This window comes from Haliotis rufescens, unplaced genomic scaffold (assembly GCF_023055435.1).
Source record: "Haliotis rufescens isolate VD_foot unplaced genomic scaffold, xgHalRufe1.0.p SCAF_14, whole genome shotgun sequence".
Taxonomy (NCBI): Eukaryota; Metazoa; Mollusca; class Gastropoda; order Lepetellida; family Haliotidae; genus Haliotis; species Haliotis rufescens.
Genome location: NW_025963824.1, coordinates 34,859,665 through 35,003,843, shown reverse-complemented (window position 1 = coordinate 35,003,843; position 144,179 = coordinate 34,859,665). Strand labels below are relative to the sequence as shown.

The 144,179-nt window shown below is 42.5% G+C and overlaps 5 protein-coding genes across 8 annotated transcripts; 4 read left to right on the top strand and 1 right to left on the bottom strand.

Annotated features, from left to right (window-relative positions):
• Nucleotides 1-30,184: 30,184 nt before the first annotated feature.
• On the bottom strand, nt 30,185-38,608 carry LOC124113559. 2 transcript variants are annotated; one of them, XM_046473961.2, is made up of 5 exons: nt 38,533-38,608; nt 38,327-38,420; nt 36,029-36,079; nt 32,361-32,551; nt 30,185-31,174 (listed from the first exon to the last, which is right to left on the bottom strand). In XM_046473961.2, exons 2-5 carry the CDS (start codon nt 38,358-38,360, stop codon nt 30,806-30,808), a joined length of 645 nt encoding a protein of 214 aa, XP_046329917.2. In that variant the 5' UTR covers nt 38,361-38,420; nt 38,533-38,608; the 3' UTR covers nt 30,185-30,805. The 2 variants fall into 2 exon arrangements, with proteins under 2 accessions (XP_046329917.2, XP_046329918.2); XM_046473962.2 differs by lacking the exon at nt 36,029-36,079.
• A 1,083-nt stretch (nt 38,609-39,691) lies between these two features.
• LOC124113568 (ferrochelatase, mitochondrial-like) lies at nt 39,692-63,215 on the top strand. 2 transcript variants are annotated; one of them, XM_048395350.1, is made up of 12 exons: nt 39,692-39,781; nt 46,467-46,572; nt 50,599-50,721; nt 53,504-53,527; nt 53,619-53,743; nt 54,378-54,450; nt 55,263-55,431; nt 56,604-56,702; nt 57,954-58,061; nt 58,771-58,935; nt 60,513-60,572; nt 62,282-63,215. In XM_048395350.1, exons 1-12 carry the CDS (start codon nt 39,751-39,753, stop codon nt 62,468-62,470), a joined length of 1,272 nt encoding a protein of 423 aa, XP_048251307.1. In that variant the 5' UTR covers nt 39,692-39,750; the 3' UTR covers nt 62,471-63,215. The 2 variants fall into 2 exon arrangements, with proteins under 2 accessions (XP_048251307.1, XP_048251306.1); XM_048395349.1 differs by lacking the exon at nt 53,504-53,527 and having other exon boundaries at nt 53,595-53,743.
• Nucleotides 63,216-72,921: 9,706 nt separating this feature from the next.
• LOC124113567 lies at nt 72,922-84,434 on the top strand. 2 transcript variants are annotated; one of them, XM_046473993.2, is made up of 4 exons: nt 72,922-73,871; nt 76,229-76,448; nt 81,104-81,191; nt 83,163-84,434. In XM_046473993.2, the coding sequence occupies exons 2-4, from the start codon at nt 76,230-76,232 to the stop codon at nt 83,975-83,977; spliced, it is 1,122 nt and encodes a 373-aa protein (XP_046329949.2). In that variant the 5' UTR covers nt 72,922-73,871; nt 76,229; the 3' UTR covers nt 83,978-84,434. The 2 variants fall into 2 exon arrangements, with proteins under 2 accessions (XP_046329949.2, XP_046329950.2); XM_046473994.2 differs by lacking the exon at nt 72,922-73,871 and having other exon boundaries at nt 75,702-76,448.
• Nucleotides 84,435-88,459: 4,025 nt separating this feature from the next.
• LOC124113566 (aminopeptidase N-like) lies at nt 88,460-116,313 on the top strand. Its single transcript, XM_048395346.1, has 21 exons — nt 88,460-88,810; nt 91,529-92,006; nt 92,827-92,997; nt 94,172-94,286; nt 96,351-96,471; nt 97,446-97,597; nt 98,709-98,822; nt 100,479-100,613; nt 101,521-101,586; nt 102,581-102,646; nt 102,859-103,034; nt 103,576-103,682; nt 104,402-104,541; nt 106,194-106,249; nt 107,621-107,768; nt 108,432-108,511; nt 109,391-109,501; nt 110,867-111,034; nt 111,463-111,603; nt 114,614-114,692; nt 115,467-116,313. The coding sequence occupies exons 1-21, from the start codon at nt 88,525-88,527 to the stop codon at nt 115,623-115,625; spliced, it is 3,069 nt and encodes a 1,022-aa protein (XP_048251303.1). The 5' UTR covers nt 88,460-88,524; the 3' UTR covers nt 115,626-116,313.
• A 6,533-nt stretch (nt 116,314-122,846) lies between these two features.
• LOC124113565 (carboxypeptidase B-like) lies at nt 122,847-136,875 on the top strand. Its single transcript, XM_046473991.2, has 11 exons — nt 122,847-122,974; nt 124,023-124,104; nt 125,498-125,631; nt 126,290-126,401; nt 127,127-127,234; nt 130,256-130,354; nt 131,419-131,529; nt 133,252-133,339; nt 134,532-134,743; nt 135,672-135,756; nt 136,542-136,875. The coding sequence occupies exons 1-11, from the start codon at nt 122,862-122,864 to the stop codon at nt 136,739-136,741; spliced, it is 1,344 nt and encodes a 447-aa protein (XP_046329947.1). The 5' UTR covers nt 122,847-122,861; the 3' UTR covers nt 136,742-136,875.
• The last annotated feature ends 7,304 nt before the right edge of the window (nt 136,876-144,179 follow it).

The following is a 144,179-nucleotide window of genomic DNA, read 5'->3' as shown; positions in this document are numbered from 1 at the left end:
GACATCGACCCTGATATTCTGCCGTTGTATTTTATCTTGATCTGGTTCGCTGAGCGTACATGCGAAGTTAAGTAGTTTCGAGCCAACCATCCAACTCTAAATTTCAAATTGAAATACTTTTTATTCTCATCGCTAGTTGATTTGTTTAAATCGATTAGCAATTGTAGCCCGGGGTCTTGTGATTGAATGTTCTGTCATTCGATCTGATTGATCACAGTGGATTTGTAACCACATGTTACATGTATCTTAACTAAATTACGGATGTGGGAGCTCAAGCCATTTGACTCTCAATATCGTAACATGTGGGGGGCCTGGTAGCGATTTCTATTCAAAGACGTTAAAGATCCAACTAATGAACACGCAGATCGAATTGCTGCTCACATGGCCGTATATTCTACTAAACAGACTTGTAGTGGGTAGTCATACTTTCGTTCTGATGTTCCCATCGAACAAGCGAGTCATCTGAACGCCGTTTGGACCAGTCTCACTGTTTGTTTGCATGTTATTGAACGCAGCATTCATAAATAGTCCATGTATATCACAGCGGTCTGTACATAATTGAGTCTGGACCAGATAATCCAGTGATTGACATCATGAGCATCGATCTACATAATTGGGATACGATGATATGCATGAACCAAGTCGGCGAGTCTGACCACCCGATCCCGTTAGTTGCGTCTTACAGGCATAGATTACTGAAGAAATATTACATACCGGACCTCACAGTTGAATACGTTCTTGTCAACAGATTAAGGAGTGGTTTGTCATACTTACGTTCTGATGTTGCTGTCGAACAAGCGAGTCATTTGAACGCTGCTAGGATCAGTGTTTCAGTTTCAAACTGACGGCCAAAGAGAAAGTATACGCCCATGTTCAATGGTGGCTAAAAATGAAAATAAATTAGAAATATTTATTTGGTGATGTGTTTGATAGAGGTATCATAGTTGTGTTGTGTACCTCAAATCTGCTGTGTTTCGTTGTCAGTTTTCATCTTTGTAATATTTCAATAACCATTTTCAAGTGTATACTTTCTTTGCCAGGCGATTTTTAACGACATGGACGTTTAATATTATAGGAACCTTGTTGGGATTAAAGTGAAACTTAAACTGTTTCAAGCTTGGCGATATTATCCAACAGGCGACGATCAAAATATATTCAAATACTTACCTTGTCCGCTAAAAGCCTTGATGTGCATGCATAGCGTTCTTAATTACGAACGTTATCAAGGACAAACGAATGGGGTGTGTTTCAATCCCAGACGAGGATAAGTAGGCCAACGCCTGTATATTCGAGTATGTAAACAGTAAAGGTTAGAATTTCCCCCACTTTATTTCTGGTAGTAAGAAATAAGTAAATTGGATCGGTTGCATATTCCCCAGGCAACTGTGTCCGCTCGACTTGTGTAAAACCTTGATGTAATCTAGGCTTTGATATATGCAAGTGGACACACTTAGATGTTTTATCAGCAAGCACGGATATGGTGCTGGCAAACCTGGAAACAGTCAGGGTGAATCGGGATTCGAACCTTCAATCGTAGGATTTTGCCACGCCTCAGGTACGTGACACAACGCAGGCTGTTAGTGCCTCTGCTCATCAAAGAAGAATGATGCATCCTGTTTCCTATTCAAATACCACAACCACAACCACATCTGTCTGTACATGAGAGGGTTCACGGAAACTTGAGTTTGCTCAGAAAAATTCGTGCTCCTTCCATTGTGATCATAGGTACACAATCTCCGTGCATCATGCATCAGACCCTGAGACCACTGTACAGCAAAATACATGGTGCTTTTTCAAGCTGAGACACGAGTCAGTCCAAATCAAGCCCCAATATATCAAGAACTATTTTAACCGTGTCAGTTAACGCGGGAGGAGACATAATTGAATCGCTGAGTGAGTGAGCAGGTCGGCCCTACTTCCTTGGCACGATGAACTGGGGAAGATTTAGTTTCGGGTCCTGACAACTCATGCAAGGCTCAGATTTAGCTGGGTTCCGTTCTTCAAACACGACAGCCATTAATTATCGGCTATTCATTCACGCCACCAGGACTTCATTAAGTAAATTATCTATAATGAGGAACCTGTCGGCCATGCTTTTATTACGCTATCATGGTCTGACATATCAAACACAGGGTTGGACTTGAGTCAAATGCACACACAAAGTGCATCAATAATGGCAAATACCAGCTTAGTTCAAATAAACCGGCCACGCTGAAGGGGAAAGAAGCTCCTTATCTTCCATCCTTGGCTTGGCGAATGTCAGAATGGCGAATCATTAGTCACGCCAAGAACGAATTGGGTTCGGATACAGAAGATGTAAGCACAATCTGTTAACAGTTGTTGTGCGTGTTATGACAGACTTCTGTGAACTTTTCTATTAATAATATATATATACTACCAGAAACTGTTGTATACACAGTATATAGAGACTTGGCAACTGGTGTTTATATCAGTTAATAGACCCTTGTAGACTATAAACAGGACAGACGAAGCAGTCAAATGACATTGTTTCAATGTTAACATTTGGTTGGTACATTGAACAATATTGATTCAATATTGTTGTGCCCACTGGGGACAGACCCCCTTCAACAAGTACGTGTTATGTTTGTAAAATAGTTAGACTTGTGGACAGTTGTTCCAGAAATGTACCACCAGTGTACCAGAAATGTACCAGCAATGTACAAGCAATGTACAAGCAATGTACCAGCACTGTATCAGCAGTGTACCAGCAATGTACCAGCAATGTGACGGCAATGTGCCAGCAATGTACTAGCAATGTACCAGCAATGTACCAGCACTGTACCAGCAATTTACAAGGAATGTATCAGCAATGTACAAGCAATGTATCAGCAATGTACCAGCAATGTGTCAGCAATGTACCAGCAATGTACCAGCAGTGTACCAGCAATGTACCATCAATGTATCATCAATGTATCAGCAATGTACCAGCAGTGTACCAGCAATGTAACAACAATGTACCAGCAATGTACCAGCAATGTACCAGCAATGTAACAGCAATGTAACAGCAATGTTACAGGTGTTTGACAGTAATGAGTAATGTACCAGCAATGTACTTCATGATGTTACATAGGTATATAAAAAAAACAACATAAGTCAATTGAGAACATCGTTCCGCTGTAACAAGTGTTTTATCTAAAATCCTTTCATCCTGTAACATAATCTAACTAACAATGAGTAGGCTTTAAATCATACACTTAGTTTTATTTAGCAGTCAAACTGTTGTCATTTTCTATACAAAACACCATGAACTAGCATACAAGCAGACAACACAAGGCTGTCATGATGATGTGACAACCGTGACATCACCAGGTTGATTCACTGAACCCGCAGCGCCAATCGATCTTCAACAAATCGATTAATATAATGACCATGGCACTGTTGCCCTGGACAGTGTGAAATAACAACACTGTCCTGTCCACCTACTTACCTCCCTTGTCCATCACAGTAGCCAGTTGCTAATTGGTCCTCTCCAGTGTCTGTCAACATGTTCTCAAGAGACACTCGGAATAATACAAGCTAATACTGCCCTACATGATAGTATTTAGCTAACACTTGTCTGAGCGAGTGGTCTTTGTCAGTGGAGACTTGTAGTGTTGGTTGGGTTAACCACTCACTCAAATCAAGCATTCTGGCTTCAGAAATACCAATTATGATTAAGAAACCTGGGATGCATGTTCCTGTAAGTAAATATTGAAAGTGCTTGAAATGACACCTCGAGTGTCTGTGTTGAATTTATCATGGCTGATGAATACTTGGTGCTACATGTGAGTGTTTGCCACATGGGGTCCGGGAGACAGCCTTCTGGTATAAACGTTCCCGCCTCATTACGAAGGCTGCGTTCGATTCCCAACACTGGTACAATTTGTAGAGCTCATTTCTGGTGTCCCCAGCAGCGATATTGCTGGAATATGTTGTGAAGTGACGTGTGAAGTGAGGTGAATTTTGGGATTAACGTCGGCTTGAAGGTCACGGCACTTGTATGGCAGTATGCATGTATAGCTGGAATAGTGCGAAATTAAACAAGACAGATATAAATAAACACCAGGATATGGACATATTTATTGTTTAAACATTTTAAATGACAGATGGTATTCAAGGGTAGACGTTCGCGTGATATAGCTTCACTACTGACTAACTCACTGTACATTCATTAAACATTCACTTAGGGACAGATGAATTAGCGCACGGCTCGTTTGCACCTTGGGTGTACACTGTGATATTCTATGTATCACCAAGTCGTATATGAATACACATTTCATCAGATAGAGTTTTCAAATGCGGCCGGGTAGCCTAGTGGTTGAAGCATTCGCTCGTCACGCCGAAGACCCGGGCTCGATTCCCGACATAGGTACAATGTGCGAAGCCCATTTCTGGTGATAATGCCTGGAATATTGCTAAAAGCGGCATAAGACCACACTCATTCAGATCACTGACTCACTCAAATGCGCTTCTTTGGCCATCAGAAATATCTGGAAATAATTTCAACTGTCAATCACTGTCGTTGTAGGGAAATGTACATCGTATATCACGAATTATTTTCAAAAAAAACAAACCAGCTCATATACTAAACAACAAAAAATCCTGTGAAATTGAATAAGATTTAATGCAAAGTTATGTTTTTTTCTTTTAGCTGTCCTTCGTACAAACAACATAGCGCTTGAATTACTTTATGTTGAAGAAATTGTTCCAAAAGGATCTGGAGCGTCGTTGCTGTTTTGTTTGCAAAAACAACTGCAGGCGCATGTTGTTAATGCGTATGCATAGAAATGTCAACAATGCCGATATTTCAATATTCATGCACGGCAAGATTTTGCAAACGATTTCAGTTTGGTCTGTCAACGATCGAAAGTTGTTATGTATTTACACTTAAATATATATTTAACGTGGGTAATAAATAAAATACGCCACTCATTCTTGTTAGATACCATTTTTACAAAAACTCTTAAACTTTCTATGGAATCTAACGAGAATGAGTGTAGTTTCTCTCTTAAAACAATCAGATTGGTTCCTCAAACCAAAGAGAGAAAAAGAAGAGTTTCGCTTTCTCTCGGTCAAATACCATAGAAAGTCCACTCGTTTCATAAAATTGGTACCTAACGAGAATGAGTGTAGTATTCTCTATTAATGCAAAGAAATTGGTTCCAGTAACCAAAGAGAGAAAAAGAAGAGTTTCGCTGATGCACTTTTCTTTGTTTTGCACTGTTCCGGTATGTCTGATTTGCACTCAGTGCTAGGCATCAATGAAACCTTATGCATTGTACGCAAAGTGGTCAACGGCTTGTATGAAAACCTTCAAGAGAGGGAGAAATATGTATCACCAGATACCATTTTAATTACAGATGAGTGTTAGAATTCCAGAAGGTGTTTGGTAGTTTGCCCATGCCATCCTCGAAATATGGAATTGTTATAGAGACAGAAAATGGTTTTGGTTACTATTTCAAGACATTGCATGTTTTTCATCTTAACAGAGAAGCCAATTTTATTTATGTTATTTAAATTTAATGTTTTTTATTTATGTTATTTAAATATAATGGTATTTATTTATTTTTTAAAATATTTTTTTATTACATCCAGCATGTCCGCTAGTTTCTAGAACAAACATTTTGAGAAACGTATCAAACAGGTTTTTACTGTAACTGCTTAATATAAGGTGTTTGTTATTACATTGTCTCTACGATTCTGGAATATCATCTACAATAATAAGTGGAAGACTATTGGGACACTCTTTAGCATGAATTATGTTGTTCAACTACCTAAAGTTGATCTCAGAACTTGAAGAGCTAACAAGGACATGGAAACTACCCTCAGGCTTAACGAAAAGTTTATCGTTTGTGCAGACGCGGAGCTTTAAAATGGTTAATTCGTGTGTGATGCATTACTTAAAGGTCAACCACAATGGAGCGCATATCGTAACACTGATGCCACCAAATCAGTCTTGCTCATTACCTCTGTATCGATGAAACAGGGAGTCTGGGAGGAGCTATTACCTCACAGGGACAGGGGATAGGGAGGGGGGCTATTATCACCGTCACTCCAGATACTCAGGGGGACGGGCAGAGTGAGGGTCATCTCTACTGACACAGGACACAGCAGGACAGGAAACGAGGGTCGGGGCGTTTTGCAGGATCCAGTGATTTGAGAGCCTTTCTATTCTGCTCTCAGACAGGTTAATGGTGATTGTGAAGCTATTGATTAATGTCCCTGACTTGCTTGTTACTTAGTGGCCATGTGGAGGAAACCATTGGTTCATGTGAAGACACGTCCTTGCATCATACATCATAGGTTTATAACAGACCGCACTGTCAATTCTGGGGACATATTTCAAGACTGACAACAAAGTGTAAAGGTACAATACTCATAAAAAAGGTTTTAACTGCCGAGGCTCTGACAATTTGAAACATCCCAACATGTTAAGATAATAACAATGCATTTTCTTCGTAATATGAATCTGCAAAAGGGTTTATTGCCAACATTTGGAAAGCATTATCGAAAGACTGTTGACATCAGATCTTGCTGGGGTCCCAACAAATGGACGTTCGTGACGTCTCGCGCCATTCCGGAACATGTCTTCATTCGCACTGATGATCAGAATCACGCTGCACGCTTAACTGTGGTTGTATCATCACTAAGACTGTCAATTGTAACAGTTTTTATTTTGATGCAAAATTTACTGCATATGATATATTGTTAAAAAGTGCAATCGGAACACACCAGTAGGCACATGAGTGACGCCTCAGAGACAAGCAGAGTGACAGTGACAATTTACCATCACTGTGAAGAGGAATTTCTCTTTTTTACGACAAAGGCTGAGTGTGGATTACATCAAAGAAGAGTCGGCCCTGAATGACGGTCATAGCAACATCTTTTAACAATAAGGCATGCCGAAGTCAGGCCTTAGATTCCCCACATGTTGAAATATGTGACACTCATTTGTAGGCTATTTCTAAACTAGCTGTTGGAATATACGTAGTGTCAGTAGCTAAGTTTTATGTGTATTCTACAACTACAGGGTTTAAGGCACTTTATACAATACGGGAGTTACATGTGTCTGTACATTATACAATCATAAACAAATAGAATGACTGTGAATGTCCATCACATAATGAATAGAGTAATTTTGTTTACAACTTTGCCTATGATGAATATATCAATATTCATTTAATATCTACACAATAAATCCTTATATTTCACTTCAGGTGTAACTACACGTAAGATGTTCAAATATCTCTCATAAATATGAGTTACTATCCCGAAACGTTCTGAATGTAAACATACACTAAGACATGAATCTCGTGAGGCAAACTCAATTACTACCCACGAAAGTCTGTAAAGGCTTGCATAATTATTTATTTTCGTACTGCATGCTGTTATTTTAATCCGTACTAATGAATGTTCACAAGACCAAATATCTTTTTTTTTCTCCACGAAAGCATTTCATATTATCAGACTAATTCTGAAGTAAACCACAGTAGGTCTTCTGTGAGTGAAGTGGCTGTATGTAAACAATGGAGGCAGACAAACCAGTTCTTGATAACATGAGCGACGATCAACGTCATTTAGGCATGATGTAATACCATCAACGATGCATGTCTACCAACACATTACCCACGTTTGTTTTGCAAGAAGCAAGAGAACGGGACCTATAATACTTCGAATCCTCACAAGGCTGTATACTATGACAAATCCACGGAACAAACATTTCTAATCACGTTTTTGTCGACTCGACATCAGAGGTCGTTGACACCAGAGTCTTACATGATGAATGCAGTCCAGAATGTGCATATATTCATAACGATGGATGTGTCGCTGGCCCAGGCTGTCATTAATAACCATTAACAACACTCCGCCATGACACTTCTCTGACAAAACTTGCAGGTCTTCATTATCCGCAACATATAACAAAAAAAGCAGAAAGACTTGCCTCTTGCTTGCTTTTCGAACTTCCTATGGAAGACAACGAATAAAAAAGATTCATGTTGGCCCTCGTAGACTTGCTTTCCAAACAAATGCTGCGTTCCAGACAAGAGCATCAAAGAAGTGATCCATTCTTGGTGGAGTTTACAATGACTTGCAGAATACGAGACAAGACCATAAACTGACTCGACTATACTGAACAACAAAAGTTCCTGTGACATTGAATAAGATTTAATGCAAAGTTATGTTTTTTAGCAAATCTGAAACAATTTCGGTTTGCAACAGATAAAAGACTCCTGTAAGTGTTCAAATGGTTTAATTTGCCATACTGACTTCAGAAAATGCGTGATTTCATAAAAAAAACATCAACATGCCAAAATGTCAATTTACAAATCAATAGCGTGTGTGTCCACCTCTGGTTGCGTTGCAAGCAACACATCTCCGTATCATGGAATGGACCAGGCGTCGCACAAAGTCCTGTGGGATATCTGTCCATATCTGCTTGAGCATGTTCCTTGAGTGTCTGTGGAACACGAGGTTGACGTCGAAGCCGCCGATCCATCTCATCCCACATGTGTCCGATTTGTTAAGAGATCAGGGGAGCAAGCATTCACCTCGACGACGTGAACATTCACCTCGACGTCGGTACACTCGAATCCGCCCATCGCTGCGGCTGAGGTGAAAACGAGACTCGTCAGTGAATAGAACTTGTCCCCACTGCATGGCCGTCCAGCGTAGATGCTGTCTGCACCACTGTAGACGTGTTTGACGGTGGTTTCCTGTCAAAATGGGAGGTCTGGCGGGTTTTCTGGCGACAGTCCCTGCACATCTGAGGCGACATCGTACGGTTTGTGAAGATATTCGTCGAAGGCCAGGGATGCTTCTTGCAGTCACTGTTGCTGACTGGAATCGATTTCGTAGGTGTGTTGTTCGAATCCAGTTGTCTTGTCGATTATTGGTTACGCGTGGCTTGCCACTCCGAGAATGACCTCTGACTGCATTCGTCTGTTGCCAACGTTGCCATAAACACCAAATGGTGATTCTGTGGACGTTAAATTGTCTTGCAACATCACGTTGACTCGATCCTGGTTCAAGCATACCAATGGCTTGCAGACGTAATGTTGAATAATTGCGTAATTGTGTTGTTTTTCTGAGTGGTTGTTGTCAGCACGATGCTAAACAATGCATATGGAATCCCGTTAACGCACATGTTTTTAAACCCATTCTTGGGTAGTGAAATGCATGGGGCTTGCATAAAAGTCAACTTTTGCATGGATAGCATGCTTTTCTGTAGCAGTTGCGTTTTTGTGACTTGATTCCATACATGTACCACAATACTGAAAACCAAACTTTACTTGTTTGAAAAATACTCTAAAATATTGGTGTCACAGGAACTTTTGTTGTTGTGTATAGATAACGCTGACGTTTTGTTCGGAATATTGGCAGACTGCACGTGATTCTCGCCTTTAGGCAAGTCTTCACACAGAACACCTGCGTGTTGTTTGTTTCCCGATTTCCATTCATCCTCGGAAAGTTTATTTTAGAAGTTGGACTTTTGATGGCAGAGTACATGTGCGTCTTCATAGGAGTACAAACAAAAGGTTTAAATGAATATTTTTGTTGACGATTCAAGTGGCACGTCCATAATTACCTCCATGTTTCTATGGAGTTTGCGACAGGTCATGATCCACGTGAAGTAGAAAGTGTTTCAGATCAATCGCCTCACAGAATGTGCCCTCCATCAGCTCCGACCTGTTCAAGCCGGACGCACAAATCAGGTCGAGAACAGTGTACCCTTTCTCTCCGAGTTTCATCTGATAAGACAGCAACCATTTGATTGTCAAGGAATGGGTTTAGGGGTTTTGTTGGGGAGGATTGTGGTGAGAGATTAGCCTTTTTAAATGTATAGAGTTCTTTGTTTTCTTCCAAACTAAACGGGTGCTCAATTATTATTTCAGTTACATAAATAACGAACAATATTCTTTGGAAACTTGTCTGCGAGAAAATGGCACATTATTTCTTTCAATTGATTTTTAATGAACGAATTAATTCCCCACTGCCCGTGTGGGAGCGCACTTGTTTGTAAAGGCGCCATTACCCATGCTGGTCGCAAGAAGCGACAACAATTGATCAGACTCAGTGACGTGGATGATTGCGTGTCACCGTTGCTCATGATATCAACCACTTCCTGGTCGTCTGGCTCCGATTCCGCTGTTTACAGGCCGAAGTGATATTGCCTGGACATTGGTGTTGACTGCATTTACCAACATTTAGTCACTCACTCATTCATTGGATACGAGTTTGAATCAGTGAGTGTGTGAGTAAATTTCCTTTTTTCAACCGCAATATCACGGTGGGAGACGCCACCAATATGCCAACGTTGAGAATCGAACCACGGTTTTCAGCAAAACGAGTAAACCCATAACCACCTCCCCTGCACGTGCGTAAGTAATACTACGCAGAGTTGCGTCCCTTGGACAGGCCAGAACCATATGACCGTGGATTCGTTTGTCAGCAACATACCCGTGCTCGTCGATATCAATGAAAATGGTACCTGATGCAGTGGAATCTGCCGTTCAGAACTGCGTCCATTTGGAAAATCAAGAAACGTTTGATCGTGGGTTCGAATTCCGTTTCGCCCCAACATTGTTTCTAGGTTTGTCAGCACCATACCTGTGCTCGTGGATTTAACAAAAATAGTTCACGTCTGATACCCGCATTACTTCGGGCTTTCCTCCAAAATTACACTGTCATGCCGTGATATCATGGAATAATGTTCAATACGGCGTTAAACCCACCTCATTCACTTATTCTTGCAGATTTATTCAACATTATTACTTTTTAACATCTATACAATTTCTAAACTTTGATCACCGATTTAATTCCGAGCAGACATCGACCCTGATATTCTGCCTTGTATTTTATCTTGATCTGGTTCGCTGAGCGTACATGCGAAGTTAAGTAGTTTCGGGCCAACCATCCAACTCTAAATTTCAAATTGAAATACTTTTTATTCTCATCGCTAGTTGATTTGTTTAAATCGATTAGCAATTGTAGCCCGGGGTCTTGTGATTGAATGTTCTGTCATTCGATCTGATTGATCACAGTGGATTTGTAACCACATGTTACATGTATCTTAACTAAATCACGGATGTGGGAGCTCAAGCCATTTGACTCTCAATATTGTAACATGTGGGGGACCTGGTAGCGATTTCTATTCAAAGACGTTAAAGATCCAACTAATGAACACGCAGATCGAATTGCTGCTCACATGGCCGTATATTCTACTAAAGAGACTTGTAGTGGGTAGTCATACTTTCGTTCTGATGTTCCCATCGAACAAGCGAGTCATCAGAACGCCGTTTGGACCAGTCTCACTGTGTGTTTGCATGTTATTGAACGCAGCATTCATAAATAGTCCATGTATATCACAGCGGTCTGTACATAATTGAGTCTGGACCAGATAATCCAGTGATTGACATCATGAGCATCGATCTACATAATTGGGATACGATGATATGCATGAACCAAGTCGGCGAGTCTGACCACCCGATCCCGTTAGTTGCGTCTTACAGGCATAGATTACTGAAGAAATATTACATACCGGACCTCACAGTTGAATACGTTCTTGTCAACAGATTAAGGAGTGGTTTGTCATACTTACGTTCTGATGTTGCTGTCGAACAAGCGAGTCATTTGAACGCTGCTAGGATCAGTGTTTCAGTTTCAAACTGACGGCCAAAGAGAAAGTATACACCCATGTTCAATGGTGGCTAAAAATGAAAATAAATTAGAAATATTTATTTGGTGATGTGTTTGATAGAGGTATCATAGTTGTGTTGTGTACCTCAAATCTGCTGTGTTTCGTTGTCAGTTTTCATCTTTGTAATATTTCAATAACCATTTTCAAGTGTATACTTTCTTTGCCAGGCGATTTTTAACGACATGGATGTTTAATATTATAGGAACCTTGTTGGGATTAAAGTGAAACTTAAACTGTTTCAAGCTTGGCGATATTATCCACCAGGCGACGATCAAAATATATTCAAATACTTACCTTGTCCGCTAAAAGCCTTGATGTGCATGCATAGCGTTCTTAATTACGAACGTTATCAAGGACAAACGAATGGGGTGTGTTTCAATCCCAGACGAGGACAAGTAGGCCAACGCCTGTATATTCGAGTATGTAAACAGTAAAGGTTAGAATTTCCCCCACTTTATTTCTGGTAGTAAGAAATAAGTAAATTGGATCGGTTGCATATTCCCCAGGCAACTGTGTCCGCTCGACTTGTGTAAAACCTTGATGTAATCTAGGCTTTGATATATGCAAGTGGTCACACTTAGATTTTTTATCAGCAAGCACGAATATGGTGCTGGCAAACCTGGAAACAGTCAGGGTGAATCGGGATTCGAACCTTCAATCGTAGGATTTTGCCACGTCTCAGGTACGTGACACAACGCAGGCTGTTAGTGCCTCTGCTCATCAAAGAAGAATGATGCATCCTGTTTCCTATTCAAATACCACAACCACAACCACATCTGTCTGTATATGAGAGGGTTCACGGAAACTTGAGTTTGCTCAGAAAAATTCGTGCTCCTTCCATTGTGATCATAGGTACACAATCTCCGTGCATCATGCATCAGACCCTGAGACCACTGTACAGCAAAATACATGGTGCTTTTTCAAGCTGAGACACGAGTCAGTCCAAATCAAGCCCCAATATATCAAGAACTATTTTAACCGTGTCAGTTAACGCGGGAGGAGACATAATTGAATCGCTGAGTGAGTGAGCAGGTCGGCCCCACTTCCTTGGCACGATGAACTGGGGAAGATTTAGTTTCGGGTCCTGACAACTCATGCAAGGCTCAGATTTAGCTGGGTTCCGTTCTTCAAACACGACAGCCATTAATTATCGGCTATTCATTCACGCCACCAGGACTTCATTAAGTAAATTATCTATAATGAGGAACCTGTCGGCCATGCTTTTATTACGCTATCATGGTCTGACATATCAAACACAGGGTTGGACTTGAGTCAAATGCACACACAAAGTGCATCAATAATGGCAAATACCAGCTTAGTTCAAATAAATGTCTGCGAGTGAAATACGCTTTTGTCTGGACCGGCCACGCTGAAGGGGAATGAAGCTCCTTATCTTCCATCCTTGGCTTGGCGAATGTCAGAATGGCGAATCATTAGTCACGCCAAGAACGAATTGGGTTCGGATACAGAAGATGTAAGCACAATCTGTTAACAGTTGTTGTGCGTGTTATGACAGACTTCTGTGAACTTTTCTATTAATAATATATATATACTACCAGAAACTGTTGTATACACAGTATATATAGAGACTTGGCAACTGGTGTTTATATCAGTTAATAGACCCTTGAAGACTATAAACAGGACAGACGAAGCAGTCACATGACATTGTTTCAATGTTAACATTTGGTTGGTACATTGAACAATATTGATTCAATATTGTTGTGCCCATTGGGGACAGACCCCCTTCAACAAGTACGTGTTATGTTTGTAAAATAGTTAGACTTGTGGACAGTTGTTCCAGAAATGTACCACCAGTGTACCAGAAATGTACCAGCAATGTACAAGCAATGTACAAGCAATGTACCAGCACTGTATCAGCAGTGTACCAGCAATGTACCAGCAATGTGACGGCAATGTGCCAGCAATGTACTAGCAATGTACCAGCAATGTACCAGCACTGTACCAGCAATTTACAAGGAATGTATCAGCAATGTACAAGCAATGTATCAGCAATGTACCAGCAATGTGTCAGCAATGTACCAGCAATGTACCAGCAGTGTACCAGCAATGTACCATCAAGGTATCATCAATGTATCAGCAATGTACCAGCAGTGTACCAGCAATGTAACAACAATGTACCAGCAATGTACCAGCAATGTACCAGCAATGTAACAGCAATGTAACAGCAATATTACAGGTGTTTGACAGTAATGAGTAATGTACCAGCAATGTACTTCATGATGTTACATAGGTATATAAAAAAAAAACCATAAGTCAATTGAGAACATCGTTCCGCTGTAACAAGTGTTTTATCCAAAATCCTTTCATCCTGTAACATAATCTAACTAACAATGAGTAGGCTTTAAATCATACACTTAGTTTTATTTAGCAGTCAAACTGTTGTAATTTTCTATACAAAACACCATGAACTAGCATACAAGCAGACAACACAAGGCTGTCATGATGATGTGACATCCGTGACATCACCAGGTGGATTCACTGAACCCGCAGCGCCAATCGATCTTCAACAAATCGATTAATATAATGACCATGGCACTGTTGCCCTGGACAGTGTGAAATAACAACACTGTCCTGTCCACCTACTTACCTCCCTTGTCCATCACAGTAGCCAGTTGCTAATTGGTCCTCTCCAGTGTCTGTCAACATGTTCTCAAGAGACACTCGGAATAATACAAGCTAATACTGCCCTACATGATAGTATTTAGCTAACACTTGTCTGAGCGAGTGGTCTTTGTCAGTGGAGACTTGTAGTGTTGGTTGGGTTAACCACTCACTCAAATCAAGCATTCTGGCTTCAGAAATACCAATTATGATTAAGAAACCTGGGATGCATGTTCCTGTAAGTAAATATTGAAAGTGCTTGAAATGACACCTCGAGTGTCTGTGTTGAATTTATCATGGCTGATGAATACTTGGTGCTACATGTGAGTGTTTGCCACATGGGGTCCGGGAGACAGCCTTCTGGTATAAACGTTCCCGCCTCATTACGAAGGCTGCGTTCGATTCCCAACACTGGTACAATTTGTAGAGCTCATTTCTGGTGTCCCCAGCAGCGATATTGCTGGAAAATGTTGTGAAGTGACGTGTGAAGTGAGGTGAATTTTGGGATTAACGTCGGCTTGAAGGTCACGGCACTTGTATGGCAGTATGCATGTATAGCTGGAATAGTGCGAAATTAAACAAGACAGATATAAATAAACACCAGGATATGGACATATTTATTGTTTAAACATTTTAAATGACAGATGGTATTCAAGGGTAGACGTTCGCGTGATATAGCTTCACTACTGACTAACTCACTGTACATTCATTCAACATTCACTTAGGGACAGATGAATTAGCGCACGGCTCGTTTGCACCTTGGGTGTACACTGTGATATTCTATGTATCACCAAGTCGTATATGAATACACACTTCATCAGATAGAGTTTTCAAATGCGGCCGGGTAGCCTAGTGGTTGAAGCATTCGCTCGTCACGCCGAAGACCCGGGCTCGATTCCCGACATGGGTACAATGTGTGAAGCCCATGTCTGGTGATAATGCCTGGAATATTGCTAAAAGCGGCATAAGACCATACTCATTCACTGACTCACTCAAATGCGCTTCTTTGGCCATCAGAAATATCTGGAAATAATTTCAACTGTCAATCACTGTCGTTGTAGGGAAATGTACATCGTATATCACGAATTATTTTCAAAAAAACAAACCAGCTCATATACTAAACAACAAAAAATCCTGTGACATTGAATAAGATTTAATGCAAAGTTATGTTTTTTTCTTTTAGCTGTCCTTCGTACAAACAACATAGCGCTTGAATTACTTTATGTTGAAGAAATTGTTCCAAAAGGATCTGGAGCGTCGTTGCTGTTTTGTTTGCAAAAACAACTGCAGGCGCATGTTGTTAATGCGTATGCATAGAAATGTCAACAATGCCGATATTTCAATATTCATGCACGGCAAGATTTTGCAAACGATTTCAGTTTGGTCTGTCAATAATCGAAAGTTGTTATGTATTTACACTTAAATATATATTTAACGTGGGTAATAAATAAAATACGCCACTCATTCTTGTTAGATACCATTTTTACAAAAACTCTTAAACTTTCTATTGTATCTAACGAGAATGAGTGTAGTTTCTCTCTTAAAACAATCAGATTGGTTCCACAAACCAAAGAGAGAAAAAGAAGTGTTTCACTTTCTCTCGGTCAAATACCATAGAAAGTCCACTCGTTTCATAAAATTGGTACCTAACGAGAATGATTGTAGTATTCTCTATTAATGCAAAGAAACTGGTTCCACAAACCAAAGAGAGAAAAAGAGGAGTGTCGCTAATGCACTTTTCTTTGTTTTGCACTGTTCCGGTATGTCTGAATTGCACTCAGTGCTAGGCATCAATGAAACCTTACGCATTGTTTATGCAAAGTGGTCAACGGCTTGTATGAAAACCTTCAAGAGAGGGAGAAATATGTATCACCAGATACCATCTTAATTACATATGAGTGTTAGAATTCCAGAAGGTGTTTGGTAGTTTGCCCATGCCATCCTCGAAATATGGAATTGTTATAGAGACAGAAAATGGTTTTGGTTACTATTTCAAGACATTGCATGTTTTTCATCTTAACAGAGAAGCCAATTTTATATATGTTATTTAAATTTAATGTTATTTATATATTTTTTTAAATATTTTTTTTATTACATCCAGCATGTCCGCTAGTTTCTAGAAACGAATCAAACAGGTTTTTACTGTAACTGCTGAATATAAGGTGTTTGTTATTACATTGTCTCTACGATTCTGGAATATCATCTACAATAATAAGTGGAAGACTATTGGGACACTCTTTAGCATGAATTATGTTGTTCAACTACCTAAAGTTGATCTCAGAACTTGAAGAGCTAACACGGACATGGAAACTACCCTCAGGCTTAACGAAAAGTTTATCGTTTGTGCAGACGCGGAGCTTTAAAATGGTTAATTCGTGTGTGATGCATCACTTAAAGGTCAACCACAATGGAGCGCATATCGTAACACTGATGCCACCAAATCAGTCTTGCTCATTACCTCTGTATTGATGAAACAGGGAGTCTGGGAGGAGCTATTACCTCACACGGACAGGGGATAGGGAGGGGGGCTATTATCACCGTCACTCCAGATACTCAGGGGGACGGGCAGAGTGAGGGTCATCTCTACTGACACAGGACACAGCAGGGCAGCAAACGAGGGTCGGGGCGTTTTGCAGTGATTTGAGAGCCTTTCTATTCTGCTCTCAGACAGGTTAATGGTGATTGTGAAGCTATTGATTAATGTCCCTGACTTCCTTGTTACTTAGTGGCCATGTGAACTCAGCGGTAGACATGCAAAGGTGGAGGAAACCATTGGTTGATGTGAAGACACGTCCTTGCATCATACATCATAGGTTTATAAAAGACCGCACTGTCAATTCTGGGGACATATTTCAAGACTGACAACTAAGTGTAAAGGTACAATACTCATAATAAAAGGTTTTAACTGCAGAGGCTCCGACAATTTGAAACATCCCAACATGTTAAGATAATAACAATGCATTTTCTTCGTAATATGAATCTGCAAAAGGGTTTATTACCAACATTTGGAAAGCATTATCGAAAGACTGTTGACATCAGACCTTGCTGGGGTCTCAACTAATGGACGTTCGTGACGTCTCGCGCCATTCAAGAACATGTCTTCATTCGCACTGATGATCACGCGCACGGTTGTATCGTCACTTAGACTGTCAATTGTAACAGTTTTTATTTTGTAGCAATATTTACTGCATATTATATATTGTTAAAAAGTGCAATCGGAACACACCAGTAGGCACATGCGTGACGCCTCAGAGACAAGTAGGGTGACAGTGACAGTTTACCATCACTGTGAAGAGGAATTTCTCTTTTTTACGACAAAGGCTGAGTTTTGGATTACATCAAAGAAGAGTCGGCTCTGAATGACGGTCATAGCAACATCTTTTAACAATAAGGCATGCGGAAGTCAGGCCTTAGATTCCCTACATCTTGAAATATGTGACACTCATTTGTAGGCTATTTCTAAACTGGCTGTTGGAATATACGTAGTGTCAGTAGTTAATTTTTTATGTGTTTTTTACAACTACAGAGTTTAAGGCACTTTATACAATACGGGAGTTACATGTGTCTGTACATTATACAATCATAAACAAATAGAATGACTGTGAATGTCCATTACATAATGAATAGAGTAATTTTGTTTACAACTTTGCCTATGATGAATATATTAATATTCATTTAATATCTACACAATAAATCCTTAAATTTCACTTCAGGTGTAACTACACGTAATATGTTCAAATATCTCTTGTAAATATGAGTTACTCTCCCGAAATGTTCTGAATGTAAACATACACCAACACATGAATCTCGGGAGGCAACCTCAATTACTATCCACGAAAGTCTGTAAAGGCTTGCATAATTATTTATTTTCGTACTGATTGCTGTGATTTTAATCCGTACTAATGAATGTTCACAAGACCAAATATCTTTTTTTTCTCCACGAAAGCATTTCATATTATCAGACTAATTCTGAAGTAAACCACAGTAGGTCTTCTGTGAGTGAAGTGGCTGTATGTAAACAATGGAGGCAGACAAACCAGTTCTTGATAATATGAGCGACGATCAACGTCATTTAGGCATGACGTAATACCATCAACGATGCATGTCTACCAACACCTCCCCCACGTTTGTTTTGCAAGAAGCAAGAGAGCGGGACCTATAATACTTCGAATCCTCACAAGGCTGTATACTATGACAAATCCACGAAACAAACATTTCTAATCACGTTTTTGTCGACTCGACATCAGAGGTCGTTGACACCAGAGTCTTACATGATGAATACAGTCCAGAATGTGCATATATTCATAACGATGGATGTGTCGCTGGCCCAGGCTGTCATTAATAACCATTAACAACACTCTGCCATGACACTTCTCTGACAAAACTTGCAGGTCTTCATTATCCGCAACATATAACATAAAAAGCAGAAAGACTTGCCTCTTGCTTGCTTTTCGAACTTCCTATGGAAGACAACGAATAAAAAAGATTCATGTTGGCCCTCGTAGACTTTCTTCCCAAACAAATGCTGTTTTCCAGACAAGAGCATCAAAGAAGTGATCCATTCCTGGTGGAGTTTACACTGACTTGCAGAATACGAGAGAAACTGACTTTCTTTTCTGAACAACAAAAGTTCCTGTGACATTGAATAAAATTTAATGCAAAGTTATGATTTTTACCAAATCTGAAACAATTTCAATTTGAGACAGATAAAAGACTCCTGTAAGTGTTCAAATGGTTTAATTTGCCATACTGACTTTAAAAAAAGCGTGATTTCATACGAAAAACATCAACATGCCAAAATGTCAATTTACAAATCAATAGCGTGTGTGTCCACCTCTGGTTGCGATGCAAGCAACACATCTTCGTTTCATGGAATGGGCCAGGCGTCGCAAAAAGTCCTGTGGGTTATCTGTCCATATCTGCTGGAGCATGTTTCGAAGTTCCTGGAGTGTCTGTGGAACATGTGGTTGACGTCGAAGGTGCCGATCCATCTCATCCGACATGTGCTCGATTGATGAGAGATCAGTGGAGCGAGCCGACCAGGGAATGACATTCACGTTGATTTGTTGAAGAGAATCCTGAACAAGTCGAGCAATATGATGCCGGGTGTTGTCATGTTGAAAGGTAATGCCTGGGCCATGACGACGCAAAAACGGTAGAACAACAGGGCCGATGATCTCGTCGCGGTAGCGCTGTCCATTTAAATTTCCCTCTACCATTATCAAACGGGTCCTCTGTCTTGCTGTAATCGCACCCCATACCATAACGCTGCTGTCCCCGAATCGATCTTCTTCCATGACACAATGATTGACGGAACGTTCACCTCGACGTCGGTACACTCGAATCCGCCCATCGCTATGGCTGAGGTGAAAACGAGACTCGTCAGTGAATATAACTTGTCCCCACTGCATAGACGCTGTCTGCACCAGTGTAGACATGCTTGACGGTGTTTCCCTGTCAAAATGTCACTGTTGCTGGCTGGAATCGATTTCGTAGGTGTGTTGTTCGAATCCAGTTGTCTTGTCGATTATTGGTTACGCATGGCCTGCCACACCGAGGATGGCCTCTGACTGCATTCGTCTGTTGCCAACTTTGCCATAAACACCGAATGGTGTTTCTGTGGACGTTAAATTGTCTTGCAACATCACGTTGACTCGATCCTGCTTCAAGCATACCAACGCTCATAATCGGACAGACGCTCATTTTCGGACAGTCGTGGCAATTCGTCATATTGAAACATTGCGTAATTTTGTTGTTTTTCTGAGTGGTTGTTATCAGCCCTGTGGGAGCGCATTTGTTTGTAAAGGCCCTATAACCTATGCTGGTCAACAAGCGACAACATTGAATCAGACTCAGTGACCTGGATGATTGCATGTCACTGTTGCTCATGATATCAACCACTACCCGGTCGTCTGGTTCGGAATCGGTTGTTTACAGGCCGAAGTGATATTGCCGGGACATTGGTGTGGATGACATTAACCAACATTTAGTCACTCACTTATTAGATAGGAGTGTGTATGAGAGAGTGTGTGAGTGAGTGTGTGAATAGATTTCTGTATTTCAACTGCACTATCACGCTGGGAGATACGAACAATGTGCCAACGTTGAGAATCGAACCCAGGCTTTCACCAAAATGAGTGAACACTTAACCACTGTCCCTGCACGTGCGTCAGTAATACTTAACACCTACTGAGGGGGAACAGGTGGTGCAGTCGTCTGAGACGCCGGTATTCACTATGCAGTTGCGTCCCTTGGACAAGCCAGAAACATCTGATAGTTAGGTTCGATCCCGGCTCGCCCAGATTATATTTCTATGTTGGTCAGCAACATACCCTTGCTCGTGGGTTTCACCAAAGTGGACAACTAATGACACCTGCATTACTTCGGGCTTTCCTCCCACATTAAGCTGACACGACGTAACAGAGCTGGAATAATGTTTAAAACGGTGTAGAACCCACCTCCTTCACTCACTTATTCTTGCAGAATTTGTCAACGTGATTACATTTTCCCATCTATACACTTTCTGAAATTTGATCACCGCTTTAATTCCGAGCAGACATTGATTGAGAATGTCCATGAATTTTGACCCCCCTTTTCACATCGCCGGTCGTATTTCATCTTCATCGCTGAGCGAACATGCAAAGTTAACGCAATTTCGAGAAACCATCAGACGCTTAATTTCAAATTGAAATACTTTTTATTCTCATCGCGAGTTGATTTCTTTAAATCAATGTGCAACTGAAGCCCGGGGTCTTGTGATTGAATGTTGTGTCATTCGATCTGATTGATCACAGTGGATTTGTAACCACATGTTATCTTAACTCAATCACGGATGTGGGAGCTGAAGTGATTTGACTCTAAATATCGTAACATATTGGGGACCTGGTAGTGATTTCCATTCAAAGGCGTTAAAGATCCAACTAATGAACACGCAGATCAAATTGCTGCTCACATGTCCGTATATTCTTGTTGTCATACTTTCGTTCTGATGTTACCATCGAACAAGCGAGTCATCTGAACGCCGCTTTGAACAGTTTCTTTGTGTGGTGTTTAACGCAGCACTCATCAATGTTCCATGTATATGACGGCGATCTGTAAATAATCGAGTCTGGACCAGATAATACAGTGATTGACATCATGAGCATCGATCTACGTAATTGTGATACGATGACATACATGAACCAAGTCGGCGAGCCTGACCACCCGATCCCGTTAGTTGACCCTTACAAGCATGGATTGCTGAAGAAAGATTCTCTCCCGGGTCTTTACACACAGAACGTTCTTGTGAACAGTTTTAGGAGTGGCTTGTCATACGTACGTTCTGATGTTCCTGTCGAACAAGCAAGTCATTTGAACGCCGCCTGGAACAGTGTTTCAGTTTTTAAACTGACGGCCAAAGAGAAAGTATACACCCATGTTCGATGGTGGCTAAAAATGAAACAAATTAGAAATATTTATTCGATGGTGATGTGTTGGATAAAGGTATCATAGTTGCGTTTTGTACCTTAAGTTTGCTGTGTTTCGGCGACTGTTTTCATCCTTGTAATATTTTGATTGATTGGTCAAATCCAATTTTCGAATTGTATACTTTCTTTTCCCTGCATATTTTAACGATATTAAATTTTAAAATAAGAGAAACCCCAGGGACCCCAGTGAAAATTAAACTGGTTTCAAGCTTGGCATTATTATCCAACCAGCGATGGACAAAATATATGCAAATCCGTACCATATCCATATATAGCATTCTTAATAACGAACATATTGCGATCCAAATATGAGAAAATGCTCTGAGTTTGTTCATTCGCTATCCAGGACAAACGAATGTGAGTGTGTTTCAATCCTAGACGAGGACAAGTCGGCCAACGCCTCTGCACTCAATTATGTAAACAGGAGCCCAGTCAAGAATAGAATTTGCCCCTACTTTATTTCTTGTAGTAGATAAAGCGAGAAAACCCTTTCCATATCAAATAGAAATCTCTGCATAAAGCAGAGTCGATTGTATAATACCGACTATATCATGAGCATGTGTTTATGAATCACTATCAAATACTATCAAAAGGTGAGCTTATCCTGCCCCACGCATGGCACCCGTCACAAACACATTAAAGGCAAGTCAGTGGTTCACCAGAAAAAAACAACATGGGACCATATGGTACAAGTCAAAATGGGGAAATGCATTGGGCATTTTTGTCACTGAAGCGTCAAATTTGGAAATGTACTCCACATGTCTACCATAAAACGTTTTAAAAACTTTACTGCGGCATTGAATGTTGTAACCTTGATCAAACAACATCAGAGCAAGAGTCGTATGACGCTCTTTGAAACCTTGGCAGAAAGAGCATGCTCGATTGTATCTCGATTGTTAACACCAAAGGCTGGAGCTTCAGGAATATTGCTCGACATGAAGGGAAAGTTGATCATTGGAAAGTTGAAGTCATCCCTCTTGTCATACAGTCTTGTGGAGAGTGTTTTGTCACTCTGAATCTTTATGCATAGATCTAAATATAGTAATGAGTCAATTGGATCGGTTATATATTCCAAAGGAAAGTGTGTCCACTACACTTTGTTTAAAACAACGAGCATAAATATGGTGCTGACAAACCTTAAAACAATCAGGGTGAATCGGGATTCGAACCTTCAATCATAGGTTTTTGCCACGCCTCAGATACGTGACACAATGCATCAGGCAAAATTGGGCTGTTAGTGCCTCTGCTCATCAAAGAAGAATGATGCATCCTGTTTCTCATTTAAATACCACAACCACAAGGACATCTGTCTGTACAAGAGAGGGTTCACGGAAACTTGAGTAATGCGTTTGTTCAGAAGAATTCGTGCTCCTTCCATTGTGATCATAGGAACACAATCTCCGTAACTCATGCATCAGACTCTTAGAACACTGTACAGCAAAATACATGGTGCTTTTTCAAGCTGAGACACGAGTCAGTCCAAATCAAGCCCCAATATGTCAGGAACTATTTTAACCGTGTCACTTTATGCGGGAGGAGACATAATTGAATCGCTGAGTGAGTGAGCAGGTCGGCCCTACTTCCTTGGCACGAAATACTGGGGAAGATTTAGTTTCGGGTCCTGACAACTCATGCAAGGCTCAGATTTAGCTGGGTTCCGTTCTTCAAACACGACAGCCATTAATTATCGGCTATTCATTCACGCTATATTCAGGAACCTGTCGGCCCTGCTTTTATTACGCTATCATGGTCTGACATATCAAACACTGGGTTGGACTTGAGTCAAATGCACACACAAAGTGCAACAATAATGGCAAATACCAGCTTAGTTCAAATAAATGTCTGCGAGTGAAATACGCTTTTGTCTGGACCGGCCACGCTGAATAGGAATGAAGCTCCTTATCTCCATCCTTGGCTTGGTGAATGTCAGAATGGCGAATCATTAGTCACGCCAAGAACGAATTGGGTTCGGAAACAGAAGCGAGTGTAGATAAGATGTCGGGACAATCTAGAAACAGTTAATATGCGTGTACATAAGAACGATAGAATCCTGGAAACTGTTGTATACACAAGAAATATAGACCAGTGGAACCTGCTGTATGCAAAACAATATATTGGCCCCTGGAAAGTGCTGTATGCACAAGAAATATAGACCAACGGAAGCTACTGTTTGCAAAACAATATATTGGCCCCTGGAAACTGCTGTGTACACAAGAAATATAGACCAACGGAAGCTAATGTATGCAAAACAATATATTGGCCCCTGGAAACTGCTGTGTACATAAGAATATAGATGAAGAAGGCCCTAGTTAGAATAGGTCCTCGGCATCCCATGCTTGCTGTAAAATACGACTATGCTTGTCGTATGAGGCGACTGACGGGATCAGGTGGTCAGGTGGTTCTATCCAATTGCGTAGATCGATACTCAAGATGTCAGTCACCGAATTGTCTGGTCCAGATTCGATTATTTACAGACCGCCATCATACAGCTGAAATATTAATGAGTGTGGCATTAAACAACAAACAAACATATGAACATCTGAAATCTTTTCTATTTAACAAAAATATATATACTACTAGAAACTGTTGTATACACAGGATATATAGAGACTTGGCAACTGGTGTTAATATAAGATAAATAGACCATTGGACATTGTTTTAATGTTAAACATTTGGTTGATACATTAAACAATATTGATTCAACATTGTTGTGCCCGCTTGGGACAGATCCCCTTTAACAAGTACGTGTTATCTATGTAAAATAGTTAGACTTGTGGACAGTGGTTCCAGAAATGTACCAGCAATGTACCAGCAGTGTACCAGAAATGTACCAGCAATGTACCAGCAATGTACCAGCAATGTGACAGCAATTTACCAGCAATGTACCAGCAATGTACCAGCAATGTTCCTGCAGTGTAACAGCCATGTACCAACAATGTTCCAGCAATGAGGTGTCTTCATATCTTCACACAGAGAAGTATCGTATCGCGGGACAAAGATCTGTTTTAATGAGATTACTGCATCCCCCTCTCAGACTTGAATCATTTATATCAACATTTCTGACACTCTAACTCAACTTTATTTCACTCATCAAGTTGCTTTGAAATCTTTTGAAGTGTTGATTCAACTATTTTGATTTACTCTCCATCCCAACCATCGATAAGACGAGAGATCCCTGGTTTCATCTCCAGTCATAAGATCCACGACCTTATCACAGAACAAATTACGACATCGTCGACGGTAATATATCTGTCTCCGCATCCCATAAAACATCGACGTCGTTGCATGACGGTTTTTTTCCGTCAACAATAAGATTCTGATAAAGCTCCCGGTAACATGTATTGTAGTGCTTGCTTTCTGCTTCAACCTGTCAACGCAATAAATTGCAATTTGATTTTCCGAGCACATCAAGGCTTTACATAATCGATTGCATGTAAGGAGATTATAATGATTGATACGGGGGGAAAGTCCTCCTTGTAGGGTTTTGCCTTCCAATTGCTCCTTGTCAAACAGTAAAGAGATTAAGACAAAAACGTAAATAAAAAGCTTGTGGAAAGATGCGATGATATAGGTTTTTGCCTCCTTAACTTGCAAAAACTTAAAGGTCAGACAAGCTTGGATTCCTGTGTTGTGAAAGTGCTTGGCAGGAATGGATTGATGATGATGTTGAAGAATACCACATAGTTTCTACCGACAGACAAGAGGGTAGTGTTGAGGAAGAATATCACACAGTTTAAGCCGACAGACAAGAGAGAGATGTTGGAGTGAAAGGGAGGGAAAGGATTGGGAAACTGACAGACAAGAGGGTAGTGTTGAGGAAAACAGGGCTCGATTTAGCTATATAATAATGCACCAGTGCAACCATTATTAAAAAGTGCAATCTAATAAGTATATATGCAAAGAGCAATGAAGAGCAACGTGTTGTTTATTGTTCTATTATCATGTCATTTCTGGAGATTCGAACATGCGCTCGCAACTTGATGACGTCATAAATTGGAAGACATTATTTTTAAGAGGGAAATGTCCAGTGACTTGTTCCTCAAAGATGTAGCACGGCAACGAAGATAAACGCAGTGGCCAAACGATTACATCCAAGAGTGGGTGAGTTATATCAGTCGGTATTTGGAGCAGCGCCAATCGATCAACATATCGATTAATATAATGACCGTGGCGCCGTTTCCCCAAGACTAACATCTCGCCTCTGAGATGAACATATTGTACAGAAAAAAACAGTTGTTAAATTATCTTAGTAAAAAATTAATAAAAAGGAGCCCAGAGAATCTCTTTATTTTCAGATACTGTAGTAATCTAGTCTTGCCAAATATTATAGACTTGCATGGGCTGTATTTGATATATTTGTATCAAGGTCTGTAAGACAGACTGTTTCCCTGGACAGTGTGAAATAACAACACTGTCGTGTCCACCTACTTACCTCTCTTGTCCATCACAGTGGCCAGATGCTAATTGGTCCTCTCAAGTGTCTGTCAACATGTTCTCAAGAGACACTCGGAATAATACAAGCTAATACGGTCCAACATGATAGTATTTAGCTAACACTTGTCTGAGCGAGTGGTCTGTGTCATTGGACACTTGTAGTGTTGGCTGCGTGAAACAATCATTCAAATCAAGTATTCTGTCGACAGTTTTACCGATTACAATTAAGAATCCCAGCCCGCTTGTTCCTGTAAGTAAACATTGAAAGAGCGTGTGATGACACCTCGCATATATGTTTGAGTTAATCACGGCTGATTACAACTGGCTTTGTATGAACGTTTTCCGCCATAAGGGGGCAATGGGGAAGCCTAGTGGTATAAGCGTTCGCTCGTCATGCCGAAGGCCCTGATTCAATTCCCAACATGGATGCAAGTGAAGCCGGTAATCTGGAGTCCCACGTAGTGATATTGCTGAAATATTGCTGAAAGCTGCATGAAACTATACTCCTGCTATATGATTTATATACCGTCAATGCTATTGTTTTCAGATTCTTTTCTGAAATCTGGATTTACATCCCCTGGTTGTTGACCAAGGCTTGATGGTTCGAGAATAGGTTGGCTGTAACTTCATATTGCCGATTCGAGGCCTATGAATTTCCTGGTTAAACTCCTGGATTCAATTTGGAATTCACCTCCTCACAATATACGTACAAGATAGTATTAAACATTTCTGAGCTGTCGAAGATAAGGTATTTATTTAGAGTATTCCAAATAGTGCCTGTGAAATTAAAACAACCCTTTAATTAATGTTTTTATAGTGTAACATTGTATTGCCAGTGTCTTCTAAACTGCCGGAGAAAAGAAAGTAGACACCCATTTTTGATGGTGGCTAAACATGTAACAAACAAGAAATGGTTATTCGATGGAGATGTATTGGTTACTGGTATCATAGGCGATATGACATGCATCATATCAATGAGTTTCTCACAACAGGCAATATGACATGCATCATATCAATGAGTTTCTCACAACAGGCAATATGACATGCATCATATCAATGTGTGTCTCACAACAGGCAATATGACATGCATCATATCAGTGAGTTTCTCACAACAGGCAATATGACATGCATCATATCAATGAGTTTCTCACAACAGGCAATATGACATGCATCATATCAAGGAGTTTCTCACAACAGGCAATATGACATGCATCATATCAGTGAGTTTCTCACAACAGGCAATATGACATGCATCATATCAATGAGTTTCTCACAACAGGCAATATGACATGCATCATATCAATGAGTTTCTCACAACAGGCAATATGACATGCATCATATCAGTGAGTTTCTCACAACAGGCAATATGACATGCATCATATCAGTGAGTTTCTCACAACAGGCAATATGACATGCATCATATCAGTGAGTTTCTCACAACAGGCAATATGACATGCATCATATCAGTGAGTTTCTCACAACAGGCAATATGACATGCATCATATCAGTGAGTTTCTCACAACAGGCAATATGACATGCATCATATCAGTGAGTTTCTCACAACAGGCAATATGACATGCATCATATCAGTGAGTTTCTCACAACAGGCAATATGACATGCATCATATCAAGGAGTTTCTCACAACAGGCAATATGACATGCATCATATCAGTGAGTTTCTCACAACAGGCAATATGACATGCATCATATCAATGAGTTTCTCACAACAGGCAATATGACATGCATCATATCAATGAGTTTCTCACAACAGGCAATATGACATGCATCATATCAATGAGTTTCTCACAACAGGCAATATGACATGCATCATATCAATGAGTTTCTCACAACAGGCAATATGACATGCATCATATCAATGAGTTTCTCACAACAGGCAATTGTTTTCAGCTCTGTAACGGTTGTGATGATCCACTTTCCACGTGTTTCATTTGTCCGGCAGTTTAGATCCCACAGATGAGTCAGCAGGTGCATACGCTGTTTCAGTCACCTGCCTACTGACCCGAGACCAGTTCCTTATGTGTCTATATTAATATGTGCAACAAAATAAAATCACCACGTAACTGCAGTTATGAGTATAGGCTAGAGAGGTGAGGAGATAAAAAATCTAACTTACCAACCCATTTTGATTGATTGATTGATTGATTGATTGATTGATTGTTGTTTAACGCTGCATTCACAAATGTTCCAGCTATATGACTGCGGTCTGTTATATAACCAAGTCTGGTCAACACAATCCAGTGACTGACATCATGAGCAATTAAGAAACGTCAACCACTTCAGTGAGCCTGTCCACCCGATCCCGCTAATCGCCTCTTTTGACAAGTATGGATTGGTGAAGACCAGGGCCCACTTGCACAAAGCGATCTTAGCGCTAAGATGATCGTAACTCCCATACATTAACATAGGCTTACAATAGTCGTAGCGCTAAGATCGCTTTGTGCAAGTGGGCCCTGTTCTAAACCGGATCTTCACGGGTCACGGATCTACTATAGTACGGACTAATGGGTTTTATAGTGCTAGCCCACTAAGAAACCATGCCACAGTATAACATACCCAATCAAACACAGTGTACTGACTCTGAGCCGACCTGTCCTCGTCTGTTTCCCTTAATTTAATTGACAAGTGCGGATTACTGAAGTCCAGTTCTAAACCGGATCTTCACGGGTATACGCAAAAACAATTTTCTTCCATGTAGCCTAAGGGTCATACATTAAAAATAGCTAAGGGATTTTGACCTATACATGTATTTACAAACACGGATTGAGAATCTCCTAAAGAATAGAAGACTACCTGCTGGTGCCCAGGGGTGTTTCCTGGAAGCCCATTCAGAGAAGCCGGCGTATGAGGTGAGGTGCACGTGAGGTAAGGTGTGTTTGTGTGTGTGTGTGTCTAGGTGTGTGTGTGTATGTGTGTGTCTAGGTGTGTCTGTGTGTGTGTGTCTGTGTGCGTGTGCTATAGTCCGGACTAATGATGGTTTTATAGAGCTAGCCCACTAAGATACCATGCCAGCGTATAACACACCCAATCAAACACGGTATATTGACTCCAAGCCGACCTGTCCTTGTGTTGTTCCCTTAATTTTAAGGCCGTGCACTAGGCAGGGTAACAACAAGTACCATCTTTAAAAACCCTGACCTTCCGCCCTCCGGGTAGATGCACGTCAAAATGTATTCTTAACCCACATTCGGGCAGGGCGTCACAGCAGCAGTTCAATTGGAAATCTTTAAATACAAAAGAAGGTCTAACAATTTTATTGGCCATTAATATTGTATTTTTAATGAATGCTAATTTTCGTTACAGTAGACTCACTGAGAGCCTTGCAGCGCATGATGGAAAGGGTAGAACGTGTGAGGAAATGCATTAATGATGATTTATCTCCGTCGGAGAAGACAAATAACAATGAAAGTCCATGTCCCCGATGCGAGAGGGCAGCAAGCACCACAAATCACTTTTTGAGTGCTCGAAAAAAAAATCATGAATGCGTTGCTGATGACAAAAGATCTCTCACGTGACTGAGGCTGTTTCAATGTGGGTCTGCATTTAGGCGCCACAATTCGCTGTGCAGAGTTGCTTCCTCAAGGCGCCAGAATCCAATGATTGTCGGTTCGAATCCCAGATGTGAGCTGATTATGTTTAGACACGATACCCGCGCTCGTGGGTTTCCCCAATCTTGTTAGTGTGTAAAACCTGCATCTCTTCGGGCCTTCCTCCCACACGAAGCTCACAGACCGGCATATATCTTGAATACTGTTCGAAGCGGCCTTAAACCCACTCACTCACTCAACAAACAATTCGCGACGGCCCATATATATACGGCAATGTACATTTAACCCAACACAAATACAATCAGATGTTCTCAAATTATATTTCTTTTCTGTAAATCACAAAGAGAAAAAGACAAATTGCTGACTGATCTCAAAGCGAGGACCTTGACATTGACATTGACATTGATAAATCGCAGAGAACGATGTAGAACGAAGCGTGGTTTATTTCACGATAAAACATTGTTCTATCATGTCATTTCTGGAGATTCGAACGTGCGCTAGCAACTTGGCGACGTCGTATATTGGACAACGTTCTTTTTGAGAGGGAAATGTCTAGTGAGTTATTTCCCATAGATGAATCTGTGCAACGCAGATAAACGCGATGGCCGAACGATCGCATCCAAATGCCGGAGAGATATGACAATCAGTATTGGGAGAAAAGATACAGGTAATTGACGTGAGGATTGTGAGTTTATGCGTGAAATATCCACCTGTCCATAAATGGACTTGTCCGACATTGCCGAGGTCTCTATTGAGGGAGTCATCATTATTAAAATTTGGGTACATATTCTTAAGCTCGAACATTTTATCATCATCCTTAAAGAGGCTGTACATCATGTTGATATCGCATGTAAGTGATTAACGACTCGAGGGGCCGCGCCCCTCATGGTTTATTCTCCATGCAGTGTTTTATTTACGATAAACAACGACCACGAGTCGTATATTTCTTAAATAGATAGGTACATTTCACGTACATATAAGAATCTGATCTACAAGTCGTGTCATGCTACGACGTTAACCTAAACCATTTCCATGACCTCTTCAACTAACTCCTGCAGCGCTTGTAGTTCCTCCGGTGTAGGCTCGTATGTCTCCGCAACCTTGCCCGTCTCATCGATAACAACCCCTGGCACGTATCGATTCATTTGACCCTGAACTATTTTTCCAGGGTCAAGAAATTTTTCCACACATTTCAAAATACAAGGGGAGATAATCAGGCAGCAAGGGCTCCCTGTTCCGAAGGCGATAATGCACTGTTTGGGGTTGACAAGGAAGCAGAAAGCGATGATGACAAATAGAAAGACAGCGCCCAGCGTTATTCCAACATAGGTCAGAATGTTCTTCATGTACAGGTGCTTGGCGCGTAGAATCTCCTCCTGGTTGATGACCTGTCAATGAAATCACGTTGTCTAAAACTGCAATGACATCTCGTACATCACATCCATAAACACAAAACGTTTCAACTCGTCATTGTAGGGGTTTCAAGAGTACGATCATCCCGCCGAAAGTCAAAGTTTGATAACCCACGTGAGTAAAATGTGTCAAGCCCGGTTTTTGTGTCCCCACCCCCGAAATTAGTGGAACATTGATGAAAGTGGCGTAAAACAATACTCATATAGTTTTGAGGCAGAGTTTACTTTTTCTTTGCGGATTTTCAAGGCCAATATGCCTAAGGCAAACTAAACAGGAGATTCGAGATATGTTGCAAGGACAGATTAATGTTGACGATTAACTTAAGTATTCCGTATGTCAATTTCATGCTCTCTGTTACAGCTACGGCGGCAATTCGTTGTCGATGTTAACATCTAAATTCCTCATATGCCTCACACTCAGCAATATTGCAGCTATATGACGGAGGTCTGTAAATAATCGATTCTGGGCCAGACAATCCAGTGATTGACATGAGCATCGATCCATGCAACTGGGATTAGACGACATACATCAACCAAGTCAGCGAGTCTGACCTCCCGATCCCGTTATCCGCACCTTACAAGCTATTTTTAAGCATGGTCGCTTTTTACGGCAGGAATTGATTGCTGAAGAACTATACTACCCCGGATGTTCACGGGTTTCACGGCCATGGTTGCTGTAGACATATTCTACACCGGATCTTCACGGGTTTCACGGCAAGCATGGGTTACTGTAGACCTATTCTACCCCGGATCCTCTCGGGTAGTGTTAACAGGTATGCAGATTTCCATCCAACTAATTAAACTTTTCTTGAGGTTTCCAACTAAAATCAATAAATACCTTAATGAAGCAGTTACTGTATCATCATCATTTGTTTCGTGGATGGTGAAAGGAAGATGGCATCAGTTTACAAACATCTTTTTGTCTCATGCTGGGCTCCACAATTTGGACTATGATGGTTGGTTGGTTTGTTGTTTTACGCCGCACTAAACAATATTCCAGCTATATAACTCCGGTCTGTAAATAATCGAGTCTGGACAAGACAATCCAGTGACTTGGTATAGGTAACGTTTATGCATCATAACCATTATTTCCGTGCTATCCTTAGATGTGGGCGTGGGCGTGGGCGTGGGCGTGGGCGTGGGCGTAAATCATAAATCGAACCTGAAAGTCGTCAACGTCGTATGAATCTGTTCCCACTTTAGGCGTCGGCGATGTCCACGACACCTTCCAGTCTTTGTTGGCCAAACCCTGCAGATGCACACTCCTCTTATTGCGGATGCTCTCCGGCTGCCGTGTGAGTTGATTGGCTGATATTCGTGGCTTTTCATGTCTGCCTGATTGGTCAGTAAGCCCTAAGGTCAATCATTTATTGGATAAATGTTAACGCTTGGACATTAAATCTCTGAATAATTCATAAACATGCATATGTTGTTGTTTGTGTTGTTTAACGCCGCATTCAGTAACATCCCAGCTATATGAGTGTGGTCTGTAAATAATCGAGTCTGCACCATACAAACCAGTGATTGACATCATGAGCAAACATCTACGCAACTGAGTCAGCGAGCCTGACCACCCGTTCCCGTTAGTCGCCCCTTACGACAAGCACAGGTTGCTGAAGACCTATTGTAACCCGGATTTTCACGTGGTCCCTGCATCTGCTTCCTTGGCCCACAAAGTAATCTCGGTGTCGTTGTGCAAAGCGACCTTAGCACTAACTACCATACACTAACTACCATACACTAACATAGACTTACGACAGTCGTAGCGCCAAGGTTGTTTTGTACAACGGCCCCCTGAGCGCTTGAACGATCGTTACTCCCATACTTTAACATAAACCTACAGCAATCATAGCGCTGAGACGACGTTGGGGACGAATATATGTGGCAACGGCCAATTAATGCGTCCAAACGACTGAGGTGATGCTCGGCTGCACGAGATTCGTAATAACGGGGTCCACTTTTACATGATAATTTCGGGATGAGCTTTGATCCGATGCAGATAGTTAGGCTCTTCACAGCAGCAATAGATCATGCAGAGACACGGGCTTACAAATTGTTTTCGCTAATAAGGTTGCGTCTCTCAATCGCCTCAGGATCCGGTGATGGAAGGTTAAAATCCCACATTCACCCAGATTATGTCTGAGTCTGCCAAACCATACCCCTTTTCGTTCATAACCCGTTCAAACAAACAACCAACCAAACAAACAAACAGTTTTAAAGTGTGGGAGTTACAGTCGCCTTTGACCGCCTCCGTGGTCTAGCGGTAGAGCGCCCGCCCGGAGAGCGCAAGGTCAGGTGTTCCATCCCAGGCCGCGCCATACCAAACGACGTTAAAAGATCGTACTTAAATTGTTGTTACCCTGTCTGGCGCTCGACATTAAGGGGCTAAAACAAGCACTGGGCCCACTTGCACAAAGCGATCTTAGCGCTAAGACTATTGTAAGCCTGTGCTAAAGTATGGGAGTTACGATCATCTTAGCGCTAAGATCGCTTTGTGCAAGTGGGCCCTGATCTGCTCGGAGTCAGTATTCTGTGTCTGAGCTGGGTATTCATGTTAAACTGCGTCATGGTATCTCAGTGGGCTAGCACTAGAAATCGGCATCAGTCCGGACTAGCACAAGCAGCCACACACGCGCACGCACACACATGTGCATGTACGTCACTATATAAGTCCGCCGTCATATTGCTGGAATATTGCTGACTGAGGCGTTAAACAACAAACAAACAAACAAACACTATATAAGTGCAATAATCCTGGACGCGACGTTTAACACCATTTAACCTCACCACATCCCAAGATCGCTTTATGGATGTGGTTCTCTTAATGTCGTAAACAGTTGAAGGTGTATATCAGTATTCACATGAATACGTCCCTAAAACAGCGACGAACAGCTGGTCGTGGATTCGCCCTGATTAGTATAGTTGGTTTGTCAGCACCATACTCGCGACAGTGCCAGCTGGTATCACTAAACCCATGTAGACGTCACAAGGCAACCATTTGGCCCCATCCTTACTAGTTTGATAGTACACAGAAAGCATTGTAGCCGATAGTTTGGCAAATCCTCCCGAAGCAATGCAGATGGTTTTGACAGAAATGCCGGCGAATGAAAACCTATACACGTTTAAATATAAACCCATTCTCACAATATGAAGGTGTAAATAACTGATCCTATTCAAAAGTCAAATCAACGCCTGACTTAAATAAAGACGGGGACAAATGACCTTACGAAAAATGTTCACGAGTCCCGTATGCTGCCTTTTTTAGACAACCAAAACAGGAAACGTTACAAAAACCAACACGGCGCCGAAACGCTCTGTTTGGTAACTTAGAAAAACCTGGACAACTTTGTAGTGCTAGAGAGAGGGTGATCACTGAAAACAAACTTTCGCTCCTCTCATAATTTAAATGACACTACATACTATATTCAGTGTTTAGAGTGATGTACAACCTATGATATGTTTGTGTGTTGTTTAACGCCGCATTTAGCAATATTCGAGCTATATGGCGGCGGTCTGTAACTAATCGAGTCCGGACCAGAGAATCCAGTGATTGACATCATGAGCATCGATCCACACAATTGGGATACGATGACATGCATCAACCAAGTCAGCGGGCCTTGACCACCCGATCCCGTTAGTCACCTCTTACGACAAGCATCGTCGCCATTCACGGCAAGCATGGGTTGCTGACGACCTTTTCTTCGACGATCTTCATGAGGCCAACATAGGCACACTGTAGTAACTGAAGCGCACGTAAAATATATTCGGGAAATGGCTGTAAAGAAAGTGTCCCTCTCAATATTGTAGCGAAATATCCCGCAGAATTCGAAACGCTTGAAATGAAGTCTTAAAAATATACTTGCCAGCTATCTTAAATAGATTCCATCAGATCACGGCAAACCGAATGAGAGACAAATTGACAATTTCCATTTTACAGCTATAATGAGACTTGTATTAGGAGACGTTTGTAACCGACGATTTGGTTCAAGGTCGGCATGTCATTCGAGATTTAGGGAGTCAACTGTGTACCCAGAAGTCTGATATCGCCAAAGGCATGAGAGAACTGGTTATCTATTGACATACTTAATCACACCCCTTGCCTCAGCTCCGAACTGAGACTCTTTTACATAAAAAACGCTGAGCACGAGGAAAGAAGACCTCATTGCCATGATAATTAAATCGATCAAACAAAATGTGTTTCAAACTAGAGTACGTCTCACTTTGGAAAAGATATTCCGAAAAATGAATATTGTTTTCGAAGTGGCATGCGTGAATAAAACCAACACACATAAGGTGGCTTATCCTTGTTTGTTTGTTTGTTATTTCCAATATTGCAGCTATATGACGGCGGTCTGTAAATAATAGAGTCTGAACCAGACAATTTCGTGATTGACATCATGAGCATCGATCTAAACATTTGGGACACGATGACATGCATCAACCAAGTCACCGAGCCTGACCACCCAATCCCGTTAGTCGCCTTTTGCGGCGAGCATGGGTTGCTGAAGACCTGTTCTAACCCTAGCAGGGCACATGGTGGCCGAGTGGTTTAAGGCAGCATGAAAATCGTGGTTTCGAATCCCGATTCGCCCTGATTATTTTTCTAGGTTTGTCAGCGCCATACCCATGCTCGTGGGTTTCACTGAGGGTGGTAAACGTCTGAGACCTGCATCCCAACAGGCTCTCCTCCAACGTCAAGCTGACACGCTGTGATATAACTGAAATATTGTTCAAAGCGGTGTAGTCGCTATGTGGCTGAAATAACGCCGATGCGACGTTACATTTTAACTCACTCACTGAAAGCGGTGTTAAACCTTTTCACTCACTTACCAAGCAGCTTCTTCAGTGGTGGTCTGGTAACAGCGAAGCAGAGATAGACGCCTGTTGAAGTCAAACAGTTACCTTGATAACTACATTAATTGTTGTTGTTTATTGTCTGCTGTTTAACGCCGCGCTCAGCAATATTCCAGCTAATTGACGGCGGTCTGTAAATAATTTAGACCAGACAATCCAGTGATTGGATCAGACCGCCCGATCCAGTAGTCGCCTCTTACAACCAGCTTCGGTTGCTGGGGCCCGACCCGGAATCCCACGGGGAGAAAAGAACAAGATAAAACGATGTCAATGTCAACACCTGCTTATCACGTGCAAAGAAACCCGGAAATAAATTGAAATTATCACCACATTCAGTATTTTGAAACAGGCGGTAGGTGAAATGGCAATGTTTGTCTGAATCCGCCTATGTGATGTCATTGACCATTGTTGTCAAGCTGCTTTTTGTTGTAATTCTGATATTATGCGCGCACGCACGAATGGAAACACGTGGATTAAAATTAAACGTGATACGGTACAAAATATTTCTTCCAATGGTGTCTAAGCTGGGTCCTGTCTCTTGATATCATAAGTTGACGACGCACATATAGAGTCGGGAACCAGCTAACAGGTACACCTGTTCACTACCTGGGCCCACTTGCACAAAGCGATCTTATCGCTAAGATGATTGTAACTCCCATACTTTAACATAGGCTTAAGATAATCTTAGCGCTAAGATCGCTTTGTGCAAGTGGGCCCGGGTCATTGAAATACACACATTGCAAAATAGGATTTTCACGACATGTTTTGCACGAGCTCTACTTCAGATATTTGACTTCGCACTTTCTTTGTTTGTTGTTTAACGCCGTACTCAGCAATATCCCAGCTCTGTGACGGCGGTCTGTGTAATAATCGAGTCTGGACCAGACAATCCATTGATTGATAACATGAGTATCGATCCACGCAATTGGGATACGATGACATGCATCAACCAAGTGAGCCTGACCACCGATCCCGTTAGTTGATTTTGTAAGAGTAATCGAAGAAAAGCGTATTTGCTGAACGCTTTTCGTTAAGATGCTAAATACAAAGAAGATCGGAGTAACAGCTGTAATGAAAAATATGTTCGATATTGTGGGATGTCGTTTCTATTATTGCACAGACAACGAGATCCATCACTTTGGTTGTCAATTTCCTGTGTCTGTCTAAAAGATAAAACCTTACAATATTTGGAAGAGGGGGTGTTATAACTAATGGTAAGGCTGTAATATTGCTAAATGCGGCGTTCAACAACAAACAAGCATGCAGGCGAAAGAATTAATTCCCATTTCGTCATTAAAAGAAAGACGCGGGGATTTCGGTTTAGAATTGGTATCCCAGCAACAATATGCTGATCGTAAAAGACGACCAAATGGCTCGAATGGTCAGACTTGGTTGAGTGTGTCATCGTACCCAGACGGCATGGATCGCGGCTCACAACATTGATAACAGAAATCCAATTATAATAATATATTATCGATCATTGGATTGCCTGGTCCAGACTTGATTCTTTACAGGCGGCTGTCATGTGACTGGAATAGCGTGATGAGTGCGACGTTACCCAGGACACACCATGGTGGTCACATTCTATTATTTGAGTGTTATATAATTATTATGATACAATAATATTTTGGGTTGTTTTTAAAATAAAATGTATATTTCCTGACACTATAAGAGTGAGTGATTGAGTTTTGTTTTACACCGCCTTTAGCAATATTCCAGCAATATCATGGCGGGAACACCAGGAATAGGCTTCACTCATTGTATCCATGTCGAGAATCGCTCCGTGGTCTTCGGCGTGACGAGCGAACGCGTTAACCACTAGGCTACCCCACCGCCCATCACTATAAAAACTTCTAAAAGTGTATTTTTCATACCGGCAAGAAAATTAGGGACACGGGTATGGAATCCCAGAAAGAGCATTGTCGCCCTTTGGTATAAAACAAAAAATATATTATACAAAGCCCAAAATATTTAAAACACGACAATACCAAAATACAACAATGTTATAATTGGTCAAAATGTCGCGTTGTCGCCGAGTGCCAATGTCGCACGTTGGTTAGGTTTGTCGTTGTTTGTTTGGGTTGTAAGGACTATAATATCCCTTCCGGATTACACACACGAGTCGCGATTTTATAAGTTGATCCAGATCGAAAACCATGGTATGCTAAATGGGGCAATTAGAGACTGTTCGGGGTACTTACACCTAATAATAGATCTACAATAACTTACGTATACAATTGTATATCTCGTTTTGAGTCACATTCTTATACTTACTCGATGCAAACCATACGACAGTCAGAAGACACATATGGCACAATCGTCATTTGGCGGGAATACTGTATTAGCCATGGAAATGTGACGTAATCAACTGAAACAAATGAAATATAACGAAACGTCGAAATAAATCTCTCTACAATGATCTTAGTGGCAAAGTAATGTCGGCAGAATACACATAATTTACGATCAGTATACAACCGTACCTTCTTTGTATTCAAAGGTTGTAGCTCGACAGCCGACTCGGCAGTGCCTCCATGATGTTCAATTCATGACGTCATTTTCTCGATGACGTCATACAGGTATTTTATGGAATAAACGTTTTCAAGTAATTGGCGCTTATTTTATTTTACCTTAAATGTGTATTAAATATTCGAAAACGGAGTGACCGTTTGATAAATATATATGATACACGACGCACCACCTACATGTTGTGGAGTCCCGAAAGTTATTATGTTTGTATAGTTGAGTCATTAATAAGAGACGGTCCCTTGTGGCATAAAACCCACCTATGTTCATAAGGGATATTAAATAAAACAAACACAAATAATAGATAAAAAAAACACTATTATTTTGCCATTTTATCTCCGTTTTGTTGCACGATGGTATATTTACAATCCTAAAATATCCAGTGTATTATTATATTTAACATGATACCCACAGTCAATGTGTAAAATGGCTGAAGTTTTCACTTTGGCAATTTACAACAGTCCAAAATATGTCAGACATTTTACGATTAGTTTTCCATTTATTATATTCAGGTAACGAATACCAAACATGTTTATGCTCTATTTCATCACTCAGTGACTGAAAATGATAGGATTAAAGGAAAACGAAAGTCAATGTATATTTTTTATATGTTTCGAGCTTTTTATCCCAGTCTATTGTGACTTTTAACCCCTTTTGGACGTCTTAATAACTTTAAGTCAGTCTGACGGGAAATAACTCTAAACTGATTGAAATAGTGTGCCGTTTTGTAAATTGCCTAAGTGAAAATTACACTCAGTTTGCTCATTGACTGTAACATATCTCCATTTTGACAAATATAATGGTATGGATATATAATACACTGGATAGTCCAGGGTGAAAATAGAATCAAGAATTTCAAGACGTTTTTCACAATCATAATGAATTAAAAGTTATATATTATACATTATAGGCTTCCAAATGTATCTCCAATTAATCGACAAGGGGTTAGATTTGGCGATTTTCGCTCACAAATCCTTTAGATTTACATATTTTGTGATTTTATTTCGACTTATATCAGCAAACTGTTTAACTACTAAATGCAGCGTAAAATCCTTCCCAAGAATAATATTACTTTCACGTAATGGTGTAGGGGAACTAACTCTGTGTGAATCTAAGATTATCTTCTCTTGCACACTCAGCAGAGGGCGCACTGTTGACATAAACACCGGCTCAGCATGGCGAAGTTTGTGAGACAGGGGTTGACAGGTAAGTTTGTTAAAAAATGACTTTGCAAAATTTAAAATGTGTCTGTTTGTGATCTGAGGATACACTCATTTAGGATTTGACAGCGAATTGAAGATAAGTCAGTCAATGCATGGCCATTTATGTGTCAACATATTAACACTAACAGAGACCAACGACGGCAACGTCACATGCAACTCCGTCACGGTCGAGCAAACAAGTTCCACAATACGACCTCGCAGTGCGGAATTTGATGATGTGTTCAAGTGAAGAGCGTTATATGTAACAGTCCTACTTTACGACCCAAACGATCTATCGTATTGTAGATTCTGTACCCAGACAAGTTGGAAGGTCATGCACATAACGTTCATCTGTGATAGATGTTGAATATTAATTTTGTTATGAAATACAGCGTTAGAAATTGGCACTAGTCCTGTAGTCCTTGCCAAACTGCACAATAGTTAGGTATCACGGGACTAGTAGAAATTTGCCCTTCTTAGGGTTTTGCTATAGATCTATGTCATCATTATAATGTCTAGTGGACTAAAACTTAATTTCTATCGCTGAAATAGATCTCTATAGGGTCACAATAAATATGTTTTATTCGAGTTTCATCCATATTTTTCAGAAATACTTTTTTTTAAACTAATGTTCATAGTATCGGTGTATAGATGGTACATACCATGGAGATTCCGGGTTAGAACTCGTCACGACAACTCGGCTCAGTGACTTGCAAGTCATCAAACAACGAAGGGATGGATCATTGCTCATGATGTAAATCACTGGATAGCTGGTCTGGACTTGATTATTTACAGCAGACATTTTGCTGAGTGCTACATTAAAAAACAACAAACAAACTGCACCAGATGTCGAAGCATGCCCTTCACATGAAGCATGAATGTTTCATAGCACTTCTATATCGTTGATTACCCTGTTTTGAATGACACATGTTTTCGAACAACCATATTGATACTGATATATCTGGTTATATGAGGTTACAGTTAGGTATGACATTATGAAAGCTGCCGAGATTTCACCCATCCAGCTTGTTAAAAACAGGTACCGTATTCAACGAATAAATAAGTCTTGTGTACATTGATCAATCTGAAGGAGTGCTTATTGGGATAGTTCACTATCCAATATATCAGCAAATATCGCTGTGGGCGCTTATTAGAGCGGGGCGCTTATTACGTCGAATACGGTAATGTGACTCCTGTGCAGCGAAAGTTTACAGAGGAGGCAGTGAGATCATGCCTTTGTCCTGTTTATCAAGGATTATTTTTCTAACTAAATTCTGTTGTTGAAGACAAATTTATGATTGGATTCTTTCATCCCTCAAAATATGTCAACTGTTCAAAATTACGGTGTGCAAGTATATAAAGAAAGAAGGGATACTCTTTGTCTGTAGGTTCTTGGGGACAGGCAGTAATGTGATGTGTTTTCTAGTGATGCCGGCAGGGATGATCAACTCAAAATAATTTTTCAAGGCCTGATGATTATGGTCTTTAGTAGGGCTGGGACGAGTCCAAATTTACAACCCAGGTACCCGACCCCCTATATCCCGTGAAGATCTGGGGTAGAATAGGTCTTCAGCTACCCATGCTTGCCTTAAAACGCAACTGTGCCTCCCATAAGAGGCGACTAACGGGATCGGGTGGTCAGGCTCACTGACTTGGTTGAAGCATGTCATCGATCCAAATTGCGTGGATCCATCCTCATGATATCACTCACTGGATTGTCTGGTCCAGGCTCAAATATTTACAGACCGCCGTCATATAGCTCGAATATTGCTGAGTGCGGCGTTAAACAACAAACCCAAACCCCTATTACCTGACCCTACCCTGGTACTTGCTGTAGGTGTCAGGAGTTTGAGACAAAATGTCTGATTAGGATTTTTTTTACTGTAACCCTGGCCCAAACTATTCAGATACAAACGATGAGATCATGCTTTCACTGAAGTTGACTGAAGCTTTGTCTTCACTCAAACATATACAAGTCAGAAGGGGTTAACCTCTTTGGTCATGTCGACAAGGCGTCCGACCTCTGATCAGAAGGTCCGTGGTTCGAATCCCATCACGGGACTCGGAAATTTTATGGCTGCTACATTGGCGCCCAACGTGGGGCTGAGCACATTCATATTAAATTTGAGCAAAATAAGCCTCAGTACCCTACGATGCGGCCCAAGACGTGCCTTCTGTTGACGAGGGAGTATTTAGCAGGGGGCGTGGAGTCATCCCACAGATGACATCCTTACCTTGTCAGCTTGCTGACGTAGTTAACCTCTTTGGTCATGTGGACAAGGCGTCCGACCTCAGATCAGAAGGTCCGTGGTTCAAATCACATCATGGGACTCGGAAATTTTATGGCCGCTACATGTGCATTGTCAGAGAGAAATGCAAACATTAACGACTTCTAGTGAAACCACTGAGCTGTAGTGAGTTTTTGTCTTAAACAATGTATCACATGACTAACCAGGGTCTGGGAAGTCCTGTGGGTACCCGGGTGCTAATTAGGACCCACCCTGGAACCCGTCACAGCACTAGTCTTTAGGATTACAATCTGTGCCAAAAAGCTTTTGAGTCTACAAGGCCGGACTTGGCTCTTAGAATCCAGTTTTTGACAATTTAGTGTTAACAAATGGGCTATTCAGTGGTAGAAACTAACCGTTTTAGTCCACTAGTCCTTATAATAATAACACATAGCAAACCCCTTTAAAGTGGCAAGTTTCTACTAGTCCTTGTGATACCTTAACTATTGGGCAGTTCGACAAGGACTACAGGACTAGTGCTAATTTCTAACGCTGCTATTGTTAACTGATGGTACTAATTGTGAGGAGTTGCGTTTCTGAAACATTCCATCCTGTTATTGTTGGTTCAAATCCCAGATTCACCCTAATTATGTTTCTAGGTTTGTGAGCACCAGACCTATCCTCCTCGGTTTCACGTGTCTTTGATCCCACATAAATCTGAGACGTGGTTTGCTGTAATTCTGTCTTTAGCTTTATATTTGTTTGTAAATATTTTGATATGTATGTAACTATTTAACGATATGTTGCATAAAAGGACCAGAAAGCGTACCTGAAAATCTATACTCAGGTTTCAAATTACCAGCACATGTTGCTTCAAGCATGACTTGTTCAGCTTCTAAGTTTCAATTCAATATAGGCTAAACTCTGTACTGGATTTCATAAAAGGACAACAATTGATCACATGTTTCAATCTGATAAGTATTGATTCTGAAAATCTGGAGTTATGTCCAAAGCATATTACTTTTACATTGTATATTTCAACGTCATTCATGTTCTGATATTACTTTTTATCAATGCTATCTAATTTTCAATCAGGAAAATATAATGTGGTGTCTTTATTAGCAGCAGTAAAGATTTCATCAGGCAGTTTATCTGTACATTCAGCACTTGGGACGTTTGTCGAGTGATGCAGTAGACCTATTGTCAGCCGTATCACAGCCTCAGCAGCTGTTCATCCATTGTTTCCAGTGTGTTGTCAATTTGAGTGACATGTGTTAATAAAATATATCACACAGGTATTAATACTCACTAACAAGCTTGGACACGTTGAAATAAAATTCTGGCTTTGCATGACCCGCAATCCCTTAAATATGTTAAATTTGTCCCACTTCTAATATTTTTGTAATTTTAAGCACTGTTCAGAAATGCCTTTTTCAGGTCAAATTTAGTTTTTGCACCCGATTCCAATTTGCATCTGATACCATGCCGTTCATTATATTCAGCAAAACTTAGCAGTAATCACCAGGGCCTTGGACACCATTTCTTAAGACTTTAAGCTGCAGTGGGCGTGGCCAAGAGAGGTCACATGGTACATTTGAGTCATATATTTGTAACATACCTGTATTAAATAAATCAAAATCTAGAATTGCCTATTTATATGTTGTGTGTAAAGTTCAGTGATGTTTTTGCTATACCTCGACAGTTCCATTTTTTGTGGTTTCGTAAAGATGAAAAATCTATACTTTAAAGAAAATTATAATGCTGTTTTAATTGAAAATAATTTATCTTAGACATACTTTATTTCTTATACTTCAACCGTGTACACTATGTTGGTGATATCTTGGGAAAAGTATCTTCAAATCCACTGACAAATATATACTCTTCAAAAAAAGAAACTTGACATAGATGTAAAACCACTTTTTGCCAAATATCTAAAATAATTACATTAAATGAGAACCAAATAAGTCAAACAGAAAGATGATGTGTCTATAATTCGCAAAAACACATGCAAGGCACATAAACGTAGCGTTTGGGGATCAATTTTACAGCTTCATCCAAACGCAACCGCCTGTAAAAAACGTGCAGCACAGGATCCTGCATTTAGGCATGCAGGCTATTTTACAGCTTCATCCAAACCATGCAAACGCAACCGCCTGTAAAAAACGTGCAGCACAGGATCCTGCATTTAGGCATGCAGGCCCCCCTGCTGAATGGGTATAAAAATCCACATCATGGCTGTTCATACAGTCCTTATAACGGCAGTAGAGGCGGTGACAGAATGCCAAGACTGAATGCAGCTCAATGGAACAAGGCCATTTGGAGATTACAAGCTGGAGCAACTCAGCAAGAAGTGGCCAGGCACTTTGGCGTATCCAGACAGACAATCTCCGCACTGTGGACCCGATACAACAACACCAACAGAGTTGACGACAGACCAAGGTCAGGAAGACCAAGGGTGACAACCCAAGCACAAGATCGATACATCCGGCTGCGACACCTCCGAGACTGCACTACCACTGCCACGTCTACAACCACACAGATCCCTGGGGTACGCAGAATATGAGATCAAACAGTACGCAACAGACTGAGGGAGGCTGGACTTTTTGCACAAAGACCTGTTCGACGTCATGTATTGGCCCCACGTCATCTGGCGGACCATCTGCTTTGGTGCCAACAGAGGGTTAGATGAGCACGTGCAAGGTGGAGAAATGTACTGTTTACTGACAAGTCCCATTTCCTACTCACACGTGCTGATGGGTGCACACGTGTCTACAGACGTCGGGGTGAACGTTACGCCCCCAACTGTGTGCTGCAGGTTGTCCCATTTGGCAGCGGGAGTGTCATGGTATGGGCCGGAATTCATCACAGTGGTAGGACGCCTCGTGCATTGACAGGTGTGCGTTACAGAAACTTGATCCTACAGCCTTACGTTCTTCCTCACGTCAACGTTCATGGCGACCAGTTCCAGCAGGACAATGCTCAACTGCATACTGCATGTGTTTGTCAGGACTTCTTACAGCACAACAACATCCAACATTACCTTGGCCAGCCCGGTGACCAGATTTGTCCCCCATTGAGCATCTGTGGGATGAGTTGGATCGACACGTTCGCAGAAGGAATCCAACGCCCCAAACACTTCCAGCGCTTCTTGATGCGCTTCAGCATGAATGGCAGCACATCCAACAGCGTGTTATTGACAACTTGATTGCATCTATGGATCGTCGGGTGTCAAGCGGTGATTGATGCACGTGGTGGGCACAACCGATACTGACATTTTCTGTACCCCTGTGACATTAACTGTATCGTGTACGTGTGTCTGTCTAGGTGACACGATTAATGTTTTGAACATTGTGTACATTGATCTTCAAACAGTGTTTCAATTATGGTTTCTGTGTCCTATTTTGAAACAATCGTATTATAATTACATTTTGAAAGTCAGTGTCAAGTTTCTTTTTTTGAAGAGTATATTTATTTTTTGGGGTGGCAAGTTTTTGTTTAAAAAATTGGAAACAAGAGATGAAACATTTAGTGACTGGTAGTGGTTATGTATTGATGATTGTTTGTTTAATCAGATTAATAAAGATTGCTGACAAACTTTGCATTTTCACTGGACAATTACATGATAGTTGAAATGAAATAAAAATTCAAACGGGCAAACAAACAAAACAACTTAGTTTGGGGAAGTATTCAGTATCTCACGACATCACTGGTTTCTAAACATACCGGACCCGTGAAGATGTGGGGTAAAATAGGTCTTCAGCAACCCATGCTTGCCCTAAAAGGCGACTATGCTTGTCGTAAGAGGCGATTAACGGGATTGGGTGGTCAGGCTTGCTGACTTGGTTGATGCATGTCATCATATTCCAATTGCGTGGATAGATGCTCTTGATGTCAATCACTGGATTGTCTGGTCCAGACTCAATTATTTACAGACCGCCGTCTTGCTCGATCCAAATGACTCCTTAGAAAAAAAAATACCCAATATAATATGTATGCAGTATATATATTAATGTAGCTGTGATTAAATGCTGATGAAGATTAACCAGGAACTAGGAAAGAATAAAGAAGTTGAAATGCATTATGTACTCCCCAGGGAGCTGAGAATGATTGTTCTCCATTGACCGGGGTAATAAACGTCTAAGCGCTTAGAGCGTGCTTATGCATGGAGGACAGTGCCATATAAAGTAGTAGTAGTAGTAGTAGTAGTAGTAGTAGTAGTAGTAGTAGTTCTCCATTGACCGGGGTAATAAACGTCCAAGCGCTTAGAGCGTGCTTATGCATGGAGGACAGTGCCATATAAAGTAGTAGTAGTAGTAGTAGTAGTAGTAGTAGTAGTAGTAGTCATTTACCAACTTATTTGTTCAAATTGTCACCATCAAGAGAATGGTTTTGCTCCGCTTTGCAAACATATTGAAAAATCTATGTTGAGCACAGGGATAAGTTGACTCTTGTTGGTTGCAGGATGGCTTCAGAAGAGTGGGGGTGGGAGGAATGTGGGCGTGTCCCCGGCTCTGTGTGCCCCCACCCTCCAAGTTGGCGACACCAGGAGGCACTCCAGCTCACACAGGTAATGCATGTGGCATTCATGGAAATTATGGTCTTGGTATATACTCTAAATCTTGAAATTAACGCGAGCGTGAATTAAATGCGATAAATGCAGGTGTTCTTTGCTCGCATTAATTAACTTCGCATTTATGTCTCCACATGACTAGCAACAACAAGACGGCCTCACTGCACACTCTGGATAGCGGAAATACCAACACAAACATGGTTTATTGAGCAGTAGTTGTAACAAGTATATCGCAATGTCAGACAAAGAATAGGAATTACACAATAGGCATCCGGGGTCAAAAGTTCTACCCACTCGTGTCAAGCTTGTTGACACCTTATCTGCATACCAATCAGTGAACTGTTGGTTCAATTATTTTATTGCCTTTGAACTTCCTTAATGCCAGTCAACAGAGTAAACATATATGCTGTGTGTTGTTTTTAGGAAAACACTGTTTACTGTTTTTACGGAAGTGCTAATAAGTGTTGCTATTTGCTGTTTGATTGGATTAAGTACAGGCTATGCATCATTCCACTGGGGATGGGGTCGGGGAGTCGCATTGATATTGAGTTGCATTTTTGGCAAGGGGGCAGCAGTCATATTAATTTGGAGATGCATTAATTCCCAGATTTACAGTATATCGACTCAGAAGTATCCCGATATATCAATTAAGAACATGTTTTTATTAGTCTGCATGTCTATTGATCAATTACCATTGGAGATCTGCTATTAAATGCTCTCTATGAAACTAGTCTCATCTATTAAATGTTTAATATTGAATTTTCTGCTTTCTCATTGTCCATCTTAGCTGTGGTAATATTAATAAACATAAGCATTTCTGTGTCAGTGAAATATTGCTTTTGTATTAACATTGATAAATTTGTATTAATACAGTATCAACATAAATAAAATACTGGTACATTGTTATCATGATATGAGGTGGCCTCCCTTCTCTAATGCGGGGGCACGGGCGGCCACGTCATCTAAGGCACCACGATTCGCTGTGCAGGGTTGCGTCCCTTGGGCACGCCAGAAATCTATGATTGTGGGTTCGATTCCTGATTTGATTATGTTTCTAGGTTTGTCAGCACCATACCCATGCTCGTGGGTTTCACCGAACTGGTAAACATCTGAGACCTGCATCCATCACGTCGGGCTTTCCTCCCACATTAAGCTGACAATCCGTGATATACCTGGAATACCATTAAAAGTGGCGTTAAACCCAACTCACTCACTCACTCACTCACTCACTAATGCAGCACTGCTTGTATTACATCTGGGGAAGCCTACCTGTATAGCAGCCCTCCTGGGGAGTCCAGGTTAAGATAAGGGGTGGGGGGGTAGCCCTCTGTTTACAGCATTTGCTGATCTCGCCAAAGACCCGGGTTCTACTCCCCACATGGTACACTGCATGAAGCCCATTTCTCGTGTGCTCCCCCCAGTGTCAAAAATAACTGCCTTCCTGTGTGGTAGCCTTTCTGTCCGGCAGCCTGAAATGTTCACCACCTGCCCGACTGCCTGGCAGGTAATTTTAAGACTATTTCAGCGATAGAAACTAACAGTTTAGGCCCACTAGTCCTTATAATGATAACATATAGCAAAACCTCTAAAAATGGCAAATTTCTACTAGTCCTTATGATACCTTTACTATTGGGCAGTTTGACAAGGGCTATAGGACTAGTGCCAACGCTGTATTTAGTTACATATCCAGTTTTTTTTAACTCCTAATTGTTTGCTTTATGTCAGCTGAATCAAGAAGTGATTGTGTCTTTTAGTTTTTGCGATTTTTTTTAATATTAATAATGTGGGCAGGCAACTTTGAAGATGGTAGTCAACACTTATGGTTCACCTGCCCTACTGTTATGGTGGGTTTTATCATTATTTTGAACACTGGCCCCACCATGGTATCGCTGGAGTATTGCTAAAATATGCGTTAAACCATCCTCACTCAGTCTAGGTTAGTCCAGGTCCCTAGCAGCCTGTGATTGTCATCAATTGGTGAGTGGTCACGCTCGGTGACTTGGTCAACGTGACCTGATGGCTTGGTTCACAATGGTTGCCTCGTCCAGATTTGATCATTTACAGGCAACCACACAATATAGCGGGAATATTGCTGAGTGCAGCATTAAACAGTGAACAAATAGATTGTGTTGGTTTATTTTGCACTTTATTCATTACCTAAACAGTAGATTATGGTGGAGACAGGTAGCCCAGTTGGTTCAGGTGTGCATGGTTCTGTGATCATTGGTTCGAATCTCTCTTTCGCCCTGATTATGTGTCTGGGTTGGTTAGTGTCATACCCTTGCTTGTTGGCTTCACCAAAATTTAGGGCTGGCAAAAAAGATTGATAACCAGAATTTTCATCAATGGAAAGAAATCTTAACGATTATTGATATGAAAATTGTGTCATTGATAATACCTTACATAAACTAAGGTGATGAAATTAAGTTTAGATTCACCATAACTGACTTGTTATTGTCAATAATGTCAATTGCTGAATATGTTATGTCTCAAATGTCCACAAAGTAATCCCTGCATAAATGTGCCACCACATACCAGTGGAGTGAAACATGTTGATTTCCTTCAGGTTTTTTTTGTGCATTTACTCAAAGATACTTCTCTGATATTTATCGATAATTGATTGATATTTGGTTAACAATTATCGATCTCTATGATCTGCATCGATGGCCAGCCCTACCAAAGTCCACGTCAGAAATTAAGGGGGTTCCCGAGACCTTGAAGTTTGCTCCTTTAGTTGGCAAGGACCTTCTGACTTTCCTGCTCAATTTCGAAAATTGAAAGTGGTTAATGTCCAAGACCTTCATATGACTGAAATACTGTTCTATGTGGTGTTAAACCAAACTCACTCATGAAGATTATTTTAACTGAATAATTATGTTCTGGATTGAAATTGTAACCTTTGTGAAGAAGAATTGAAATCATGTACCATGTTTACAAAGATACTGGTTGTGTCATCAGTTTCCTCCCTGTCAGCCATGACAAGCAGTCCTCTGATGTCACACCTCCGCTGGAGGATTCCCCAATGGAGTGCATCAAGGAATGTTTGTGCTCTGTCAGTGTATCAAATTCTCCAAAACAGTCAGACAACCGGACTGGCAACATTGCAAAGTTCCAAGACCAGATAAAATGTCTGTTCTGACATTTCTAGACTAACAAATAAAGTAAACATGAGAATAATACTGTTTAATGTTAGTTCTCAGAAAGTAACAATAATCTTGTGGATTGTCAACTTTGTAACTTTAACAAAACTTTTTCAAAACTGATCGTCCGTCAGCAAAATAGACCATCTTGGACTGTCGGGCGGGTATTTTAAACACTGGCTTACTGTCGGTTTTCTGTTGTTAAAATTGAAATTTAAGGAAATGAAGGTGAATGATTTGTTTTAGAAGCTGACATCTAAGCTCAAGAACCGATCCTTAGTTTAGATTGGGCAGTCAAAGCTTGTTTATGGTTGTCCTGATGCAACCCTCTGTGGAAAAATGCTCAGATCCTAACACATAAATGTTTTGCATCGGGGTAATACACATGTGGAATATTCCCTGGCCTGGGTAGATTCCGTGGCAGTACAGGTCCTGAGGACTCCAAGCTTGCTTTAGAGTCAACTACAATGTATTACCGGTGTTATGCTGGGTGGCGAGGCTGAGTGCGTGTCATCGTACCTGATGACGTAGGTCTTGCTTGACAACGGTATACCGATCTATACCGAAACATTGCCTTTATTTACCGAAGCAGACTTGTTTTTCACCATTACCGAAGACGGCAGCAATGGATTTCATTATATCTTAAATGTCATCAAAGTAATCCATGCAAAAATGTGTCACCAGTGACGTGAAATATGTTGTTTTGCCTCTGACCTTTTTTCATATTTGCTCAAAGTTACTTTCTCTGTTATTTATCGATAATTGATTGTTATATAGTTAACGATTATCGATCTCTAAGATGTAAATTGCTAGCCGGCCCTAATCCAGTGTGCATCATATGTGGAATGAAGCATTATTTTAGTTCCAATTTCCTCATTTTCAGTGGCAAGCCCAAGACAGGTATCCTCATGTTGAACCTGGGAGGTCCGGAGAAGACGGAAGATGTCCACGACTTTCTGCTGCGACTCTTCCTGGACAAGGATCTCATTCCCCTGCCTGCACAGAGGTAACTTGGTGAACGCACGCACTGACACACGCACCTACACACACTCACTCACTCACTCACTCACTCACTCACTCACTCACTCACTCACACCTACACATCCCTACACACACACCTACACACACACCTACACACACACATACACACAGACTGGTCGGCTTGGAGTAAGTATAATGTGGGGAATTCATGTTAAATTGCGGCATGGTATCTCAGTGAGCTAGCACTATAAATCGGCAGCAGTCCTCCCGCACGCACGTACACATGCACGCATGGATGCATGCACGTCGCTATATAAGTGCAATAATCCTGGTCGTGACGTTAAACCCACTTTCACCTCAAAACCTGCACACTAACACACACACACACACACTAACCATGCTAACACACACACACACACACACACGCACACACACACACACTCACACACTCACTCACTCACTCACTCACTCTCACACACACACACACACACACACACACACACACACACACACACACACAAACTAACCATGCTAACACACACACACACACACCTATTATGATAAAGAAAATATTAATCAGTCCAATTTGTTAACAGACTTCATGGGTGGACATTCTTTTACAAAAGTAACAACGAAAAAGCTTCAGGTCTGATAATCTATGCAGTATGGTGTTGAAGGAATGTCGTGATCAACTCTGTCATGTTTTCAACAACATATTTTAGACTTCTATCCATATTAATGTTATTCCTTTACTTTGGAGGACATCTAATGTTATCCCTCTTCCAAAATTTTCAAATCCTTCAGTTAATAACAATTACCGACGCGTTGCTTTGACATCCATACCTCTGGCCTCAAAGTTGCAACTAAAATGGTCGCCAATGCGACCTAAATTTCAGTTTGTCTACTGTCAGCCAAATGACTACCTTGAAAAATATCTTGTGGCGACTAAATTCTATTGCTACACGTATGTAGACACAAAAATAAATAACAGCTGATCTTGGAAAACATGTCTGCTAATATTTGTACTTGCAAATAATTCCTCCTAAAGTCGACAAAGAACCGAAGTACATAAATATTAATGTGATCAGTACTTTATTTTAGTTGACAATGCTCAACGGATAAGCAAGGATATACCTACATAATCTAGAAACATAAATTACATCATTGTTTGAGTCACAAGTAACAAAAATCAAGTACAGTTTCCACTAATCTACAATTCCAAGACTAGTGCTATGACTTGTACATATTATAATAGTTATTTGATAAAAGATAATTTCAAATGCTTTTGGCTACCTACAATATTTGCTTGACTTTTTGATTTTGCCACTGGCTACCTGGAAAAAAATACTTGTAGCTATATGACTACTTGGTAAAAATTTACACTTTGAGACCTGTACTTATGAAATGCCAGGACAGACAGAATATTTACTTGACCCACATGAGTGTGCCTACATGGCCAGGAGAGCGGTAGAAGATGCCATTCTTTCACTGTTAAACAACATAAGAGGCGACTAACAGGACCGGGTGGTCAGGCTTGCTGACTTGGTTCTTGCATGTCATAGTATCCCTATTGCGTGGATCGATGCTCATGCTGTCAATCACTGGATTGTCTGGTCCAGACTCAATTAATTACAGAGTGCTGTCATATAGCTGGAATATTGTTAAGTGTGACGTTAAACAACAAACAAACAAACAAACGAAACATGTTTTTGCCTGTGGTTGTATTAGTTAGTGTTTTATTTACGTACATATTTTAATGTCATATATTTTCTTTTTTTTCTTATTCTAGTGCTAATTAGCTGTGCAATATGAAATTTCCCTGAGGATATTAAGTCTTATCTTCATTTTCTTAAAGAAAGAGTTATGTGAATTGGATGCAGTGATCTCAATAGTCATAGAGTTAAAAGACGTACAGTAAACTACGGTTATAACAAACTCAAAGGGACCACTAATTTTAGTTCGTTATAACCGTAGTTCGTTATAAGCATATATACAGCATATACAACAAATGTCCGGGACTAAAAAATAAGTTTGTTATATCGGTCAGTTCGTTATTAGCGTGTTCGTTATAACCGTAGTTTACTGTATTTCATATATTAAACCATGTGCGTTTTTTATTTGGACTCTCCACCTCAGTGCCTCTCCTCCTTCTTATCATAGCATCAGACACACCATGTACTTCTTCATAAAGGGTTATGATCTGAAAACAGCGTTGTATGGTAACAGGAATTTAACAAGACATGTCAACCACAGCATATGTATGTCCATCCATGATTTTATTGAAAGTAGTGGTAGGTTTGTACATTGAGTATAAATAAGTATATACCCATATGACTGTAGTGTTGGTAACATGAGTGGTCTTCTTATTATGAAGACCCGTGAAGATCCGGGGTAGAATAGATCTTCAGCAACCCATGCTTGCTGTAAAAGGTGGCTATGCTTGTCGTAAAAGGCGACTAACGGGATCAGGTGGTCAGGCTCTCTGACTTGGTTGATGCATGTCATTGATCCCAATTGCGTGGATCGATGCTCATGATATTAATCACCGGATTGTCTGGTCCAGACTCGATTATTTACAGACCGTCGTCATATAGCTGGAATATTGCTGAGTGCGGCGTTAAACAACAAACCAACCAACCAACCAAATCTTATTATGAAATTTGTATTCCTTCTTGACCTTAAAGTTTTGATGTCTACACATGTAGCTATGTAACAAGGAGCGGTATTTTCATAAGCCAGTGAGGCTAAATATGTTAAAATGAGTACGAGGTATGAACGTTTCAGTAGTTATGTTGGATGTGTTGTAGTAAGCTGGCTCCCTACATCGCCAGGCGGCAGACACTAGAATAAGTTATAAACATGATAAAGGTTTCAGTAGTTGTGTTTGATGTGTTGTAGTAAGCTGGCTCCCTACATCGCCAGGCGGCGGACGCCCAGCATACAGACTCAGTACCGCAAGATTGGCGGGGGTTCTCCCATCAAGCGATGGACGGAGACACAGGGACGAGGCATGGTGGAACTCCTCGACAAAATCAGTCCAGAAACAGGTGAGTTCAGAGCTACAGATAAACACCGTATTTGCGTAAAATACCCCCCCCCCCCCCCCCCAAATATTCAAAATCCAGTAACTTTCAATTAACTTGTGTACAGAAACACATGCATTAAATGAAAAACTCAAATGTATAAAAACAGCTCACGTAAATACCCAATGAAGCTCTTTCAGCATGTGTATAGTCTGGAAGGTAATTTAAGGTACCGACGTTTACTACAATATCTGAAAAACTATCAGACCTACTCCGGTCAAAGTTGGTATGAGATTATTAAACAGTCATACATAACTGGATATTACATTTAAAAACAATCGGTGCATGAATAAAAAATCTGTCTATTTAGCTATCACTATATTTCATCAACAACCAGACCTGTTCGTCACGGTAGGAACTAGCATTCATTGAAACATCCATCTGCATAATGCTACCCCTGCGTCACAGGGCCATATGACACAGTTGAACCAATCAACTCAACTCGAAAGGGTGCACAGGAATCACGCACGTTAAGACGCCCAACGCTAACACCGTATTCGCGCGTGTGTGATTCCCGTGCACCCTTTGAGTTCGTTATAACCCTAGTTTACTGTAAAATAGAAGCTCACCTGGAATTGAAATGTCTGACGTCTTTCAGCTCCTCACAAGTTCTATGTGGGTTTTCGATACGCCAACCCTTTGACGGAAGACGCCATTGAACAGATGGAGGAGTAAGTCACTAAGTCTGTCTTGTCCAGAAATAGGGCTGGTGGGGAAACCTTGTGGTTAAAGTGTTCACTCGTCATACCGAAGGCCAGGTTCGATTCCCATCATAGGTACAGTGTGTGAATCCCATTTCTGGTATCCCCCGCCATGATATTGTTGGACTATTGCTAAAAGAAGTGTAAAACCATGGTCACTCACTCATTGTCCAGAAATAATAGACTCGGGAAGATGATCTGAAATATAAAAAAAGAAAATAAAGACTGGAGGTCTTAGTTGGGCCACATAAAACAATTACTTACAGATTGGTTTTGGAGTTGGTCGGGGCAGCTTAATTAGGCGAATATGGAATAGAGAAGAATGTATTTCCAAATAATACTGTGAAATATAGATGTAGCTTGCTGGGTGAATGAGGGATGCTGGTGTACCCAGTATTTATTTTCATATTTTTGAATTCAAGAAAATGAGTGGCTTTTTGTCACTTTTAGCAATAATCGAGCAATATCATGGCTGGGGACACCAGAAATGGCTTCATGTTTTCCATCCACATGGGAAATCAAACGCGAGACTTTGGAGTGAAGAGGGAATGCTTTAACCACAGGCTACTCCACCGTCCGGGAACTCTTGAAGATAATGATTCCTTTGCCATTAATTTTTTGTCATACCTATTAAAAAGGTTGAATATGCACTTTTTCAATCCCTGATTTATCTGGTTCAGACATTGCCATCATGTAGCTGGAAAATAGTTGAGTGTGGCCTAAAGCAACTTCACATAGTTGATGTTATGTTATGTACAAACATAATGTTATGTTTCAAACAGGGATGGCATAGAACGAGCTATCGCCTTCACCCAGTACCCACAATACAGCTGTTCTACAACAGGAAGTAGCCTGAACGCCATTTACCGCCACTACATGAGCCGACGCACCCCTAGCAACCTTGTGTGGAGTGTCATCGATCGCTGGCCAACACACAAAGGTCTTGTTAAGGTAACCAGGTATATTTTTGTTGGTGAGTGACTGAGTGAGTATGGTTTTACGCTGCTTTTAGCAATGTTCCAGCGATATCACGACATCCGAAATGAGGTTCACACATTGTACCCATGTGGGGAATTGAACCCGGGCCTTCGGTGTGACGAGCAAATGCTTTAACCACTAGGCCACCCTACCGCCGCTTTTTGGGGGTGAACTAACTGCATCAGTAGACCATGAAAAAGTGAGGTGTGTAAATGGAGAATTTGGGAGGAATTTTTGTGGTTCGATTCCCATACATTTTATACCAAAAGACATTACAAGATGGAACTTGTTGTTTCCCTGCCTGTTGCTTGACATTAAAAGGGGATAAAACAAGGACTGGTCTCCGCAGAGTCAGTATACTGTGTCTTAGTGGTGCTTCAGTCCTTCACAACCTCAGTTAGAGTTTCTGAAAGTTTGTCTCAACAAGAAAAAGTCCACATTAACTTTAACATTCAAGTTCCCTCAATGGTACACACTTGTTGGTGTAGATGCTGTGGTGCTTCGAAACTACAGGAAGCAATATCCACAACAAGGATTGTTATACTATTGCTATTCTGTGGGTGGTGCGGTAGCCTAGTGGTTAGAGCGCTTGCTCGTCATGCTGAAGACCCAGGTTCAATTCTCCACATGGGTACAATGTGTGAAGCCCATTTCTGGTGTCCCCCGACGTGATATTGGTGGAATATTGCTAAAAGCAATGTAAAACCATAGTCACCCACACACTATTGATATTCTGCCTTTGGAACTGCCCATTTACATTCATTTTTAGATACAGTGAGTGAGTTTAGTTTTATGCCGCTTTCAGCAATATTCCAGCAATATAACGGCGGTGGGCACCAGAAATGGGCTTCACACATTATACCCATGTCGGGAATCGAACCCGGGTCTTCAGTGTGACAAGCGAACGCTTTAACCTCTAGGCTACCAACCGCCCCTTTTGAGATACAGAAATGATACATACTGTAATGGTTCACTCGCTTGAATGGAGAATTTGGAAGTCTTCATGCTGATTGGCTGATTAAAGGCCACCTGAAGTATTTGTCAGATCTTGATGCAGAGATGTATAGAGTGACATAGATGATTTCAATGAAATTTAGGTGCGATGTTTACTGTATTTTTGTGATTTGTTTACTTTCTTTTTCCAGGCATTTGCTGAAAACATAAGAGACGAGATTGCCAAGTTCCCGGAGGAAGACAGGGACGACATTGTGATCCTGTTCTCTGCGCACTCACTGCCCCTCAAGGTGAGGGTTGTGTTTGTTTGTTTTACGCCGCACTCAGCAATATTCCAGCTATATGACGGCGGTCTGTAAATAGTCCAGTCTGGACCAGATAATCCAGTGACTGACATCATGAGCATAAGTCCACACAATTGGGATACGATGACATGCATCAACCAAGTCAGCGAGCCTGACCACCCGGTCCCGTAAGTCAACAAGCTAAATCACCTTTTAAGGTAAGCATGGGTTGCTGAAGACCGATTCTACCCCGGAACTTCACGGGTCAGGGACGACATTGTGATAGGTCATGTGATCCTTTCTAATTTCAGAGGTTACTACTCTAACAGATTATTAAGAAGACATAATTCCTGCAAGTACCATACCTCTGTTATATCATTGCCATTATCCTGTTCGCTCGTCATGCCAAAGACCTGGGTTCGATTCCCAACATGGGTATAATATGAGAAGACCATTTCTGGTGTCCCCTGCTGTGATGTTTGTGGAATATTACTAAAACGGTGTAAAACCATACTCACTTGCTGTATTTTGGCTGTCATCACACTATAACAATCTTTTAGATTTTCCACAGAAGTCCTCTCCATCATCAGCTGACCCTGAGTACAGACTTGTCCTGTTCATCCGACACTTGTAAATCTGACATTTGGCTTTATACGACTCTTATGATGGAAAACAATTATATCAGTGCTATTTGAACGCGACAATCCAATCACTCATTAGTCTCGTTAATCCGACACAGTGATCAGCTTACTCCATGATCATCTGCCATGTGTACACGTGCCCATGATTTGATGTGAGACGAGTCAGCTAGTGGCCCTAGTTGTGTGTATAATATGTAGTGTAGTTGTGTGTATAGTAACCGTAAAAGGCGACAATGCTTGTCGTAAGAGGCGACTAACAGGATCGGGTGGTCAGGCTCTCTGACGTGCTTGATGCATGTCATCGATCCCAATTGCGTGGATTGATGTTCATGATGTCAATTACTGGATTGTCTGGTCCAGACTGGATTATTCACAGACCGCCGTCATATAGCTGAAATATTGCTGAGTGCTGCGTTAAACAACACGAACCATGAAACAGTGTATACTAGTCTTCCTGATGCACAGGTGGGAAAGGCTCACTCTGTGTGCTAGAGTCACAAACTCACATTTCCTGAGTACACTTAGCACACTTTTGGGGGAGTTTTGACATTTCAGTAATTGTTGTATATTGTTTTGTGACAATATGTCCAACATAACCATCTCTGGTGTTGTACAGGTCGTGAATCGTGGAGACCCCTACAGCACTGAAGTAGCAGCCACGGTACAGAGTGTCATGGAGGAGCTGGGCCACAGTCATGCCTACAGACTGGTGTGGCAGTCCAAGGTAGGGGAGCTTGGTCACAGTCACGCCTACAGACTGGTGTGGCAGTCCAAGGTAGGGGAGCTTGGTCACAGTCACGCCTACAGACTGGTGTGGCAGTCCAAGGTAAGGGAGCTTGGTCACAGTCACGCCTACAGACTGGTGTGGCAGTCCAAGGTAGGGGAGCTTGGTCACAGTCACGCCTACAGACTGGTGTGGCAGTCCAAGGTAGGGGAGCTTGGTCACAGTCATGCCTACAGACTGGTGTGGCAGTCCAAGGTAGGGGAGCTTGGTCACAGTCACGCCTACAGACTGGTGTAGCAGTCCAAGGTAAGGGAGCTTGGTCGTTGTCACATCTACAAACTGGTGTGGCAGTCCAAGGTCACCCAAAAATTATGATTTCAACATAAGCCTCTTTTTCATCCAAAAATATAACACATTTTCTTTGAATAGTATACAGTCAAACAGGGTCCTGTAAAGATCAGGGTTCGAATTTGTCTTCAGCAACCCATGCTTGTCTTAAGAGGCAACTAATGGCATTGAGTGATCGGACTCGCTGACTTTGTTGTTGCTTGTCATCGTATCCCAATTGTGTAGATTGATGTTCATGATGGCAATCCCTGGATTGGCAGGCCCTGACACGATTGCATACAGACTCCTCATATAGTAACAAATCTAGCCCATCACACAGTCTACCAGTGAACGCCTGTAGTTGTGAGATCCTAATCTGCAGGTGGGGCCGTTGCCGTGGTTGAGTCCGCAGACGGACGAGGCCATTAAGGGGCTGGTGACGAGGGGCCGGAAGAACCTGCTGCTGGTGCCCATCGCCTTCACCAGCGACCACATAGAGACCCTGTACGAGCTGGACCTGGAGTACGCCCAGGAGCTGGGAGGAGAGGTAGGCTCAGTGAGGGGATGTACACAGTCTTCCAGTCACACAAGCTTGTGGACCGCCTCCATGGTCTAGTGGTAGAGCGTCCGCCCGGAGAGTGGAAGGTGCGGGGTTCGATCCCTGACCGCATCATACCAAAAGACGTTAAAAGATGGTACTTGTTGTTACCCTGTCTGGCGCTCGGCATTAAGGGGTTAAAGCAAGGACTGGTCAGCTCGGAGTCAGTGTGCTGTGTCTGATGTCTGAGTGGGGTATTCATGTTAAACTGCGGCATGGTATCTCAGTGGTCTAGCACTATAAATCGGCATCAGTCTGGTCTAGTACAAGCAGCCACACACACACACACACACACACACACATGCATGCACGTCGATATATAAGTGCAATAATCTTGGACGCGACGTTAAAACCGATTTCACCTCACCTCACAAGCTTGTGTACCTATGTTACTGATATTCTGGTGAGAAACTTTCACAGTATAGACTTAAACAGTAATTTGTTTAAGGAAAATGAACAACTTCTGGTTTATTGAATACAGCGACATTTGATGTAGATTCTTACCAAGCTGGAGGGACAACAACCAAGTGATGTGAGGTATGCATGACATGTTGTGATAAACAGCAGATTAACATTGTCAGAATCTGCATCAAATGTCACTTTGTGCAATAAACCAGAAGTTGTTATCCATTAAGTTGTCATTTTTCAAAATTATTTGCCATCTTCTACAACAGCCAGTCAAACAGTCATTTGTTTACTATTTGGAGATACTAAGTAGAGATGCAAGCAGCGATTTCAGACTCCACACTCCTGTTTACTGCATTGAGCTTGAAAACATAAAAGAATTGGTTTTCAGGCAATGGCTTTTGAAAACATAGTGCATGAGGCAGTGGGTTTTTTGTTTTATTCGTTGTTAAAATGAATATGTAACCAAATAAACAATTGTGTACAATCATCCTGGGAAAGGGCCTCCCTACATTTTATGGAAAGTAACTTGTTCCTATCCATAAGAAGTGTCATGTATTGAAAACAACCAGGAAGAACATGGTTTGGTTTTGCTGACTAACCAACCTTGATAAGGCTAAAAAACACTGACTATTATGATAGGCATTTCTTAGAAGGTGAGAGAAGACAAAGTAGGCAAAAGTTTATGAATAACAACTTCTTTCTTATTCTGTAATAGCAACATTTTCAGTATAGATCCTTTTACTGTGGTCTATTTAACACTGTTACTGTATAATACAGAAGTTGTAATCCTACTTTTGTCCACTGTGTCTATATGGGCTACTAGATGTGCTTTGTAGGTTTCCATCCCTGCTTAAGGCTAAAAATATAATAGTCTTGGTTCTGAGGCACTGCCCACATCATTATAAAATTCACTGCACATTTCGTTTTTGTTTCCATTTTCAATTTTTTTTATGCATTGTGTTCAAGTATTAGGATGTTTATATTTTTTTGAAAACGGAAACAAAAACAAAACGTGCGGCAGATTTTATGATGATGCACATGGTGCCTGTGAATCACGACTATTTTTTTTAGCCTAATTTGTTGTCGTTGTTTGCTGATGGGCCTCCTTGTGTTGCCAGGTGGGAGTGAAGAACATTCGGCGGGCAGCATCCTTGAATGACAACCCAATCTTCATCGAGGTATGTAGATCATTATGAAGCCGTTACACGCAAGTGAGTTTGGCTTGACTTTGCTTTTCCAGCAATATCACGGCAGGGGACACCAGAAATGGGCGTGATACATTGTGCTCATGTCGGGAATGGAACCCAGGCCTTGATAAGCTCTCCTGATTCAACCGCCCGTCAGGGCTAGTGGAGATTCCGGGTTACTAGGCACCTGGCGATCTGTGTTGGTCGTTACCATGGTTACAGATGACCAGATGGTCTGTGTGGACAAGCTCATCGACTGACTTGATTGTGTTTCATTGTACTCAGATGACGTGGACCATTGCTCACAATATCAATCACTTGATTGTTTGGGTCATTATTTACAGTCCACTGGAATATTGCTGAGTGCAGCCTTATACGACACACGTACTAAGGTCCCCAGCAGCAGGTGCTTGTCATGATAGGCCACATGGTGGATAAGGTGGCGAGACGGTGACTTGGTTGATTGTGTGTCATATTGACCACACGGCCTAGATCGTTGCTCACCTCATCTCAAGACCCATGAAGATCCAGGATAGAATAGGTCGTCTGCAACCCATGCTTGCTGTAAAAGGCGACCGGGCTTGTGGTAAGAGGCAACTACCAAGATCAGGTGGTCAGGCTCGCTGACTTGGTTGACGCATGTCATCGTATTCCAATTGTTTGGATGGATGCTCATGACGTCAATCACTGGATTGTTTGGGTCATTATTTTCAGTCCAAGGAATATTGCTGAGTGCAGCCTTATACGACACACGAACTAAGGTCCCCATCAGCAGGTGCTTGTCATGATAGGCCACATGGAGGATAAGGTGGCGAGACTGTGACTTGGTTGATTGTGTGTCATATTGACCACACGGCCTAGATCAGTGCTCACCTCATCTCAAGACCCATGAAGATCCGGGGTAGGATAGGTCGTCTGCAAACCATGCTTGCTGTAAAAGGCGACTTTGCTTGTGGTAAGAGGCAACTACCAAGATCAGGTGGTCAGACTCGCTGACTTGGTTGATGCATGTCATCGTATTCCAAATGTGTGGATCGATGCTCATGATGTCAATCACTGGATTGTCTTTCTCAGATTCGATTATGTACTGCCGTCATACAGCTAGAATATTTCTGAACAACAAACAAACACAATTAGTATTGTGACATCACTCTAAGCAGTGAATATAGCATGTAGTGTCATGACAATTATGTGAGGAGTGAAAGTTTGTTTTCACTCCCTCTCTATCTCTACAGAGTTGTCCAACAACAAAACAACAAAGGTAACATAATAATTTAGTTAGCAGACAAACAACAACAACATATTAATCATAATAATAATCAGACTGCCTCCGTGGTCTAATGGTAGAGCGTCCGCCCGGGGGGCGGAAGGTCCGGGGTTTGATCCCCGACCGCTTCATACCAAAAGACGTTAAAAGATGGTACTTGTTGTTACCCTGTCTGGCGCTCGGCATTAAGGGGCTAAAACAAGAACTGGTCGGCTCGGTGTCAGTGTACTGTGTCTGAGTGGGGTATTCATGTTAAACTGCAGCATGGTATCTCAGTGAGCTAGCACTTTAAATCGGCATCAGTCTGGACTAGTACAAGCAGCCATACACACACACACGTGCATGCACGTCACTATATAAGTGCAATAATCTTGGACGCAACGTTAAACCCCATTTCACCTCACCTCACCTCATAATCATAATCTTGTTCCAGGCGATAGCGGACATCGTGAAGCAGCACTTGTCCACGCAGAAGGTGTGCTCCACCCAGCTGCGACTACGCTGTCCCATGTGCACCAACGCTACGTGCGGTCTCGCCAAGGAGTTCTTCCATGATCAGCAGGGACTGCTAGACGCGCTGCGAGCTGAAGACGAGCAACTCAAACTTGGCGCCAAGTCCTGATGGTCTCTGTGTGATGGGAGTGGGATATGCTAGGTGTTTGATATTGGATCTGAACTAGATGAAGCTTTATTGATGCTGTGGAACTGAAACAATTGCAATAATATTTAATGTCATTAAAATCAGATCTTAGTGCTGCCTTTGACACAAAAATCTCAGGACATCCCATTACAGTTCACGTCAGAAACACCACTCATCCGACCAATCAGACTTTCGCTACTGAGTTCGTGACAGTGAAAGCCTGAATGTGTTTTCTAGAAAATGTTGACATGAGGCTTTCTGCATGAAGGTAAAACAAACATATGAATGGAGCCTGCATAGACCGTGGGAAGTACGGCAATACAATCTCGGACATGTATTAGACATTCCAGAATTTTCCTTTGTTTTCAAATTTTGAATCAAGAAGTTTGTGGAAGTATTTTTGCCATAAAACTCAAGAAAGCTGCTTTCTGATTGGCCAATGTCAATTTCCTGTTATTAAGTTCATTGGTTTATCAAAGTTTGTGTCAGGTCATTCTGACCTTCCTCAGGTCGTTCTGACCTTCCTCAGGTCTTTGTGTAACAGTAGTGAGCACTAAGATCTTACTCATTTCTCACTGATGACAACACAGTGGGCTGGGAAGGGTAACTCAGGTACTCGGGTTGGGTGGGTACTGAGTAGCACCTAGATACTCACGGGACTACCCGGACCCGTGGCTAGTCACGTGATATATTGTTGAATGACATTAACAATAAAACTCTATGGTTATACAGGACTACCCGGACCCGTGGCTAGTCACGTGATATATTGTTGAATGACATTAACAATAAATCTCCATGGTTACACTACAAGTAGCTACTGTTCACAATTCTTTCTGACTATGCAAGCTTTCGTTCTGACTATTATATGTTCGAGTAAGGATAAAGCGTCTATCAACTTCAGTATGCATGATGAGATCATTCTATACGTGTATCTAAAAAGTGTTTGCCAGGGCTGCAGTAAAACAGTTCCCATGTGGTGTTATTTTTTTACAGATGGAAATAAATTGTCATGGGAGTAGTGAGTTGACAGGTCTACAGCTGCTGTGTTGAGTTGTTCAACTGTTAGTGTGAGTTGTGATGACCTCACAAGGCCTGACACTTGTTTGTTAAGGTTTAGTTCTGTAGGAAAGAAGGAAGGACGTTCACAAGAGTCTGTTGTTGAGCATAGAGTGTCTTTGCAGAATGTTTATGTTTGAAACATTGTTTGGCATTATTTGGTATATTTTGTGGTATTTTTATGATTTCTGCATAATATGTGTGATGTGACAACCAATGGCTATGTAGCAGGGCTCTAGATTACACTGGGAGCCATTGAGTATGTACTCACAAGTCTTGAGAGTTTTCTCTGGGTATTCAATATGTTTTTACTCCCTTGTCTGTTGGGCATTTTTACAACACCAAGTGAATCTTTTGTAAATATATGTCTGCTCATAATGCTGTTTCTGGTGGGGCTGGCTATCGAGATAAATCTTACAGCTTGATAATCGTTAACTAAATAAAGATCAATTATCAATTAATAGCGGAGAAGTAACTTTGAGCTAATATGCAAAAAGCTCTGAGTGACACATTTTTGCATGGAATACTGTGTGGACATTTAAGATATAACAAAATCAGTTGCTGGCTGTCTGCGGCAAGGTTAAAAAACTAGTCTGCTTTGGTAAATTAAAACTTTATTTAATCACAGTAGTTTCTGAAAGGTATTATCGATGACACAATTTTCATATTGTTAATCGTTAATATTTCTTCCCATCATCGATATTTCCGTTTATCGATCTCTTTAGCCAGCACTAGTTTCAGGTGACTTTGAATATGTATCTCTTCATGGACTGCCCTCTGTGTGTAACATGTCACCCAAACTCAACAGCAACATGTATATCCAGTAAAGAATAAGTGAGACCTTTCTAATACCTTATTCACTGCAGTAGAGATCATGTGTGTGTGATGTCTGTAAATAAAGCTCTTTATACTGGTATGCCTGTTGAGGACACATAGGCAGTACCACTAGGGGTAGTTGTGCTATTGGGTTATCAGTTGGTTCATGCAACTCAAAATTAATTTGGATATGGTGATTTATTTGGCATATACTAGTATTATGCAAATTCGGAGCTTATCTGGAGCTCCAAGTGAGTGAGTGAGAATGGGTTTTCGCCACTTTTAGGAATATTCCAGCAATATCCTGCCAGGGGACACCCTAAATGAGCTTCACACATTGTGCCCATGTCGGATATCGAACAGCGTAACAAGCGAACGCTTTAACCACTAGTCTACCTGACAGCCCTGGTGTTTCGAAGTAGACCTGTTGATGTATGTCTTCGTACATCTTTCAGCCTATGCATATTTCAATCATCAAGTGATATATCTCTGCATGACTGACCTTCAAGTGTTTGTCATTCTGAACCGCTATTTGTATCTACTTCAACATTTACTATAATCAGGGGCGGTCGGGTAGCCCAGTGGTTAAAGCATTCGCTCATCACGCCTAAGACCCGGATTCCATTCCCGACATGGGTACAATGTGTGAAACCCATTTCTGGTGTCCCCCGCCATGATATTGCTAGAATATTGCTAAAAGCGGCGTAAAAAATACTCACACACTCACTTAATATACTCACGCACTCACTTAATATACTCACGCACTCACTTAATATAACCCAGAGGAAAAAGTAACATAGTTTGTAGATTTGGGAGTGGTATGTATTGAGCACGTTCATATGTGTATAATATCGTATTTGCAATCTATTCACCTCCATATCCAAGAATTATCAGAAGCCATTTGTATGAGTTATTCCAATCACTTCATGTTGCATTTAAACAAACCCATGTATGACAGCAATGGCTCTTTGATACTTCCAGTGTGAAGGTCACATGGTTTCCTTTTCTGGTCTACATTGGAGGTGATCCGGAGTAGAATACATGTACGTTTTCAGCAACCGATTCTTGCACTAAGAGGTGACTATGCTTGTCAAAAGAGGCGACTAACGGTATCAGACAGACAGTAATGTATTCTGTAAATGTTATTTATTTGATGTATATGATATATAACGTCAATGCCAGGCAAAACAGCCTTAAACATTATACGAATGGATCACTGAAAATCAGTGATAACACCAGATGTTTATGTATTGCTTGCCCCTGAAGTCATTTGGGGGCACGGGTGGCCCAGTCATCTAAGGTGCCATGATAAAATGCGCAGAGTTGTGGCACTTGGGTACGCCAGAAACCTATGATTGTGGGTTGAGTCCAGGTTCACCCCGATTATGTTTCTAGGTTTGACAGCACCATATCCGTACTCGTGGGTTTAACTGAAGTGGTGAACGTCTGACACCTGCATCACTTCGGGCTTTCCTCCCACATTAAAATCACACGAAGTGATATAACTGCAATACTGTTAAAAGCGGCGTTAAACCCGACTCATTTGTTGATAAATTTGAAGACTTTTTAATAGTTGATCATGTAAGCAGCCATCTGACCTGATATATCAGGAACTGTTAGTTGCTATTTTGATAAGTGCTGTAAAGATGTTATGTGAGTCATTAAAGATTGGTTTGTTCATGCCTCTTGTGAGTCGTCACTGATAGCGCTGACCATGCCTCTTGTGAGTCGTCACTGATAGCGCTGACCATGCCTCTTGTGAGGCATCACTGATAGTGCTGACCATGCCTCTTGTGAGTCGTCACTGATAGTGCTGACCATGCCTCTTGTGAGTCGTCACTGAGAGCGCTGACCATGCCTCTTGTGAGTCGTCACTGATAGCGCTGACCATGCCTCTTGTGAGTCGTCACTGATAGCGCTGACCATGCCTCTTGTTAGTCGTCACTGATAGCGCTGACCATGCGTCTTGTGAGTCATCACTGATAGCTCTGACCATGCCTCTTGTGAGTCGTCACTGATAGCGCTGACCATGCCTCTTGTGAGTCGTCACTGATAGCGCTGACCATGCCTCTTGTGAGTCGTCACTGATAGCTCTGACCATGCCTCTTGTGAGGCGTCACTGATAGCGCTGACCATGCCTCTTGTGAGGCGTCACTGATAGCGCTGACCATGCCTCTTGTGAGTCATCACTGATAGCGCTGACCATGCCTCTTGTGAGTCGTCACTGATAGCGCTGACCATGCCTCTTGTGAGTCGTCACTGATAGCGCTTACCATGCTTCTTGTGAGTTGTCACTGATAGCGCTGACCATGCTTCTTGTGAGTTGTCACTGATAGCGCTTACCATGCTTCTTGTGAGTTGTCACTGATAGCGCTGACCATGCCTCTTGTGAGTCGTCACTGATAGCGCTGACCATGCCTCTTGTGAGTTGTCACTGATAGCGCTGACCATTCTTCTTGTGAGTTGTCACTGATAGCGCTGACCATGCCTCTTGTGAGGCGTCACTGATAGCGCTGACCATGCCTCTTGTGAGTCGTCACTGATAGCGCTGACCATGCCTCTTGTGAGTCGTCACTGATAGCGCTGACCATGCCTCTTGTGAGTCGTCACTGATAGCGCTGATCATGCCTCTTGTGAGTCGTCACTGATAGTCCTGACCATGCCTCTTGTGAGTCGTCACTGATAGCGCTTACCATGCTTCTTGTGAGTCGTCACTGATAGCGCTGACCATGCCTCTTGTGAGTCGTCACTGATAGCGCTGACCATGCCTCTTGTGAGTCTTCACTGATAGCGCTGACCATTCTTCTTGTGAGTTGTCACTGATAGCGCTGACCATGCCTCTTGTGAGTCGTCACTGATAGCGCTGACCATGCCTCTTGTGAGTCGTCACTGATAGCGCTGACCATGCCTCTTGTGAGTCGTCACTGATAGCGCTGACCATTCTTCTTGTGAGCCGTCACTGATAGCGCTGACCATGCTTCTTGTGAGTCGTCACTGATAGCGCTGACCATGCTTCTTGTGAGTCGTCACTGATAGCGCTGAACATGCCTCTTGTGAGTCGTCACTGATAGCGCTGACCATGCTTCTTGTGAGTCGTCACTGATAGCGCTGACCATGCCTCTTGTGAGTCGTCACTGATAGCGCTGACCATGCCTCTTGTGAGTCGTCACTGATAGCGCTGACCATGCTTCTTGTGAGTCGTCACTGATAGCGCTGACCATGCCTCTTGTGAGTCGTCACTGATAGCGCTGACCATGCCTCTTGTGAGTCGTCACTGATAGCGCTGACCATGCCTCTTGTGAGTCGTCACTGATAGCGCTGACCATGCCTCTTGCGAGTCGTCACTGATAGCGCTGACCATTCTTCTTGTGAGCCGTCACTGATAGCGCTGACCATGCTTCTTGTGAGTCGTCACTGATAGCGCTGACCATGCTTCTTGTGAGTCGTCACTGATAGCGCTGAACATGCCTCTTGTGAGTCGTCACTGATAGCGCTGACCATGCCTCTTGTGAGTCGTCACTGATAGCGCTGACCATGCCTCTTGTGAGTCGTCACTGATAGCGCTGACCATGCCTCTTGTGAGTCGTCACTGATAGCGCTGACCATGCCTCTTGTGAGTCGTCACTGATAGCGCTGACCATGCTTCTTGTGAGTCGTCACTGATAGCGCTGACCATGCCTCTTGTGAGTCGTCACTGATAGCGCTGACCATGCCTCTTGTGAGTCGTCACTGATAGCGCTGACCATGCCTCTTGTGAGTCGTCACTGATAGTGCTGACCATGCCTCTTGTGAGTCGTCACTGATAGCGCTGACCATGCTTCTTGTGAGTCGTCACTGATAGCGCTGAACATGCCTCTTGTGAGTCGTCACTGATAGCGCTGACCATGCTTCTTGTGAGTCGTCTCTGATAGCGCTGACCATGCCTCTTGTGAGTCGTCACTGATAGCGCTGACCATGCCTCTTGTGAGTCGTCACTGATAGCGCTGACTATGCCTCTTGTGAGTCGTCACTGATAGCGCTGACCATGCCTCTTGTGAGTCGTCACTGATAGCGCTGACCATGCCTCTTGTGAGTCGTCACTGATAGCGCTGACCATGCCTCTTGTGAGTCGTCACTGATAGCGCTGACCATGCCTCTTGTGAGTCGTCACTGATAGCGCTGACCATGCCTCTTGTGAGTCGTCACTGATAGCGCTGACCATGCCTCTTGTGAGTCGTCACTGATAGCGCTGACCATGCCTCTTGTGAGTCGTCACTGATAGCGCTGACCATGCCTCTTGTGAGTCGTCACTGATAGCGCTGACCATGCCTCTTGTGAGTCGTCACTGATAGTGCTGACCATTCTTCTTGTGAATGACGAGAGAACGCTTGTCGGACAGAGACGGCTTGGCTTGGGTCAGGCAAAAAGTGAGTGAATTAAAATTTGACTGCGCTTCGGCATGATCAGGCGAAAAGATGACCGTTCAGCTGAAATTGTTCAATATAATATTTGATACTGGTAAGACACCAGAAGAATGGTTAAATTGGGCTCAGCCAGTTCATTTTACGAGTATAGGAAGTGAAACACACCAACCCAAGTCCCGCGCCAAATGTCACCTGCTCGGAAACATCCGTGCATGGTCATGGTCACAATCAGGATTAGTCATCCTGTTCAAAAAGACAACACTAAATATTGGAAAAACTTGGTCACTTTTAACTTACTCAATAGATGTACATGTGAAAACATCAACAAATCTCCCACAAGTTCATCCAATCACAGCTGCCACATCTCTCAATCTACATTCAATCTTCCTCTACGAAAGCTGCTGGCTGAACGACTGATTCTGATTTGGTGTGGTTGTTGACATCCTGTAGGCTGGCGCCAGCACTCTCAGAGTTGCAAAGTAGTTCTTTCTGAAACCAGTTCAGACTTCGGATAAAATAATATCCATTTACTTCAATGAAAGTAGTGAATATATTGTCAACAAGAAAAGTAAAAGAGTAACCAAAGCATCTTACAAGTGTTAATGGAAGTGGTTTGTAGTTTATGTGGTAGCTAAGGCTTACCCTCCTTATAAATTAACTCAATTGCACCCCATTTAAGCATTCTTCTGGTGTATTACTGGTATGAAATATTATATTGAACAATTTCAGCTGAACGTCATCTTTTCGCCTGATCATGCCGACGCGCAGTCAAATTTTAACTCACTCACTTTTTGCCTGACCCAAGCCAAGCCGGCGAGGTCCGTCTCTGTCTGACCAGCGTTCTCCCGTCTGGCCCGACCCAAGCTGAGTCGACGGACGCTGATTTGCGCCAGGAACGGAAGCTGGCGGTGGCGCGTCTGCCCCCAGCCAGGCGCATCCGTTGTTTGGGGTAATGCGAAAAGCCAATGTTTTCCGATCAACTTCTTTTTATTGTTCACTTTCATTACTCGATAAGAACCATATTGGTACATGAGTTGTACAATAACAAAAAACTACATGGTAGAATACGTCACAGTATAGCATTCAAATGTCTGAGGAACTTTGACAGTTTATGATATGTAATCACGCTTGGCCAGTGTGTAGTATTCATTGACTCATTCAGTGCGTAATGTTAAAGGTGAATTACAGCTGAATAAATATAGGAACTCGTCACCAATTTCTTGGGAGTCACACAGTGTACATATCCTTGGTTCTCGTGATATAGTTCCCTAGCGGCCTGTTTCTGTTGATAGTTTGTGGTTACCAGTTCCAACAACAGTAACCGTGAGCTTGTTCGCCAGACAGAATAAAGCATGGTCTGTTTCTTGGCGTACCCCGTAACACAGCAAACCCAGCAGCCCGGGGAGATAGGGGCTGGGTGGACCCCCAATTACGACTACACACAGAAACGGCGCGACTGTGATGTCGGCTTCAGCGCACGTATCGTCACCGTCTGTTGTTTTAAAGTTCACCAATGGTTTCCAGTTGAAAACCGTGGGAAAAGATACAGCGAATATTTACATTTATATTCTAAAATATATGTCATACAGCTGTACATCTATTGCTGTTTTTGTTGCTGTACAACTCATGTACCACCGATGGTTGTTATCGAGTACTAAAAGAGAGAGGGGGAAAAAGAAGTCCATGGGAAAACATTTGCTTTTCCCGTAACCCCAAACGACGGATGCGCCTGCTCGGACGAAGACGGGTTTCGCCGGCTCGACTTGGCTTGGGGCAGACGCTGGACCGCCAGTCGCCGTTCGTTCCCCCAGGGGCCTCGTCGCCTCAGTTTGGGTCGGGCCAGACGGGAGAACGCCGGTCGGACAGAGAGGGCCCTCGCCGGCTTGGCTTGGGTCAGGCAAAATGTGAGTGAGTTAAAATTTGACGGCGCGTCGGCATTATCAGGCGAAATGATGACTGTTTAGAAGAATGGTAAAGTGGGGTGTAATTTAGACAAATCGTTAGAAGGGTAAGCCTGAGTTATCAAACAAGTACAAATCACTTCCATGAACACTGGTAAGACGCTTGGGTAAAGTATTTACTTCTCTTGTTCACAATATATTCACTACTTTCATTGCAGTAAATATATTATGTGAAGTGTAAACTGGTTTCAGAAGGAACCACTCTGTAACTCTGAGAGTGCTGGTGCCAGTCTACATGTTCTACCACTACACCATAGAATCAGTCGTGCGGCCAGCAGCTTTTCGCAAAGAAAGATTGAATTTAGATTGAGAGATGTGGCAGCTGTGATTGGATGAACCTGTGTGAGATTTGTTGATGTTTTCAAATGTACATCTATTGAGTAAATTAAAAGTGACCAAGGTCTTTTCAATATTTAGGGTTGTCTTTTTGAACAGGATGACTAATCCTAATTGTGACCATGACCCTGCACGGATGTTTCCGAGCAGGTGACATTTGGCGCGGGACTTGGGTTGGTGTGTTTCACTTTCTGTACACGTAAAATGAACTGGCTGAGCTGGCCTCGCCACCCCTGACCCGGCCTTCCTCCTCTCCATGAGGGGCGGTCGGGTAGCCTAGTGGTTAAAGCGTTCGCTCGTCACGCCGAAGACCCGGGTTCGATTCCCGACATGGGTACAATGTGTGAAGCCCATTTCTGGTGTCCCCCGCCGTGATATTGCTGGAATATTGCTAAAAGCGGCGTAAAACCATACACACTCACTCACTCCTCTCCATGACTCGAGTAATCAGGTTGAACCACTGATTGGGAGACATTCTTGTGCATTCCTGTTCCTTTTTTGAGATTATGTATGAAAGACATCCTTACATTGTTTATTTATTTTAATAAACTTGTAACATTTCATCCCATTTTTATTTTGAAATTACCGTCTTAGAATGAAGGGTCACTCTACAAAATTGTAATATTTCACTATGCATGCTTTAATCATAAGGAAAAGGTCCATATACACGCAGGGATCGGCATGTTCCACGTTCTTACACGTGGAAGGCTCATTCAAAGCCGGTGTGGAGCGTTATTCGTTTTCAAATTACACATTGTGTTTTAATATTCAAAGTCTGTAGATGAGACCTGGCCATTCCATGTCGATTCGGAGCGTTATTCGTTTTCAAACTGCACATTGTGTTTTAATCAGCCAAGTTTGTACATGGGAATTGCTCGTTCCAAGTCGATGCGGCGCGTTATTCGTTTTCAAATCACCTCGTGCGTTTAATAATGTATAAAACGGTTCCATTTCATTAAGGCTAATTTCACTTGTGTTAGCTATAACTTATATCATTCGTCAATAGAAGGAGGTAGACCAAAAGAAACTTTCCCATAGTTTTAAATCACTCCAGTTTAAAACTCACAAAACCTCACATTAATATCGTGTATGACCACCCCTGCTACAAGTCTCGCAAAAACTCGCCGGCGCATAGAAAAAGTAAGTCGTTTGAAGACTGCACGTGGGGTACGTCGTCATTCTTCTTGGCGGGCATGGATCAGTTCTTGTGGGTTGGGTGGAGGATGTGGTCGTTGTCGAACACGAGCCATGATATCCCAGAGGTTTTCTGGGGGGGGACATGTCTGGGGTGCGTACAGTTGATGTTTTTATCTGCAAGGAAGTTCTGTACGATTCGGACCCGTGAAGACCCATGCTTGTCGTAAAAGGCCACTAACGGGATCGGGTGGTCAGTCTCGCTGACTTGGTTGATGCATGTTATCGATCCCAATTGCGTGGATCGATGCTCATGATATTAATCACTGGATTATCTGGTCCAGACTCGATTATTTAGAGACCGCCGTCATATAGCTGGAATATTGCTGAGTGCGGCGTTAAACAACAAACCAACCAACCAACTGTACGATTCGGGGTGTATCGGGTCTAGCGTTGTCATGCTGACAAAGCACACCACGTGACTGCTTTTGTAGAAATGGTAGGACAATCGGACGAATAATGTCATCCAGGTAACTCTGAGCTGTCCAATTCCCAATTATGACCACTGTTGTTCTCTCCTCCCCACAAATTCCTCCCAAAACTATAACGCCCCCACCACCACACATCTCATGAACACAACATGCCGCCGTGTGTTCCCCCCCCCCCCCCCCCCCCCCCCCCCCCCCCTCGGCGGTAAACACGCTGTCTTCTATCAGCTCTAAACAGAGTGAACGGGCTTTCAACAGTGAATGCGAGCCTCTGCCAGTCACGTCGCCGCAAACGATGTGCAGTTCGGGCCCATCTCAATCTCCGACGAGGATGTTGAGATGCCAATAACTGTTAGGTCTGTAAGCCCTAATTCCTTGAGCCCTGAGTCGACTGGCCACTGTCTGTCGACTAACTATATGCCCTAAGGAATTCGTCGCTGATGACATCACTGTTAGGAATCGATTCCGGTGTACAAAGTACGCAAGTAAAGGCCTTCATTGGGCGTAGTTACCCTGGGCCTTTCTGTTGACCGATCTGTCTGTAACGGTTATCAGGTTAGTTACAGCAAGACGGGAGTAACCCAAGGTTCTGGCAATGTGGGCAGGGATGGATCCGATCTGTATCATACCCAGGGCCCGCCCGCGGTTTTCGGGTGTCAGTCGTGGCATTTCTGTCGTGGGTTTTGTATCAGTGTGAGTTTCTGACATGCTATCCGTATCACGTATATACCCTTATAGCACGTGTAGTTCCGGTTGCCCAAGCGACAGGTGTTTTTCATTTTTTCTTATTCTTATTTTCGAAAGAAACTGTCTCGCGGGCGTGTATCGCTTTCTGCATTGAGCAATGTTATGTTTGGGCGATGTGTTTGTCATTTGATTTAGATTAAACATGTGATTTTATATTTTTTGTAATTTAATTTTTTTAAGTGGTACAGTTTCTTTTGGCCGTCAGTATATTTCAGTGTCAAGTATTTATGACAGATTCAGCAAGTAATAATGCTATCAACTTTCCTCATCGCAGAATGTTTTAAGGACGTCCTAATCAATATCAGAGATGAGCTACGTCAGGTGATCGGACCCTTTCAAACTTCGATTTTATGCTCTACTTTCTTCAGCTTCGTCCTGGAAGTAACATTGTCGGGGTTTGCTGTTTTATACTCAGTCCGGCGTATTTGACTTAGCCAAACAGGTGAGTTATTTCAATGACTATTTTTAATATAATTGTTGGTCACCTAACAACGCACTTAGCTATATGATGGCGGTCAAATAATTGAGTGATTGACATCATGAGCTTCGATCGAGGCAACTGGTATACGATGACATGCATCAACCAAGTCAGCGAGTCTGACCACCGGAGCCCGTCAGTCACCTCTTACGACAAGCATGGGTTGCTGAAGATCTGACCTAGATCTTCACAGGGGAACATTATCAGTGAATGCGGTTTGGTTTAACGCCGCTTTGAACATTATTGCAGTAGGTCCTTTTACATTTTTATGAGTGAGTGAGTTTAGTTTTACGCCGCTTTTAGCAATATTCGCGCAATATCACGGCGGGGACACAAGAAATGGGCACATGTTTTTGAAACCCACGAGTACGGGTATGATGCTGACAAACCCAGAAATAAAATCAGCGCGAATCTCAGATAGGAACCCGTGATGATAGCTTCCTGGCACACCCGTGGGACGTATCTCTGTACATTGAGCCACCCGATCCCCAATCCCCGTAAGGTTATCTACATCAGTTAAATAATAGATTTGATGTGAACACACGATGCAATTTAGAAAGTGGTAAAATGTAACAAATGTTATATTTGGTATAACACTTTCCGGACAGGACTCAAAGAAGTACGAGAATCTGTACTTTACTCAGAAAATGTTATCCCAAATATAACATTTGTTCTATTTGACCACTTTCTAAATTGCATCGTGTGTTCATAACTTTCCGCCATGCATATGGGGCTGTGCCAATCTACACTTGTCCGAGGGGTACACTAAGTACGTGATCTAGACTACCAGTTGTCAGACTTTCATTTTTGTTTAAAACTCGGTGGTTGAGTACTGTCTTTGTGTGCTGGCGATTAGGTGCCTCTCTCTGGCAGTGTGGGTTCAAATCCCAGACGGGACTCAACCCCAAAAAGTACGAGAATCTGTACTTTAGTCAGAAAGTTTTATCCCAAATATAACATTTGTTACATCAGATTTGACGTTCTGATGTTCTGTTTATGGCAAAATACAATGTCACAAAACACCAATGTGAAGGAACTACTCAAATGAAGTAAAAGAACGCCCGATTCTCTCATATAACTAAAGTAATTGACATGTCTTGATTGTTACTTTTGTGACCCGTGAAGATCCGTCGTAGAAAAGGTCTTCAGTAACCCATGCTTGCCGTAAATGGCGACTATGCTTGTCGTAAGAGGCGAATAACGGGATCGGGTGGTCAGGCTCGCTGACTTGGTTGATGCATGTCAGCGTATCCCAATTGCGTGGATGGATGCTTATGATATCAATCACTGGATTGTCTGGTCCAGACTCGATTAATTACAGACCGCCATCATATAGCTGGAATATTGCTGAGTGCGGCGTTAGAAAGCAAACAAATAAATTATATAACTACAGTTAATCTGCCATGTCTTGATTGTTACTTTTGTAATTTTAACGAATCGTTTTACTACATATATTGTGAGTTGTATACATGGTATATTATTCTTTGTACGCAGGAGGGCATCGCAGGTGCGCCAGGTTTTCGAGAAATAGCTCAACTTGAATTAACTCTCTGGTATTCTGTTCAAAACGGCCTTGATTTCTCACTCATATTTCTTTGAAAATGAAGGTCTCTAAAGATGCCGTATATAGTGACAGTAGAAATACAGATCTGGTGGCTGCAACACAAGACTTGGTTCATTGTGTATTGATGGTGCTATTGACTATTGCCTATTGACTATTGACTATGACTATTGACTATTGACTATGCCTATTGACGATGAGTATTGACGATGACTATTGACGATGACTATTGACTATTGACTATGACTATTGACTATGACTATTGACTATTGATTATGCCTATTGACTATTGACTTTTACTATTGACTATTGACCATTGACTGTTGACTTTTACTATTGACCACTAGACAAAGCTCAATTATTTCCAGACCCTCGTGATAAAGCTGCATGTTCCGCACTACTGTAATTCCACGGACATTACGAGTAAAAGATAGATTCCCAGCGACCTTTGATTGTTACAAGAGGCGACTGACGGGATCGGGTGTTGAGGCTTGCTGATGTGGTTGATGCCTGTCATCGTATGTCAACTGTGTAGTCGCTATATGGATGAAATAATTCCGATGCGACGTTACATTTCAACTCACTCACCCAATGGCGTAGACTCATACAGTGGCGTAAACAAATGCTCATGATGTCAATCACTGGATTGTCTGACCAAGTACCGATTGTTTACCAATGTTGAACGGCCAAAAAGCAAACTGTAGCAGTAATTAAAATATCGAGTGAAGTTTCACTACGCTCTATAATAGTCTTGTTTCAGAATGAAGGGACCTTTATGTGGCAATGTGGAGGGACTAGTATTCATTGGTCTGTGTCTGACACACATAGTAGCGTCATTACCCCCTCCAGAGCTACACAGCACAGACGTGTGTGGGGTGGCGTGTGACCAGATAGCCAGATGCTGTTCAATACACCAAGATCCGCACAGTATCCTGACCAGAATCAACAACTCACCAGCTTCTGAGACCTTTCCCATGTCGGTAAGATTGGCCTTGTAATAGTGTGCCGTCACATGGCGGGTATGTCTGTGTAGCGGCAGGCAGCAAACACTGACGGTGCCGCCGGCAGCGTAGCACCTGCTTCCCCTTACCAAAAGTGATGTGATTACTGATTTTTAGTTTAATCTATTCATATCATTTCCAGCGCTATTTCGTCTTTTTCGCCCAATGGAATCTGTTCCGGTGTAAGGAAACTGTTTATTCTCTGGCGTTCACGCTTTAAATTCGTTGAGATGAGGCTTAACGTCGTGTCCAAGATTATTGCACTAATATAGCGACGTGTATGCACGTGTGTGATGCTGCTTGTACTAGTCCGGACTGATGCCGATTTAAAGTGCCAGCTTACTGAGATACCATGCAGTTTAACATGAATACCCCACTCAGACACAGTATACTGACTTCGAGCCGACCAGTCCTTGTTTTATCCCCTTAATGAGGAGCGCCAGACAAGGTAATAACAAGTATAATCTTTTAACATTTCGTGGTATGATGCGGCCCGGGAATGGAACCCAGGACCTTCCGCTCTCTGGGCGGAGGCTCTTCCTCTAGACCACGGAGGCTGTCCTTTATATTCGACTCCCTTGATATTACAATTTGTTCACCTGATGCGGGACATGCCATCTGACATTCATAAATAACAAATCCGGGGATCCGGGGGGCCAGGGAAGAACATCAACGTTGTTGCTGTGTACACAGGCTCTTGTGATCCGTGCTGTATGCGGTCGAGCGTTGTCCTCCTGGAATACACCGTTGCCGTTGGCTGCAATTGGGAGGACGTGTGGTAGGAGAATTTCGTTGATGTATCGTTGAGACCTAAGATTGCCCTGGATATGGACAAATCCTGTCTTGCAATGATGAGAGATAGCCGCCTACATCATAATGCTGCCCCCACCAAACCTGTCCACTTCCTGTACGCAGTCTCCGGCGTAACGTTCTCCCCGACGTCTGTAGACCCGTGTTCTTCCACCCCCTCGACGGAGGAGAGATCTTGATTCGTCGCTGAACCAGACATCGCAGTTGAGGGCATACCCTGTGTTGACAACACTAATACAGGCGTTGTTGTCGAGGTTGTCGACTAAATATGACCATCGAACAGGACGTCTTGCTCGTACACATGCTGCTCTTAAACGGTTTCGTACGGTCTGATCGGAGATTCTGCACAGTCCGGGTATCTGGGACGCGGTTGAGGTGACCGTGGTCGTCCTTTCACATAGGTGGCGCAGTCGGATGGAGCGATCTTGGGCGGTGTGGTTACTCTTGGTCGTCCCGACCCTGGCCGATCACGGTGTTGACCCATGCTGTTGAAACCGGTCCCATAGCCTTATGTTGATGCTGGGTGCTACAGTGAAAACCCCGGCTACAGCTGATCGGGATTACCCTGCCCACAAACGGCCTATGACGTTGATTCTCTGTTAATCGTGGCATGTTATTGAGCCGTCATTGTTCGATTGACGCAGATGCCAGGCAATCAAAAACTCTGCACCCTTATACAGTGCTGTGGCACGTGGAGTACTGCATGGCTCTTTTGTTAATGCACTGGGTGCGGCTTTTTTCCCGACTAATCGGAATTGTATGGTAGGACATAGCTCAAGAAATAGTGAGTGAGTTGTGTTTAACGCCGTCTTTAACAGTATTCCAGTAAAATCACAGCGTGTCAGCTTAATGTAGGAGGAAAGCCTGAAAAGATGCAGGTCTCAGACGTTTACCACTTCGGCGAAACCCATGAGCACGGGAATGGTGCTGACAAACCTAGAAACATAATCGGGGCGAACCTCTGCACAGCGAATCGCTGCGCCTTAGACGACTGGGCCACCCGTGCCCTACGCCCCGCCCTTCTTCACCCTTCTAACAGATAGAAATCAACGTAATATGTCGATAAACCTTAGGATGTGGTTGTTGTTCGAACGTTAACGAGAGTTTGGGTCCATTTAAGTTTACGTATATGTTCTCTTTGTAATCTAGGGATAGAAGACGAATATCATTCTACTTTAATATGTAACTCCTATAAGAACACTAGACACCTCTATCTGCCTGAAATGCACTGCCATAATCCGAATATGTGTAAATTTAGAACACTTCCGTCTTGAAACGTATGTAAATATCTATACTGAGGTGCAAAAGAAACGCCACCAAATAAACAATGGTCGTCAGTTTCAACACATTTGCCAAAAGCACGAAAACAGTTTGGAACATATAGCTGGAATGCAACTTACCTATTCCCTGTGAACATGTCACGTGCTTCACGTGATTTGCGAGAAAAGTAAATTTAATCACAAAAAAATGTGCACAAAGTTTCCCGTATGAAATTCTGGTATGAAACATGAGAAGGATTGTACTCTCTCATCACTTGAAACCGTTAAATACAACGAACATGCCTCGACTAACCGCAGAGCAGAGGGAGAGAGCCATCGGTATGTTGCAAATGGGAGCGACGCAGGAGCACGTTGCCAGGATCATGGGCTGCTTCAAGTGCACCATCGCCTGACTTGTCACACGTCACAGGCAAACTGGCAGTACTGCAGGCAGGCCGAGGAGTGGAAGACCCAAGGTCACGACCCAATAGGAAGACCTTCACCTAATGTCCACCTAACTGTGACGTCATCATCCGCAAACAGCCTTGGACATCCAGTCAGCAGAAGGACCGTTGCGAGACGACTCTGCCTGTATGGTCTCCGTGCCTATAGACCTTTCAATGGCGTGACGTGAACGTGAACCGACGTCACAGACTGAGATGGGCAAGGACTATACAGCAGTGGCAGCAGAGAAATTGGCGAAGAAAGCTCTTCAGCGACGAGTGTAGGTGCCAGCTCTGCAAGTCTAATGGGCGGGTTCGAATCTACTGACGACGTGGTGAACGGACGTCACGTTGCTGCGTCAAAGAAGTGGAGCCTTATGGAGGTGGTAGTGTCATAGACTGGGTGGCATCTGGGGGGACCAGAACTGGTCATCGTCGAAGGAAATCTCACTGCACGTCGTTACATTGATGAGGTTTTGCGGCTTGTGCTACTGCCTTTCCTGCAACGACATCCACGGACGCTGTTTCAGCAGGACAACGCCACCCCTCCCACAGCTCGAGTCACTAGCGACTTTCTGAACGCTGAAACGCTATTACAGTGGCCAATCAGATCACCGGACCTGTCGCCCATAGATCACCTCTGGGTCCAACTTGGACGCAGGATTCGGAAACGTCAACAGCCGTCATTGGCATGGCGTAGGATAGGGTCCTAATCAGGATGTCAGGAGAATCGTGTACTCAGTTCGACGTCGTGTTAGGGCCTGCATCGTTGCTGGAGGGGGTCACATCCGATGTGTGTAGCACGGGACTTTAAAAGAGATCGACGTTGATTCTGCGGGTGTGATGTAATACTGGACAGTGCACCCAGCATGATGAACGTGTATGCAGAACTTTAAGTACATGGTTTTTTATCTTGTCATTTTCAAATACCGTATTTGAAGAATTGTTTGTTTTTTTAAAATACAACATCAACTGTCACTAAACTTTGCGTCTGTTTTGATTTAGACCAGAAAATTGTTTGGTGGCGTTTCTTTTGTCCGTTAGTATATGTTAATGTTTTGAAATGAGACAAAGTTTTGCAAATACAGGAAAACTATGACGTAATATAGGTTAAGTATTATTTCATGTACCAGTGTAATATGTATATATGTACATTCTCTGTGCATGGGTCAGTGGCCTCCATATAAAAACATACTTGACTATATCATGACATGTGTTTATGAATCACAATACAAATAATTACATTTGACGAGGTCAATATGCGAAAACTTGGACGTGTCGGGTCCTCCGGTCGTTCTTTTCGCCTACCAGTAATTACCTCGTGAAGAGTAATCATTCCGTATGTTGTACAGTTATTCCCTTTAAAGTTTACGAAGTCTTGAAACCGTCCTCTGTTTCCTGACATTTACTAAGCTGCGAACCTTGATTGTAATTTGTTAGTGCCAGACGCCATCTTGTTTTCTTGCAGACGAGTCAATATTCATCACGAGACAGGTCAATACTGATCATGTGACGAGTCAGTATTCGACGTCAGTGTCAGGCACATGATTTTTGTTTGGTCACGTGATACGGATTAACCAATGGAATGGCAAGATTCTTAATAGAAATAACAATAACAAATAGTACAGATACAGATGTTCGCCAAAAGGTAGGCGTGTCCTGACCCACTGACGTCACCAATCACGTGACATCACCACTGAATCAACATGTGGCCTATAAATACACACTGACATTTAGAAAGTGGTCGAATTTTACAAATGTTATATTTTGGACAACACTTTCTTAGTAATGTACAGATTCTCGTACTTTTTTGGGTTGAGTTCCGTCCGGGATTCGAACCAACACTGCCAGAGTGAGGCACCTAATCTCCAGCACACAGAGTCAGCGATCTAACCCTCTCAGCCAACGAGGCTTCCACAAAGTGACTGGTAGTGTAGATCACGTACGTTGAGTGCCTTTTGGTGCCACACTCTGGCAGTGTGGGTTCGAATCCTGGACGGGACGGGACCAAAAAGTACGAGAATCTGTACTTTACTAAGAAAGTGTTATCCCAAATATAACATTTGTTACACGTGGCATATATAGGTACGCACTGACAATCCACGCACCTGTACATTCACAGGGCAAGTGGTCCGAGATCATGCATAACTCATGTGCAACGTTCTCCCTGGTGCTAGACAAGGCTTCCCGGATCCTTCAATGTGCGAAATGTGAGTAGATCGGTGAGGTGAAATGGGGTGTCACGTCGCGTTAAACATTGTTGACCTTATATACAGGCTTGTATGCACGTCTGTGCATGTGTGTGTGCGTGTTTGTGTGTGCGTGTGTGTATGTTTGTATGTGTGGCTAGCCACTGAGATACCATGCGGTAGTTTATCATGGTTATCTCACTCAGACACAGACTCGGAGCCGACCAGTGTTTTAGACCCTTAATGCCGAGCGCCAGGCAGGGTAAAAACAAGTACCATCTTTTAACGTCTTATAGTTTGACCGGGGATCGAACCACCGACCGCCCAATCTCCGGACAGACGCTCTATCGACAAGACCCTGGAGGCGGTTGGTGAGTGTATCGAAGACTGGATGTTTAGTGCTTATCACTGGATTGTCTGGCCCAGACTCAATTATTTTCAGACCACCGTCATATAGCTGGAATAGTGCTTCATGCGGCGTTAAACAACAAACAAAAGAAGCTGTCGAGCCCCTTTTGTTCCGTGGGATTTGGGGTCTATTTAGGGGGTAGTGGTGACTCAGCATTCTGGTAGCCGGACGACAATATAATCGTATGTGATATGCGCATTCAACATTTAAATAAAATAAAAAATAATAGTTTATGTAAAATGTATTGAGTATTAGATGTTCTCGATATTATTCAGTTAATTAGCTTCCAATCGCCTCCTTTGCTCAGTTCCTTTGCGATGTGTGTGACGTAGTACTGGGAATCCAAGGGTGAGCAATGAGACTCACGAGTGGAAAAATGCGTGGTATTCAGAATAAACACTGAAAATACGACTGAAAACTTACATGGTATTCAGGATAAACACTGAAAAACCGAGTGAAAATTTACATGGTATTTAGAATAAAACAATGAAAAACCGAGTGAAAATGTACATTGCATTCTGGATAAACAGTGAAAAACCGAGTGAAAATGTACATGGCATTCCGGATAAACAGTGAAAAACCGAGTGAAAAACCGAGTGAAAAACCGAGTGAAAATGTACATTGCATTCCGGATAAACAAAGAACATCCTAGTGACAATTTTCATGGTATTTGGGATTCAGGGCTGAGCGATGAGACTGCGAGTGAAAGTATACATGGTATTCGGGATTCAGGGCTTAGCAATGAGACTGCGAGTGAAAGTTTACATGGTATTCGGGATTCAGGGCTGAGCAATGAGACTGCGAGTGAAAGTTTACATGTTATTCGGGATTCAGGGCTGAGCAATGAGACTGCGAATGAAAGTTTACATGGTATTCGGGATTCAGGGCTGAGCAATGAGACTGCGAGTGAAAGTTTACATGGTATTCGGGATTCAGGGCTGAGCAATGAGACTGCGAGTGAAAGTTTTCATGGTATTCGGGATTCAGAGCTGAGCAATGAGACTGCGGGTGAAAGTTGTTATGGTATTCGGGATTCAGAGCTGAGCAATGAGACTGCGAGTGAAAGTTGTTATGATATTCGGGATTCAGAGCTGAGCAATGAGACTGCGAGTGAAAGTTATCATGGTATTCGGGATTCAGGGCTGAGCAATGAGACTGTTAGTGAAAGTTTACATGGTATGCGAGATTCAGGGCTGAGGAATGGGACTGCGAGTGAAAGTTTACATGGTATGCGAGATTCAGGGCTGAGGAATGGGACTGCGAGTGAAAGTTTACATGGTATGCGAGATTCAGGGCTGAGCAATGGGACTGCGAGTGAAAGTTTACATGGTATTCGGGACTCAGAGCTGAGCAATGGGACTGCGAGTGAAAGTTTACATGGTATGCGAGATTCAGGGCTGAGGAATGAGACTGCGAGTGAAAGTTATGGTATGCGGGATTCAGGGCTGAGCAATGAGACTGCGGATGAAAGTTTACATGGTATTCGGGATTCAGGGCTGAGCAATGGGACTGCGGGTGAAAGGTATCATGGTAATCGGGATTCAGGGAATCTGGCCTTGACACAAATGTTAATCCTCTTTCAGCATCTGAACATGCACGCCCTGGCCATGCTGCCCGGATGTCACGTGTTCTGATCGCACCTGTTCTCGACGGCAATTCCACCGATGGTAACCTCTACCAGCTTCACCTCAACGACTTCACAACGACCAAGGACCATGGTTTCAGCATCGCCGTCAGGGACATGGTGTACGTGTCGTCACTGAGGATGCTGCTAGTATCCACACACACGGCACTCCTGTCCCGCTTAATAGACGAATACACAATCATGCTTCACCTCCACCTGCCCGGCATACGATCCATGGCGTTAGATCAGGACCGACAACTATTGTTTATAATTCGACAACAAAATGCAAATTACTCCGTGGCCCGTGTTTCTGTTGAAGGTAAGCAAGTCAAATCAATCCTGGAGGGATACAAAATGACCTCCTTGGTTATTAATTCCTCCCAAAGACGCTTCTTCTTCACGGTCGGGCTGATGATAAAGTCTTCTGATTATGAAGGACGGAATTTACAAACTGTACTGAAATATATCGGCCCGAGTCACGGATTAACCTTCGACCCAGCCGAGGAGAGCCTGTATTATACCGTTACCTACACGTTTCTAACACATACATCTTTGTATAAATTGTCTTTGGTTTCGAACAAGAAGACTAAAATTATGATTTTGGTCTCCCCTATGATCAGCCTTCTGTTCTATGAGGAGACGCGAGCAGTCTACACACACAGTGGGAAGGGGGATATATATTTGATTGACTTTAAAGCTGTACGAAAGGTAAGTGAAGTGAAGGTTCGAATCTTTGAGGAATCTGTCAGTATGATCATGTGTTTAGTTCACTGAGTAAAGGGGGCACGGGTGGCCCAGTCGTCTAAGGCGCTGCAATTCACTATGTAGAGTTGCGTCCCTTGATTGTGGGTTTGAATCCCATTTATCCCCGATTATGTTTCTAGGTTTGTCACCACCTTCCCCGCGCTCGTGGGCTTCGCCAAAGTAGTAGACGTCTGAGACCTGCGTCACTTCGGGCTTTCCTCCAACATTAAGCTGACACGCCGCGATATAACTGGAATACTGTTCAAAGCGGCGTTAAACCCAACTCCCACACTCACCCACTGAGTAAACCTATTTTTATTTATGTTTTAGTCCAAGCGTAACCTGGTGGCTAAAGCATTCCCTTATAACCAGGCGCGAGGTTGTACATGGGGACAGTGTTGGAGGTCCTTTCCATGATCTTATGTGTTGTCTTATGTTATTGGAATAGTTAAAACGATTTACCAATGTAAGCATTCTTGTCATTAAACATCACACCAGAACTGTTTAATTTATGTTTGTTTGTTTATTTTGAGTTTAACGCTGCACTCGGCACATATAGGACTACGAACACCATAGCCAGAGCCTCTGTCATGATATGAGAGAGAGAGAGAGAGAGAGAGAGAGAGAGAGAGAGAGAGAGAGAGAGAGAGAGAGAGAGAGAGAGAGAGAGAGAGAGAGAGAGAGAGAGAGAGAGAGAGAGAGAGAGAGAGAGAGAGAGAGTATGATAATACACAATTAGCCGTATATACATTTCTTTGGACATGTATATTTGGATATATAGTTATATTGAACGCGAAACGCCTTAGCGATCATTATTGACTAAAACTGGGCGTGACGATATTAACTGTCAACACAGTCTACTACATTATGTTGGGAGACCTGTCGTTCTGTGGGTGAGCCAAGTTAAGGTTGTGCTAGGATTGTTGACTTAAGCACATTGTTTGTTTGTTGTATGACGCCGCACCCAGTAACATTCAAGTTATATGCGGCGACTTCGAAATAATCGAATCTGGACCAGACAAACCAATGATGGATATTATAAGCAGCGACGTTGGGGTACTGTGACACGCAACCAAAGCTGGTCGACTCGTGTAGTCGCTCTTACAACAAACATAGGCTTGGGACCTATTCCCCAACCGGAAGAGTTAAAAAAATCATATTAAACTAAGGCAGTTAAGTTTCTATTTGAATGTTCACTGCAATATTTTCCTTAACCGGAAAATTAGACATTTGCCCGGAAGTGCGTATAATTTTCTTCTGAATGCTATTAGAGGCTTGGTACTACCCATGTTAAAGTCGCGCTGCATGTAAAATGTGTTTTCATTGAACCGGAAGTGCGTATTAACCTTCTTATTAAGGTAACTGGAAGCATGGGACTTTTTGTGTTAAAGTCGCATTGTAAATGAATGTATTTTCACCAACCGGAATAGATTTCATGATACCGAAAGTATGTACATCCTTCTTATTAAGGTAGCTGGAGGCATGGGACGAAGCGCTGACCATGTGTTTCCCAAACCACATAAGTCGTTATTATGTTTCAAGTTCAGCCTTCAGCTACAGCATTATGTTAAGATTTCCAGGGAAGGTTATATGTTGACTTGCACTTCGCAAGAAACAGGGTAATTTTACTATTCTGGGAATGCGTTGCGGTATGTAATATTTTGGGGACTTTCACAAAAGGCGGTGAGTGGGCAACAAGTTCTTGTAAACATTTCCCCCTCTTTCCTGCCGTTTGAGGTTTCATGTCGATATACTCTCTTCCTCATCTGGTGACAATATGGTGTCAGGGTAATTTGCTAAAATGCATGTGCCGAAAGCACGGTTGCTAAATACGTAGACTTTTCCTGAGTCATATTCCGTGTTAGAATATAATATATGTGCTTCCTTAAAATGTTTACATCAATACAGCAAACGTAAAATGTTACGCCCTATTGTTCAGAGAAAGTGCTTTCTCTGTAGTCCACGCCATGTCAATCTTCTGACACACGTCCTGTGCCAATGAGGGACTTGGGCGAATCGAGACATGCTGTGAATGTATATCATCAGCATTGGTCCCGTGGTTATCAGTGTACAAATCCGAGGCAGATCCGCATCTTGTCTGCAGTATCCAATCCTGTCAGCCTCCTGTTTCTTTGTCTAATGAGGACAAAGAACTGTTCAAAAACTGATAACCCACCTAAACGATATGTGCAACTCATGGAAGAATAAAGGTATATACATTGCATTCATTAAACGCTACATATTCACTCACTCACTCACTCACTCACTCAGTCACTCACTCATCATGGCTAAGTTTACCAAATATAGGTTCAGGGGCAAGGAATATCAAGAGGAAAGATTGAGGTTGTCTCCTACAAACTTCATACCTGTCTGCATACGACTTCAACGAGTGAGTGAGTATGATTTACACCCCTTCTAGAGATATGCCAGCAATATCACGGCGGGGTACACCAGAAATGGGCTTCACACATTGTACCCATTTGGGGAATCGATCCTGGGCCTTCGGCGCGACAAGCGAACGCTTTAACCACTGGGCTACCCCAACGCTCCACCTACCCCACCGCCGAACAGGCTGTCGCAATGGCGCCACATTAAATGTAATTGTCTACAGTAATAACGAAACATTATTTAAAATATCCTTGAGCAGTAAACATGAAAACCAAATGTAGGGATGTCCACACCTGGCTGAACCACATTCTACACTACAAAGGTTGAAATCACAATTCCTGCAACAACAGAATATAAACGGTTCCGAGGGCTGTCTTGAGGGTTTTCAATCTGTATTTAAGGAATTAGATTATTATCACTGTCAAGGTTTTGGGTTAAAAATGGGTGCAACTTTGTGTTTTTTGTTTGCTTGTTCTTCGACGTCGCACTCAGCAATAGTCCAGCTATTTGACGGCTGTCTGTCACTAATCTAGTCTGGACCAGACGATACAGTGATTGACATCACTCGCATCGATCCACGCAATTTGGATACGATGACATGCATCAACCAAGACAGCGAGCCTGACCACCCGATCGCGTGAGTCGCCTCCTACGACAAGGATGGGTTGCTTAAGGACCCGATCCCGTTAGTCGCCTCCTACGACAAGGATGGTTTGCTGTCGTGGGGCAGCGGAGTCTGAAACAAAAGCAACACAGATATGCCAAGAAAATAAGAAATGAAAAGACAGGAGGAATGTTGTCTCTGATTGAAGAGAATTGTTTAGTGTCAGTGATCTTCATTACTCTGAAAAACCATAGTGTGATTGAGGTGGATTAAATGTACAGTCAAACACCGCTGTGTCGAAGTTGAAGGGACCGTCGTACAAACTTCGAGTTATTCGAGGTTCGACACAAACGAAAAATGATAAAAAAATGAAGCAATACGTAAGTTCGACACATCAAACTTTGACACAAGGGTGTTTGACTGTGATGTTATTTTACTCGTGTGAGATTGATTTGTTCAGAAAAACAAGTATCTCATCAGAAACTCGTCGTAAATAAATCGATGCTTTCATGTTTTTCATCCACAATTGAAATTGTCACTTTTTCAGGTTCAGATGTGAGATAAACCTGTTAGTTTGTTATGTATACCACTCGAAAAAGGTTAAAGAGCACCCGATTGTTTGTATGATTATAGTTAATATGATGGGCATTGCAATAAACAGACATCCATTTTTTGATGTTCTTTAACTTGTTTTCAGCAGTATGAATTATGTATTTTCTCATAATTTTAGACTAAAAACCTAACAGTCTGGGGTTATTAATCGCGTTTCTTCTCTCTCCATATAATATGTTTCAGATAAATATATACTGAGGGACAAAATAAGGTGTACCAAGTTTGTGTTTTATGTAATTGAAAATTGACAGAATCGTTGTTAAATTTGATTATGTCCATTTAACCATCACCCATTCCTGCAGCAGTTTGTAAAATGTAATCTGTGGCTGGGTAAAAGTATACTGGTTCAATGAAATATTTTACTTTTGTGCCGAAAAAGCAAATTTATTTGTTTGCAAAGGTTGGATGTCGGAGATACAAGTCGGCAGTTGTGTATTAAGCGATTTTGTTTTAATTTTTAAAAGTTTCACATCAAATTATTTTTCATTTCAAAAAACTATATTGAAGTATCCTTCGAGTGTGACTCAGTGCAAGTTCAGTTCATGTTTGGGGATATAACATCACTAACTGAAGGTATTCTCAATTGAAACTAAACATATGACAATTTCAACTGAGAGGTGTAGTTTCCTTTGCTTACCTGTCCTATTTCAGACGAGCGGAAGGTCCGGGGTCACTATATTGGTGCAATAATCTTGGACGGGACTTAAACCAAGCTTAACCTCACCTCACCAAAGTATTTCATGACAAATTAATAGATCATTTTAAATACGTCTCAGTGTACACATATATACCTTCACGCTCATCGTGATAAAATAGTTGGAACCACTTTAACCCCACTTGCCTGTGACACATTTAGTGCTAAGCAACTATTGATGCTTCCAGATATTTACAACAGCTAAAGTATCTCATATAACCCGGAATCAGTCCAGGTGAGGCTTGGCACGGAGAGGACGGAATAGCGCCCCAGTTCGCCATGAGCCCGAAGTACAGCATGAACGGAGATACGTTCCCTACTTTTGATGGAGGTGACGGGGGCAGCAAAGGATGCCGTGTCTCCATAGTAACTGGATTCATCTTAATCCTGCTGTCCCTGGCGATTTCTGTTGGAGTTGGGATAATTGTATTTTTTGCAGGGTCACGGGACGTTGTGTGTCAGTGTGGCGGGGTGGGGATGACCCCGGCCCCCGTCACCCCCAGTCCAGAGGCGTTAAGAGCCATGTGCATTGACATCATCCAAGATGGCGAAGGGGATGAGATCTGTAAGTATTACAACTCCGTATCCAAGGTAACCGCCTCCGTGGTGTAGTGAGTTGACCAGAGCCCAGAAGGTCCGCGGTTCGCCAGACCAGAAGACGTTGAAACATGATACATGTACTTGTTACTCAAGACTGACCGGGAAGAAAGTTAGTGTACTCTGTCTAAATAGGATGTCATGCTTAACTGTGGCATGGTATCTCAGTTGGCTAGCACTATGAAACCGGCATTTGTCCGGACTAGCACAAGCAGACACACACACACGTGCATGCACGTCGCTATATAAGTGCAATAATCTTGAACGCGACGTTAAACTACATTTCACCTCGACACGAAGTTTATCTGTGGTTTCAACGAAAATTGTACTGATAATTGTTTAGCGGGAATGTCATAACAGTAAATTGGGAACTGACTACGACACATGATAGAAATTCAAACTGACAAACAAAACAGTTTAGCTTGGGGAAGAGTATTCGGTGTCAGTAGGATGTGAGGATTGTGGCAGCAATAGCATACAGAGGGCTTCGCGAATGGGCTATCGCTGTGAGGAGCTGTGGCTGATTGCAGCAATAGCATACAGAGGGCTTCGCGAATGGGCTATCGCTGTGAGGAGCTGTGACTGGTGGCAGCAAAAGCATACAGAGGGCTTCGCGAATGGGCTATCGCTGTGAGGAGCTGTGACTGGTGGCAGCAAAAGCATACAGAGGGCTTCGCGAATGGGCTATCGCTGTGAGGAGCTGTGACTGGTGGCAGCACTAGCATATAGAGGGCTTCGCGAATGGGCTATCGCTGTGAGGAGCTGTGGCTGATGGCAGCAATAGCATACAGAGGGCTTCGCGAATGGGCTATCGCTGTGAGGAGCTGTGACTGGTGGCAGCAAAAGCATACAGAGGGCTTCGCGAATGGGCTATCGCTGTGAGGAGCTGTGACTGGTGGCAGCTAAATGGTTTTCTGCATATCTGTTTGCAATCACAAAAAGATAGACGACTGCACATGGTTAAAATCACGAAGAGAATCTGTTCTTTTCTAGAATAACTACGTTTTCTAAAAAATCAACACTTGAGTATAACGAGAGTCTAGACTTTGACACAGTTCTCAATCCGGCAATGTTTGAGAGATGATGCCATAAATCTAAGGGATCGTGTTCCTCGATGTAATATATATGTCTTCAATGCACATAGAAATAAATATATGGTGACCACCGACATCGAAACAAAAGGCAATAAAAGGGCAATAAATGTTTGATTTGACCGAGTGGAGAATGGGCGCAGCGACATACCCTATCTTTGTCAGTGAGACTCCTTGACACAGAAAACTAGCAAAACCTCTTGTTTGCAAGCTGAGGCAAGTCTTGGGGGGGGGGGGGGGGTGGTCGATAGGTCAAGAAATTGAAAATATTATATTCCTTTTCCATTGTTTTATTTCCTGAAAATAATAAGTAGGTAGGGGAAAAAGTAGGACGGGGGAGGAAACGGTAATTAAGGGCCTTTCTTCTGTCAGCACCGTATCTGTGTTCGTTGACCTGACACGCCTGAACTGAAATACTATTCCCCACACGAGTACGCTATGCGAAGCTGGGGTGGTAGGGTAGCCTAGTGGTTAAAGCGTTCGCTCGTCACGTCGAAGACCCGGGTTCGATTCCCGACTTGGGTACATTATGTGAAGCCCATTTCTGGTGGGCCGTGATATTGCTTGAATATTGCTAAAAGCAGCGTAATATCAAACTCACTCACTCACTAAGTGAAACCTATTTCTGGCGTCCCCCGCAATGGTAACGCTGAAATATTGCCAAAATTCGCGAAAATCAATACTCACTCAAATCAGCTGTGAAAATGCAAGATCAAAACTGCTTGTGTTCGCGTAATTAAAATATCGATTTGTATTAAGGATAAGGACCCAATTTAACAAAGCGATCGTACCGCTAATTATAAGACGATTGCAACGACGCCAATTTCGTCGTACATGTGACGCACCAATTAGCAATAACCAGTCTTCGTTTTCTTTAAGCTCCTTACACGTCCGTTTCACAAATGACAGATCCCGCCGCATATAAAAACATGGCGGCCGTGTTGGAAGACAGGTTATTCCGTGCTTTACGTACATTTAGTACATGCTTTTATTTAAAGACAACAGCAAACGGAAATGATTTGTAACGGAAACTGAAATATTAGTTATGTAAAGACTGCTGCCAGTTTGCGTTGTGTCATGTGATAGTAATGTGCAAGAAACTTGTTCTAATTTGGATTCCTGCTAGACGTGTCCGAGGTCCTATTGGACAGGGTGGAGCCGGGTGGCGAAGCAGCGACGTGAGGGTCTGTCCTGACAACTTGTATTGATTCAAGAATTGCCTTCAATATTGCTTTGTGTCAATGGAGGTATTAACGAAAGACAGGCGTGCTGTTTTACGTAAAGAGTGCACATTTGTGTTCCCATTTATGCGTCCATAAATGCCAAAAATATATTGAAGTCAGTTCTTTTAAAAAGATACGTAAACAATAATAACTTAGCAGACTTCTTTTTTTATCATTAACACAAACAGCTTTAGACAACGACACCAGTCATATCATCCAGCGCAATAATACAATACAAGCTCCATCCATTCTATTATCAGCCAATCAGGAAACAATCGTCCTTAGTGGGCGTGGCTTAATGATTTTTATAAAATAGTTGCTAGGTAGCCATGGAATTACTAGCAATCTTTTTATACTGCTGTAAATTCGCAGGTGCTGCCTGCTCTGAGAGCCCCAGCAACACCACCGCATCAACATCTTTCGTGTCAACGTCCACGCCAACACCCACCACGGCACCAAGCAACTACCGTCTTCCAAACACCGTTCTACCATATCTCTACTCAGTGGAGCTCCAGCCCAACATCTATGGTACAAATGACTCTTTGTTTGACTTCAACGGGTCGGTAGCCATACACACAGTAGCCCAGTCTGCCTCCAACTCCATCGTCCTCCATGCCCACCCGACGCTGATGATAGACACAGCCTCTGTGATGGTACTCAACGTCAACACAACTGCAGGGATCGCCGTGGACGTGGCGTACGAGGAACTGAGGCACTTCGTTACTCTACATCTTGCTGAAGCCATGGAGGTTGGTCATCACTACAGGATCAGCATGACCTTCACGGGCCCTCTGACACAAGATGGAACTGGGCTTTATCTGAGCTTCTACGAAGACAACAATAACAAAATGTGAGCTATAGATTGTGAGACATTAAAATAAAATACCACATCCTTTATTTCTGTTTTAACGAATCTGTCGCTATGATTTCGAAACAGCGAACAACTCCAATTTCTGTAAAGTGTGAGAATATTCTGTTTGAAAGGAAATATGTCGCAGAAACATTAAAATTGTTTTAAACATACTGTTTTCATAAACGTTAACCTCGTTGATCCGTATAAACCAAAATCGTCCGAATTTAACAAATATTCATTATGACGATTCATGTGTGTAGTGTAACGACCCTTTGTATACACGTTCGCAACAGCAATTCGGCCTGTCGTTAAGTGAGTGAGTGAGTTGGGTTTAACGCCTTGATATAACCCTCGGCCATGGGAAAAGTGCTGACAAAGCTAGAAACATAATCAGAGCAAATCTCCGATTCGACCCCGCGGTTTATGACTCGCCTAACAGGCGCACAGCGGGTTGTGTCTTTGTCCTTTGGTATAGAAGGAAAGCTCCACTCACTAAGGTAAGGACATTAAATTAACCACCAGTCATTGTTGTCGACGCTAATATGGGATTCGAACCAACGACCAGCGATTCCTGCACGGCCTTGTGAGTGAGTGAGTTTGATTTTACGCCCCTTCTAGAATATCCCAGCAATATCACGGCGGGGGACACACGAAATGGGCTTCACACATTGTACCCATGTCGGGAATCGAACCCGGACCTTCGGCGAGAGGAGCGAACACTTTGTCTAGAGAAAAGTAGCACTGGTTTAACATCATAGATTGCATTTTATTTCTTTTTATAAGCGTTTAGATAATTGCAGATACTGTTTCCTTGCAGTTACCTAGCAACAACCCAGTTCCAAGCGCCCAACGCAAGGAAGGCGTTCCCGTGTTTCGACGAGCCAGGTCTGAAAGCTGAGTTTGACATTGCCCTGGTTGTGAAGGACGATACAGGGAGGAACTATACTTCCCTCTCCAACAACAAGCTCAAAACTACCGAACTCACAGGGTAGGAAGGCTGTAGGCCATTTACTGCTGTTTTTTCTTTAAAAAAATAATTTGTTTGTTTGAAACATAACGTTCCCTCAGGTTTAACGTGATAAGTCACGTGATACCATTAATATAATCACATGACGATGTGACATGGATTTGGCCTTATGTTGTTAAATGGTACCCTGCCCTCTCCTCTGTACGTCGTCAAGTGAACTGTGACATACACAGACGGAACCCAGCTTGTGGTATGGTATTGTGATTTGGAAATGCTACGTAATATAATTGTCATATTTTATGTCACTGTGGAAAGTCATGAAACCATGTGTGACGTCATATATATTTGACCTACAGTTACCACACCACAGTCACCAGTAGTACTGAACCCTTTAAGATCCGGGGTAGAACAGGTCTTCCGCAACCAATGCTTGCTGTAAGAGGCGACTAACAGGATCTGGTGGTCAGGATCGCTGACTTGGTTGATGCATGGCATCGTATCTCAATTGCGTGGATCAATGCTCATGATATCAATCACTGGATTAATGGTTCAGACTCGATCATTTACAGACCGCCGTCATTTGGCTGGAATATTAACGTGATGGTCGTTAAACAATAAACCAACAAATAAACAGTGATCACTGCCACAAGCTAATTTGTGCATCACGTGATCGGGCGCGCTGATACTGAAACCAGAGGAGGACGTCTTTCAGCGTGATTTACAGATTATCTGTCATAATTATAATGACGCCCTTCTACAATCTGAAAACGAGCAATGTCGGAATATATCTACAGACATCAGAGTGATTGTATCGTCAGCCATCCAGAAGAACTCGATGTCTGGACGTAGAAGAGTGCAGCCACTGAATATTTAAGATTAACACGCAAATGGAAATACTTTTCACCTTCTGTGCCAGAAAGCGAACAATTTCATTTCATACATTTATGTTTATCTAGATTCGACTTCTCATTGAAGCACGTGTGACTATTCTTAAAATCGACCACGGGGAACTCTGGGTAGGAAAGTGTCACTGTAGCGGTGTGACCTATATTCTAACATAGTTACACACCAAATGGTTTCCACTATCGAACACGTGTGGGGTAAAATGTAAGATTGAATATGTAAACAGTGAATATATAGATAAACATATATTATACTTTCTTTTGAACATCTCTTTTTGTGTCTGTTCGTCTAGGGTTCCTGGAATGGTGAAACACATCTACGAGAGAACTGTTACCATGCCAACATACCTTCTGGCATTTATAGTGTGTGATTACGAGTATGTGGAGACTCTGGCCAGTAATGTCACTGTAAGTATGTGGACGACAAAAATACTTGTCACCTTAATACAAGCTCAAAACTTCTTGTCACCTTAATACAAGCTCAACATTTCTTGTCACCTAAATACAAGCTCAGCATTTCTTGTCACCTTAATACAAGCTCAACATTTCTTGTCACCTAAATACAAGCTCAGCATTTCTTGTCACCTAAATACAAGCTCAACATTTCTTGTCACCTTAATACAAGCTCAACATTTCTTGTCACCTTAATACAAGCTCAACATTTCTTGTCACCTAAATACAAGCTCAACATTTCTTGTCACCTCAATACAAGCGTAAACCTACTTGTCACCTTAATGCAAGCTCAAAACTTCTTGTCACCTTAATACAAGCGTAGACCTTCTTGTCACCTCAATACAAGCGTAAACCTACTTGTCACCTTAATGCAAGCTCAAAACTTCTTGTCACCTTAATACAAGCTCAACATTTCTTGTCACCTTAATACAAGCTCAACATTTCTTGTCACCTCAATACAAGCGTAATCCTACTTGTCACCTTAATACAAGCTCAACATTTCTTGTCACCTTAATACAAGCTCAAACATCTTGTCACCTTAATACAAGCTCAACATTTCTTGTCACCTTAATACAAGCTCAACATTTCTTGTCACCTTAATACAAGCTCAACATTTCTTGTCACCTTAATACAAGCTCAACATTTCTTGTCACCTTAATACAAGCTCAACATTTCTTGTCACCTTAATACAAGCTCAACATTTCTTGTCACCTTAATACAAGCTCAACATTTCTTGTCACCTTAATACAAGCGTAAACCTACTTGTCACCTTAATACAAGCTCAAAACTTCTTGTCACCTTAATACAAGCGTAAACCTACTTGTCACCTTAATACAAGCTCAAAACTTCTTGTCACCTTAATACAAGCGTAGACCTTCTTGTCACCTTAATACAAGCTAAACATTTCTGGTCACCTAAATACAAGCTCAGCATTTCTTGTCACCTTAATGCAAGCTCATCATTTCTTGTCACCTTAATACAAGCTCAACATTTCTTGTCACCTAAATACAAGCTCAACATTTCTTGTCACCTTAATACAAGCTCAACATTTCTTGTCACCTTAAAACAAGCTCAACATTTCTTGTCACCTCAATACAAGCTCAGCATTTCTTGTCACCTTAATACAAGCTCAACATTTCTTGTCACCTTAATACAAGCTCAACATTTCTTGTCACCTAAATACAAGCTCAACATTTCTTGTCACCTTAATACAAGCTCAAAACTTCTTGTCACCTTAAAACAAGCTCAACATTTCTTGTCACCTCAATACAAGCTCAACATTTCTTGTCACCTCAATACAAGCGTGAACCTACTTGTCACCTTAATGCAAGCTCAAAACTTCTTGTCACCTTAATACAAGCTCAACATTTCTTGTCACCTTAATACAAGCTCAACATTTCTTGTCACCTCAATACAAGCGTAATCCTACTTGTCACCTTAATACAAGCTCAACATTTCTTGTCACCTTAATACAAGCTCAAAACTTCTTGTCACCTTAATACAAGCTCAACATTTCTTGTCACCTTAATGCAAGCTCAACATTTCTTGTCACCTTAATACAAGCTCAACATTTCTTGTCACCTTAATACAAGCTCAACATTTCTTGTCACCTTAATACAAGCTCAACATTTCTTGTCACCTTAATACAAGCTCAACATTTCTTGTCACCTTAATACAAGCATACCTACTTGTCACCTTAATACAAGCTCAAAACTTCTTGTCACCTTAATACAAGCGTAAACCTACTTGTCACTTTAATACAAGCTCAAAACTTCTTGTCACCTTAATACAAGCGTAAACCTTCTTGTCACCTTAAAACAAGCTCAACATTTCTTGTCACCTCAATACAAGCGTAAACCATTTTGTCACCTTAATAGAAGCTCAACATTTCTTGTCACCTTAATGCAAGCTCAACATTTCTTGTCACCTTAAAACAAGCTCAACATTTCTTGTCACCTTAACACAAGCTCCCTAATGTTGAAACACACCTACTTACTTGATACATCGTTCACTACACAGTACCGGACGTGGGCCATGCCTCAGAGACTTGAGTTCACCGCCACAGCACAGGAGCATGGTGTCCGGATCTTCAACAGATATGCAGAGTACTTTACCCCTCCCTACGTGTATGACAAACTAGGTATGTGACGTCATTCCACCACACAAATCGTTCATTGTGCAATACAGGAACTGCATAATGTGTTGGTGGCCGGGCAAGGCTCATCGTACCCCGACAGCGTGGCTCTGTACTCATAATATTAATCACTGGTTTGTCTGGTTCGGCCTTGACGTCGTCCTATGACTCGAACATTGTTGAGTGAAGCGTTAAACAGAAAATACGTTGACATCACGTTCAGTGACTTGGTGTTGTCATACCAAGACTGCGGAGCTTGTTGCTCATAATATCAATCACTCGTCGATGAGTTTACTAGCCGCCGCCACAACGCTGTTTTATATTTCTGAGTGCGGCGTAATTCAACAGATCAAAGGACAAGTGAGAGCCCATCACCCGAATTGTAAATGCATGCACACCACAACCTCCGGTCACCATAATCACCACACCCGCCAAGATCCGGGGTAGAATAGGTCTTCAGCTACCCATGCTTGTCAAAAGAGGCGAGATCTGTGAAGATCCGGGGTAGAATAGGTCTTCAGCTACCCATGCTTGTCAAAAGAGGCGAGATCTGTGAAGATTCGGGGAAGAATAGGTCTTCAGCTACCCATGCTTGTCAAAAGAGGCGAGATCTGTGAAGATCCGGGGTAGAATAGGTCTTCAGCTACACATGCTTGTCGTAAGAGGCGACATTGCTTGCCCAAGAAGCGACTAACGTGATCGAGTGGTCAGGCTCGCTGACTGTTGATACATGTCATCGTATCCCAATTGCGTGGATAGATGCTCTTATTGTCAATCCCTGGATAGTCTGGTCCAGACTTGATTATTTTCAGACCGCCGTCATATTGCTGGTATATTGCTGAGTGCGGCGTTAACCAACAAACAAAACCATAATAACATACACCGCTTTTTATTGCGAAAAGTATGACTCCCGGACATCAACGACACAATCGTCAACATCTCCTTCGACAGCTACATCTACCACGACTGCTGCATTTCAGACAACATCGCGATCCCAGACTTTAACGCTGGCGCCATGGAGAACTGGGGTCTTATCACCTACAGGGAGACCCTGCTGTATGAACCCGGCGTCTCCTCGGCCTCCGATGAAGACTGGATAGGCGTCGTTGTCTCTCACGAAGTGGCTCACATGGTAAGTAGGGCTAAAGCAATGCTTTGTTTCCTGTCAACGTCATTATGCCGCAATGTCACGCTGCCACCCAAGTCCCCAAACCTGACCACGCGATCCATGAGTAGGTGCTAGTGAGTAGGGAGGGGGTTTGTAAAGGTCATAATGTGGCACATCTTCGCGAGGCAAGGGCGTTAACTGGCTGTAAAAGTTCGGTTTCCACCCTTGCCGAACTAGACAGGAATGTCTGGGCTCGACCGTAGCTATACAAATTATGTCCCTTCTATGTCAATCAGATTCCACCTCTCTGATATCACTTGCTGTGCTTCAAACAAAATGGCGGCGCCCAGTCAAGTCATCTGATCGATGATGAAGATATGTATTGTAATATAACGGGGGTTACCTCGCGAGATGAATCAAATCACCTGAGCACTTTGATTAAAGGTATGAAAAGATTTGGAAACTATCTGTCGACGCCAGGTTGACGGAACACATCTTTTCGCAAATCGTGCAGTCAGTCGACCTAAATCTGCAAGTTGAAATCCATGTTGTTTACGAACCGGATGTCGATTTTGATTTGACTTTGCATAGACTCGTTATTCCAGCCAAAATGTAAGTCCATAATTGAAGCCTAGTTCGGCAAGGGTGGAACCTGGACTTTCTCATGGCCAAATTATACTCCCACAGGGAAGGGAGACCGCACGTTAGCTATCTCACATCTATTGTTTTCAAGGGGCGGTCGGGTAGCCTTGTGGTTAAAGCATTCGCTCGTCACGCCGAGACCCGGGTTCGATTCCCGACATGGGTACAATGTGTGAAGCCCATTTCTGGTGTCCCCCGCCGTGATATTGCTAAAAGCGGCGTAAAACCACACTCACTATTTTTGTCAATGTTTGCGTGGCCGTCCGCCACAAGATAGCGTCAGATGTACATCGACATGAAAACCTAATGATGATAGTTCCCGAGGGGACATATCCATGGTGACGTCGTTCCACAACTAGGACTGACAGCCTGGGCCAGGGACACACAATACAATTCACCCCCGACTTACCCCTGAGCACATAATGTGTTTAGTACAACATTACCCCTACACTTTCTCTCATCTGGCTGGTTTAACAGTACTTGTATTTTGCAGTGGTTTGGCAACCTTGTGTCTCCTAAATGGTGGAACTGGCTGTGGCTGAATGAAGGATTTGCCTCGTTCTGGGATTATCACATCGTTGGAGAGTTGAACCCGACGTGGAGAACGGTAGGTCCATGATCATCAGAACCAATGTGTAACAACTCGTAACAAGAAATAAATAACCACGCGATATATCTGATGTCTACATGTATATTCCCTAGGTGGGTGGATCTCTTTGTCTGATGTCTACATGTATATTCCCTTTGTAGTTGGATCTCTTTGTCTGATGTCTACATGTTTATTCCCTATGTGGATGGATCTCTTTGTCTGATGTCTACATGTATATTCCCTATGTAGTTGGATATCTTTGTCTGATGTCTACATGTATATTCCCTATATAGCTGGATCTATTTGTCTGATGTCTACATGTATATTCCCTTTGTAGCTGGATATATTTGTCTGATGTCTACATGCATATTCCCTCTGCAGCTGGATATATTTGTCTGATGTCTTCATGCATATTCCCTTTGTAGCAGGGCCTTTTTCTCTGATGTCTAGATGTTTGTTCTCTATATAGCGGGATGTCCTTGATATATATATGTACATTCCCTGATGTCTACATGTATATATTCCCTATATAGCGGGATGTCCTTGATATATATATGTATATTCCCTATGAAGCTGGGTATCTTTGTCTGGCGTCTACATGTATATTCCCTATGTAGCTGGGTATCGTTGTCTGATGTCTACATGTATATATTCCCTATATAGCGGGATGTACTTGATATTTATATGTACCTGATGTCTACATGTATATGCCGTATGTAGCTGGGTATCTTTGCCTGATGTCTACATGTATATGCCGTATGTAGCTGGGTATCTTTGCCTGATGTCTACATGTATATGCCGTATGTAGCTGGGTATCTTTGCCTGATGTCTACATGTATATATTCCCTATATAGCGGGATGTACTTGATATTTATATGTACCTGATGTCTACATGTATATGCCGTATGTAGCTGGGTATCTTTGCCTGATGTCTACATGTATATGCCGTATGTAGCTTGGTATCTTTGCCTGATGTCTACATGTATATGCCGTTTGTAGCTGGGTATCTTTGCCTGATGTTTACATGTATATGCCGTTTGTAGCTGGGTATCTTTGCCTGATGTTTACATGTATATGCCGTTTGTAGCTGGGTATCTTTGCCTGATGTCTACATGTATATGCCGTATGTAGCTTGGTATCTTTGCCTGATGTCTACATGTATATGCCGTATGTAGCTGGGTATCTTTGTCTGGTGTCTACATGTATAAGCCGTGTGTAGCTGGGTATCTTTGCCTGATGTCTACATGTATATGCCGTTTGTAGCTGGGTATCTTTGCCTGATGTTTACATGTATATGCCGTTTGTAGCTGGGTATCTTTGCCTGATGTTTACATGTATATGCCGTATGTAGCTGGGTATCTTTGCCTGATGTCTACATGTATATGCTGTATGTAGCTGGGTATCTTTGCCTGATGTCTACATGTATATGCCGTATGTAGCTGGGTATCTTTGCCTGATGTCTACATGTATATATTCCCTATATAGCGGGATGTACTTGATATTTATATGTACCTGATGTCTACATGTATATGCCGTATGTAGCTGGGTATCTTTGCCTGATGTCTACATGTATATTCCCTATATAGCTGGGTATCTTTGCCTGATGTCTACATGTATATTCCCTATATAGCTGGGTATCGTTGCCTGATGTCTACATGTATATGCCGTATGTAGCTGGATCTCTTTGTCGCCGGGGACATGCACGGAGTCATGGGGGCAGACGCTTTGAGGTCATCCCACCCACTCACTACTGACGTCATGTCGCCTGGTGAGATCAGCGCTTCTTTTGACTCAGTCACTTATTCTAAGGTAAGAAAACTATTGACTAGACTTATTTGTATTTCTTGAATACGCATAAAGTAATATTTGCCTTGAAAACGAGAGAAGTGACGTATATTATATTTAATGTTCAGGTCTCATAACGAATCTACATGAATCTTGTTCGTAAGTAATTAAGTTAGTTTTACGAAAGCTGTAGCCATAATCTACACAGCACGGTCGGGAACACCAGAAATATTCTCCGCACAGTGTACCAATATGGGGACTCGAACCCTGGTCTCTGACTTGACGACCAACACCTTTAACAACTGGGCCCATACAACAATGAAGTAAATACTCGGGGTCTGACTTCTTAAACAGGTGGTGGGTTAGCCAAGCAGTTAAAGCGTTCAGTCGTCAAATTAAAGGACCGGGTTCGATTGCCAACATGGATGCAAAACGTATTATTCAAGTAATTTACAAAATGGGTTTGATATATATATATATTTTACGTACGCTTCAGTATACATCAGAGTGGCGTATGTCAGTGTAATGTAGACCGTCTCGTTACCGTCAGGGGTGTTGTGTGGTAGTGCTGGAGCTGAAACATATATGTCTGAAGACATATACAATAGTTAAAGCGTTCACTCGTCAAATTAAAGGACCGGGTTCGATTGCCAACATGGATGCAAAACGTATTATTCAAGTAATTTACAAAATGGGTTTGATATATATATATATTTTACGTACGCTTTAGTATACATCAGAGTGGCGTATGTCAGTGTAATGTAGACCGTCTCGTTACCGTCAGGGGTGTTGTGTGGTAGTGCTGGAGCTGAAACATATATGTCTGAAGACATATACAATAGTTAAAGCGTTCACTCGTCAAATTAAAGGACCGGGTTCGATTGCCAACATTGATACAAAACGTATTATTCCAGTGAGACAATTGTTTCAGGGTTCTGCAATTGTCCGGTTGATGTATCTAGCGATGGGACAGGAACTGTTCATCAAAGGATTAAATGTGAGTTCCAATTATTTCAAAGTGACGTCATCATGTCGCTGGATGAGGTCAAGACTACTTTTACATACATATATGCACCTTAAATAATAACATTAGTAACAATAATAAAATTGTCATGCGTTACTGGCAATTAAATCTGAATATCTCCTTGGCTAGTCGCCGTCTTGTCCAACCCCCTTACAGGTCTGTCGGCTTGTATGATGATCATGACGTCATAGTGTTTGATATGACGCCATCTGCTTGTCACATCCTAATTAAAGTTCACATTTGCAGTGACTGTTGGCAGTCACTCGGTAAATCGAATATTGTCACACATTTCTCACCTTAAATATTATAAATCTCTGTGAATACCTAATGTTAAGTTCGTTACATTATTCAATAGCAGGTGAAAGCGAATTATGAGCTGAATCCGCTCGGAAATCCCGCGCATCCCGCTTCTGACACATTTAACTCATCGTATGTTTTTCATTTGACATCCTTTCCCAAAAACAAATGAGTCAATGCTGTTTAATACAATTAATCTACATGGCAAGTGTCAGCGTTAATATACATGTAGTCTACCTTCTGTACATAGAGACGTGTTTGCATTATTAACATTGATTCAGTTAACATAGTGCTGGACCCGTGAAGATCTGGGGTAGAAGAGGTCTTCAGCAACCCATGCTCGCCGTAAAAGGCGACTATATGCTTGTCGTAAGAGGCGACTAACGGGATCAGGTGGTCAGGCTCGCTGACTTGGTTGATGCATGTCATCGTATCTCAATTGCGTGGATCGATGCTCACGATGTCAATCACTGGATTGTCTGGTCCAGACTCGATTATTTACAGATCGCCGTCATATAGCTGGAATATTGCTGAGTGCGGCGTTAAACAACAAACAAACAAACCGTAGAACTGATACACTGAGATGATATTTTTTGTACGAACCATACGCCGTTTTGATTGTGGGTGATATTTTCATGTTTGATACCTAAAATCTAAACTCCACCCCCAGCGATACCTAGCGACGCATGCGTACGGTAACACGGAGCACCAGGACCTTTGGGACGCATTGACAGAGGTAAAAAAGTGGTAAATTAGTATTTTGTCCAGTAAATAACTGCACTCGATTGCTCTATAACTGAAATAAGCGAAATTATTATTATTTACAAACTGCCGTCATATAGTTGGAATATTGCTGAGTGCGGCGTTAAACAACAAACAGTAGTAGTAGTAGTAGTAGTTATAAATATAATGAGACCTTCCAAAGACCATACCAGTTTTGTGTTTCAGGAAGCGAGCGCTAATTCCGTTGTGTTGAACATGACGGAAATCATGGACCCCTGGGCCACTCAGATGAACTACCCTGTCGTCAACGTTACCGTGGAAACAGGGAAGATAACTCTCACTCAACAGCGGTTTCTTGTTTCTGGAGCAGAAAACGCCTCTCAGGACACAGGAACCTACGGGTAACTATTCTATTATGTGACATTATACTCGTTCATGGCCATTGCTTTTGATAAGTTTCCCTTATTTAATGACCGCCTGTGTCGTGTAGTGGATACAGCGTCAGCCCGGAGAGCGGAAGATCGGTGGTTCGATTCTCGACCGAGTCATACAAGATTTAAAAGAAGGTGCTTGTTGCTACCCTGCCTGGCACTGGACATTGAGGGAATAAAACACGACTGATCGACACAGCATACAGTGTCTACTCCTCAGCCAAACGCCATGGATCGATTCCTCGAGTTGTTTATCCACTGTGTTCATCTCAACATCAGCGAAGGTCTAGTGGTTAAAGCGTTCGCTCCTCAAACCGAAAACCCGGGTTCGATTCCCCGATTTGTGTAACCCTTCTTTTGATACTAGCGGAGGAGTCGCCTCGTAGCTAAAGGTTCCATTTTCTACATCAGTACAATATGTGAAGCCCATTTCTGATGTCGTGTTTTTGCTGTAATTTTGCTATAAGCGACTTAAAACAATCTTCACTCTGTAACTCGCTCTTCCTTACAGGTACAAATGGACGATCCCCATCACGTACACCTCCAGCGTGGACCCCCAGTTTGACACAGTCTACACCCACCACAACCTGCATTACATGAAGTACCACGAAGACTCACGTAAGAGGAGCGCCATTTAGGGACCGATCATTTCCATTCGTCACCACTCGCCCCTTACCGTCATCACTCACCCCTTTCCGTCATCACTCGCCCCTTTCCGTAACCTGCAAGAAGACTCGTCCCCCTATCGATGAATGTTATGTGCGAAAATACGACAAACCAATCAGAATGCGCGTATGATTTCAAGTTCTTCGTCAAAGAATCCTTCAGAAATAATTGCATCTGAAAATGTACCCAAGACACAGTAAAATGTGTTCGATCATACTGTGTAATTTCGATGTCCAGGTGTGCTTTAAATTGCATCTGAAATATATGAAATATATGGGAAAATATTACGCAACGAGTTGACAATTGTTTTAGCTACGCTAAGACGGCAACCGGTCGCAAAAATGGCCATGAGACGGGTACGAGTCGTTATTCGGCTTGTCCCGGAATAACATGAATATGTCATGTTTATTGAGTCGCCATGATTATTTAGTGTTTTTTTTGGATGTAATTAACGAAATCAGCTCTAATCGTATGAACTATCCACGAGCTTACCATTGTTTGAAACAAATATTTGAAACTATATAATATTATATGCAAAAGTAAATTATTGTATGTGTGGTGTTGTGACAACTATGAAGGAGAAAAATATATTTAATTATAATGTAATACATTAAGACGTGTGTTAAGTGTTACCAAAAACATTTTTGTGTCTTTTTCTCCGATACGATTAGTCGTCGTTGACCTGAATGAGACCTTGCCAGCTGACGGCTGGGTCATTGTCAACATTAAAGAATGTGGCTACTTCCGGGTCAACTATGACGTCAACACGTGGAACAACATCATCAACTTCCTCTCTAACGGCAGCCACGAGGTCGGTGTAAATGAAACGTGAACGCTGACTTTCAAATTGTGTTTGTTTGTTGTCTGTTTGTTGTTTAACCTAGGACTCAGCAATATTCCATCTTTATGACGTATGACTGTAAATAATCGAGTCTGGACCAGACAATCCAGTGATTGATATAACAAACAAAGATCCACTCTTTCGGGGTATGATGACACACAATCAATCACGTCACTGAGTCTGACCCCCTGATCAGCCTCGTATCGATCTATGCATGTCATCGGTCCCAATTACGTGGATTGATGCTCATTGTGTCAATCACTGGAATGTCTGGTCCAGATTCGATTATTTACAGATCGCCGTCATTAAGCTAGAATATTGCTGAGTGCTGGCGTTAAACAACAAACAGACAACAAACAAACACCAATTAAGTCACGAGGTTGTAAAAAGTCAATGGGAGAAACACGAACACACAATCAGCTAAGTCACTTAGTCACGGGGTACAAAGTCACACAATCAACTAAGTCACCTAGTCACGGGGGGTACAAGGTCACACAATCAGCTAAGTCACCTAGTCACGGGGGGTACAAGAACACCCAATCAGCTAAGTCACTTAGTCACGGGGTACAAGGACACACAATCAGCTAAGTCACTTAGTCACGGGGTACAAGGGCACACAATCAGCTAAGTCACCTAGTCACGGGGTACAAGGACACACAATCAGCTAAGTCACTTAGTCACGGGGGGTAAAGAACACCCAATCAGCTAAGTCACTTAGTCACGGGGTACAAGGTCACACAATCAGCTAAGTCACTTAGTCACGGGGTACAAGGTCACACAATCAGCTAAGTCACTTAGTCACGGGGTACAAGGTCACACAATCAGCTAAGTCACTTAGTCACGGGGTACAAGGTCACACATTCAGCTCAGTCACTTAGTCACGGGGTACAAGGTCACACAATCAGCTAAGTCACTTAGTCACGGGGTACAAGGTCACACAATCAACTAAGTCACTTAGTCACGGGGTACAAGGTCACACAATCAGCTAAGTCACTTAGTCACGGGATACAAGGTCACACAATCAGCTAAGCCACTTAGTCACGGGGTACAAGGTCACACAATCAACTAAGTCACTTAGTCACGGGGTACAAGGTCACACAATCAGCTAAGCCACTTAGTCACGGGGTACAAGGTCACACAATCAACTAAGTCACTTAGTCACGGGGTACAAGGTCACACAATCAGCTCAGTCACTTAGTCACGGGGTACAAGGTCACACAATCAACTAAGTCACTTAGTCACGGGGTACAAGGTCACACAATCAGCTAAGCCACTTAGTCACGGGGTACAAGGTCACACAATCAACTAAGTCACTTAGTCACGGGGTACAAGGTCACACAATCAGCTCAGTCACTTAGTCACGGGGTACAAGGTCACACAATCAGCTAAGTCACTTAGTCACGGGGTACAAGATCACTCAATCAGCAAAGTCACTTAGTCACGGGGTACAAGTTCACACAGTCAACTTAGTCACTTAGTCACGGGGTACAAGGTCACACAATGTAGCTTGATCCCTTGATGTATTCGCGGTGAGCCACAGGGTGGTAATAAGTCAATGGGAGAGACAGAAACCCTTTCAAATAACTACAGATTACCATTACACCAACATATTCTCTTTGCAGCTTATTCACCCCATCAACAGAGCTCAGATCATCAACGATGCCTGGAATCTTGCAAAGTAAGTAGTTGGATTGTAACTCATCGAGTGTTTTTTGATCCACTAACCGGGGTAACAATAATGCAGCTTCGAGCATGCACTGCGGATAGAGTATGAGCTTTACACTTTTTATTATTATCACCATCATCATCATCATCATCATCATCATCATCATTATTTTGTTTATTATGTACAGATTGAAATAGATCATCATCATCATCATCATCATCATCATCATCATTATTTTGTTTATTATGTTTATTATGTACAGATTGAAATAGATCATCATCATCATCATCATCATCATCATCATCATTATTTTGTTTATTATGTTTATTATGTACAGATTGAAATAGAAAATGCAGCAAAGAGGGTTTGGGTGATCCTGGCACAGTAAGGCTGGTTAGGCTCATCATCAGCTCAGGGCCCATGCCCCCTCTTCACGCAGCCCAGACAGCGAATGGGACTTCTCCCAGAAAGCGCTGCCTAGTCAAACCCACCCAGAACTTTTCGGAGAATGTGAAGACTCCCCAACACTGCAACCATCTGCATTACCCAGATTGTGAGAAGGGCTGTATTCCTGACAATAAACCCGGGTACTCTCCCAATGTCAGTCAACAGATTGGGAGGTACCAAACCTAAGGCACCGAGAACAACGGGCAGTCGGACAACTTGGTACTTGGGATGCAAGCGTGAGGTTTGTTCTTCCATGACGACCTCTTCATATTCTGGGTCGTACCATGGATGGACCTCTGTGTCAAAACCACAAACACGGCGAAGGCGGTAATGAAATGATCGAGCCACTCCATCATGTCGCTTAAGATGTGTGTTTGTGCCAAAGCTGGACATCCACTAACAATGTGTTGGACATTAAATTCATTGCATAACGTACATGTCACGTTTACATTTTGTGGCAAAATCATACATTGACGGTTTCGAGTGGGAAGTGACATGAGAAGGACTCTGCAGGGTTGCTGATCTTCTCAATACATTGCACATAAACTCGATGCAGTGGTCATTCAGATAGCCTCTCCTTAAAAAAACTGAGTCTGGGCCGATTTGATATTGCACTTCGTTTGGTTGACACTCATTAGTACTCAGCAGTACTTGATATAAAAAAGTATTCAGCACAACTGCACATTTTGTGCAGTTTTCTGCATTCTCAGTTGGAGATGTTTGTATTGGTGTCACATTCTGATTGTTCTTGAAGTATGCCAACATTATGACGACGACAAATGGCCGCACTGATGTAATTGGCGGAAAGCGACGTCATCGGAATGTCAGCGTGACGTAATCACAACGTCCGTCTGATTAAGCAAACAAACTATTACAATTCATCACAAGTAAGTACAGTAGGACACACAACTAAAAATAGTGACATTTGCGTTTCAGAGCTGGGCTGTTGGACCAGGCCATTGCTCTCAAAACTGTCAACTATCTGAGCAAAGACCTGGATTACGTCCCTTGGAAAGCTTTCATCCGGGAACTTGATTACGTGGAATCTATGTTGGAGCGCACCTCCTTATATGGCATATTTCAGGTTAACATTTTACGTGTTTTATTCATCGGTCGTGAAGATCCTGGGTAGACAAGGTCTTCAGCAACCCATGCTTGCCGTAAATGGCGACTTTGCTTGTCGTAAGAGGCCACTAACGGGATCGGGTGGTCAGGCTCACTTCCTTGCTTGATGGATGTCATCGTATCCCAATTGCGTGGATCGATGCTCATGATGTTAATCATTGGATTGTCTGGTCCAGACTCGATTATTTACAGACCGCCGTCATATAGCTTGAATATTGCTGAGTGTGGCGTTCAACAACAAACAAACAAATAATTGAACGTAAAAAGTATTGTGTGTTTGATGCTTTGCTCGGAATGCAGCATTATACTAGTTACTTGACGGCGGCTTGTAAAAATTCACATTTGCAGCAGACAATCCAGTGACTGATACACTGAACAACGTCACACGCCATCGGGATACGATGACACGCAGTAAACGAAGGCTCCATGCCTGAAAACCCGATCCATAAAATCGCCTCTTTAGACAAACATTGTCATATGGTGACCAGTTTTAACCCGGATTCGCTACGGGGGTATAGCCTGAAAAGGGAAATAGATAATATTCAGCCGCATTCTTTATTCAACCAATACCAATTCTAAATATCAAATGACCTTGACCTTTAATGAAAGTATTTATTTACAGGTCTTCATGCGGAACACGGTGAGCACTCCATTCGCTCAAATAGGAACCAACATCTCGGAAACCATGGCACCAATAGAAAAGTAAGTTTATTTTGAAAAGAAACAGCATGATCCATGATTGATCTTTAAAAAAAAAACATGGTTTGCCTCTGGTTTAATAAAAATGGCGGATAACTCTTCTAAAAAAAGAAGAAGGTAAAAATGTATTGAAAAAAAATCATTTTGCTTGATTTGAATAAAATTGATGTTGCTCCTTATCACGATTGCTCTTGCCTGTTAGAAGAGGTATTGAACAAATTAGAATGCCTTTGATGTTACCTTGGCATGTATGCGTTCAAATGTGTCGTTTGTTCTACCCATTGAAGGAAAGGAAAGAATCACAATGTCACAGATATTTTATTATTCGAATGTTCTGACTAAAAAAGGGGGCACGGGTGGCCCAGTCGTCTAAGGTGCCGCGATTCGTTGTGCAGAGTTGCGTCCCTTGGGCACGCCAGAAACCTATGATTGTGGGTTCGAATCCCGGTTCGCCCCGATTATGTTTCTAAGTTTGTCAGCACCATGCCCGTGCTCTTGGGTTTCACCGAAGTGATAAACGTCTGAGACCTGCACCACTTCGGGCTTTCCTCCCACATTAAGCTGACACGCCGCGATATAACTGGAATACTGTTAAAAGCGGCGTTAAACCCAGCTCACTCACTCACTCTGACTAAAAACTGTGGTGAAACAGATGAAAGAGAACAGAGTGAGTAGGCCGGGAGGTGAGGGTTGTGGTGTGAAGGGGACATCACTACAAACAAGAGTGTGCTTTCTGTACGCTATGATTTGGTGCGATATATTTAATGCAGATTATATACATTTCGTCAGATGTTTCGAACACAATAGGCCGTAGATGACAAAAGACACAGGTACACCAACTAGTACATGTGTGTTTTTTATGTATTAACTTGTATTGTCTAGATTCACCGTTTCCCAAATGGCGTCCCAGGCTTGTGGACACGACCTGCCTGAGTGTGTCCAGGTTGCCAGGCAACTGTTCAATCAGTGGATGGCGAACCCTGACATCAACCCGTGAGTACTTCCGGTCTTCCTCGGTTGTGCTTTAGACATTCGTGACCACTCGTGTATTTCCGGGACAAGCCGAAAGACCATTTTATTGAAATGGTTCCCTCTTCACACACGAGGGGACAGCGAAACGAATAGTCCACGTTTTGTACCCGCCCGCCCTTTCTTTGCAGGTTTGCATGGCTTTATTCTAAATATACCACGACTGTGACAGCAGTCCCAGACGAAGTCTGCCGTAAAATTATCAAATTCCTGTGGTACAATTACCAACATTCTGCGGTAAAATTACCAATGCAACCATCTGCTGTAAAATTACCAAACATCTGCGATATATATATATAACCATTTACTACTTCAAAATGAATACAAACTCATTTTTGTTTGTTTACAAGTTTAATTATCTTGCATTTAGACATTTCAAGTTTTGATCAATTTTATGTCGAAATAATACCGCAAAAATGTTAAAAGTGAGAATTATTTATTTTCGTTTTATTGTAGGATTAATATTGTGTATGTTTGAATCGGATGTTACATGTTTGGACGCCATTCGAGTGACAATTCGATAGAAAAGCCTTAAAAAAATTAAACATAGTGTATTGGTTGATAAAAAATATAAATTCCGGGATTTTTCTGCAATAGCGGAATCGCAGAATTCAGGGACTGATTTAGGATGGTTATTAAACTAATTGTGATTGTCAATTTAGTATTTTATTTTAGATACAAATTATATTTATAAAACAAAGGAGGTTTTTGTTACCAAGGTCATCATAAATATACATACATGCTGACTGTAGGCTGGCCGTCTGTCCACCAACACAAGTGAGCAGGTGGAAACATGAAGAAGTTATCCATAACAATACTCCAACTTCTAAATTCCTATAAAGACTACATGTTCCTCGAACACATGACACTGTTTTCATGGATAGCAAGTCCCTTTATCGATAAAAAGTGTCACGTGTTCATTTTCTTGCACCTTCTAACTGCCTATATATCAGACGAATTCTGCGGATAAGATTACGAAACTTCTGCAGGTTTCTGCATAATTTATGTAGTCATAATACCTCAAGAACGTTATAATATGAGAATTATTTATTTCAAATTTCTTTTTATTGTAGGGATCGTATTTTGTATGTTTGAATCGCATGTTAAATGTTCGGGCATCATTCGATTGGAAAAAAGTTTGAAAACAATGAAAATTAGTGTACTGAATAGTTAAGAAGGTAACATTCCGCGATTTTTCTGCAATTCTGCCGTGAGCTTCATTTTCTGCAAATGTTTCACCGATCGCGGAATCACAGAATTCGTCCTGGACTTATTCATGTTCTTCTAATTATTCCTATAAAACTACTTGTTTCTCCGACGTATGTTTAGCATCCACCCAGACCTGCAGAGCACCGTGTACTGCACGGCAGTGAGGAGTGGCGGGCACGAGGACTGGGAGTTCACCTACGCGCAGCTCCAAGTAGCCGACTCCAGCTCTGAACAGTCTCGACTGAGAGAAGCCCTGGCATGCAGTCGGGAGCCAGGACAGTTACAGAGGTAGGCAGGGTCAGATTTGGTCGTGATTCGGAGGAGCCCTATATCGGGACCCGAGACAGTTACAGACGTAGGTAGAATCAGAAGTATTCTTGGTTTGGAGAGGCCATCGGCCAGGAGGCGAGACAATTACAGAGGTGGGCAGAATCAGATTTAGTTTTGGTTTGTAGGAGCTCTCAGGTGGCAGCCGAGAGAGTTACAAAGGTCGGCAGAATCAGATCCATATTTTTCTTCAGAGGAGTCATAGCATGGCTCTGAAGTTCGTTTGATTTCAGATCCAGTATGGATTTTGTCTTAGGGACATGTTGACATGGAACACTAACACAGTTAATTGAAACACGATTCACATAATTAATGCCTGACCTTCCGTCTATCTGCTTAAACCTAGTCTAATGGGACCATGATATCTACCATTTATGTTCGTCATCCAGATTACTGGAGATGTCGCTGAACCCTGACGAGATTCGACCCCAGGACACGAGAACCACCATTACTGCCGTGGCTAACAGCCGGTGGGGTCGGGATCTAGCCTGGAACTTCCTCAAGAACAGATTCAGTGACTTGGGCGCAGCGTATGTAGCAGTCCACGTTGTATATTTACAAAGGGGTTTGTCAGGAAGGATTGAAATGACCGAGAGAAGACATAGCATCTTGCCTGATACATTGGTCCGTGGTCTAGTTGATAGAGCGTCTGTCGGGAGACCGCCTCCGTGGTCTAGTTGATAGAGCGTCTGTCGGGAGACCGCCTCCGTGGTCTAGTTGATAGAGCGTCTGTCGGGAGACTGCCTACGTGGTCTAGTTGATAGAGTGTCTGTCGGGAGACCGCCTACGTGGTCTAGTGGATAGAGTGTCTGTCGGGAGACCGCCTCCGTGGTCTAGTTGATAGAGTGTCTGTCGGGAGACCGCCTACGTGGTCTAGTTGATAGAGTGTCTGTCTGGAGACCGCCTCCATGGTCTAGTGGATAGAGTGTCTGTCGGGAGACCTCCTCCATGGTCTAGTTGATAGAGCGTCTGTCGGGAGACCTCCTCCGTGGTCTAGTTGATAGAGTGTCTGTCGGGAGACCGCCTCCGTGGTCTAGTTGATAGAGTGTCTGTCGGGAGACCGCCTACGTGGTCTAGTTGATAGAGTGTCTGTCTGGAGACCGCCTCCATGGTCTAGTGGATAGAGTGTCTGTCGGGTGACTGCCTACGTGGTCTAGTTGAAAGAGTGTCTGTCGGGAGACCGCCTCAGTGGTCTAGTTGATAGAGTGTCTGTCGGGAGACCGCCTCCGTGGTCTAGCTGATAGAGTGACTGTCTGGAGACTGCCTACGTGGTCTAGTTGATAGAGTGTCTGTCTGGAGACTGCCTACGTGGTCTAGTTGATAGAGTGTCTGTCGGGAGACTGCCTCCGTGGTCTTGTTGATAGAGTGTCTGTCGGGAGACCTCCTCCGTGGTCTAGTGGATAGAGTGTCTGTCGGGAGACCTCCTCCGTGGTCTAGTTGATAGAGTGTCTGTCGGGAGACTGCCTACGTGGTCTAGTAGATAGAGTGTCTGTCGGGAGACCGCCTCCGTGGTCTAGTGGATAGAGCGTCTGTCGGGAGACCTCCTCCGTGGTCTAGTGGATAGAGCGTCTGTCGGGAGACTGTATCCGTGGTCTGGTGGATTGGACTTCTTCCGGGGAGTGGCATCTTCCCGAGGCAAGAGCGTTAACTGACTTTAAAAGTCCAGTTTCCACCCTTGCCGAACTAGGCTGGAATTCCTGGGCTCGATCGGAGCGCCATCAGTGGCTATTACGAGTAATGTTCCGTCTTTGCCTCTCCTATGAACCAATCAGATTCCACATCTCGTATCACTTGCATTTGTTTCAAACGAAACGGCGGCGCCCAGTCAAGACGATCTGATTGATAATCAAGATCTTTATTGTGATAAAACGAGTCTTAAATCGCGAAATGCATCAAATCACGTGAGCACCCAGATTAAAAACATGAAAAGATTTAGAAAATATCTGTTGACAACGAGTTAGCGGTGCACATGCTTTGCAAATCTTGCAATCGACCGAAATCTGCTTGACAGTTTACGAACCGGATTTCGATTTCGGTGCGCGATTTTGATTGGACTATGCATAGACTCGTTAATCCAGCCACAATGTAACGCCATAATACCAGCCTAGTTCGACAAGGGTGGAAGCTTGACTTTTATAGTCAGTTAACTCCCTTGCCTCGGGAAGATGGGAGATTGGAAGGTCGGTGGCTCACGCCCCGGGCAAGTCAAACATTAAGACGTTGAAAGACGCTATCTGTTGTTACCCTGCCTGGCGCTCGGCATTATGAAGGCGCAAACGAGGTACGATGACATTTAATCAACCAGGCTACAAAATAGCACAACAACCAGGCACGGAAAACCTAGTGATTGGCGCAAACATTTAACAGTTTACCGTGGCATCAAAGTAAGATGTGAAAAAACACAAAATATTGAATTTACAGCAACAGCTCAAAAGTGATCAAAATACTATTTTGTATTGCAGCAAAATAATTTGATTATTACTTTAACATGTAAAAGTATTTTAAATCATGTGAGTGTTGCCATATTCAAGATATTTATTCATTCATTCCTATTAACATGTTAAAGACAACCTTTGTTAACGTGTATTGATCATTAGATTCAAGTTTTAAACTATTGGTCTTAATATTATATTTTGTGCGAGGGAATTGTAAAGATGATTTAAATTGGATTATATATACATATACTAATCATGCTTCACTCATCAATTATAAGCGTTTCAACGTCTTTAATCCCCTGTAAGACATTCTTCCTTTCATGACTGAGAGGTGTCCCATATAAGCCAGGATGTTTGTACCTTCTGTCTCCTAGCCAAGCCCAATCATGAAGACAAAGTAGAGACAACATATGGATAACAACTTCCATATTTACTGTTAAGGTGACGTTTCTGTTCAGATCCTTATACCGTTGTCAAGCACGCAATTGTTCTCCACAAATTGTCTCTACTTTTTCATCCGTCAACTTCCAGGTAATGCTTATCAAACCACCCAGTCATGATTTAGCTGACACGCCGTGGTATACCTGGGATACTTCCAAAAGCGGTGTTAATCCCAACTAAACAAAGCAGAGAATATCTTTCCATTTCTTCTTAATTGCTCCTCTATTTCCTTGATGAGAACATTTTTTTCTGTGCCAGCCTGGCCAATGATTATGTTGTTATGTCCATCTGTATTTCAAAATCAATGGATACACTTGTTCGTCAGTCAAACTATCATTTTGGACCCACGTGGGATTGTTGTTTTGATACTGACTTAGTCTAAGTAGGTAAGCCAATCAGGTGACTCGTTCGATTCTGCCCGTGTCTAAAATCTACTTTCGATCGCCTTTCGTGACATTTTCCAGCTCGCGAAATAATTTTTTCAAATCGTAAGGGACAGTAATCGAATTCAGAAGACTTGTACATGCAGAAATTAGTTGCATCTATTTCTCATCTTATACATAGGGGGTATATATATGTTTTACTGACCAATAACGAGTTCCTGTGATACAAAGCCGGAAATGAAGTATTGTCGATGTGTTCTGGATGACTATCGTATTTTCAGGGTGACTTCGTTTTCTGGAATGTCTCGCCTCGTGGGTGATGTGACAAGTAAATTCAACACTGAGCAGGACTACAAACAGGTACAGCAATTTTTAAAGACACGAGGGCAGTTTGAATATCTGAGAGGTCCAGTCGTAGGCGCCGCAACTCGCTCTACAGAGTTGCGTATCCTTTTGTTTGTTTGTTGTTTAACGCCGCACGCAGCAATATTCCAGCTATATGACGGCTGTCAGTAAATAATCACGTAAGGACCAAACAATCCAGTGATTGATATCATGAGCATCCATTAACACAATTGGGATACGATGACATGCATCAACCAAGCCAGCGAACCTGATCACCCGATCCCGATAGTCGCCTTTGGTTGCGGGAGACCTATTCTTCACAGGTCTGTTGTGATGGCTTGTTCGAAACGCAGATGCGCCCTGATTATGTTTCTAAGTTTGTGGGCACCTCACGGGTGCTCATCTGTAAACGTGAGTGGTAAACATCTGAGACCTTCATAACTTCCGGCTTTCCTCCCACATCAACCTGACAGCCCCGACATAACTGAAATACTGCGACCTTGCAGTATAGTCCCTCACTTTCTGCTTTCGACCAGCACGTGTCTCAGGTCATGTGATTCTCTCACAGTCTGAAGGCGACAAGAGTCGCCATGTCATCCCGCAGTGCCAGATTACTGCGATAGTTCGAACCCCACATTTATCAGCATCATCACTTGTCAGCACTGTATCCGTGCTCCTGGGTTTTACTAAAGTGTTACACTTCTGAGACCTGCATCACTTAGAGATGTAAATGAAAAACTGTTCAACTCACGCACTCACTCATTCACTCACTCACTCACTCATTCACAGATTGAAGACTTCATGAACAGTGGAGATGACCTGTCCCAGGCAGGGGACGCCTTCAGTCAAGCCATGGATAGAACACGTGCTAACATACGGTGGCTCGGAGACAACTATAACATCTTTGAAGACTGGCTCACAGAACAGAACGCCAACTCCCGTCTTTAATGGCTGTTCACGTAACGTACCGTCAGAGACAAAAACATGCGCCCATTTTCTTACAAGGCTTTCCTAGAGTAGAATGGACCTACCCAACTTAAACCAACCAGTGTTTCATGTTTGGTCTCCGATGAGGATGAAGATGTATATAATGCAAATTTATTGTATACTTATTGATACTATGTATAGTTTGTGACTATATAATCGACATTTCCCTTCAGGAAAATTACGTGTTCTTACACTCGAGGTAAACAGTACTTCATGCCGGATCTACTTTCCATCTGACTCATTGACGCCATTGTCTTCGGACTAAAAACAGAAAATACTAATAATTAATACACCATTTATATTTATTTATTTGTCAAATATTTGGGTAATGTCGTGACCAGACAAGTGAACACTTTAAAACTGCACGAAACGTGAAAGTATCTGTTTTATCTGTCACAAAGTAATCATCTTAGCTGAAAAGGAAAAGCCAGATATATTTAAAGTCCTTGTCCGTGTAGGTTGTACAGGGACATATCAATATCGGGTTCATATCCGACATATGGCCATGGTTTTTCAGATATGTCAATTACCTTAAACATGATTAAACATGATTAGCCAATGTTGAATTGAAAACTTATTACATGGGAATATATTTAAAGAGGATACAGATCAAATGAGACTTGAAATAAAAAGTTATCTTTGTCATTTATTTGAATTATTATTTATTTACTTTTGGAGGATTCCAAGCGACTGCAGGTCGTATTTGGCTGTTTTACAATTTCCAAATGTACACTCTTCCCCAAAAAATGTTTTTTAGATGTGTTTGCGCGCAATGCATAACAAGCATGACATGATTAAGAGGAATCAAACATAAGAATTCTCTTTACGACGATTTTTGGGGGAACAAAAATCTTATTGGAATTCTCAAAACACCTCTCCGTTTCTTTTTTTGAAGAGTGTATATCGAGTAATGATTGAGTCAGTCAGTATGAAGCTTGAGCATGCTCTTAGGGTATGATCACACACAATCAGCCAAGTCGCACATCTACCCACCAGACAGACATACATGAAGCTGAAAGGCACACCTTATTACGTCACCCGAACATAGAGACCATGGTCGCTAAGATCCGACTGTGCTGTGATGTTTGACGTCAACATACATGCGTAATAATCGCTATGCGTGCAGACTGTACATAAATCTTATTTTTCTCTCGTTACAATCTCATTAAAATCAGATCTAAGTTCTCGCTACCGCTAAACAAAGATCTTAGGACATCCCATTAGGGGTCACGTCAGAACGACCTTTCATCCGACCAGTCAGAGCATCGCTTACCAGATTATGAAAGTGACTAATCATGCAACCTCGAAAACTTTAACTCCGAACGATAGTTACGGGTTTAACGACTGAATCAATACAATCTAGACCATCTATTAGCCATTCCAGAATGTTCTTTTGTTTAGGTTTCAAATTTGTAATCGAGAATTTGCCAAAATATGTTTCGAAGCGTAGTCGCTAATTTGAAATTAGTGCCGTAAAGCACGAGAAAGCTGCCTTCTGATTGGTCATACCATTAGTTGGTCAAAGTCTGACGTCACCCGTATTGGGATGTCCTCAGATCTTTGTCTAGCGGTAGCGAGAACTGAGGTCTGATTTTAATGAGATTGCTCTCGTTAGTTCGTAATGTAATGAAAACATTATTTTAAAACATTTCAGCATACATGTCAATAAATCTCACATTATATTTTAACCTGCAATTGTTACACAAACAGATATAAGTCTGCAAATGGGACTTCGTAGAACATAAGTTCAAATGTTTGGTACCATGTATTAATTAACAATTTGATTTGTATTGTTTTGTTCCTGAGATACTGTAGTTACTGTAAGATATAATGAGAAGTTAAAACGTGATGTCTCACCCATAAGGTTCCTCTTCTGATGGTTGGTCACATATAATATTACAGTGCATTAGAATTTCATGAGCGTACTGACATCATTTCTCAGGAACCCAGAAACACCCATGTTCCTCAAGAGCATTGTTCTTCCGAGAATAAAGTGAGTGAGTGAGTGAGTATGGTTTTACGCCGCTTTCGGCAATATTCCAGCAATATCACGGCGGGGGACACCAGAAATGGGCTTCACACATTGTACCCATGACGGGAATCGAGCCCGGGTCTTCGGCGTGACGAGCTTTAATCACTCGGCTACCTGACCGCCCCTCCGAGAATGGAGACATACATTACCTTTGCTGAGCATGGAGGCAAATGATTGTTCCCGAGCATAGACACATACATTGTGTCATCCGAGTATAGAGATATAAATTGTCCCAAACACAGAGACAAATATAACGCCGGACTCAAGTCTCAAGTAACACATTTACAACCAGATCCCGATTTAGCTTAGAGGAGCTATCTTTAGTGTACCTCACGTTTAAGTGGTTGTAGCTGGAGTATTGTTTGTTTGTTTGTTTGTTGTTTAACGCCGCAATCAACAATATTCCAGCTATATGACAGCTGTCTGCAAATAATCGAGTCTGGACCAGAGCATCGATCCAACGCAATTGGGATAACCAAGTCAGCGAGCCTGACCACCCGATCGCGTCAGTCACCTCTTACGACAGGCATAGTTTTCCAAGGATAACAACATCTGATATCATTGTTACGGTAACCTGGTCATATAAACAATCTGGAGAGGGACTCTTCCACATCCATGGAGAACCATACTGTTTTTACTTTTACTACCCACCCTCAGCAATCATTTACATAGTTTTCCTTGTATTGTTTGCATATCTTTACAATATGTTACTTCCCTTATTTCTTAACCATAATACAATATGGGGACAACCGTGCTATCAAATACTGTGAACAAATCTGTACAGGGGATATCCTGGGATTAACGATAAACGGACATTAGAGCTTTATTAGTTGTGAAGTCAGACACAATAGAATCAGCCATTGCCGATATATCACCTGCGTACATTAAAGCAAATACAGATTAATAACTTGGAAAGACAAATAGGCCTCTACCGCCATCAACCACCTTACTACCCCCCTCTTCCCCCCTATACTCCCTCTACCACCACAGTCCTCCATGACTTTAACAAGTACATTCATGAAAATGATAACTAGTTGAGGACTTAATATTGTAACACCCTTCATGGTGCTAGCCAAAACACAAATAACACAAGCAAAGATGAAGTCTGGCAGTCCAAGTTTGTAATGGCGTTTACAAACTTTATGTTTAATATGGTATGAATGTCAACAATGTTGACATAAATTATTAACAATGTGATATTAAAATGATGGCAATAATACCCACAGTTTTGATCAAATACTATTAAGTCTATTAGATTATATTAACAGGGCTCAGTCTCCAAAGAAGTGATAATATTTAGTTATATTAGCTTTATTGTTTTGAGAAAATGTTATTATAAGTTAACAGGTCATGTGACCTTTCTTAGCCACTCAGAACACAGGATGGATGGCCTTCATATCACAAGCATGGCATAGGTAATGTCATTTCCAACAAAAGTAAGTGATTACAAAATGTCCTTGCTTTGTCCTGTTTGTCCGAATACAATTAGGACAGTGTAGAAATAATCAGGAAATCGAGACTATTTGTTATATTTAAATGGACAATATATTTACGCCCACGTAGCGTCAGTGGCCGCCATCTTGGTTGGTGGTCCTCGCCATAACAAGTGAAATTTACAAAACAATCCGTTTCTTTTATCAATTGGTATTGTCCTGATACTGCACAAAGTGTCCGAATAGATCGAACACGAAGAACGAACAAAATTTGTGCTAATGTCTGAAACAATGATATTAAGGACAAGGATAGCTTCAGACCAAGCTACTGGGAGGACAGTTTGACATTCGTCAAACGTACGCTAAGACCATTGACAAATATAGGCCTATAGGAGACAATATGCCCCCATTCAAAGTATTGATGTTGTCCAATATGTCCTTTCATAATTCGGACAGTAACGCAACTCATTAAAATACTTGGCAAATATTAACAGAGAAACGGACAAACAGATTGTCAATATTGCCCTGAACTGTCATATTGCAGGTACAAATGCAAGAAATATGGGAACGTATATGTTGTCCTCTATGTGTCTGAATATTGCAAATCTAGATTAGAATGCAGGAAAATACTTTATCATGAATCTATGACTTTGATGTGAAAACGGACACTATGTCACTGTGCCAAGCGTAAACATAATTGACAGGTCACCGTAACCTCAGAAATGTCAAACAGATCAAATTAGTTATTCAGTGCGATCAAGTGTAATTATCATTAATACCCAAAGTGAAATATACTGTGAAACATTTCAGAGCAAGAAAGTTATCGGAAAATCTTCAATAAACAGTGTATCAGGCCATTGTTTATCTAGATCAAATGTCAAACCAAGAAATAGTCCCTGACAAACATCGCTCTTATCACTCAAAATACATCATGAATCCTAACAGTGAAACCAATATATTCACAAGGTAACATGGAATGCATGAACCTGTACGACAAGCGTATAGTTGACAAAGTCATCTATATCCCCCGCCCATTTTTAACGTTATAGTCCCAAACCAGGTAACTGACCCAACATTTCTCTTTATATAGACATGCAATGTTTGGCAAGGAAATATTTCTTGAAATAATGCTCAGTAATACAAATTACTAAAATTCATAAGTAGCAAAAGGCAACAATTTAGCATGTGTCTGATATAACTAATGTCATATTTGGGATAACACTTTCTTAGTAAAGTACAGATTCTAGTACTTTTTTAGGTTGAGTCCCGTCCGGGATTCGACCCCACACCTGCCAGGGTGAGGCACCTAATCGCCAGCACACAAAGTCAGCGATCTAACCCACTCAGCCACCGAGGCTTCCACAAAAATGAAAGTCTGACAACTGGTAGTCTAGATCACGTACTTTGAGTACCCCTTGACAAGTTTAAATTGGCACGGCTCCCATGGCCGAAAGCTATGAATACACAATGCCATATAGAAAGTGGTCAAATGTAACTAATGTCATATTTGGGATAACACTTTCTTAGTAAAGTACAGATTCTAGTACTTTTTTAGGTTAGTTACATTTGACCACTTTCTATATGGCATCAAGGCCTGAGACTCTGTCTTGGAGCGCTTAGGACCTCTCCCGTGGACAGTTTGTGTGTGGAGGCAGATGAACCTTCACTCGACTGCGCCGCATTCAACTTTCACTGCAATATATCACTAAATTGCACTCCAATAAATCTAATCCAGCATACAATTGTGTTTTCCACACTGAATATGAAAACCTGTTTCAAATCAATCAAACCTGGTTCCACCACTTGGAATCAGAATTCAACCACACATCACTGCAGCTAAAATAGATATAAATATTATATCACCTCACCGTCTTCTGTCTTCTCCTCCCTGGCAGATTGTGAAGCAAGAAGTAGACCTCACTCTTACCAATCTAAAAAAGGCGGATGCCAATCCTTTGGTATATCAGCAATCATATAACCAATTACGCTCCAAATATAATTCTCACAGGTCCATTTTTACAGCCTGGTCCATGGATGGTGGCAAAGTTGCAAGTGCAACCATCATTGAATCCAGAACTGTCTCCTAAAGAATCCCAAATGTTAGTTCAATGTTAACAGCTTTGATCTATATTCAACAACAAAACCAATCTAAACATTTCATCATCTTCTCTGATTCGTTATCTTGCCTTCAGGCACCAAAAGTGTCTCACCATATCACCCTATTATCCTTGACATTTTAGAGCTCTAGAATGATCTTTCTACTGGCCAATGTGACATCGTCTTCTGCTGGTTAGCAAGTCATGTAGGCATAGCAGGTAACTCAAAAGCAGATGCTGCAGCTAAAGCAGCTCTTGACAAACCGTTATCTCCACTACTGATCCCGTACAGTGATTTCAAACCAACCATCAAGAGTTATACTGGGGATCTCATGCAAAAGAGGTTGGACACCCAAGAAGGAAGCAATAAACTACACGAATTGAAATCAACAATCGGTCATACCTACTTGGGTTGTCAGTCAAGACATGACGAGGTCGTTTTACGACGGTGTCGTATTGGCCACAGTCGGTTTCCACACGAATATCTGCTTAAGACAGATGAGGACGAACCTCCTAAGTGTATCCCTTGTGATGAAAGGTTCACCGTCAAGCATATATTTCTTGACTGTGTGGACTTTGCGATCGCAAGGGATTCACATTATCAAGCGTAAATCTGAAAGATCTTTTTTCCCGTGGCAGCGGGCATCTCATTATCAGCTATTTGAAAGAAATCGGTCTGTATAATAATATGGCCATGAAACTTTCTTGGCCGACTCTAAGGGTGAAGTGTGAGAGATAAAAGCATGTCAGTCAATCACGAGGCCGTAAGTCTCGGGGACAAACTTGCTGACTGGACCGTAAGATGTGGCTTTCCACTGTCAGACACAAACAGTTTGTTGACCATTTTAGGACTACACTTCCAAGACTCTCCCAAAGATACCCGAACTTTAGTTGGCACACCCACATCTTATGATGTTTGTGATGTTACAGGGGGGAAATATTACCATTTTGGTATAAAATCTAACATCACTGTGGTCTTAGATAGCAATAAAGATAGGTCTTCAGCAATCCATGCTTGCCAAAAAAGGCGACTTTGCTTGTCGTAAGAGGCGACTAACGGGATCGGGTGGTCAGGCTCGCTGACTTGGTTGATGCACGTCATCGATCCCAACTGCGTTGATCGATGCCCATGATGTCCATCACTGGATTTTCTGGTCCAGACTCGATTATTTACAGACCGCCGTCATATAGCTGGAATATTGCTGAGTGCGGCGTTAAAGAAAGCAAGAAGCAAACTACCATGAGCATCGATCCAAGCAATTGGGTCATGAGGACATGCATCAACCAAGTCAGCGAGCCTGACCACCCGGTCCCGTTAAACGCCTCTAACAAGCATAGTAGCCTTTTACGGAAAGCATGGGTTGCTGAAGACCTACTCTACCCAGGATCTTCACGGGTCTGCTGCAGTACCAAAGAATGTTGCCATGATATTCATCTGACATTCTTTGGTGGCAACTGCATGTCCGGCTATGACACTCGGACTATTTGGTTCTTTACAGCCACTTAAACACGAAGTACACTAAAGATAGCTCCTCTAATCTAAGTCGGGATCTGGTTGTAAATGTGTTACTTGAGACGTGAAACTTTTATAGTCCATCGTAATTGATTACCTTTTGTTCGCCTTAAGACCGTGTGGATGTCAGCTGTGAGACAGTCGACTTCAAGCTCCACCAGAGCCATGAAGGTGTTAGCAACCCTCCTACTTGTGGTCGTCGCAAGTATCGCGACTGCAAAGAAATCCTATCATGGGTAAGTTTTAGAAGTTACATTTCATCAACTCTAATTGGCAAGGTATCATCTTTTATTGCATGTAATACATGAGAATCCCGACGTAATGATTTGTTTGCTTGTTGTTTAACGCCGCACTCAGCACTTTTCCAGCTATATGACGGCGGTCTGTTAATAATCGAGTCTGGACCAGACAATCCAGTGATTGATATCATGAGAATCGATCTGCGCAATATTGGGATACGATGTCATGCATCAACCAAGGCAGCGGGCTTACCACTCGATCATGTTAGATAAGCATGGGTTGCTGAAGACCTTTTCCACCCCGGATCTTCACGGTTCGGTAGTCACACCGAAGACCCGTGTTCAAGTCCCTGCATGGGTAGAATGTGTGAAACCGTTTCTGGTGTCCTCCGCTGTGACATGGCTGTGTCATTGCTAAATACGGCGTTAAATAAGCTAAGCGGCAAAAGAAAGTATAGGTTGGCAATTTGTAATTTTCCTAAAAACAGCGATAACTAGTGGAAAGTGGGTATTGGGAATATGACTTCACAGGAACAGGTACCAAAAAACACCTCACCCGAACGCGCCACCTTTGACGGCGCTCGTGCGATGACAAAAAAATGGTGCTACATACAAAATGCATTGAGGCAGCTGAAGGTCATACACGCGATTGAAGGTGACATTTCAGACAACTTTTGAAAATGAAATTTCTTACCCCACCATTGTTTACCTTGAGCTTACATTACCTGTGATTGCACAATTTCATTGAAACTGTGGTTGATCAATCATTTGTTAACCATCTCTAGATTATATTATAATTCACAAAAAACCTCTTCTTGTTATTTTTTTATCAATCATGGAACTCGACCTATACTTCCTTTTGCCGCCCAGTTTAGAACTCCCTCACGAGAAAGACAGTATTCACATCCGCGACTCGATCAAGGCCATAATTAATTTAAAGACATGTGCCAAGTGTTTGGATATTAAAAGCAAATAACAAAATTAATGGTCCAATGTCAGTAATGAAAAGAATACACCTATCTTTGAACAAACTTCCTTGTTTCAGGCACCGACTTGTGTCAGTGAAAGCTGTGGACAGACAACAGTTCGATGTACTGGATCAGATGCTCAAGACAGCTCAACCATGGGTACTGGAGATTATACGCTTTGCACCAGATAGTACGCCAATGGGACGTACTGTTGTTTAGCGCCGCACTCAGCAATATTCCAGCTACATGGCGGCGGTCTGTGTAAATAATCGAGTCTGGACCAGACAATCCAGTGATTGATATCATGAGCATGGATCTACGCAATTGGGATACTATGCATTCAGCAATCCATGCTTGCCGTAAAAGGCGACTACACTTGTCGAAAGAGGCGACTAACGGGATCGGGTGGTCAGGCTCGCTGACTTGGGTGAAGCATGTCATCGATCCCAGTTGAATGGAAGGCGACTATGCTTGTCGAAAGAGGCGACTGACGGGATCGGATTGTCAGACTCGCTGACTTGGGTGAAGCATGTCATCGATCCCAGTTGAGTGGATCGATGCTCATGATAGATGGTCCTCGGCAACGACGGGGTATATTGGTATACTCCAGTGACAAAGTCAGTATAACATTCATCTAAGGCCCGTGAAGATCCGGGGTAGAACAGGTCTTCAGGCGACTATGCTTGTCATAAGAGGCGACTGAAGGGATCGGGTGGTCACGGTCGCTGACTCGGTTGATGATGCATGTCATCGTATCCTAATTGCGTGGATTGATGCTCATTATGTCAATCACTAAAGCCAAACCTGCGATCACTTCGCTGAAACAAGATGAAGAGCCTCCTTGTTATGAAGTATGCCATCGATTGACCAATGTTAGCGGACATTTCAATTTGAAATATTTCAGAGAAATTGGTTTGTATTGTAACTAATTAGTTCATGTGGTTGTCTGGAAATGTCTTACTTTTAACCGTAAGGTTTCTTTCATATATGGGGCGGTCGGGTAGCCTAGAGGTTAAAACGTTCGCTCGTCACGCCAAAGACCCGGGTTCGATTCCTGACATGGGTTCAATGTGTGAAGCCTATTTCTGGTGTCCCCCGCCGTGATATTGCTGGAATATTGCTAAAAGCGGCGTAAAACCATACTCACTCACTCTTTCATATAGCATCTGTAATGTTTTCCCTACGTCATCACTATATATTTAAATGAATGTATAATACCCCTCGTCGCTACATGGCAGAGATGTTGCCGATGCGACGTTACGTTTGACTCACTCACTCCAGCTTGCCGTAAAGCCGACTGTGCTTGTCATAAGAGGCGACTAACGGGACGGATGGTCAGGCTCGCTGACTTGGCTGATGCATGTCATCGTATCCCAATTGCGTGGAACAATGCGCATTATGACAATCACTGCATTGTCTGGTCCAGGCTCGATTATTTGTAGACCACCGTCATGTAGCTGGAATATTGCTGAGTGCAGCGTTAAAGAAACCAAGAAGTAAACTACCAAAATTGTACACGTTTGAGCCAAATGACCCTCTATGTATGTTACAGCTGGACTTTTGGAGCTTACCGGCGATCAATAAGACATCGGTCATCCGGGTCCCTCCTGGCAGCTATGACCTGTTCGTGAAGAGGATGGGCCTTGCCAACATCGGCGTCACGCTCAAGGAGAACGATGTAGAGGAGTATGTCAATTGATATTTCGACGGTTTTCCTAGAATGCCATTATCGAGTGAATGAGTTAGGATTTTTTGGCTTTGAACAACAGTGCAGTCAAACTCCGGCTGGGAAAACATATGCAATTCATTGTATTCATGTGGAGATTAAAACCCAGCCTTTCCAGAACGCTTCAAGCACTATCTCAACGCCTTGAACTGTTTGTGGTGTTGCTTGTCAGCACCGTAATAAGAAAATACAACCGTGATCTACCCACAGCGTTTAACGCTAGCTTAAAAGCGCGCTCAGCAATATTGCAGCTATATGGCAGCGGTCTGTGAATAATCGAGATTGAAAGGGACAATCAAGTGACTGATATCATGAGCATCGATCTACGCAATTGGGATACGATGACATGCCTGAACCATGTCACCATTGTGCAGACTGGATTCTTTACACAGACCGCCTTCATATAGCTGGAATATTGCTGAGTGTGGCGTAAAACAACAAACCAACAACAACAACAAACAGACATTTTAAAACAACTTAATCCACACCTCACAGGTTTTATTTTTTATGTAATTCATTCGTCAACAGTTTATAGTATTTGTATCATATTTCTTAGAATTAGTTCTTAAATTGTAATTTTTACTTTTTTTTCTGGAAGTTCATTGTTCGTTATTGCAGCTTTCTACAGCGCTCCCGCATGCCTGTGAGCGGCCCACACGCTAAAACCTCCCCATTCATTGGCTGGACTGGCGGCATCACCACCCACACAGCCTACAAGCGATACCAAGAGGTGTGTGGAGAAGCCATTTCAATATAGTTGTATTACTTCTGTTACAAATAAAACAAACTTTGTTAATTGATGACCTCTATATTAGGTCAAGGTCAGCAGGGTCACTTTCTTCAACATGGCTCAAATTTGAGGAAATGTGTTAATTTATGACAAATCAAAGCATTTCCCAATCAGCTACAGTTAACCCAAAACTCAATACCTATCATATGAAGACCAGGAATACAATCGGTCTTCAGGAACCCATGCTTGACGAAATAGGCGACTAACGGGATCGGGTGGTCAAGGCTTGTTGACTTGGTTGATGCATGTCATCGTATACCAACTGCGTGGGTTGATGCTCATGATGTCAATTACTGGATTTTCTGGTCCAGAGTCGTTTATATTTCAGACCGCCGTCCTATAGCTGGAATATTTGCTGATTGCGGCCTCAAACAGCAAACAAAGATAACAATATAACGACGCAGCCGATGGGATAGGATCAACAAAGACAGCTAGATTAACAGGAGAATAGTTATTAAGTACACTGAAGGGAGGATGGTGACAAGGGCCTAGCTATTGTGACACAAGCAATAACATAACCAAGAAGCCCTAATGCACCTACCTCTTCTCGGGTCTACAGACATATTTATTGAGATATGAAATGCATATGAAGCAATTTGTATTTTGAATATTCTCGCTCGAGATACCTTGTATGTTTATGTGGATGTGGCATGTGTTGTTTTCAGTTTGTAGACCTTCTGACTGGTATGCGGAACTCGTTCCCTGCTCTGGTGAAGGAGGTTGGAGTTCTCAACACGCAGACTTACGAGGGAAGGAGCATCAGCTACATCAGAGTAAGTCAATAGCGGACCGACCAGCATCAGAGTAAGTCAGTAACGGACCAACCAGCATCAGCTACATCAGAGTAAGTCAGTAGCGGACAGACCAGCATCAGCTACATCAGAGTAAGTCAATAGCAGACCGACCAGCATCAGCTACATCAGAGTAAGTCAATAGCGGACCGACCAGCATCAGCTTCATCAGAGTAAGTCAGTAGCGGACCGACCAGCATCAGCTACATCAGAGTAAGTCAGTAGCGAACCGACCAGCATCAGCTACATCAGAGTAAGTCAGTAGCGGACCGACCAGCATCAGCTACATCAGAGTAAGTCAGTAGCGGACCGACCAGCATCAGCTACATCAGAGTAAGTCAGTAGCGAACCGACCAGCATCAGCTACATCAGAGTAAGTCAATAGCGGACCGACCAGCATCAGCTACATCAGTGTAAGTCGATAGCGGACCGACCAGCATCAGAGTACGTCAATAGCGGACAGACCAGCATCAGCTACATCAGAGTAAGTCAATAGCGGACCGACCAGCATCAGCTACATCAGTGTAAGTCGATAGCGGACCGACCAGCATCAGAGTACGTCAATAGCGGACAGACCAGCATCAGCTACATCAGAGTAAGTCAATAGCGGACCGACCAGCATCAGAGTAACTCAATAGCGGACCGACCAGCATCAGAGTAAGTCAATAGCGGACACACCAGCATCAGCTACATCAGAGTAAGTCAATAACGGACCGACCAGCATCAGCTACATCAGAGTAAGTCTGTAGCGGACCGACCAGCATCAGCTACATCAGAGTAAGTCAGTAGCGGACCGACCAGCATCAGCTACATCAGAGTAAGTCAATAGCGGACCGACCAGCATCAGATACATCAGAGTAAGTCAGTAGCGGACCGACCAGCATCAGAGTAAGTCAGTAGTGGACCAACCAGCATCAGAGTAAGTCAGTAGCGGACAAACCAGCATCAGCTACATCAGAGTAAGTCAATAGCGGACAAACCAGCATCAGCTACATCAAAGTGAGTCAGTAGCAGACCGACCAGCATCAGAGTAAGTCAGTAGCGGACCGACCAGCATCAGAGTAAGTCAGTAGCGGACCGACCAGCATCAGCTACATCAGAGTAAGTCAGTAGCGGACCGACCAGCATCAGAGTAAGTCAGTAGCGGACCAACCAGCATCAGATTAAGTCAGTAGCGGACAGACCAGCATCAGAGTAAGTCAGTAGCGGACCGACCAGCATCAGATTAAGTCAATAGCGGACCGACCAGCATCAGAGTAAGTCAGTAGCGGACAGACCAGCATCAGATTAAGTCAGTAGCGGACAGACCAGCATCAGATTAAGTCAATAGCGGACCGACCAGCATCAGAGTAAGTCAGTAGCGGACCGACCAGCATCAGATACATCAGAGTAAGTCAGTAGCGGACCGACCAGCATCAGAATAAGTCAGTAGCGGACCAACCAGCATCAGAGTAAGTCAGTAGCGGACAAACCAGCATCAGCTACATCAGAGTAAGTCAATAGCGGACCGACCAGCATCAGCTACATCAGAGTAAGTCAGTAGCAGACCGACCAGCATCAGAGTAAGTCAGTAGCGGACCGACCAGCATCAGAGTAAGTCAGTAGCGGACCGACCAGCATCAGCTACATCAGAGTAAGTCAGTAGCGGACCGACCAGCATCAGAGTAAGTCAGTAGCGGACCGACCAGCATCAGAGTAAGTCAATAGCGGACAGACCAGCCTCAGAGTAAGTCAATAGCGGACCGACCAGCATCAGCTACATCAGAGTAAGTCAGTAGCAGACCGACCAGCATCAGAGTAAGTCAGTAGCGGACCGACCAGCATCAGAGTAAGTCAATAGCGGACCGACCAGCATCAGCTACATCAGAGTAAGTCAATAGCGGACCGACCAGCATCAGCTACATCAGAGTAAGTCAGTAGCAGACCGACCAGCATCAGAGTAAGTCAGTAGCGGACCGACCAGCATCAGAGTAAGTCAATAGCGGACAGACCAGCCTCAGAGTAAGTCAATAGCGGACCGACCAGCATCAGAGTAAGTCAATAGCGGACCGACCAGCATCAGCTACATCAGAGTAAGTCAATAGCGGACCGACCAGCATCATCTACATCAGAGAAAGTCAATTGCGGACCGACCATAAAACATTCAGTTAGGTCTGGGGCCTGAGTCGACCATGGCCAACAAGTACCCGTTACGCCAGGTTTCTCCTTGGATTGCAGATGTCGATACTGATGTACCTGATATCAATTAATTTTATAACAGGAAATTAACACACGGAGTCTCTAAAAGATGCTGCTGAAAATGGTGACACTAATTATGAGGACCACGTTCTGGATAACAATGTAACATTCGAAGAAAAACATGATTTGTTTGTTTGTTTAAAGCCGCATTCAGCAATATTCAAGCTATATGACTGCCGTCTGTAAATAATCGAGCCTGGACTAGACAATCCAGTGATTGACATCATAAGCATCGATCATCGCAATTGGGATCCGATGGCATGTATGAACCAAGTCAGCAAGTCTGAAACCCGTTTCCTTTTGGTGGGCTAGGAGTCAGCATACTGTGTCTGAGTGGGGTATTCATGTTAAACTGCCTCATACTATGAATCGGCATCAGGCCGGCTTAGTACAAGCAGACACACACACACACACACACACACACACGCACGCACGCACGCACGCACGCACGCACGCACGCACGCACGCACGCACGCACACACACACACACGTGCTTGCACGTGGCTATATAACTGCAGTAATCTTGGACGCGACGTTAAACCCCATTTCACCTCTATCACCTGAAGACCTATTCCAACCCGGATTTCACAGGTGAATTGAGTTGAATTGATATTGAAAAGTCTACTTCAGTCATATAAAATGCTTTGTTATATGGCAATCACTTTGAATATTTTTATTGTCAAAGTTATCTGTGACATCGACATGGTAAAACACGACAATATTGAAATGGAGCCTTAGTTTTTTTCTTTTTGGCGACTGTTTCAGCTCGGCACAGGGGGAGATAAGCCAGTGATTTTTATCGAGGGATTGATTCACGCCAGGGAGTGGATTGTAGGCGGCAGCCTCATGTACTTTATGGACAGGGTAAGTGTCCTGTCATTAACAATAATCATACAAATATCGTCTACAATCTTAAGAGGAAATTATTCATGAAACAGTACGTGTGTAAATCCATGTCGCAAAGACGGCCAGCTTGCGCATGGACTTTTTGTATCATTGTATCAGGTGATTCCATATGTTTATATTTGTTTGTTTTTTACGATGAAATGAACACGTCCCATTTTAATTCTTGAAACCCATTCGTCCAGAAACTCTACATGATGTACCCAGTCTCTGTCAAAGGAATTGACACAATTCAACACCCTGTTTTCATGGGTTCATAGTATGGAATAAAATATGACGATGACATCCACTCAACTGGGATCGATGACATTCTTCAACCAAGTCAGCGAGCCTGACCACCCTATCCCGTTAGTCGCCTCTTACGACAAGCATAGTCGCCTTCCACTTAACTGGGATACGATGACATGCATCAACCTAGTCAGCGAGCCTGACCACCCGATCCTGTTAGTCGCCTCTTACGACAAGCATAGTCGCCTTCCACTTAACTGGGATACGATGACATGCATCAACCTAGTCAGCGAGCCTGACCACCCGATCCCGTTAGTCGCCTCTTACGACAAGCATAGTCGCCTTCCACTCAACTGGGATCGATGACCTGCTTCACCCAAGTCAGCGAGCTTGACCACCCGATCCCGTTAGTCGCCTCTTACGACAAGGATAGTCGCCTTCCATTCAAATGGGATCGATGACGTGCTTCACCCAAGTCAGCGAGCCTGACCACCCGATCCCGTTAGTCGCATCTTAGGACAAACATAGTCGCCTTATACGGGACGCATGTTGCCGAAGACCAATCGTGACCAGGATCTTCACGGGTCTCCTTATACGGCATGCCTTATACGGGTCTCAAATCACGGTAAATGTATGTCCTTATTACAGCAGTTTTAGCTACTGAATGAACAGAAGGAGTTTGAATCCACCTCACGGGTAGGAAGCTTTTAAAAAAACCACATCCAATCAGGGCTAACATTAGACACTGCGTATTTCACACGGGCTGATATACTGAAGACCACCCTTTGTATTTACAGCTGCTCAGCCGGTACGGTCTGGACGCTGAGGCCACCTTTCTTCTTGACACGTACGACTTTTACGTGGTGCCGGTGACAAATCCAGATGGCTACGAGTACAGCCATACTTCTGTAAGTCCAGCCATACTTCTGTAAGTCCAGCCATACTTCTGTAAGTCCAGCCATACTTCTGTAAGTCCAGCCATACTTCTGTAAGTCCAGCCATACTTCTGTAAGTACAGCCATACTTCTGTAAGTACAGCCATACTTCTGTAAGTCCAGCCATACTTCTGTAAGTCCAGCCATACTTCTGTAAGTACAGCCATACTTCTGTAAGTACAGCCATACTTCTGTAAGTACAGCCATACTTCTGTAAGTACAGCCATACTTCTGTAAGTCCAGCCATACTTCTGTAAGTACAGCCATACTTCTGTAAGTCCAGCCATACTTCTGTAAGTCCAGCCATACTTCTGTAAGTACAGCCATACTTCTGTAAGTCCAGCCATACTTCTGTAAGTCCAGCCATACTTCTGTAAGTACAGCCATACTTCTGTAAGTACAGCCATACTTCTGTAAGTCCAGCCATACTTCTGTAAGTCCAGCCATACTTCTGTAAGTACAGCCATACTTCTGTTAGTACAGCCATACTTCTGTAAGTACAGCCATACTTCTGTAAGTACAGCCATACTTCTGTAAGTCCAGCCATACTTCTGTAAGTCCAGCCATACTTCTGTAAGTACAGCCATACTTCTGTAAGTACAACCATACTTCTGTAAGTCCAGCCATACTTCTGTAAGTCCAGCCATACTTCTGTAAGTCCAGCCATACTTCTGTAAGTCCAGCCATACTTCTGTAAGTCCAGCCTTACTTCTGTAAGTCCAGCCATACTTCTGTAAGTCCAGCCATACTTCTGTAAGTACAGCCTTACTTCTGTAAGTACAGCCATACTTCTGTAAGTACAGCCATACTTCTGTAAGTCCAGCCATACTTCTGTAAGTCCAGCCATACTTCTGTAAGTACAGCCTTACTTCTGTAAGTCCAGCCATACTTCTGTAAGTCCAGCCATACTTCTGTAAGTCCAGCCATACTTCTGTAAGTCCAGCCATACTTCTGTAAGTCCAGCCATACTTCTGTAAGTCGTAAAACCAAGTCACCGTGTCCACTATCCGTTAATTAGCTGGTTACAAACGCCACAGTCAGCAATATTCCTGCTATATGACGGCGGTCTGTAAATAATCCTATCATGGGTAAGTTTTTGAAGTTACATTTGATCAACTCTAATTGGCAAGGTATCATCGTTCACTGCATGTAATACATGTGAGTCCCGACGGAATGATGTGTTTGTTGATGGTCCACGCCGCACTCAGCACTATACCAGCTACATGACAGCGGTCTGTTAATAATCGAGTCTGGACCAGACAATCAAGTGATTGATGTCATGAGAATCGATCCACGCAATATTGGGATGCATCAACCAAGGCAGCGAGCCTTACCACTCGATCATGTTAGATAAGCATGGGCTGCGGAAGACCTATAACCCACCCCCCCCCCCCCCCCCCCCCGGATCTTCACGGGTTCCGTAGTCACAGGAAGACCCGTGTTCAATTCCTTGCATGGGTTGAATGTGTGAAATCGTTTCTGGTGTCCTCCGCCGTGATATTGCTGTGATTGATGGGCATCGATCCAATTGGGATACGATGTCATGCACCAACCAAGGAAGCGAGCCTGACCACCCGATCACGTTAGTCGCCTCTTACGACAAGCACCGTCGGCTTTACGGCAAACATGGGTTGCTGAAGATATACAAGGTTATCATGTCTTCCTGAATTAAACATTACCTTTCTGTTTCAATAGCAACGGCTTTGGAGAAAGAACCGTTCCGTTCCTCGCAATGGATGCCGTGGTGTTGATCTGAACAGGAATTTCGATGCCTTCTGGGGTAGTAAGTATTATTATTTCAAACACACAATCCATTCACATGATCCAACGCAGCCCGTGATGATCCGGGGTAGAATAGGTCTTCAGCAACCCGGCTTGATGTCGACTGTCTCACAGCTGACATCCACACGGTCTTAAGGCGAACAAAAGGTAATCAATTACGATGGACTATAAAAGTTTCACGTCTCAAGTAACACATTTACAACCAGATCCCGACTTAGATTAGAGGAGCTATCTTTAAGTGTACTTCGTGTTTTAGTGGATGTAAAGAACCAAATAGTCCGAGTGTCATAGCCGGACATGCAGTTGCCACCAAAGAATATCAGATGAATATCATGGCAACATTCTTTGGTACTGCAGCAGACCCGTGAAGATCCTGGGTAGAGTAGGTCTTCAGCAACCCATGCTTTCCGTAAAAGGCTACTATGCTTGTAGGAGGCGTTTAACGGGATTGGGTGGTCAGGCCCGCTGATTAGGTTTGATGCATGTCATCGTATCCCAATTGTTTGGATCGATGCTCATGATATCAATCACTGGATGGTCTGGTCAAGACTCGATTAGTTGTAGACCGCAGTCTTAGAGATGGAATATTGCTCATTGCGGCGTTAAACAACAAACACACAAACAAAACAAGAATTATGTCAAACACAGTATTCCTTTTCATGAAGGAACATGTGACGCTTCATGTTTCTGCTGGGGCACTGGACACCCGGGGGTTCTCCCTTCCATTCATTGTGATGGTATCCGCTGTCATGGCGTGAATGTTTGGTTTGACGCTAAGACCATCCACAACTATTGCCTTTCCTCCCACATTAAAGATATAACTTGCAACACTGTTCACATAGGTGTTACACCCGGCGATGTTCACTGTTTGCCTAACGGTCTTATTTGTTTTTTATGGCCTAGACCACTGAGTCACCCGTACTCGCACGTAAGTAGAGGACCCGTTAAGAGAAAGGGGGGCTTCAGCAACACCAAACTTGCCGTAAGATGCGACTATGCTTGTCATTAGAGGCGACAAACGGGATCGGGATCACATCCCAATACGTAGATCGATGCTAATAATGGCCCAGACTCGATTATTTACAAACCGTCGTCATATGGGTGGAATATTGCTGAGTGTGGCGTTAAACAGCACGCAAGCAAACAAACGAACCTACAATAACTGAAAGTCACGTGACGATGTATTTATGTAGCCTCGGGCGTGAGCAACAACTGCAACAGCGACGTCTACTGCGGCCCGTCTGTGTTCTCTGAGGCGGAGGCTCAGGGTATCAGAAACAAAGTATCTGAGATCAACGCCGGAGGTCAGCGACTCCACGCCTACCTCGCTGTTCACTCCTACTCTCAGCTTGTACTTACGCCCTACTCGTACGACTACGTCAAACCAGACAACTTTGTTGAAGTCGTAAGTTATTAGTCATGTCATTTGATTATAATTTTTTAATTCGAAGTTTACACGATATAGGGCTTTTCCATTGGACGAGACAGCGGTCACATGACCGCGAAACTGACGTTCATAAGTGTATGAACGACACAATTTGACGTTCATACAGTTTCACCCTCACTCTATGAAGGTTCATACTCCAATGAACTCACACAAAGTGAAGGTCAATTCTTAAGTGAAGTCATGGTACCCAATGACGTTACAATGGTCTACAAAGCATAGTGATGCAATTTCATTGCAGCGATATCGACCATGTAGATATCGTTTGATCGCTTGATCTCTGACTTGGCTGATGCATGTCATCGTATCCCAATTGCATGAATCGATGCTCATGATGTCCACTACTGGATTGTCTGGTCCAGACTCGATTATGAGCAGACCGCCGTCATATTGCTGGAATATTGCTGAGTGCGGCTTTAGCTACATTCAAATAATTAGTTCTCTTAATTTCGTCGTTAGCATATACTTCATTTAGGTACATTGAGTATTAAACCATTAATACAAAGTATTGTTTCTTTCAACATGATACAATGCAAATTGACTTATCGATAATTGTATCTTCGGTTGATAAATCTATCTAATCCTTCCTAGGATACCCTCTGAATTCAAAGCAACAGACATCCAGTGTATTTTGACAGATGAATTTACACCCAATTACATTTCTAGTTGTTTTTTTGACCCCGTTATACTTGCCGTAAATGGCGACTGTGCTTATTTACAGACCGCCGTCATACAGCTGGACTATTGTGGCGTTAAACAACAAACACACAAGACATTTCTGGTTGTGGCTTGGTTCCTTTTTTGAGAATGTGTCCCAATATGTTACAAGTCATATGTTTTCACTGAAGTCTCCATAAGGTTGAATAAAGTTACGCATCCGATGTTTCAGGAAGCGGCTGCTGCAGAAATGACGGACGCGCTGAGACTTCCCTTCAACACAGATTACAGATGGGGCCACGGCCCCACCACCCTGTGTAAGTACACCACGATGTTAGATGCCCGTGTATTAACCCTTTGTACGTGGAAAAGTTGGAAACGTTGTTTCATGATATTAATCACTGGATTGTCTGGTTCCGACTCGATTTTTTACAGACCGCCGCCATAAAGCGTGAATGTTGCAGAGTGCGGCGCAAAACAAACAACCAACCAACGTACACTCTACCCTGTTCAGGCTGGGCCTCATCGTGTGTATCTACAGTTGATTGTTTGTTTGTTTTTTGTTGCACGCTGCACTCAGCAATATTCCAGCTATATGACGGCGGTCGGTTATTAATCGAGTGTGGACCAGGCAATCCAGTGTTTGACATGATGAGCATCGATCCATGCAATTGGGATACGATGGCAAATCAATGTCCCTGACCATCCTATCCCGTCAGTTACCGTTAGTCGCCTGTTCCAAAACCGTCCGGAAGGTGTGAGTGAGTTTGGTTTTACGCCGCTTTTAGCAATATTCCAGCAATATCACGGCGGAGGACACCAGAAATGGGCTTCACACATTGTATCCATGTCGGGAATCGAACCCGGATCTTCGGCGTGACGAGCGAACGCTTTAACCACTAGGCTACCTCACCGCCCCTGTCCTGAAGGACAAGTTCTTCATTCTGTCACTTATTATTCCCGTTTGTATCTACGTGATTTTGCTCTCTGTAATTGTCACGTAGCGTACTTAATATGTGGCTTTTTTATTGTTAATTTTATTATTTTATTTTATTTTTATTTATGATGATGATGATGATGATGATGATGATGATGTTTACAGACCCTGTGTCCGGGGCTAGCGACGACTGGGGGATGCTGGGAGGCGGAGCGCGATACACCTACACCTATGAGCTGCGTCCAAGGGAAGCTAACTTTGAGATCAGCCCCTCCAACATCATCCCCAATGGCTATGAGTTCTGGCTCTCTGTTGTTGCCTTGGGGTGCAACATGAATGGAATATCGGCAACATGTAATTTCTAGTTTTTGAAATTAAATCTTGAAAATAATTCGTTAATTTTTGGTATCGTTACTCGTTATATTGTAAAATGTGGTCTTTATTTTGTATGATTTCACAGACGTAATCGGAAAATAAATATATCAATTGATACAATCGATGTTTTCTATTGTTCACTTATTTCAAACATTGACCCGTGAGGATCTGTGGTAACCAATGACGTCACAATAATCTGCAAAGCATTGTGATACAATGTCATTGCAGCAATATCTACAGTGTAAATATCGCTTTATCTCAACCAAGCGATATCTCCTGTTGGAGCCAGTTTGGGATGATAAATAGAGAGTACTACACTCATTCTCGTTAGATATCATTTTAACGAACGAATGGACTTTCCTTGATATCTGACCGAGTTAAAGAGATGTCAAATACGATAGAAAGTTCACGAGTTTCGTAAAAATGGTATCTTACGAAAAGAAGTGTGGTATTTTATTTATTACCCACGTTAAATATATATTTAAGTGTAAATACATGACAACTTTCGTTCGTTGACAGACCAAACTGAAACCGGTTGCAAAATCTGGTTGCGCATGAATATTGATATATGCCTAAATATGGTGATTGTTGACATTTCTATGCATAGGCATTCGCAACATGCGCCTGCAGTTGTGTTTGCAAACATAACTGCACCGACGCTCAAGATCCTTTTGGAAGAATTTCTTCAACTTATGGTAATTCAAGCGCTATGTTGTTAGTACCCAGGACACCTGTAAGAAAATTTAAAAAGTCACATTACCGCCGCGCTTTGACTATCGGACCAACAGTCGATCACTCGCACTGCCGGGATCCCGTCTGTGCAATGAAAATGGTTCGGTTTCCTTGATCTATCAGCTGAATTGATATCCTGTCCGTACCATTTTGGAAGAGGGAAATCAGAGTGTTCGCCAAAGACATTCATGTTAACTGTACCACCCTATACCGAAGACGTGAAAATCAACAAACTCAAGTCTGCTTGCATGTCAGTGACAGCTTCGAACGAAGGGCAAGGTCATCACCGGAATAAGAAATGACAATCGTGGTCTACTCACAGCGTTTTACCACTAGAGACTGGGAATGTTATTGTTCTCATATGGGATATTTTTGGCCACATAATCAGAAATCAGGCACCGTTCTACAGAGTTGTCGAATGATTTGTATCGGAAATGTTCACTTTGAGTGATTTGGTCGTACAGTCGTGAACAAACAACTCCCGAAACAGTGCCACAAAATACGCTTCGAAGGGGACACTGATGGCACAACCGGATCATCCCAAGTAAGTCTAGATATCTGTCCAGATAGTTTAAATTGACTTCATTTCACCAAGCTTATCCATTTACCTTACAAAAGTGGCCGGGTGCGTCACGCTGATTGGCACCCTAGATCTATTGATCGGTACTCGTACATTGTTAATGGGAGTGAGTGAGTGAGTGAGTATGTTTTTACGCCGCTTTTAGCAATATTCCAGCAATATCACGACGGGGGACACCAGAAATGGTCTTCACACATTGTACCCATGTCGGGAATCGAACCCGGGTCTTCGGCGTGACGACGAACGCTTTAACCACTAGGCTACCCGATCGCCCCTGTAAATGGATATAGCTCGATTATATAATGTCTGTAGAAGCTCTGTGCATAACTTATATAGAATGCAAACCGAATATGATGCGTTGACTGTCTTGTTTGGTTTAATAAAGTGTTTGTAAATATCTCTCGCTGCTCATGAGATTGCATCCGTTCTGCCTTGCAGTTGCTAAATGAATGACGTCTCGCGATTCTTTATGAATGAAAAAAGTAGTCCCGTTGTGACAGAGGTCACGGTTATCCAATCAAAACGAATAAAACAAGGCCAACCTTGTACGACACACGTGTGACGTACGGATTAAGTATCTTACCACCTGTATCTTCACCAGGTGGATAATATAATACCTTCACTACCAGACCCGTGAAGATTTGTTTGTTTGTTTGCTTGTTTGTTGTTTAACGCCGCACTCAGCAATATTCCAACTATATGACGGCGGTCTGTAAATAATCGAGTCTGGACAAGACAATCCAGTGATTAACATCATGAGCATCGTTCCACGAAATTGGGATCGATGACATGCATCAACCATGTCAGCCAGCCTGACCACCCAATCCCGTTTTTCGCCTCTACAACTTGTTCTTCAAATCCATCCAATCATATATCCGCCACATTTCCGAAGTCTACATGGTGAGGTGAGGTGAGGTGAAATTGGGTTTAACGTAGCGTTCAAGATTATTGCACTTATATAGCGACGTGCATGTACGTGTATGTGTTTGTGTGGCTGCTTGTACTAGTCCGGACTGATGCCGATTTATAGTGATAGCTCACTGAGATACCATGCCGCAGTTTAACATGAATACCCCACTCAGACACAGTAAACTGACTCCGAGCCGACCAGTCCTTGTTTTAGCCCCTTAATGCCGAGCGCCAGACAGGGTAACAACAAGTACCATCTTTTAACGTCTTTTGGTATGACGCGGCCGGGGATCGAACCCCGGACCTTCCGCTCTCGAGGTCTATATGGGACGCATAGGAACTACCAGGTCTGGTTGAGGATACCATCTGCTGCAGCGACGGACCTAACATGCGAGTAAACAAGAAGTCCCATTAGTGATCAACCATTGATCTTCAATATCATCATTCCCAGGGTGGATTACGTTGAATGCAACCAATTCTGGCAATTGTACAAGTTCACTCACAGATATTCAGATCAAGTACGCCATAAATTCTAATAAGAATCATATTTTACCACTTTACAGTTTATAGGTTATTGTGATCGTCTTCTCTTGACATGTTTACTTACCAACAGTGGTGGCATTTTGCTAGATATAGAAAGTCACGTCATTGTATAAAGTCAAGTTTTATTACATGGTCAGCCCAGGGATCTACACACATGACACTAAAGTATATAACGTGCTGATGCCTCATAAAGTGAGCTCACATCATGAAGCTTCTGACGCACACACGAAAAAAAACTATTATCAAAGAAAAAAACCGTTATCGTCTATAACAAAGTAGACACGACTTAAGGATAAAAAACTTCGTTACTTACTGTAAAGGCGACGTTTCGGTATAGATATATAACGTTGTCATTACTTAACCTACAGATGTTAATCTCCCTCATGTATGCCATTGTTGTTACTGTTAATCCTCCACCTACTATCATCTTCCCGAGGCAAGTGAGTTAACTGGCTATAAAAGTCCAGTTTCCACCCTTGCCAAACTGGGCTGGTATTATCGAGTTACATTTTGGCTGGACTAACGAGTCTATGCATAGTCCAATCAAAATCGCGCTCCGAAATCGAAATCCGGTTCGTAGATTGCCATGCAGGTTTCGGTCGACTGCAGGATTTGCAAAGCATGTGCACTGCTAACTCGTTGTCAACAGATATTTTCTAAATCTTTCCATGTTTTTAATCAAGGTGCTCACGTGATTTGATGCACTTTGCGATGTAAGACTCGTTTTATCACAATATAGATCTTGATTATCGATCAGATCGTCTTGACTGGGCGCCACCGTTTTGTTTGAAGCAAATGCAAGTAATACGAGAGGTTGAATCTGATTCGTCAAGAGGAGAGGCATAGAAAGGACATAACTCGTAATAGCCACTGGTGGCGCTCCGATCGAGCCCAGGAATTCCAGCCTAGTTCGGCAAGGGTGGAAACTGGACTTTTAAAGTCAGTTAACACCCTTGCCTCGGGAGGATGACCTACTATATACATTCTGTACCAAGCTCAGTATTCAAAAGGAAACCCAACCCAACTACGATCAGCAGCTATCACTAAAATTCAAACTACCTGGGACAGCTGGGCCCATATATACACTGATGGATCCAAGAATCCTATCAACAACAGTGCTGGTTACGGGATCCATATTCACAGCTCCAAACCCCAAGCACATTCAGTTCGCTTGCCTGATGGTCAGTCAGTATTCACGGCTGAATTGGAGGCAATTCATCATGCACTCAAACTCCTACCGGAACTTCCGGAAGCAAAGGCAGGCAGTCGTCCTATCAGACTCGCTAAGTGCACTTCAGGCCATCAGTGGCAGAAACTCAAACTCCAGGCCAAACACAGTCAACAATATTCTATACGAATATACAAAACTATCGGACCAAGGTGGAGCACACAGGTGGAGCTGTGTTGGATCCCCTCTCACATAGATATTCATGGAAATGAAAAAGCAGACACACTGGCGAAGCTAGCTCTAGACAAAGCGGAGATACAGCCTATTCCCTTCAGTAAACTAGAGATAAAAAGCAAACTCAAAGCCTCCATAGACCAAAGATGGCAAGCCCAGTGGGCAGATGGCTGTACAAACTTCAACCCAAGATCCAACAAAAGCCAAACTTATACTCAAATGAAAGGAAAGTTTAAATTGCCCTCTCACGCCTCAGACTCGGTCACAAGATAGCACTATGACAAGGTTTGTTCATCTTGCAATCAGACTGAAACCACTGACCACCTGTTACTAGAATGTCAAGACCATGCCCCAGCCCGGGCTCGGTTAAAACAAGAATTGCAGTTAGATCCGCTATCTGTCATAGGTCTCCTAAAGCCAAGAGACGTAATAGCGAAGGCTAAACTAACTCCATTTCTGAGAGATGGACAGCTGCTCGAACGTATATCCAGCCAAGGATAAAAATGAAATTGTATGAATATACGAAAATAGAAATCATATCAATACCAAAACAGAAATTCTCTGAATACCAAACCAACAATAGATATGTGTACCCCACTTACAAACATGAGTCCCCAAGTGGGACAGGGTAGCCGAAATTGATTATACCCCCATCACACCAAACTAGTTCTCAATACGTTCGTGAAAATGTTGTGGAACTGGCTCCAACTGTGTATGAACGTCGTGGACGGGCTCGGAGGGGGAGAGTGCTCCAGAACTTTGAGTCAGCTCAACATTTTATTCCGTCCATCCCGTTCTGCAATTAGTCGGATTGACAACGTACTTAAAATGAGTATTACGAACGGAATTGCCGTACTTCGAACCTTTACGCCGTTACGACGTGGTGAAGTCCAACATAAAGTTCAGTACGTGTGCACACCGACCGGGTCGACTTCTCTTTGGAGGCATGATGTGTACAGCTCGGAGCACTGAACTTGAATGAAGACTGGCTACAACGCGCTCGGTATCCATAGGAGTCGGACAAGGACGGGCCAGGACGCACTTGGGACGAGATGAGGACGTACTGCGAACGAGTTGGTCGGGTTAAGAATTAGTTAGAACTGGCTTGGACGTATTGTGAACGAGGTAGAACGAGGTTGAACTGGTTAAGAACGGGTTCAGAACGGCTATGGACGTGCTCGAACTGTTCGAAACGTTGTCGGGGTGAGTGAACGGGCACTTTTACACGATCTGAACTCGATACAAACGGACTGCAGACTGGCTAAGAACGAGATAAGAACGAGATACACACATTGAGGACTGCCTGTGAACGAACTTTCATCGTATTCTACGCCAAACTACGCGTTCTACCGTGATCACAGCCCGTTCTAGTATTTTGTCCAGAACGGGGTAGAACGGGATAGAACTACTTTGTTAGGATGGTAGCATTAGGCAGAAGGCGCCCTCTTAAACACGTAATGCAACAACAACAACAACAACAACAACAACATCATTATTCAGCCTTGCCCAGACACTGTATACCAACCAGTCCTTGCTTCAACCCTTCAATAATAACAGTACTATCTTTTGACGTATTTTATTATGACTTTGCCAGGTCGATCCACCAAGATTGATCTATCCACTACACCACGGAGGCGGTCATTTGTCTAAAAGATTTATTTCAGATTATTTGCTCATGTAAATTTGTTTTGTTAGTTATTTAACGCCGCACTCACCAATATTCGAGAAGGTCACCAGGATGTCCTATTTGTCGTAAGTGCCCACTAAGGTGGACTGAGCAGATTGCTGACAGTGTCTATTTTCGTTGTTGAATAACACCCCAAACAGGATTTTCCCAGCGACATGACAGCGACTTGTAAATATTGAAGTCCAGACTGGACAATCCAGTCTTTAGCAACACGAGCATCGATCCACGGATGACGTCAACAAATCACCAAGCCTGACAACCTAACCTGCTGCGTGACCCCTCATGGCCAGCACGGGCTCGTAGTGAATGACTGGTCAACCACAGTATAGATGAATATAGTGCTCACATTTTACACACAATGTACTCGACCCATGAAGTTACGGGTTAGAACTGATCTTCAGGGACCTATGCTTGTCGTAAGAAGCGACTAACGGGATCGGGTGGTCAGGCTCGCTGACTTTGTTGATGCATGTCATCTGTGGACTGTGTGTTTCATACTCGATTATTTACAGACGGCCATCATTTAGCTTGGTAGCCTTATGGTTTTAGCTGGGTTCGATTCCCGACAAGGGTACATTGTCTGAAGCCCATTTCTGGTGTCCCCCGCCGTGATATTGCTGGAATATTGCTAAAAGCGGCATAAAACTATACTCACTCACTCAACGTGCACTGTACATATATCATTATTGACATATTACAATATAATGAAATGTATGTTGGGGAGTGTTTCGTAAGTGTGTCACTTGTGGCTAATCCATTTGACTTAATGCAATAGAATATGTTCAAAACAAACATGTTCTTCTCTCTCTGTGGAACTCCAGAAGCTGTCAATTTACGTTTTATAAAATATCTTTTGTCAGTTAGAAAAAGTACTCCTTGTGCATGGGGATCTTGGATGACTCCATCTATCAAACATAGCTAAAAATGAGAATGACATGTTTTGGGGCAAAATTACTCTCCAGGAAATTATCTAAATTATCCTTTCTTGTTTATAAAATATTATAACATCGATGTCATGCAGTCCTGGACAAGGTGTTTACCTTACACAGGGATATGTGAGTTGTTCAAATTGGACACTATCATTTTTTTTTACCAGTACTAGCCGTTATAATTGACTTGCCTTTGCATGTGTTTGTGACGGATGCCACCAATGGGGCTGGATACGTTCACCTCATCGCGAACACCTGGTGTCATCGCTGCATGATGCTGATTCATCAACACATGCTCAAGATATGGTCAGAATCTTACAATGAACACTAGAATTCTATTGAAAATGAAAGGCTTTTGTCGCTTTTATTGAGGAACACTGAAAACACTTACTTCGCATTATATTTTACAAGTAGATTCACGAAGAGCAATATCACGTGATTGATCCGGGATAGAATAGGTCTTCAGCAACCCATGCTTGTCTCCCAGTGAAGATCCGGGGTAGAGTAGGTCTTCAGCAACCCATGCTTGCCATGAAAAGGCTTGTCGTAAGAGGCGACTAAGGGGATCGGGTGGTCAGGCTCGCTGACTTGGTTGATGCATGTCATCGTATCCAAATGAAGTAGATCGATGCTCATGATGTCAATC

Bases quoted from the DNA above. Each gene is read 5' to 3' on its own strand.
- LOC124113568 (XM_048395349.1), top strand. From the start codon at position 39,751: ATGGCGAAGTTTGTGAGACAGGGGTTGACAG. The intron at 55,432-56,603 runs GTAACCAGGTAT...TTCTTTTTCCAG, and splicing joins CACACAAAGGTCTTGTTAAG to GCATTTGCTGAAAACATAAG. The intron at 58,062-58,770 runs GTAGGGGAGCTT...CCTAATCTGCAG, and splicing joins GACTGGTGTGGCAGTCCAAG to GTGGGGCCGTTGCCGTGGTT.
- LOC124113567 (XM_046473993.2), top strand. From the start codon at position 76,230: ATGAAGGGACCTTTATGTGGCAATGTGGAGGGACTAGTATTCATTGGT. The intron at 76,449-81,103 runs GTAAGATTGGCC...GTACATTCACAG, and splicing joins CTGAGACCTTTCCCATGTCG to GGCAAGTGGTCCGAGATCAT. The intron at 81,192-83,162 runs GTGAGTAGATCG...ATCCTCTTTCAG, and splicing joins GATCCTTCAATGTGCGAAAT to CATCTGAACATGCACGCCCT.
- LOC124113566 (XM_048395346.1), top strand. From the start codon at position 88,525: ATGAGCCCGAAGTACAGCATGAACGGAGATACGTTCCCTACTTTTGAT. The intron at 102,647-102,858 runs GTAAAAAAGTGG...TTTGTGTTTCAG, and splicing joins TTTGGGACGCATTGACAGAG to GAAGCGAGCGCTAATTCCGT. The intron at 111,035-111,462 runs GTAGGCAGGGTC...TTCGTCATCCAG, and splicing joins GAGCCAGGACAGTTACAGAG to ATTACTGGAGATGTCGCTGA.
- LOC124113565 (XM_046473991.2), top strand. From the start codon at position 122,862: ATGTCAGCTGTGAGACAGTCGACTTCAAGCTCCACCAGAGCCATGAAG. The intron at 122,975-124,022 runs GTAAGTTTTAGA...TCCTTGTTTCAG, and splicing joins GCAAAGAAATCCTATCATGG to GCACCGACTTGTGTCAGTGA. The intron at 126,402-127,126 runs GTGTGTGGAGAA...TGTTGTTTTCAG, and splicing joins CCTACAAGCGATACCAAGAG to TTTGTAGACCTTCTGACTGG.
- LOC124113559 (XM_046473961.2), bottom strand. From the start codon at position 38,360: ATGTGTCTTCTGACTGTCGTATGGTTTGCATCGA. The intron at 36,080-38,326 runs GTAAGTATAAGA...TGACTTCAACAG, and splicing joins TGTCGTATGGTTTGCATCGA to GCGTCTATCTCTGCTTCGCT. The intron at 31,175-32,360 runs GTTCGATTTATG...TTTCATTGACAG, and splicing joins ACGACGTTGACGACTTTCAG to GTCATCAACCAGGAGGAGAT.